Source organism: Mus musculus, chromosome 4 (assembly GCF_000001635.26).
Source record: "Mus musculus strain C57BL/6J chromosome 4, GRCm38.p6 C57BL/6J".
Lineage (NCBI taxonomy): Eukaryota > Metazoa > Chordata > Mammalia > Rodentia > Muridae > Mus > Mus musculus.
Window position 1 is genome coordinate 3,897,180 of NC_000070.6, and position 144,179 is coordinate 4,041,358.

Below are 144,179 nucleotides of genomic sequence, written 5' to 3' on the forward strand. Positions count from 1 at the left end.
TACCTTTGTATGATTAGAAGAGAACCACCAAAATCATAAGGAGTAGCTAACTCTATAAAATATATGGTCAATGTGACATCTAGATTGGTTGACCAGAGACTACTAAGCCTTGTCAAATAGACTGGTGAGTGACCATGTGATTTCTCTGTGGAAGAGAAAATAGTTGTAATGAAGGTATTTTGATGTTTTTGTTTTAGGCCGAAATTAAAAATACTTAATCACTTTGGCTCTAGGAAAAGACAGTTGAGAATGGCTCAAGTCAACATTTGGATTTTGATTCCAAGACACTACGACCTGCCTTGGACACTTCACCCAGGAATACATTTCTCCTTTTAAAAGAAACTGATTTCTTTGAAGTTCTAGGATTTAGCTAAGCAGTGAGTGCCTTGTCCTTAGAGCACAGTTAGGACAATGCTAATAAGAAAACCTGGCAGTTCAGTTGTACAGGTAGACTGGACTTTTCACTCTTCTTAGTGATGAGCTATGGTTCTTAGTTTTTCATGAAGCTCAAAAAACTTGGCACCACTGGGTCTAAGATGCAATAAAAAACTACGCATCTAATGAAGTTTTCATAGCAGAGATCATGCCCTAAACAAATTAATCTTAGGTGTCTTTTTTCAGAGTATTCTGCTCTTGGGTATTTAAAAAATGCCACATTTCCCCCCTCTACACCACCCTTGAAGTACTTCACGTGATCAGATTTACATAGGAATATATTGTGTTAATTCTAAGGATTAATGTGGGATACTTTCATACTTGCTGAGATTAAATGAAAGGCAGAATTACAAATACCAGAACCCCTATTTTCTTTACCCGATCAAAGTACACAGAAAAGTGGCTATGTATGTCTGGTGCCTGTGGGAGTCCAAAGAGGGCACTGGATCCTCTGAAACTTGAGTTACGAACAGTTGTGAGCCATCATGTATGCTGGGAATGGAGCTTGGTCTTCTGCAAGAATCTTTGCTGCTGAATAATCTCTTCATCACCTCCCAAAGCTCCAAAGTATTAAATGCCCTGCAGTTGTCAAATTCATATAAAATGAGTAACTTTCTAGAGTCTACAGTTCCAGCCTTAAACTGGTGAGTGAAAAAAAGATAGTGCTGTAGGTGGATGATGCTCCATCCATGAGCTTTATGGACTGCACAAAGTAGACTCTGTGGGTTATTAAGTAAACAAAAGGACATGTATTTGGGAGAGAGTAAGGATTGGTTCTGAGAGAAGTAAAGGGTAAATATGATCTATTTGTCTGTTTGTCTCTATGTATGTGTGTGTAAATTCTCAAAATATTAATACTGTTTAAAAATACTGAAGAAAAATGTTACAGTAAAGGATCATCTATGAAGATTTGGGGTGGATTTCTAGTATCTAAAGTTCTTCTGTATTCAACTCAAGTATTCTGCAGAATTCATCCATCTTTTTCCTTACAACAAATCCCACTGCAGGTCATAAGCAGCTGTGGTGGTAAGCGGCAGCAGCAAGTGACTGTGTGCAGCTTGGTGTGTGGACAATAAGCATCCTCCTTGTTTGGTTGTATGTTTCTCAGCTATGGGATTATTGACGTTTCATGGCGTGAAGCAACTGTACAGAGGTTACACACACAGATAATCTTTGTCTATATTTTATACAAATACAACAGTAGTTTGTGAATACATTTTAAGTACATGATATACATGATAAGCCACTTGCTTTCCCAATATCACAGAGTAGCAATTTAAAATGCAATAAAAATATACAAAATTCAGTCTGGAATGCAGATTTTTTCATTTCTATTTGACTCAAAAACTTTACCATTAGAACATTTTTAGAGTACTAGTCCAAACACTTTTTCATTAGCTAAAAAAAAAAAAAAAAAAAAAAAAAAAAAAAAACCAACAACAACAAAAAAAACAGCAGTCAGCTTATGTTCAGGCATGATGCAATCCATTTCTCTAATGGATTCCCAGTTTTTGTTAAATTCAAAGGGCTGTTAGTAACTCACAGCATGTTCTTCACTCCACACCCTATGTCAAGCCCACTTTCCATTCTGAGTTACAGTCACTTTGTGGACAAAAGCTGGGTTTGTTCTGGTAACATTTGCACATCCAAGATCTCCTTTTGCAAGCGCACATGAATACACTGTGGTGGTGTAAAAGTTTGCTAATGACAATTTAAAGTCACAGTATAAAAATATATTGTACACCTTTACACCTATATATAGTCCTTTTCCTATGAATAAAAAATACAACTGAATGAGACAGAAGTTTGTAGCACCATGAAGAGTTGTATCCCAAGTGACAGTAGCAGCATGATCCCATATAATGTTGAAGGAGGATTTCTGAGAAGACAGACATTCATTCTGGTTCATCTGTACCACTGAAGCTTATGTAATGAAATGTCTTATACATCAGTAACAATTCCTCGCCATCTTTAGAGATCGATAACTCATCAAAAGACACTGCCTTCCATCCCCAGGGGCTGCTAACATTGTAGAAAGGCTTATTGGTGATCTGTGTCTGCTACGAAGACATTATCTTGCATAATCTCAAAGGAGTGCTCTGTGAGTACAACACAATTTAGGTATTTATGTAGGTCTACAAAAATCGAGCTACATTGTATTGTAGACCTGGCTGCTGACAGCATGAATAAAATGAGACAAACTCACCAAGAAACTCATTTGTCAGAAAAAAACAGTCTGCCTTCATTAAGGGTGAATACTCAACATTGAAAAGATCTCCTTCAATGTCACAAGGATCTCAGTAGGCTAGAAGCAACTTGGGTGAACTGGTATTTTTAAACTTACTTATGGACTGGGAAGACAGTGTGCTTTGAGATACGTAAACCTTGTAAAAAAATAACCCATTGTAAAACCTTATGAAAAGACACACACTGATTCTGTGCAATATAGCAAATCGGTAAGAAAACACTGTAAAAATGTACCTGTTTAAAATATCATCTACCATTTTTTTGTACACAAAGTATTATATATCAAAGGCCTACATATATATCATCTAATGGCACTTGAAATGAATATAATAAGTCTTAAAAATAAAAGGCGTAACATAGAGGAAAGTTTCTGTAGAAATTTAGGTTCATTTTGAAAGTGCTATATCTTGTAGTATGTGAAGTATAGAGGTTGACCAAGCTCTATTTTTTAATTGGCCTATATGTGTACTGCTCACTAGATGAATGATCCTGAAATATGTACTCTATAACATTCATTATTAGCTTAATAAAGCAATCAGCTCTGGCTCATGGTTCAGTCAGTATATGGTTTTAAAAAACCGCCACTGTCCAAATTAACACACTATATCACTATATTCCACAAATGACTAGAAAAATAAAGCACAAGCAACAAATAGGCAAAAAACCACACAGCTTTAAAGAAATGCTGATTGAAATTAAAAAAAGCTGCACACAGACGGGTGCAAGACCCACCAAGGCAACTTAAATTATAGAAAACTGAACAAGTAATAGGGTTTTAAATGAAAGCTTATGAGACAATAACTACAAAGGTGATATTGGTAAATATCAATGGATTATATTGCTTAGAGTGCCAGGCCTTTCCGCACTCACGCTCCCGCAGATGCATGCCGTTTGCATGCACATGTGGAAGTCAAACTGAATGGGGCTCAGCATCTCGCCTGAGGTCCAAATGCCACAATAAACTGTATCAGTTAATGTTAATCCCTTTTCTTTCAGCCATGCTAAGGCACTATCAGAAATTCCAAGGACCATGGAGAATGAAAAGGGTATTGGCAAGGCCTATCGCTAAGCAGTCCTACTTCAAATAAAACAAGTGACAGAATTTTCTACGGGAGGAGTGGAGCCAATTCTGTGTTACGTCCTTGTTAAAATATTGTGCAATTAAAAAAGCTGCCTGATTTTTAATAGAAAATCTATCAAAAAAGGGTTTAGTGACCACTGTAGTCAATAAAACAAAAACAAAAAACAAATTTGCTTCTTTCCCTCTTACTTTGAAGTGTTATTCAAGTCTGCGGGGGCAGCAACAGGCAAAGAGGTGTACATACAAGAAAATTAAGACTCTACATTTTAACACTGGTTCCCTGGAAGATGTGTACTAGAGTTCCGTGCAGGGTAAGAGTTAGGATAAAAATATATTTGTTATATATATATATATACACACACACATATACACACATATATATACATATACATACACATATATATGTGTATATATATATATATATATATATACACACACACATATATGGCGCCATTCCCATTTCAAAATGCTTTATTTCATATATCCTGGTACTCCCTTTTTTCAATTAGCAGTGAAATACATACAGCCTATGAAGGCCAACGTCTCAGGTCATTAATGTGACTTCTTAAGCAAATTTTAGATAGAATAAACTAGTGCTTTCATATGTGGTGCTTGTGAACTCTACATAAAAATAGGTTTTTTTATTTACTTGTGCTCTGTCACCAAATGTCCCCTCCTTTTTAAGTGGTGATTAAAGCAATATTGAACACTAACCATCCAACTAGAACATTAGGTAAGTGATCTGTTTCATAGAAACTAAGGAAGCGGTCATGAAGCAGAGCTAAGAGCCCACTTTCAGAGTGAGTGCACTCCCACTCATAGCTTAGGAGCAGCTTGAAGAGTTAAACATGTATTTCCTTATTAACATATATAATTTTAATGCCTTTGGAAAACTTTTTAATAAAATGTATTTTTCACAATAAAATTTAAATACATAAGTATAAAAACTACTGCTCTAGGGTTAGAACCAGGAGCTTGAACCCTCTAGAGAGCAACTCTGATTCTACGAAGTGCACTAGGTGTGTGTATGACATAGAGTGAAAGCCCCATTCAAATGACAGTTTACACTTCTCCTCAATTTAGACTATTCCCAGGCATTGTAAATAATGCATTATCGTCAGTAATCTGTAATTACATTTAGGATGATGGGTAAACAATGCAATATGCAGTGATAACTGGCCCTTACAGAAGGGAAAGAGTTTCCCCATACAGGGCTAATGAGTGCTCAGAAATTAAAATATAGTTTCTTCTTCTTCTTTCTTTTAAAAAAGAGATACATAGCCTTCTATAAACCTCCCTTCACCCCTGCCCCAACAGAAGGGGTCCCAAAATAAGGTGTTAACAAGTGCTTAATAGATACATTTCATAAGTTGATGCCACAAATAACCCTTAGGAAGATATACATGGAACCATCGATCGCATTCCTGGTGGCTGTCTGACAAGAGGAAGTCCATCGCTACCTCACTCAGTGCATTCCACATCCTAGGTGCACTCATATGCGTTTGGTGTTTGCTTTATTTTCCTCTGTTTCCACTATAGATTCAACTTGTTTCTAACATTCCTCCTGATTCCCAGAGTAAAAGTAGGGTCTTACAACTTCTGGTTGTGTAAAACTGTAGAACTCCTCAAGTTGCTTTCTGATGGGTCTAATTGTTAAGTTCTCCATCCAAAAACAGCAGGGCAAGATGGATACGCACTGAGCAAGAGCTCACCGGGCAAGACTGCTTTAGAAGTGATGTGATAGGCTTTTACTCTGCACCCAAGGAGTTCAGTTTTCAGCTCTGGCAACAGTGGAATTCTCTGGACAAGTTCTGGGGTTTGGCTGTTTTACATCCATCTTCCTGTTGAGGAGTCTATCACCCCGACGATTGAGGCAGCCCAGCCATTGTAGGTTTCACATATTTACTGTCTATTGTCCCACAATGGCTCTAAGACTCTGGAATAACTGTGGTCCACCATGCAAAATGAGAACGCTGGTATACTGAAGCCATCCTGGGGTATGAAAGGTGACAGGCATATAACAAAACCTTTCTACACTGATCCTGATGACTTCGATGCCACACACTGTTTATGGAAAGATGATTGAAATGCGGCAAACCAGCCTGAGGGCTAGTACTAACACACAACACCCTGCTACCTCTCTAGGTTTCTTTTAGATAGATACTGAAACTTAAAATATTTTAGCCAGACAATAGCAGTCCTCAAAATATATTGATCTGAAATGATGGTATATTTAAGAAACCACTATACTCTCCCCAAACTGGATTCTTAACTCATTTAAAACACACTTAATTATGAATCCATTTAGTGGCTAGTAAAAAAATGTGAAACACTTCAGTTATTCACACAACACACTTCATAAGATTTACACTGTACTGAATATTTGCAAAAAAAAAAAAAGTCCAATGCCCATTGCTATTAGACAAAAATGAAAAATTTAAGATCTAACAGTAATTTGAACATAGGACTTGTAAAATTTAGTGATAATAATGGCGCTCCTATATGAAATTAAACTCTGAGACTATGACAACTGGCAGGAAATCAGGAGAAATAGCAAACGTAGTTAAACACGAACGATTTCAAAGCTTATCGAAGAGGCTAGTTCCTATTATTTACTGGCTTCATAAAACCTGATATTATACAAAAGCAGAAGTTTTTGTATTATGTTAAAAGTAGGCACTAGAATATAAATGGTCATTGCAGGCAGGGCTACACAAGCACCTCGGGTGAGTCCCTCGGCCCAGACTCTACTGAAACGCCTGGTGGAAACGGGGCAAGGTAGTGCTTGAGCTCAGGCTGCTGGTGAACGCTGCCGACAGTGAGTGCAGAGAACTTAGACCCACAGTGTTTGCAGGGTCCTGAAGATCCTGTGTTTGTGTGGGCAGCTGAGAGACAGAAGAGTGTGCTTCCTCCTGGGAATAGCTCATCCCAAGGCTTCCCACTGAAAGTGGGTTATAAGGGGGACCATTCAATGGTATGAAATTGAACAACTGAGAGAAATCCAATGCTGGTGTGCTGAGGGGGTCACTGATAGAGATAGAGCTCTTTGACAGGGAGAGGTCCCCAGCACCATCATCTGGCGACCCACTCTGAGGCTCTAACCCTAGCTTAGATGACGATGCTGGAGAATCCTGGGATGAAGATGGTGCACCACCTTGTAGCTCCATCAGGTAACTCTCAATTTCCCCCTTTAATGGCTGTTCTTTTTCAGGAATAGAGATTGCGTATGAGGTAGAACTGAATGGGCATTTGAAAGCAAGATGATGAGAGGGGTGAACAGCATCCATATCTATGGGGCATGTCATTCCCAAAGGTAAAGTTGTTATCATTTGGTGAGCAGACCCAGAGCTCTGCATGGACTGAAATGGAGTGTTATAGAGGTTTAACTGCAAAGTGTTTGTGAATGGCTTTGACAAGAGTTCACTGGAAGGTAAGGACATGACCGGCAGGAGTTCATCTTTTATAGGCACAGACATGTTGCAGGTAAATGGGTCCAGGAAATCTACTGGTTCCGTTTTGACCTTCAGAAGCTCCTGATTGTGACTCTTCTTCATGTGTCGAGTGAGGTGATCCTTTCGTCCAAATCTCTGTGCGCAGTACTGACAGAGGAAGTCCTTTCTTCCTGTGTGTACCACCATGTGTCTCCGGACATCCTTCCGGGTGTAGAACCTGCGTTCGCAGTGCTCACATTGGTGCTTTTTCTCCTTCACACCCCCAGATGACTTGCCCGCGTGAGATTTCAGGTGCTCTAGGAGCACACCTGTGCTCTCAAAATTCTGCAAACACACCTTGCAGGTGAGGTCACCACTGGTGGCAGCATGCAAGGCCAAGTGTCGCTTAAAACCAAGCTTGGTATTGTAGCTCTTGCCACACTCTTCGCATTTAAAGGTCTCTTTGTTGGGGTCATGTGTATGGAGGTGATTCTTCAGATGGTCTTTCCGGTGAAACATTTTCTCACAGTAATTACACTTGTGGGTTTTCTCAGGAGAGTGAGTAGCCATGTGCCTTTAAACATAGATATATTCTGTGAGTGAGTGATTATCTTAGCACAAAGGTATGTATTCACTTTTAAAATGGGCAGATAATCTATTAATGCTAAGACACAGCTCTCTCTATTAATAAAGGATCTACCTAACTAACACACACCACAGGATAGTTAACACACTGCAAAACTTGAGCCATCTAATTGCCACTTCAGTGTTGACAAAAGTAAGCAAGCAAGACTGAACATACTCATGTACTGTCCACATCCTTCTCATGTAGAAACTTCTCTCTATAAATGAAAATTCTACTCATTAAGCATTTTACTTAAAAAAATTCAAAGACACTAATACAAATGTATGTGATTTAAAATACTGCAAGCTAGCCAATATCTAATCTACTTAACATTTCCTCTCTGCAAATCAGCTGAGAAATGTGTATTCAGATATACACACACTTACAATGGCTTCAGAGGGCCAACACAAGAGAAAGTATAATCTGAAAGACAAATAGAGTGTAGTACCTTTGTAATTTGTACTTAGAAACAAAGGCCTTGGTGCAGTCTTGGTGTGTGCACTTGTAGGGCCTCTCTCCCGTGTGAGAGAAGGAGTGAACCTTTAATTTCTCAACACTGTTAAAGGCCTTGTCACACAGTTGGCAAGGAAAGTTTTTTCTTGGTTTGCTTTCACCACGCTTACGTTTCCCTGAAGGGGCTTTCTGGGTATCTCTTACTTCTGACAAATCACCAGGAATGACAGTGGCCATCGCAGCCTAAACCAGGCCTTCTTGTTGGACACCTGGGAACTGCCCAACTCCACTAAGTGATATAGCTTTAGGTGGCTTCTCAAGTTTCATGTGGTCGTAAAAGAAAGCAAAAAGGGACTGGAAAAAAAAATAAGAAACAACTAGTTTGTAACTAAACTCAATTTTTCAAAAAAATTACTTGCTTTGTGATGCTTTTGAATTAAAAAAAGGAAACCATAAAATGGATTCAGCTGGTCCAATGTAATATCTGTTGGTTTCTTGGTATTTTCCAAAACAGATATAAATGCATTGCTCAGAATGAACAGTTCATACATACCCTGAAATTCCACCTGACAAACGCTGTACTTAGGCATAACTACTGAATTTAGGAACTCCCAAAGCATTGTTCTAAAGGTAGCACCAGAAACTTCAGTTTTCAGCAGGGATTAGAAAACACATCTTACAGCTGAACACCCACTTCAATCTGTGCACATCACTCTGTGCACACGGATCATATGAACTAGAGGCACTTTGAGCACTTAGAATTTTGCAAGCACTGAGTCCATGGAAGAAGCTGAAGCCCAGACACTATAGGGTAGAGAGGGTGCACTGCCCTAAGTGAGACCTGACTCTGTAAATCAGCATTATGACACTCCAAGGATCTCTGATCAGGAGCAGAATGACATATCTTCATAACAGATATTCTTGAAATGGTAAAACCTTTGTACAGCACGAGGTGAAAGATGAGGATCCTTGTCATTTGTGAAGGTTTGCTCAGTTTTCCCCAGCTGCCTTTACATCAGAGAGAAGGCTATTCTTACTAGGTGCTCTAAGGTTAATTAACCAGAGCCATTAGGCCTTCCCAAGAGAAGGGATGGGCCTCTGACATACCTGAACCTGAGTGTGGCACAGCTGTGGAGATTTCTTTCTCTTAGTGCACAGCACCTGTTCTTGAATGTAACCTCACAGAGATGTTTCAGGTTAGTAAAAGATGTGTTAGAGCTTTAATTTATGATCAATTCTGTGAGAAAGAATGAAATGTGCATTTGTGTAACGAAGGGTATTTCATTTGTTAAAATGAAATAAAACTAAACAGAAACCTCCATAGATAAGAAATAGTAAATATAACTCTATTTCCCAGAGTAGGAAAATCAGCTTGAAGATTCTACTGGTGTATAAATGAAATCAGTGATCCTCAACCTTCCTAACGCTGTGACCCTTTAATACAGTTCCTTATATTGTGGTGAGCCCCCCAACCACAATATTATTTTCCTTGCTACTTAATAACTGTACTTTTGCTACTCTTATGAATCATGGTGTAAATATCTGACATGTGACTCTGGTGGAGGTCTTGACCCACAGGTTGAGAACCACTAAGTTATATGTTTCTTAAGGTAATTTAAAGGGGTTCTTCCAATAAATCACAGAAATGATAGCACCCATAACCTCTTTTTAAAAGGATCTGAATATTAGAGTTAAATGACTTATCAATTAATGAGTCCAAGGAAGTAGCTGAAGCCCAAAGAGGAAAAAAATCTGCCATCCTATAAAGAATAGAACCAACTTCTTTATCTTGCCTGTGTTCTAGTATTAGACTGACACACGTCTTTATACAATTAGGTCTGTTACACTTACTTGCCCAATTTTAAGGAAAAGTTTTCAGGAATTCTAAATACCTACATTTTGGTAACACTTTATTGTACGTTACATCTCTCTGTACTTTAGCACAGCAGCTGTTCCTAAGCAAACAAAACAACAGAAAGGCACTATTTTGATTAAAGCAGTACAGCATTCAGGTAAGGTGAAGACATACAGTTTCTTTTCTGTAAGACAGATGCAGGCCTTTGCTCTGTTCTAAATATCAGGATGTTCCTCTTGCAGTTTACAAATAAAATTAATATGATGCAACCAGTATCACAGCACCGATTTGGGTGTTAGCTCTGATGTCAAAGCACTTATGCAGCTGTTAGCCCTGATATAGAACTGGTGCAGCTGCTAGCTCTGATGTCACAGCACAGACGACAATTGTTAGCTATGATGTCACAGCACTGAAGCAGTTATTAGCTATGGTGTCACAGCACTGATGCAGTTATTAGCTATGATGCCACAGCACTGATGTAGTTGTTAGCTATGATGTCATAGCACAGATGCAGTTGTTAGCTATGATGTCATAGCATAGATGCAGTTGTTAGCTATGTCACAGAAGAGATAAAGTTGTTAGCTATGATGTCACAGCACTGGTGCAGTTGTTAGCTATGATGTCACAGCACTGATGTAGTTGTTAGCTATGATTTCATAGCACAGATGCAGTTGTTAGCTATGATGCCACAGCATTGATGCAGTTGTTAGCTATGATATCACAGCACTAATGCAGTTTTTATCTATGATGTCACAGCACTGATGCAGTTGCTAGCTATGATGTCGCAGCATTGATGCAGCTTTTAGCTATGATGCCACAGCACTGATGCAGTTGTTAAGTATGATGTCACAGTACTGACGCAGTTGTTAAGTATGATGTCACAGCACTGATGCTACTGTTAGCTCTGGCTGTAGGCTTTCTGAAGCTCATCTTTTCCTGTTATGAGCTTATTCAAGAGACAGATGCTTTGTCTCCCTCCTATTTAGGGATAAAATAGTCGCTCTTCAGGCAAGTAATGACAGTAAATTAGTAGAGCTTTAATTTTCATTGTGACTTGTTCACTTGATGCTTTCATAGACTTATTTAGACTATGCAGAAATCAATCATTTTCCAATTGCCAAATCAAAGGGAATGCAAGGTGCCTAATAACTAGGTCTGAAAATTGGTCATAATCACCACTGTAACAACACAGTTGTGATGTTGAGAATTCCAGAAGACAAAAGCAACTTTAATGTGATTACTCCCCTCCAAAATATTAAAAGGGCACCATGAAACAACACACAAGCTTTTGATTATATTAACTTGGTGATATTCAATATGATGTAAGAAATGAATTGTATCTGGATGTACATACTGAGCAATGAGGAATTGCACTGATACCAAATATTACACTTTTCTAAGACCAGCTGAAAATTTTCATGGCTGATATTTTAATCCATTACAAAATTCAAATTACATATCATAGGTACATTTACAATTTTAGGATCAGTATAATGTTGCAAACTTAATGTCTAATAAAAATTATATTCATAATATGTCTATCAATCAAATACTTGAAAGGCACATGCATAGAATTAGTGATTTTCATTCAATACCTACCTGATTGGTGATGGAGAAGCCTCAGACTTTGATCTTAGCCAGTCCACTAACTCTTCGTGGGAGAGAGCAGAATCCAGTCCTTCCCATTTTGGCCAATCTATGAAGAAGTTAAAAAAAAAAAAAGAAAGAAAGAAAGAAAGAATGGACTATAATATAAATGAAACTAGAGTGCATATGACAGGAAAAAAAGCATGAGCAAACTGCATTTCATAGCACATGCTCACATTCTACTTTGCTGATAGTCGTGCATTAATTCCCACCAGTTGCTTGTTTTGATTAGTTGAAAGCACACTTTACATGACCAAATAAATGCACAAATTAAAAAAAAATAGTATTATCTAGAAAAAAATGTCAATTTGTGATGCTGAATGACTTCCCAGTTGATAATAAAAAAGAAATCTAAACAAGAGTTACTGACGGTAAGGGAAACTGATAAAAATTCATTGAGCTTAATATAATGGAACTCGGTTTCCTCCTGACCACAGCACTGCCACCCACACTGCCACACTTGTGACTGGGGCTTCTTAGAGCCACCCTTCTGCTACTTGCAGACTGCCAATTTAGACCAAGGAATGCCGTAAGGATGGCTGGAATGTAGCAGCAACCACTCTGCCGCTCAGATTCGACATCCATGTGAGGGAAGTTAAGTATAGGTTTGCTACAGGAGGCAGGTATCATGAAAAAAGCAATATTTGTTGCATGAGACCATTGTTGAGAAATCTTAAAGATAGCTTAAAGATGCCTGTTAGTAGCAAGGTTTTTAGCAGATTGATAACACACATATAAACTGTGTTAATATTTACAAAGGAAAGAAAAGACAAGAATGAGAATGGTATAAAGTAAAAAATACCTACACTTATTACAAAGAATACAAGGCAAACACTGGTTAGCATTCTGTGATTAATCTTAAGTATTCACAAGTATTAATTAGAAGAACTTGAGAGAGAGAGAATACAAATCAAATACTTAAAAATCAGTAATAAAAGGATATGTCAATGACATATTAGGTTAAAAAGCTTCTAATGTTGTATAACAATCTAACAGTATCTCTTTAAATAAAATCTTTACACACTTTCAGAATTCAATGATATGTAAAGATGATATGCAACAAAAATATTTAATAGAGGACATTCAAGCATCATTACAAAATTACTGAGTATATATAAGAAACCAGTATTACTCTTATTGTTTAAAAGAAAAATAAAATTTTAGATAAAAAGATATCTTTAAAAGTTCAAGCAAAAGCCCCATTTTTATACAGCACAGGACATGCATAAGTAGAAGAACAACAAAATTGCAAAATAGCAAAATTACTTTGTAAATACTTACTTGCCCAGGACATACACTGAATATTTGGTATGGTAATTATGAATATGAAAGATCATTTTATACACCACTATCTGAATAATGTAAATACTTCACAAATAGAATACTTCCCTATTTATCTCCTCCCTGCAGTCAATGACCTAAGATTCTGGGCTATGTGATGGCACATGTGTGGTCACGATGAGATTTCTGTCTTAGATTCCCACTACACTTAGACTGTATTGTGATCTATGACAAGGGCAGATTAATACATCAACCTGTGTGTGGATGCATGTTGGCACTACACTTAAAGAACAGAAGAATGTTCTGGGTTAGTTTTCTATGAGAACTTCCAAATAAAACTTCCAAAAAGAAAGAATTTTAAAAAAGTTTAAAAACAATTTGCAAGGTAAATTTTAAATATTTTAACTAAGCATTAAAATAATTAGTAACTCTGAGTAGATGATTTAAGCAGAATTAAATCTAAAACTAAAGCTGACAAGCAAATAATAGATTTGTGTATTCATAAAATTCTATGCTTATTTGTACAGTGGCATTTTATAACAGAAATGCTTTAGAAACTAAGTATTTCATCATTCTTTTTTTGTTTGTTTGTTTTTTCGAGACAGGGTTTCTCTGTATAGTCTTGGCTGTCCTGGAACTCACTTTGTAGACCAGGCTGGCCTCGAACTCAGAAATCCGCCTGTCTCTGCCTCCCAAGTGCTGGGATTAAAGGCGTGCGCCACCACGCCCGGCTGTAAGTATTTCAAACAATGCATAAATATCGCTGTCTACAAATTACCTCCACTGTATATCTTATAGTCACATATAAAATATAAATAATATAAATATAAAATATAAATAAAGCCATCACATTTGGTTTATCTTAAAACAGAACTCCCAAGTTACAGTTAATTTCTCTAAATTTTTACCTTACTTTGAATTTTTTATTAGTTGCCAATTAATTTCAAAGAACTGCTCATTTTTCCCAAGACATAAGATGTCAAGAGTTGATTTGAATTGTTTGACAGAATAAACATAAAAATTAAATAGTTTATATTCATATAATCCTAGCTAACATGTTAACTAAAGTTATCTGAGTATCCTCTTTCATGCACCCAAAGGGGCAATGGAGGAAGTCTCTTTACTGCTCTAAAAAGTCTATAACCAAAGAGGAAAAAACCTTAATTCATGTTTTTCGTTTCTAGTTAAAATAATTTATCAAAGACTGGTTACATCAGTGATGGAAATTCCACCTTGCCTTTGTCTGAAGAATTGTAACAGAAGGCAGAGACTACACATACCCACTCTACACTGCTCTGCAGTGAAATGTTTCAGAATACTATACCCCAGCTTCTGATGATACCCAAGCAGACACACCGCCTCTACCCTCTACTCCAAAGGTGACTCTGCATCCAATAGAAGCTAGAGAAGAGGGAAGGTTATATGCTTGAGCACAAAAGTTCATCTTCTTATGCTTTAATTTATTCTTGGCAAATAGTGGCTCATGAAGAAAAATAATAAGCAAATACATTGCACCTCAGGGGGTCTACTGAAACCAACCTCTATGAGATGTCAGCCAAAGGATGAGTACATACTAAAACAGGGTTTGTTTGTGTTGTTTTCATTGGATGTCCCACAGTTTTGAGAGTTGTACTGCTAACAGTTGTAAATTTTGAGCAATACTTACCAGCATTAATTTTTTTTTCACTTTTAAAAGTCAGATTTTGCTAAGAGCAAATGCTATCACTCACCAAGGCTTTGCTCTTCCTTATACTAATCATAACATACCATTAGTTCCCAATTCAGAAAAATATCAACGTATGCTTACAACATTTTCCAACAGGGTGGCTCACAGAAGGAAAAGTAGCAGTGATAATGCTTTTTATGTAAGAAGCACTAATAGAATCTTGAATAATATGAAGGAGATGAATTAGATTACATAACTAAATATAACTTTGAAGGAGACATACTACCATATTAGGAACATTGCTTTAAAATGTCATTGATCCTAACTTGGACATTGTTATCAGTTAGCTCTCATTCTATAGAGTTCATTGCTAATGAAGAAAAAAATTAACTATCTTGTATTTATAAAAACTTAAGAAAGGGTAATGGGGTATGTTCAAAATGCATTCAGTACACATATTAGACTGTCAAAAAATTAAAAACAAATGCAAAAATCAAGCAAACAAAAAACAAAAAAGACCTTCAGAGAATAAGCAGTCAACTGTAGGCAGCTCAGGGCAGGCTCAGGCCAGTTTTATTCACTGCTGTTTCCCATAAATGACAGTAAAGTAACTGTTGAATGAACGAGAAAGATTAAAACAGAGTAAGTGCTTACTGCTAACATAATGACCTATAAGTTTACTCATCATCATAGCAGACAGAAGACAATACATTTCCAAGATAAATACTAGCACTTATAATAACTTAAAAGTTATGCAAAATATCCATTTTGCTAGCATGCCCTGACTGATGGTATTCTTACAAAATTAACTGGCATGAGTACACAGCATCAATTCATCCCCACTCTTAATAAAAATTCTTAGAGTGAAAACATGCCTGCTACCTGGGCTACCTGGGCTGAAGCGGGGGAAAAAGATGGTGAGACTCTTGGGTAGAGCTAGTGATATCTACAGAGAACTGAGGAGCAGAAAGCTCACTGAGAAGAAGCAGGAGGCACAGCCAAGATGTACACTTAACTCACCTGAATTATGGGTCCTCAAGAACTCAGTCCTGAGACTGGAGCAAGACCACAATACTTATTTTCCTACATTAGATGTAGTTAAATTAACCAGGAAAATTGGGGATGCCTTTAAAAATTTTTCCACATTTGCCTTTTTTTGTATTTGTTTTTGAATAATTGGTTAAAATATAGTTCTAGGATAATCTTTTTCAACTTTACCACAAAATTAGCTCTAATTATGTTTAGAAGCATCTTATATTTAATGTAGATAAAAACCTAAAGAAAAGTGAAGGAAATAGCTCATCTTTCTTGTTTCTTAAGGACAGTAGGGAAATGTCAACAGATTTCAAAGTTGGCACTGCAAAGTTCCCAGAAATTCTCTTACTAGTCTTCAATGGTCACATTCTGGTCATGCATGCTCTGGAGGGCCCGCATAGAATACCAACCACCCAAGAACACGGACAAAGCAAACAAGTGGGATTTTCCAATTCAAATGCTTCCCTTGGTTAGTTCTATTATGGAGTGAGAAGGCCAGTGAGGTAAAGAGGATTAATGAGGACTCAGGAGTCAGCATTTATGTCTTATGTGTAGGAGAGACACTCTATGATTGTATGTTGTTAGGAAAATGAAAACCAAGGCACACCAAGTATACTAGGCAGCTTTCTCTTCATGCAGGGAAATCAGTCCTTGAAAACAGAAAGCAAAAGAGGAATTGTGAAAGCGGAAGTAATAATGGCAGGCAGAACGAGTGGATAACTGCAACCTTAACGGTGAGAGAGCACCTCATCTCTACAGAAGTTTCTGGGCTTCTAAAAATGCACAAACCATTTCCACATTTGCCATGAAGCTACATTAGAAAGGAGGAAGCCCACAGGTCACATTCTCAACTTGTAATGAGGTCAATGTTACTGCCATTGAGTGAGTTGATAGGGGTACCATAAGGGCTTCTGACATCACCTACTGTAACACACTGAAGTCCTTAAACAGGTAGGGTATGCCTTCTAGAAGGAGTAATCATTACACAATTCAGATCACAGAAACACAATCCAAGTTTCATATCTCAACACTCAGGCCCTCACACCAAATCCCTGGATAAATTTGGGAAAAGGTAGAAAGCATATGAAATGTGAGAAAAGGAGTAAGTATCAGCTCACTTAGTTAAAAATGTTCATGTGGAAATCAGTGTTAAGCTACCTTAGAGTAGTGTGTACCCATAAGTGCAACCTGTAGGGTATGAAGAGCTATAAATACTGCCCAGGCTGCATGCTGATGCTCGAGGAACAGGACATGCAGGGACACAGGGTCCAGTCCGCAGGGAAGGCTCTGCACCTGCCACCAGCCTGTCCGCCCTGTGCCACACTGTGTGGCTGGCAAGGATAAAGTCACATCAAGAAACAAGACTTCTTTTTATTACCACATCTCGGACATAAACAGAATTCGTTTTGGGCAACATCATTAAGAGACATGACAGTTGTACTCCTTGACCAATTTGAAAACCATCTCTCAGTGACTGCATCTTTTACCCCGAAAGCTAACAGTTATCTTTGTTGTCCTGCCATGTTGCAGTAATATGATAAATTCTGTCCGTCTGTCTGCCTATCTATCTATCGATCGATCGAGACAGGGTTTCTCTATGTATCATCCCTGGCTTTCCTGAAACTCAATTTGTAGGCCAGGCTGGCCTGGAACTCACAGAGATCTATCTGTCTGCTTCTGCCTTCTGAGTGCTTGGATTAAAGATGTGTGCCACTACACCTGGCTTTAGCTGATAAATACTTGTTGGGATCAACTGTAGTAGGGTTTCAGGAATCAAAGCAACCAGGGGAAACATGTTGTGAGCTCTGGAAATCCCAATGGGCTATAAAGCAAGATCAGAGAAAGCCCAGAACAGGTAAATGGTTTGGTAAATGTGCTTTGGCAGAGGGGTAGGAACTGTCATGCCCAGTATAGCCATTTGACAGCAATGCTGCTTCCACATCCTTTTAAGCAGCTCTGACTAGGCATGGTGAAAGCAGGGGACTCAGGCACATGCTACTCAGACGAGACAGGCTTGAAAACTAACTTGTGAGCGCTTCAGATGTTCTGTCCTAGTAACCCCATAAGCACAGGAATTCAGTTTGTGGGGAAAAATATCATACAAAGCAAAATTCCAAATCCTTTACAGAGAATATGCTTCATATAAGATTAAGATATGAGGATGACACTGAAAATATCACTATACCTTGATTCTGTGCCACTGAGTTATAACTACGTTGGAAATCTAGATACTTTTGTGTGTCCTCTTCCCAGAAATGATAGGAAGTTGCTCTGGTCACACTGGGTTCTGTACTCTGGGAGCAGACCTAATCTGCTTCCATACCTGCCCACAGTTAAGATCATCTCAACACATGAACACAGTGGTTCCATAGGGTAGTTTTCCCTTCTGGGATATTCAGAAGATCAAGAGTTTGTGAGCTCATCTGTGGTCTCAGAGAGGAGGAAAAAAAACCAACAAGCTTTACAATAGCTTTATTTTCTGAAGCAAGACCGCTCTTGGCCATTTACAGAGCACAGATTTTACTGAAGTCCCATGGACCAGTGCATAAGCCCTAAGATCCTAAGTGGCATGCTTATTATGTGGCATGCTTTTCAAAGCTTTCACTATCACAGCATACATAATTAAGGATCTGGAGTAACTGATCACTTTGAAAATCATGCCATATAATGATAAAAACCACCTACCTGAAGCCCTGTTCCAAACTCTAGTAAGGCCACCTTATTAATAGATCATCACAGACTGAAGCATTCTGGGTGCCCAATACCACCCAGGCAGCACTGACAGGCAACCTAGGAAGAAAAGAAGAATTAGTTTGAAATTCCAAAAGTTCAGGGTCAATCTGGTTAATGATTATTACTATATCAATCATATTATTTTTCATTCATTATCACTTATTGTTTTTACTTTATTGGGGAGTGGATTAATCTTAAATCCTGTTAAAAGCAAATGTAAAACAAAATATTTATAATCTATTAGAAAGTGAAAAGCAAACACATGAATATTTACAACTTCTATATTTTCTCTCTGAACTCTAATTTAATTCAGCTATTCTTATGTTTTCTGGTATTTTTAAAATTGATCATTTACTTCCGTTTTATATTTTCTAAGCACATCCGGTCTTCTCCAGAACATTTTCAAAAAGGTCTTCTGTCATATCTTTCTTGGTCTAAGCGAAGACTAAGGAAAAAGTGTGCCCTGTGCGTGATCTCAGAAAGTGCAAACTGTAGATGGCCAAAGGTGGAGGTGGAGCAAGGACAGGAACTCTTTCCTCAGCTCATCCCAGGACTATTGTGTGCCTTATGTGAGTTTCTTGGGCCAGATCCACCATCAACAATATAGGAAGAAAAACAAAATGCGTCCTGAAGTGCACCATATATGCAGTCAGCCTTTGGTATCCCATGACTGCAAATTATGAAGATAGACCTCTAGGAGCATAATCAAGACAGAAAAGAGAGGCCCCAAGTTCTATATAGAAAAATCTTCTGCTTTATGTGGAAATGAGAACCAATGTGCAGTTCTATACCAGTATATTCTTATGTACTCTTATGTCAGTATCTGACAGTGATGTAATAAATATTAGCAGCATCTATTATATACAGTGCTGATCTGAATTGCCACAGCTACTGACAGATATGGTCTCTGCTCTGTAGGAGTGTGCAAACTAGTGCCTGTCGTTGATCCAGTTGGTAAACACTGCCACGAGGTGGTGCTGGTGAGATCAGTGGGACACAATACTAGACAGTACAAGTGCCACAGTACATCCCAGGAGGAAAGTACTATTCATTTCTCACGACTTGCCTTGAAGAATGTTACCTTAAGAAACCCCCTAACCCCCCAAAAGTGTGTGCACGCAGAGACCGACAGGTTAGAACCACCAGCACTGGAGTCTAAGATGCCTGCTGATTTTGTGTAATGTTGGTCACACATTTTCCAAGGGCCAAGACAAGGACAGTGCAGCTCCAATGCTGTGGACAGATCCACATATATACTAACAAAAGGAGCAGGGGCTTTGAAAAATATATACCCAATGAAAGTGCTGAGAACACAACAACTTGGGGAGGCAGGAGAGGACAGCATGTTCTCTTGAGTGAAAGATGTGACTAGAGTCTGAAGACAAAGTGACAACCAGCAAAAGGAACATTTCCCAAAAGAAAGACTGCCTTGTATCAGTATTCTCAAAGCAGTAAGAGGAGGGGAGCCAAGGGTAGTGCAGCTTATTCTTAGACACAACAAAGCCACTGGACACCAAAAGCTACCACTAAGAGATAAGACAAGAGATAAGACAACAGAATTTCTCAAGGAAGGAAGGAAAAGGTGGCAAAGTTAAAAAAAAAGTTACTAAGTCACGGAACCACCCACAAACACTGCTGAGCAGTAGCTATTTGGGCAGAAATACATTAAATTTAGTGATAAAAACTATGGGTGTGTGTGTCGGGGGGGCTTATAATGACAGGGGAGGCAGCAAGGAAGTACAAAAGAGGCCTGGAAGAACAGAAGGGAGAGGAAGAGGGGAGGAGAGAGGAAAGGAGGGGAAGGAAGAAGAGGAGAGAAAATCAGGACTAGAAAGAAAAGGAAGGGAGAGAAGGGCAAGATGGGAGGGGCAAGAGGAAGGGAGAGGAAACAGAAGGGAGGAAAAAGGAAGATTTTTAGTTACTTTTCCATTGCTGTGATAAAATACCTGGGCAGTACAACTTAAGGGTGGTTTATTTTGGGTCAGAGTTTGATGGTACAGTCCATCACACAGGGAAATCATGGCAGCAGGACCTGGAAGCAGTTGGTCCATTGCATCCAGGCAGGAGGGAGATAGCTGTGGATGTCTGTAGTCAGCAGTTCTCCTTTTTATAGATTCTAGGACCCAAGCCCGAGAATGGTGTGCTATCCAGTTTGAGGATGTTAACCTAAGCAATGTGATGCCTCACAGGCATGCCAAGAGAGTAAGTAACCCCTCACAGGTGCGCCCAGAAGCTTGTGTGCCAGGTTTTTAGGTCTTCTTAACTAGCACTAACCATCCCAGAAGGATGGAGGAGAGGAGGAAGACAGAGTCTGCAAGATCAGGAGGCTGGGTGTGTGTCTTGAGTGGGACCAGATGTAGGGAAGGTGTTGTGGAAAGCAGTGAGACCTTCTAAAGTCACGAATCAGAATGGCACCCAGAGATACCAGTCAGCTGTCAGTCTGAAGTATGAAAACCCGCTTCTCTAGCTAACATGGCGGTATGTGTGTTCACCCACTGATCTTTTCTTGTTCCAGAATGAGGAAATTCAGTTTCCTCACATTGGCCAGGGCAGAACAGAGGGTTTTGTTTGTAGCTTAAGAATAAAGAACAAGCCGGGCGGTGGTGGCACACGCCTTTAATCCCAGCACTTGGGAGGCAGAGGCAAGCGGATTTCTGAGTTCGAGGCCAGCCTGATCTACAAAGTGAGTTCCAGGACAGCCGGGACTATACAGAGAAACCCTGTCTTGAAAAAAACCAAAGGGGGGAAAAAAAAAAAAAAAGAAAAAAGAATAAAGAGCAAGATAGCAGACCAAGAAAGACCAGGGGAACCAAGACAGCCTCCAGTTTTATAAAACAACAATTTGCTACAAAGAACTTAATCTCAGTTATTGCCTATGGAAAACTAAAGTGTTGAATCTTTACGTTCTTTAAAATCCAAATACATGGACTTATAATTTACTTTTGAAAGTTAAAGAGAAAGAGAGAGTGAGGGGAGAGGGGAGGAGAGAAAGAGAGAACTTAAGCATAAATTCAAAATTTCACATTTTAAGAATAAAGTTGATGTTTCATAAAACGGATGGAAGTCAGTGTGCATGCGACAGAGTATTATACAGCTATTAAAACCTACCAAGGTTTGCTTGGCGTTGGTAGCACATGCCTTTAATCCCCAGAACTCACGAGGCATTTTCTATTTCTAGCAGATCTTTATGAGTTTGAGGCTAGCCTGGCCTACAGAGTGGGTTCCAAGGGAGCCAGAGATACACAGAGAAACGCTGTCTCAAAAAGACAAAACCAATCAACCAATCAAAAAATTTACAAAGTTTAAAATCATGAAATTACACAGAAAAGAGCAATTAAAGAATTGAATATATTAGGCCACCTGGGAAAATATACAATGCTAATTTTAATACTTATATTATTTTTAATTGTGTGTGTGCATATGTGCAGGTATCCTCAGAGGCCAGACTCAGGGGCTACCTCACCTCTGCGCTAAGTCAGTGTTACTCCTGGTAGTTGTCAGCTGCCGAATGTGGGTGCTGGGGATTCAATTCAGGTCCTCTGTAAGAGCAACGCCAGCAAGGCATCTCTCCAGCCACAATGTGAAAAAATTTAACCACTGGTACATGGAATCAGTATATAAGCTTCAACTCTAACTTTGTAAACTATGTATTTAAATTCACTCTCATCACAACATATAAATAAATGATTGGTAACATAAAAACTGAACACTCATTCATACTATATGTCTTATTTATATAATTAGAAAATTTTATTTTTATCAAAAAGAATGTTTTTACAAATGCCCTGGAAATTTTGATGTTCAAATACCAAAAAAGGAACCTTGAGTCATACCTTAAAGCACATATAGGCCTTTACTCTGGGATGGGTCAGAGACTAGTCTGTGTAAAACCCAAGTTCTCAAACTTTTAGAAGAAAATATTGGAAAGAAAAGTATCTGTGAACAGGAAAAAATGTGTTTACAGCAAACCAAGTCATAGCCCTTACAAGAGCAAATTCATAAACTGGGTTTCAGCAAACTTGCAAATAATGTTCAAAAGACATCCCCGAGGAAAGCAAAAGCCGGGGGGCTAGAGGACGGACAGAGCCCTCACAGGGGCTCGGCATGATCAAGAGCTGACCTGGAGAGGAGGCTAGAGCACGGACAGAGCCCTCACAGGGGCTCGGCATGATCAAGAGCTGACCTGGAGAGGAGGCTAGAGGACGGACAGAGCCCTCACAGGGGCTCGGCACGATCAAGAGCTGACCTGGAGAGGATGGACAGAACCCTTATAGGGCATTGGTATGATCAAGAGCTTACCTAGAAAGAGAACTTCCAAAATCCAATGAGATCATAATAGTTCAATTCAAAATTAATTAAAAAAAGAGAGACAAGAGCAGGTATTTCATCATGAAAATATATAAATAGGGGCTAGGGAGATTTCTCAGCCATTAGAGTTCTTGCTGCTTTTGCAGAGAATCCAAGTCTGGTTCCTAGTACCCCTATCGGGTGGCTCAAAACTGTCTATAACTTCTGGGGATCTGGTGGCCTCTTCTGACCTCTGTGGGCACTCACATGCCCATACTACATAGAGATAAACACATATACATATAAAATAGTATTTTTTAAAAAAAATATACAAATGGCAAAACCCAACTCTACATGAATAGATGTTTGGCATCACTAGGTATTAGGGAAATGCAAATTAATAGCAGTGAGATCATTCCACCGGTCATAAGAGGCTGACTGGATTTGGCAGCTATTGTGCAATAGACCTCTCTGAAACTGTATTATACAGTGGGCACACCCATGAATGAGAAGAAGGTAACAATGACGCAATTCACTTTGAGAACATTTGTAGCTTCTTAAAAAGTCAAACATGAGCTGGCCATGTGACAGTCATTTATTTCATTTCTATCTACTTATGGAAGAGATGAAAACATGCATCTTTACAAAGATTTGTGCATGAGTACCCAGAACAGCTTTGTTTTAATAGTCAAAATAAGATATAACCCAAATGCCTATCAATGTGAACACAATTCACTAGTGAGTAGCAATAAGGACTGAATGATGGCTATTTGCAGAAACATAAATAAACCCCAAATTAGTTAATTATGCTTGTTGAAACTAGCCAGGCCAAAAAAAGATACATATTGCATGGTTCCATTCACATTAACAGATGTCTAGGGACAGGAGGTAGATAGGGAGGAGTTCATAAGCCAGCAGAAACGGTAGATAAGCTTAGTATCTGATGGCATGATGGCCTCACAGTGCTCCAAATGGCACATTGTATGCTTCACATCTGTCTACCTTATAAACACCAGCCACACCTCAACAAAGCAATGAGAAAACAAATGGCAGTTTTTGTATTGAAAATATCAGTGAACAGAACAAATAAACAAACAAGCAAATCTCCAGATGAATTTACTGAACTCTCAAGAGAAAATACTCTAACAATGGACATTATAGGGACAATTATAACCATAATAATAATGATTATATATATATACATATATAAAAATATAATGATTATAATGCTGTGGTCGTTATAAGGACAAAGTCTCAAAATGACTAAAATCTGTCCTTCCCATTCAGAGGGGGAGACAATGTAAGAAAATTCAGTGTAGCTTGAGGCCTTTATCCCTGAGAAGGAAGGACACACATCTAAGAGGCTTTGGAGCTACATTCTCAGCTGTTCTACTTGGAGGAGCCAGTGTGGCTCACCTGTTGCTTAGGAACTGGCATATCATACCACATGATTTAAAGACTCCAGGAATATACCCTAACGGAATTGAGACCTGTGGATAATAAATAGTTCTAGGATACATTCCACTTATTAAATACCAAGGAAGTATCTGTTGCAGTGTCTGGGTGTAGCTTCTACACTGCTGTTTTAAATACTGATGCTCTTGGACTTCCAACGACCATTTAATTTGATTTCTGTTTTAACGTCACACTTCTACAAAGATCTATGCACCCAGACAATCCTTTTGACTTTACTTTCAGTATTTGGCCAATGACATGAGATGTTCAATATTTCATTATAAAACTGGCTTTGTGTTTGGCGATTTCATTCAATATAGGCTAATGTGATGCTTACTAGACAAGGCATAATAAATATACTTTCTGCCACAATAAAGCACATTACTTTGTATGCTAATTTAGAAAACAAATTTGAAAATGAAATGTTTAAGCCGCAGCACTGATGAACTTTATCTTACAGTAAAGACTGTGGTCCATTTACGGCAGGACCTAAAGCACTTGTGTGCTCATCAGCAACAACCTTCTAAGCAAAGACATCCATGGCAACTGGTAGACATGTTCCACCAGAAACATCTTCATCTAGTTTTAGAACAAGCAATATGTGACATTTAATGTTTATGAATTATACTTCTGTTTTTATTTTAAACACCAGAGCCAAGACAAGTGTGACCCAGAGAACTAGTATGAGCCATACATGGGCAGGTATCCCAGGTAGAAGGGACTAGCAACAGGGCTAGGTAACTAGGGGATACATTATATTTCAAACAAAATGCTGGAGACTGGAGCTATGTGTTTAGATGAATGAAGGGGTCTTGTTACCAGACAATGAAAAACTGAAAATTATCCTGATCAATTACAAAGTATCCCAAACGTAGGTGCCTGCCCTGCTTCCTCCTGAAATTTGCATACTGGCCCCATTCTCAAGACTGTTGGGAATGAATCAATCTTTGTGTGCCTCTGCTGCTTTCTAAAACAGAATGAGTGGTCATTACCTTCTGGTTTATAGCTAGCTTAGCATTTAAACAAACAAAGAACTTCTTCAATTATAAAACTGTAAACTTACTCTGTTGTGCTTGCTAACAGGTGATAACCAAGAGGGATAACAAAAACTCCCCAGGAAGTAGCTTAGGGCACAGCAGCTATGCAAGCCCCTTCCCACCACCCCAACTCTTCTGTTTGCTCCACACCTCTGGGTCCTTTTCCTACTGTGATATGCTTTAGAGAGTCACTTCATACTTCTAGACAGTATGATTATAGGGCAGCGATCTTCTGGCATTTACCCTTTGCACACTGCTCCTTTAAAAGTTTATTTGGAAAACAAAACTTCTCAATCTGACTCAGGCTAAAGCAGTGCAGGAGACAACCACAAAGATGAACTACTTCTGAGAACAAGGGCTGGTCCAAATCCTGCCTAACCAGCGTAATTTTGTACAGTTGATTCTCTCTTAAAGATTGTATGTATGTATATATGTATGTATGCACTATGGATGTATGCATGCATGCATGTACATGGCACTTATGGAAGTCAGGGGACAGCTTGTGGGAGTCGGTTCCCCTTTTACCATGTGGGTCCTGGGGATTGAACTCAGGCCATCAGGACTGGTGCTAGCCATGGGAACCTTATTTATCTTCAACATTTTCCTTAGAAGGATAGAAGTGAATACTTAATCTACAATGTCGTGTTAGCTAAACAGAGTAACACGCATAGTCTTTAGTATAGTCCTGAGGGCTTAATATACATATCTCTTGCATTTAGTGGGCTACTCAGCAAAGAGTGCTGCTTTACAATGTCCTGATATGTATAGGACTAGGGCTGGTGAGATGGCTCAGTGGGAAAAGATATTTGCTGAGCAAGCCCAGAAACCTGTGCTCAGTCCCTGAAACCTAAGTAAAAGGTAGAAGCAGAGAATCAACTCCACAAAATTGTCCTCTGACCTCCAATGCTATGTGGACTTCAATGTGTACACTTATATATATTTTTATCTGTGCAATGCTGAATGTAACTTTGCATGTTGTGTGTCATGATACAAGTATGTCTCTCCCATATAATACACACATTCATACCATAATGATAAATTATAAAAATAAGGACTGACCACTCCTCCTGTTATAGATACCAGTCAACAGAGAAAGAAAAAGAACATTTCATATAAAAGGCTTATGCACTCAAGCAGTAAAGTGACATTTGGTGAAGTACTTATGATTCTATGTATATAGAGGGACAGAGTATATCTTACAGTCACAGTTAAACCCAAATCACAACTAAAAGAAACTATTTTTGAGTGAAATAGAATGGCAATTTGGGCAATAGTTTCTAAACAATACTTTTACATTCTTGTTTACTCCTTGCAAAAGACATTTCTAAACTAGATGTAATTTTAACTAAATAAATTTACAGTAGGTTCACTTGGTTAAAAAGTTAATACCAACCCAGTATATTTCAAATCTGTAATAACTCCATGTATTGGCTGCATTATTGGCCTTCTTTATCTTTTGAAACCGTTTTACTGGCATTGATCATAAAGAAATGCTATGTGGACTTCAATGTATACATTTATTTGTATTTATATCCGTCTAACGCTGAATGTAATTTTGCATTTATAAGGAACACACTGCCAATTCTTGACTAACTGGGTAAATGGGAAGTAGAAAAGCCACAGATAATCATGAATAAACCAAAATTAATCACTGATAGATGCTGATTAGTACTTCTTTTGCATGCTGAACAAAAACTGACGTAGATGATATAAACCCATGGTTGGATTCAGCTTGAGGAAGACAGATAACGATGGCTTCAGAAGTAACAAGGACAGCAGAGAAGCTCTCAGGCACAGGATTCAGACTGCAAGAGCCAGGGTCTTGCTTCTACTGCCCATGTCTTCATCTCAGCATTTAGAATCCGGAACACATAGGAGGAATGTGATCGAGTGTTTGCTGAGTGAATAGAAAAGAGGGAGAGGAAGGAAGGGCAAGAGGGCCCTTTCTACTCTGTTGGCCCAACGGATAAGGAAGACAGTTGTCTCTACAAACGACTGAGGATGGACAGATTGGAAAATTCTCTGCATGTTCCATGCATATTTAACATTTAAGGAGATAAGACCTTTTTCTTGAGTTGGCCAATTCTCAATGGATACCAGAAAGCTGTAGTCATTGTGCCACCTTGTGGTCATGACTAGAAAGTTCCTCTTCCTTAATGGAATAGATATTCTCCTCCCCCTCACCTGCACAAAGGTATTAGTAGAAGCTTAGAGACAAACAAATGTCAATCATCCCATGTAAAGTCAAACTTTTAGAGTCTGTACTTTTAGGAAAGACCTAAAACAATATACAAATGACATGAAACAATTTTATATCAAACGATCTCCATGAGGCGGCTGTATTTGGGTGGGGGAGTGGTTGAAGCAAGCCTAACTGCTCTGGAGTTGTCAGAACTGGTTATGATACAAGAATTAATTCTACTCATCTGTCAACTTTTTTCTATCTTGTATTGGCCCACAATAAAGAGTTCAAACGATCTGTAAAGGCAGCATTACCTTAGTGTTGTACAGTGAACCTGTTGTCCATATGCTAAAAACACGGTGGTTCTGTCATGAAAGATAGTGGATCATGTCAAAGACAAACAATTTATGTACAATGTACAATGGTCACAGGCTCCAGGAACTAAGAAATGCACACAACTGGTTTGAGACTTTGAACTGTTATTCTAGTATGATATTCATATTACTGAGGCTAAATACTTATTTTCTTAGCATGAGATGGATATACAAGTAACACTGTACAAGTAACACTGTAATACACAATTTCAGTAGTCACAGCTTCCTCCAAATGTAGGGGTTCAAGGTCAAGGTGGTGAAATATTTATTCTTCAGGATGCTTTTCAGGCAGATGACTTTTTATCACATAGCTCCTAACTGCTGTACAATGTTTGTTCAGACACTTCACCACAATTGGTCCTGTAGGCTGTACCAGACATTTACTATATGCCTAATTCTCAAACAGAGTAAAGAGAAAGCTGGTTGTCTATGGCCTTTGCCCTCCAATGTCAGTTCAGTAGGAAGACCAGATACACACAGGATAGGACTGAGCTCTTAGCCGGTTAACACGGGGGCTGTAGATGAGGCAGTTCCACCACATCTCAAAGAGCAGGTAGGGGACACAGAAGAGAGGGCTCTCTTGTCTCAAGGAGTTGTGCTTTTCAGGGTGTTATGCCTACCAGATGCCCCTGACCTCTAGCCACAGAGCACAAGATGATAAGACAAGCAAGAGGATGGTTGTCACAGTCACCTTGCCAAGGGCAACCTCCACATGGTTCAGGAGTACCACTCACTTTTGGGCTAGTAGTCCCCAAAGACATTTAGGACAGTCCCCAAGGCATTTGTGTCTCAGGCTGATCTTCAACTTGTTCCCTTTGTGTCTAGTTAGCTCCCCTAACTAGAACAGGACTTCTGCCTAGTTATCTGACCAGGATTTTTCCAGACTGTTCCTCATTGTTACAGCTCCTATACAAATGCTCGTTTGTCTTTGCTGTTGTCTCCAATGGTCCTTGTTCATTGAGCCCCTCAGAACTATTCATCCTTGGATTCCTTCTTACTGCTTTCCTACCACCTGCCAGCCTGAGGAAGCCTTGTTTATAATCTGATAGGATATAGCTTAGAACCTAACTCAAAGCAGGTACTACACAGTCTGGTATGCATAAGACACAGGAGGAAAACTGAGGGATGTAGGGAGCTGGCTTATATAGAAAGAAGTATGGAGGCCCACAAAGGAAGGAGAGGTAGCGGCTTCGTTAGTGTGAAGCATCATATAAAGGGTACCATGGGAGGGAGCTGGTGCTCAGGGAGAGCATGCACAGAGAATCAGCTGGTCAAGGAGCTTGGCAAGTTCCAGGAAATGCCAACATGCTAGTGAGCTAGGACAGGTGGAAGAATGTGCACCAAAGGAAAGTACAAAGGAGGTGGCAGAAGAGGATAGGAAAGAAAGAGGCTCGAATGTGGAGAGTGATGGCACTACAGAACAGACCCCTAGGGATAATAAAGATGTCCCTGGATTTGACTCCTGGGGGGCGTTTACTGTTTTCTTTCATGGTAGGCTGGATGGCAAGAATGGAGAGATAAAGAAAAGGGACCATACACAAAACACAAACTTTTCTCATGAGATTGGCTTTGTTGAGGAAAAAAGATACTGGGGACAGGATGTAGGGAGAGAGGAAGAGTGGGAAATTCCAGCCCAGGGAGGGCAGCCTAAATTGGGCTGGCATAACAGGTTGTTTGCCACAGCCCCCGACATGCCATGCATAGCATATGGTATAGCCACCTCAGCTAGGTAGCTAGACAGCTAGATATATTCTCCCTGGGGCTCTGAAGAAGTGTTAGGCAACACTACAGAAATCCAGAAGCAAGGAAATGCCAAGTAGAGACTATGCAGAAGGCAGTCTGCTTTGGAGTGGAGGCAGGACACCTGGTGAAGGGCTCAGTAGAAATTAAGGGTGGAGACTGCAGGGCGAGGACTGAGCATAGTACTGAGTACCACTGCATTACCAGAGGCTCAGTAGAAATTAAGGGTGGAGACTGCAGGGCGAGGACTGAGCATAGTACTGAGTACCACTGCATTACCAGAGGCTCAGTAGAAATGAAGGGTGGAGCCTGCAGGGAGAGGACTGAGCATAGTACTGAGTACCACTGCATTACCAGAGGCCCAGCTTCTCTCCCAATCAGGATAATCACCACAAGGTGCTGCGGAAGACCTGTTAGAGCACAGTCCTTGTCTCATCGGCTAGCCTCCCTTGCTAAGTGTCTGCTCACTGGCATCCTGATACTTAGCCAAGGGACAGAGTTCCATGGAGCGGTGTACCTTTGTTCCCAGGCTGCTCCTCTGTGAGCCTGGCTCTCTTGGTCTTCCTCCACCTGCCCACTGTGATTACGCCCCTACAACAGAAGTGCAACTCCAGTTCCAAGTGAGTGATCATGAGTAGTTTTATGATTAGAAGCACGAGTCCTGGGGTCATTACTGACGTCTAAGCTGCAAGCTGTAGGTGTGTTGAGAGCCAGGCATTATTGAAAATAAATAAATAAATAAATAAATAAATAAATAAATAAATGTTCAGATCGTTCTGGTGAGCATGGACCTAATGGGGAATACCAGAGCAGAGGAGGCTCCTACGTCAAAGTAGGAGTATATCTCATTTCTTCCTGCTTAAGTTATTCTGGATTAAGAGGCACCTTAAGTTTCCTAACCCAAAATCCTCTGCTTGCATAGCTAAAAACTTTCTACCACACATGGAGCAAATTCTGTGGCTGGTTATGAGGTCTTGCTCTGGTCAGACCTCAGCACACCCATCTCCTCAGAAACACCCTCTTCAGTACTACTACCTCAGCGTACCAGACAAGCAGCACATTTCTGCCTCCTGTAGAAACCATTTCTTTGACCTAGATGTTGTGTTCTCATTCTCTCTCTCTCTCTCTCTCTCTCTCTCTCTCTCTCTCTCTCTCTCCTTGTCTATTTTTAACTTGTGCCTTTCCCAAGGTCCATCTCAAGTTTCCCTTCTCCCTTCCAAGAATACTATAGTGTTTGATATCTATATTATTCACTGGGCATTTAAACATGCACTGCCTTTGTGTTCTTTTGGTATGTCTACCCACCATCTAAACAGCAATTTTAAAAGCAAGCAGAAAAAAAAAATAGTGTGCAGTAAATATAGGTACCCCAACAGAGTGGCCTAAGGTACCCTTCCTATTTTGTCTCCCACTTAGCACAAGAATAAATTATAGAGTGGCACGATGCTCTGTAGCTGAGTGAAGACAAGAAAGTTATACTCGTATTTAAAACACTATAAAAGCTTGTGATTTTAGATAAATCTGTACAACTGTTTATACTGCTTTGTTAAAATAAGGTCAGCGGATCCAGTCTTATCTGAGCTTACTATGAAGAGGAACAAGATGAAGCAAATAGTCTTTCTTAAAGTTTCTTTTAAAGTGGTAACTCTTTAGTACTGATTCAAAATTTAATCACATTTTCACGGCAATAATTTTTAAAAAATATAAAATGGTATTTACAGAGATGAAAGAAATTCCCAACCCTCAAATATGAGGAACAGTACAAACTGGAGCACTTGAACTTGGTCTTTTAATAGGGGACAGCACATATACTACAGTGATCCCTTTTACACCCATCCACACATTTTGGTCTTAGAAGCTCAGTATCTAAAACTAACCAACCTAAGCAATACTTTCTACAGCTACCATATACAATTACATTGTTTCCTAGAGCAAACCATTCAAAACTTTTGAAAGAAACAGTAACCAGTCAGAAGTCTGGTGGCTTGGCCATAAATCCGTCTAAAAGAAACTGTGTCTGAGATTCATACTGTAAAGCAAAGCTTAGATTTAGAATATTTTAAAATCGCCTTTAACTTACAGAGCAGATACATTTTCCATCAATGCCTTATTTCTTAATAAGAATTCTTACAACACTTTCTAACTTGAGCTACTCTGCAAACTTTAAGAAAAAATTTAAATTTTTGGAACAAATTTGTAACTATAAATATGCTAATCTTTGTACTGACACAACTTAGGTTTACACTAAGAAATTAATTTATAATTAGCTTTTATAGTCTGTCTATAATGAGGCTTACTTAGTGCTTGTTGTGCACACCCTGCCTTACTCACAGACTGCTTTGAAAATGAAATGAGATAAGGCAGGGAAAAGCAAGGGACTAATCCTGTGATCCAGCCCAAGCGCTTTATGGCCGAGGCGCAGCATCACTCCTTAAATATGATGCTGATACAATGCAAGTCGTGTTGGTCAGTGATTCAGAGAAGAATGTAACCAATCAAGTTAGGTTTCCTTTCCTTTTAAGCAGAAACAGTCCCTGACTCCCCCACCCATGTGTGTGTGTGTGTGTGTGTGTGTGTGTGTGAGAGAGAGAGAGAGAGAGAGAGAGAGTGTTAGTTTTTTGGTTTTGCTTTTACTAAGGAAGAACTTGCAATTATAACTTGGCTAACATTAAAAATCTCATGACGTTTCTCATCTTTACACACTCTGAACCTCTGTGTTCTTACTTGGCTACTTGTAAGCCACATTTGAAGCACTAGTCTAACTCTGCTTTATTTTAGTGAAACGGCAGATTAGACAAACAACAGCATTTACCTTTAAAGTTTTTCCAAATTTTCATGTTTTTGGCAGCTGAGTACCGTCCTTCTGCGCTGCATAACTTTTACAAACCTAACTGGAGTACAGCAGCACACACAGCGGCAAAGCAACACAACAGGCTCTGCGCTCAGCTCAGCTTCTTTCCACCAGTGCTCCAGAACGGTACCACTTGATAACACAGCAAATGTGTGCCTGCCGCAGCGGCACTGCCATCCACAGGGTGGCAGCACTGAGAAGAGAGCAGAGCCAAGCAGCAAGCACACTTGGATGCCAATGGAAGGAAGCACACCAGTGTGTCTGAATCCTGATTAGGAAAAGAGTTCGTAGACACACGGGCATTTTGGTTCTAATTAACAAGCTCCTTTTAATTCTGGCAAAGAAATCATAGTCTGCAGAAAGGCTATCATGAGTCAGCCTCGGAACGGGATCCTTTCTCCTCTTCTCAGCTGTTTTCTTCTCCTATTCATGCAGTGACCAATAATGGGTGAATTGAGTATAATTTCATTCAAGTATGACGCAGGGCCAATGTCGAACAGAATGGCTATACCTGCAGTGCCTATGTTGAGCTAATCTGAGCTATGGTTTAAAGTGCTTCAGGACAGCACTTTCTTTCAAGAACAGCATGCTGTGAGAACAGGGCATGCTTAAAAAATAAAAGTAGTACGAAAAGCTTCAGGAAAACGGAATTAAGTTTTAATATCCACAAAGAGGGCTTCTGAAGAAAACACTGATAACAGTACTTTTAAAAAACACTGAAGTAGCACTGTCCTAGTAAACACGTAATAATTAAAGCTCCCAAACACAACAGATGTGCAGTTCGGTACTAGGCTGTTACTACTTTTCTTACAAAAATAACCAAAATGATTGAAGATATTAAGTTCTTTGATGTCATTTTGATCATTTAAAATATGTTTACTAACCATCAAAGACAAATGCTTAAGACCTTTTGCAGAGCTCCACACTTTTTGATTTTATATCATTACTATTATTTTTAACATTATTTTACTTACAAACTTCTGGGGCTGAAAAACAGATTCTGAAAGAAAAACCAATTCTTTTGATTAAAATTCTGTCATTTCACCAGTAAATCAATTTATTCAGATAAATATTTAAATCTCATTTTTGCCCAGTTAAGTTTATTATTTGATGGTTTGTTTTAATCCCAATTTGGGTAAACAACTACGGTAACACATCTTCACACACAGTGCTGTGATGCATGACAAAGTATTTTCAAGGAATGCCTTAATACTATTTTTTTTTTTTTTTTAGAACTGAGAAAGAAATCCCTGGGAAGGCTGACCATGCACTCTCCATAGAGCAAAATGAAGTCAGCTCTGCACAGCATCAGCTCTGAGGATGCACAGGAGACAGAGCACACACTGTACTCACCAGGACGTCCAAGCAAGAACCAGCAGCGTTGTTTTCACCACTCTTGGGATAACCTATTTTATTGTATGTCCGATTCTATCTTAATGCTGAAATCACATGCATTTACCAACAATTTTCAAGTAAAAGACTAATATTTGAAGAGAAAGAAAACCAAGATAGAAATTTACTCAATTAAATTATCCCAGACAATAACAAATTACCGAAACACGGGAAGAACATTTTCTAACATTTACCTAAGCAAATTTAAAGGCGCTAGGAGAGCAAATTTGTATTTGAGGCTGAGCATGCAATTGGGCACACTGGACACACAAGTGCTGATTTAAAGAATATGATATGTTTTACTCAAATATGCAAAGTAACATTTTTTCAATGAACTTAAAAAATTATGACAAATTTCATGTCAACGTAATAGAGCTAATTTCTCTTCTTCAGAGTGGTACACTCTCAGAAATTATACCTAGAGAATGCGAAAGACAACCTAAGAAAGGGAATGCACTCTTCTACAAATACTGTTCTACCTCACTGCCTGAAGACAAGACACTAGAACATTTTTATTATAACTTCTTTGGGCATGATGAGAATTAACTTGGGCTCTGAAATTATAGCATTAAAACAATACAAGAAAATAAAATTGATTTACTGAGAAAACGTAGCAGAGTAAAATCAATTGGTGATGTTTTGAACCTGCAAAGTTAAACAACCTTAAGCTTCCAGCTTTGGTTTCTTAAAATTCTCTTTCTCAAGAACAATCGACTGCCGTGTCTTCAGAGAAACAGAGCTGACTGGAACACTTTCTGATTCTGCCTTTTACACAAAAGATTTATAGTCCTCATTTAAAAACTGATTTTAGTTTCCCAAAAATGTATATTAAAGATTCTAATGCCCACTGATCAGACATTAGATATTTTTTAAAAGTCATATGTCAGCTTTTTAATTGTGGTATTTACTCTGAGAATTAGTATTTTCATCTTCAGAAACTATAACATAGGAGACTGTAAACAGCTTACATGCAATACACCAACACTAATATGAGACAATAATTTAAGTACTAACAACTAAAAAGCGTAAAATGAGAGTCTCCTGCTCAAAGATAGATTTCAAGACTCTGCAATGCTCTCTCTCCCACCACTGCAAAGAGCCCCATGCATTCTCTGAGCAGTTTCCAGAGCTCGAGGTAAATTCTACTTCAGATATCACAAAAGGTTTCAATTCTCCTTTAGAAAACCAACTAACTAATGAATGAGAAAGAGACATACCTTTAATCAGCAGCTTACACCTTAAAACACTCTAGAAATTAACAATCTTATTGGTGAAATACTCTTATCTTTGTCTTGTCAAAGTTTTTAAAGGGCTATTAAGACTGTAAGAAATTATTCAAATTGCCCTTAAAAAATCCACAGAGCAAAATTATTCTTAGACTGAAGCTTTAAAATTTATTTTATTAACCTAAACAAGTTTTAAGCTTTCTGATAATTAACAAGGGAAGTATTATTCGATGATTTCTAAGGCTCTCAGACCATTTCACATTGCTACACATTTGATACCTCTTTAAAATCTCTTTTAAAAACAGCAGAAAATGACTTTCTCTTTTTCCTTTTGTTAAAAATGAATTTCAAAGAAATCATCACTAGAAATCATAATTAGGATTTAGTTTAATCCACATCTACAGAAGAAGGAGCAAAGGCTTGGGAACTCTTGTTTCAAAGGTGATTACAAATCCTGCAATTTGCACTAAAAATATTCTCTGATAAAATTCCCCAAAGTACCACTCTGATTCTTTTCTTTCCGTTTCTTTCTTTCTTTCTTTTGTAAACTTATGGGTTTGCTTTGTAGTTGGTTATTCTTTATTCACATAAGCTGAATTTTAAATTTACCATAATTCCAATTTTATTCTGAAATTCTTAGTTTTTCAGTTTCTCATTATTATTTTTGAATATTTTAGTTTACACTGATGTTGTACAATATTCTCATTGTTCAAAAGTATTAATATTTAAAAGGCATCAAAACCATATTTTTGTTCTCTGGTATCTTCACATTTCTAGGTTTTCTATAATTTTAAATTAGGAAAAGGTTCCACGTTATTTTTAGCTGCCTGCTTTCCCTATGAACCTAGGATATAAGTGCAGAAGTTCACTCACATGCACCCTTCATAAGGAGTCACTCCAAGCTCCCAGCACAAACTGTGGTTAGTTTTAATACCAAGATCCTGTAGTAACTCTATTTACAAGACGTTCAGGGACTTTTAAATACTAACAATTTTAGTGTAATATCATACTACTTCACTTTTTAAAAATGAGATATTATTTGTTTTGTAACATTTTTTGTACTTGATATGCATTTTAGAAAAGCAAAATCCTTAAGAATGGCAAACACCAATATAAATACAAAATCAGAATACAAAAACATTCCAATGTCTTTGATATGTGAACATCATGATATCCTGGTCAACTCTCCCCTGTAAGGAGTAGACAGAGACAGGAGGGCACACTAGGTAGAATGCAAACCTTAGGGAGATAGGCCAATGAATTTAAAAGTAAAAATCAAGCTATGCCTCTGTAATAATTTCTATTAAGCTTTTATACAGATATATTTCTTATAATGTCAAATTTTAATAATTTCACACCAATTTTTCATAAAAATTTATAACCTAGAAATATTCATTTACTTTCTCAAATTAAACCTGAAATTAAATTTACACATGAGATAAAAAAGTTGCCTTGATATGAAGGAAAGCAGTAACCGGTGGATTTCAGATTTGAGAGTTTCTAAGAAGGTTAGCAGTGAGATGATTACAAAAAGCAACCACACATCACTTCTACTGTGTCCTTGTGTTAGAATGGAAAAGAGTTCTTCTTCATGAGCTCTGAAACCACAGTGAACCTTACAGTTCATCAATCCGATGTAGCCTGCCCTCGAACTGAACTTATTTGTAAATACTGTTCTAAGGGTACCTAAACACTTACTAATTGGTTAAATATGCTGCCTACATTAATTCCTGTTAAAACTAAAGAAATAAAAATCCATCTTTGTTTTCAAGCAATGACTGACATGCTTTCAACATAGTCTGTGTTTCAGAAAAAAATATTTACCAGGTTCTTAAAACCCTTTAAACGATGGCTTAAGGGACAGTTTCCCTTCCACCCTGAACAGATCTACTTGCTTAGCTTTTACTTGACAAGACACTCTTCTTCTGAAACTCTCATCTCATGAGTTAACAGGTTAATTTTTTACACGTTAAATTGTCAAAGAACAAAATTACAAAGAAATAATATTAAAGCATTCCTAGAAGGATGGCTAGTTTGATTATACAGCTTGAGTAAAATGATTACTGAAGTAACCTTCAAAGGCAGGCATGGCATAGGTTTCAGTTGTACGTCTTTTAAAATCCCAGTTGTGATAGGAACATGACATTTAATTTAAAAAACAATAGTTTAACCCTTAGGTAAATTTCTAGAATATCATATGAAAATGTACATAATAGCAACCAGGATTATTATAATAATGAAGGAAAAATTCTCATTTTTGAATTGATACTAAAGCAAAAAAAATTCTTAAAATTTCAAATTATAGTGATAAAGGAAAATTCAACTACTTTAACTAGAAAATGTCTGCTTATTGAACTATTTTGATTATCATAAATAAATACACAGATAAGGGGTTTTATCAGTATTATCCCACACTCACTATATCATCCACCACTGCAGGAAATAATCATTTCAGAATTTTCAGTAGTGCCACTGGGCATCTAAGTCTCAGAGAAGAATTCTCCTCTGTGGGGTTTCTCTAACTGTAAGTGAGGTCGTATGGAGCATGGGCTGCTGTCCTTAGACTATCTCTCTGTATTGGTATAATTTAATAGGACTTCCAGCAAAGGAAGTTCAACAGGCAGGGTTTCTAAGCATCAAAAAGCCTTAGTACAATCAACTCAACTCAGCTCTTGTGCTACTCCCTATCTAAGCAAGACTCTAAGAGTTACAGGTTTTCATCTGGACATTATGAGTGTATTTTTTTTAACTTCAAAAAGAGCTGGTTTTACTAAACCCCAACAAAGTGTATATTACTCTATATGAGAAAGAATAACCTCTATTTTAATAGGTGAACTTGTGTTGAGGTTGACAACAAAGAATGAGATCCTATTTTTAAGTGCCCAAACACCTTCAGTAGCTCAATGAGCTAACAGAACCAAAAGCAAAACTTGCCTTGACTTTTACTGACACTGAATTTATTGGTAATTGTATTTGGTTTGTCAAAGTGGCAACCGCTCAGTATCCGAAAGTCTCATGCATTTTAAGCACAAAGTATAATCCTGACTACTTATAGTCAGAGTAACTATCTTGAGCCAGCAACATAATGAACATGCAAAATAAACTTCAGAGGGTTTTTTTTTTTTTTTTTTGTAAGTAGTGATGGAATTCTGAAATCTTTGGACACAAGATTATGGTGGGGAGGGGTCATCTTCTTCATTGAGACTTTAATCTCTTTCCAAGCATCAGGATTTCACAGGGATTTGTGCCCCTGTGCTTTCCTTAGTGACTTCTTAGAAAGCTGTAGTTGTTCCCAAAGTGGGAAACCACAAGATGATGTGCTCACAGGTCACTGATACTGTTTTCATGTAGGTATGGACAGAAAGTGCTGAGAAAAGTCAGTTAGAAACAGGAACTAACACACAATGGATTGTCACAAAATAATTTTTATGCAGTATGGCAAAAGAGAACACTACCTAAGAAGTCTAAAAACTCAGTTCTTACTTTGGTCCATTTCTATAAATTGTAAAAACAAAGCAAAATAGAGATTTATTTCCCAAACTCTATATGGCTGTGGAAACTGAATATAAGTAGTTTCCATCCCAGATTAGTTGTAATCTTAAATACTGTACAGTTAACAATGTACACATTTTACCTTTTGAAAATACTGCGGACATCTAAGACACAAGAGCAGACACAAGAGCAGATAGGAGCTAACGATTAGCAAACATTTCCTGGTAAACACAAATCATTTCAGCGGAAAAGATACAAATCCATAGGTTTCAGGATATCCAAGCATTTTCATTTTCAAAGTGCAAAGTTATAACATATGCATAGGATGGACTATATATAATTTTGAAATATATATATAAACTTTTCCATGGTCTTCATGAGAGCCACTCCCGCCTCCCCAGAAATGTCTACTGTTTACAATGTTAAGGAGTCTCCACCACTTTGCCTGTAAGTTTCAACCAGAAGTCCTCAGTGTACCTGAAGCCAAACTGAGCATTAGGTATTTTACAAAATGGCTGTAAACCCCCATTATGGGCATACATGGCTCTTTGATCTCACTGCACAGAATTCATAAGTGTTCAATAATGCTATACCATTACACCACACACCTTCAACTTTTTCCATTTTTCCACAATTCTTTCCAAAATCAGCTTCCAGAGCAAAGCAATGTAACATGAAAAGTTTCTGGGAGGGCTTGTTACATAAAAGAACAGCGTGGATGAAAACTAAGCCACACACACATCCATCTTCTGCTGGGCTTGTTTATCCCTCCTCTCCCTCCATCACTCCTAAACGGGGGGTGCACTTGAGTAATGGAAAGAGAAGGCTCTTCCATCACCACACACTTCCAGCACCTCTGACTTTGGTCCTCTGTAAGTCTGCATAGGTGATGAAAACCCTAAGAAAAGAGAAGCTGTCCCTTTAAAATGCCCTGCTCTGTCCCAGATCCCACGTGGAACCAACATCAGCAGCACTTTCCCACTAACATCAATGTGATGCAAGAGGCACCATCCTTTTATATACATAAAACCAGAAAACTTCAGTCCAACATTCCTTAGTGAGGGCGAACAGGTGAAGCAAACGAGCCAGGAAGGGAGAAACCAAACAACTCCCCACCCCTCCCCAGAAGGTTCGCCAGTCTTGCCCTCCAGTCTCTCTGGGCAACAGCACCTTTCCACCCCTCCTCTGGAGAGCCCAGCTTAAAGAAAGGAGGGAGCCACTAACAAAACCCGAGGCATAAATGCGACGAAAATGCAATCTAAAGCCGGAAAGGTTTATTCTTCCAATCACACATATTAACTCTATTAAGAAAATGGCATCACTTTTTTTCCTACCCCAAAAAGCAACCTCCTCACAGATCATTAAAAGGGAGTTATAAAATAGCAAATATAGTGTTTATCTTATCTCAGATCAGTCCACATTACCAATAAGTTTAGTAGTTTCTGCACTACCACCTCCCCCTCCCTCCCCCTGCTTCTCTTGCATTGGATTTTCACGTTTTCTCATTGTCGGTGGAGTTATAAAAGGCTTTTGCCCTTCGAAAGTTTTAAAAAATAAATAAATATTAACTCCTTGGTCCCTGCAAAGTCCAAATGGACTTCAGGGGAAAGGCGGTTCACACTTTTACCTTTGGCGAGAAAGGGGGGCGCATCCCGGATTTTTAGGGATTTTTTGCGATTTTTTAACAATTTTTATTTGGTTATATGCCTGAGTTCTCCCTCCATTTTGGTTGTTTATGATACTGACAACAAGCTGTCCCTGCTCCGTCCCGATCTCCTGCTTTCATTTAGCACCCCCTCCCCCTACGCCCCCGTCGCCACCCGGCTGGGTCCGGCGCCCCGCGGACCCCGCACCCCGACTCGGCTCTCCCACCTGGGCAGGAGGGCAAAAACAAATGCATTTCTCCAGAAAAGAAAAACCTCTTCGGAAAAGGGGGCAAAGTTACCCCAAGTCACTCCCAGTACCCCCCAAATATTGCCGACCGCGGGTCTCCGCCAGGCCCTCTGGGAAGCGACCTTCCCCCGGGATGTTTTGGTGGAAAACGCGGAGAGTTTCCTCTCAAAACCGAATTTATATTAATTTTTCCCTTATTTTTCGGGTCTCTAATGTCTTCCGCTCTCTCTGCTGCCGCTGCCGCTGTCACAATATTCACAGCACCAGAGAGGAGGAGGAGGAGGAGGAGGAAAACTTTTCAAACTTTCCAGACCCTGAATAAAAGGGTTTTTTTTTTCCCACCGACCTCACCTTCGGGTCCCCAGTCGCGTCGCCCCCTGCCCTGTCAGCAGCGACCTCGGGAGTCCTTGCAGCCCCGCCGCACGATTTTATTTGATTTTTTATTATTATTTTTCTCTCTGGGGTCCTGAGCAGGGGCTGGGAGTAGCACAAACTTTTCCTCCTCCTGCCGCCGCCGCGGCTCCTCTGCCCCCTCGGCTAGTCCCATAATTTAAATAACCCTGATATTCCTCCCGCTAAACGCCTCCCCGCCGCCCCGGACCCCCGGAGAACTCACCGCGGAGCTTTAACATCCTCCCTCCGGCCCGTCCGCCGCCTTTACACCGCCCGCGGAATTTCTAATAATTTTTTTCTCATATTTCGGGCTGGACGCGGCGGGCCTGGAAATTGTTTCCTTACGCCTCTTTCCAGCAGCCATTGTAGTGTATGCGCTGCCCCTGCAGCTCAACTTGCAGCTGCCGCCGCCGCCGCCGCCGCCGCCGCAGCCGCCGACGTCGCGCCCACCGCCGCCTCCTACCCCCCCCCACCCCCCCCCCCGCCCGCTCGGCCGCCGCCCCCGCCCCCGCCCCGCGCCCGCCCGCCGGCCCGCCCTGGCCCCCGCCCGCCGAGGTGCCCGCCCTCCTCACGCTCCGCCCAGGGCCTGGCCAGTCCGAGCGGCCGCCGCCGGGTCCAGATGAGCTCATTGGTTGACGTGGCTGCCCATCAGGCCGAAGTGGTAAGAGCGATGCTGAAGGGCGGGGGGCGCGGTGGGGCGGGGAGAAGGCGGGGTCTCACGCCGTCCCACCCGCTCCTCCTGCTTGAGCCCTCCTCCCGCTGCCCGGGGGCGGAGCGAACTGAGCCCGCCCCAACCTCACAGAGTTCCGCGCGCCTGTCAATCTGGCAGCGGCGTGCGTGGATTGGACAAGCTGGAACGGGGGGCGCGGGGGCAGCACGTTGGGGTGCGCGCTACTTAAGGTCCTGCTGCGTGAGCCACTGACGTGTTTGGAACTGCAGCCGGCCCGGGTGCTGGCTGAGTGGTGGCCTGTGGTGAGTGGTCTCCGGCCCCTCCCTCCCTGGACAGCAGGCCCGGGACAGCACTGCGCCGAGGGCAGACCCTAGTTCGTGGCGCCAAACCCTCCGCGGCGCGGCATGCTCCTGCCGCTACTCACGCCACGCGATTCGTCCGGCCGGGGCAGCGGAAGGTGACCCCATGCAGGTCTGGGCACCCCGGATTGTGTCACTCCCCTCCTTGCCCTCCCCAGGTCCCCGCTCTACGCCGCCCCCTTCCTTCCCAGCCCCTTTTGTGGTGTTTACCTGTGCCCGCCCTCCACCGTCCGATTCTGCGGCGCGGCACCTCGGAAGGCGGTGCGGTCCGGGAGTTACATTCTTGGAGATTCGTCTCCGACCTCTCAGATCCCTGTGATGTGTACTTTGACATTTTGTCCCTGGTACTCTGTACCCAGGTTTATGGTGTGCTGTATTTCTGTTTCCGGATTTAACACTCACAGACCAGACTCTGAGAAGCCTGGGGGGCCTGGACTTGTTCAGTAACGTGCCCTTCCCCCACTGCGGATCAAAGCTGCGAAGAGTGGGAAATCAGGAACTTTTTTGGTAAGCAGTTTGCCCTTTAGAGTAGATTTTAGCACTATTTCTCAGATGTGCTGTAGGTTTGCAGTCTTCCCTCAGGCTGGTTTTCTTTCTGAATGTCATCTTGGAAGTAGTACAGTGTTGTAACAGTTGTTCACTCCTGCACCTTCAAAAAGTAAACAGATAAGGCCTCTTTAGCAGGGCACTCCATCTTGTCCTTCAGCCACACTCCTCCATGTAAATTGACATTTCCTCTTCCTTTTCTGTTAACACAGGAATTCATACGAAGGAGGTGACATTAGGAAAACCATGTTTATAGTGCATTTAGTATCCAGAATAAAAAGCAGTAAAACGGGAATAGCCTGAAGCAGCAAATTTGATGCCTGTTTTGTGTGGATACTTTTTAAAAGAATTTCTGGCTGATGATAATGAAACAACAGAATCTCATGATCAGGACGCAGTGTGAATTGTGTTCGTATCAGATTGTCGAGATTATTATATGCATGAACGATCAAGCGGAGCTCTGTGGGAGACATGAAGAGAAGACTGTAGATTTTCTTAGTTCTGGTATTCTCTCAGGAAGAGGCAGTCTTGTAAACTATCTTCCGAAGAGGAAAGGCTTCTAGAGATAGTTGGACTTTGTACTGAGTGCCCTTCCTGTCAAGACGCTTCTACTGGCTGGGTATTTTCAATGAAGTTCATGGCATAAATGATTATTTGGTGATTACTGAAAGTTAAAGGACTCAGAGTAATCAGATTCTATCTCCGGGAAAAGTTGGGCTCCTTTAGCTTAGACATCCCGATCTTTACCAGAATGGAAGAAGTTGGACTGGATGGCCATTGATTCAGAATATGTTCACTTCTTAAGAGTTTATGGGCTTGAATTACTTTTCTGGAATATACATTATTTTGTTTAACATTGTTTTTGGTGACATTTCATACAAAACGTTGGACTTCTCTGAAAAGGCCCATGCATGTTTGTTTTGTTCTGTTTTTTAATTCAGTAGAGTTGTGTACTTCATACTGCCTTATTTCTCTGGCATCTGCTTTGATTTTTCGGTAGAAAAGTGATTAAACTAGAGTAGCATTTGGGTGTGTAAGCCAGATCAGCCCCTTAAGCTAAGTAGAGGACGTTTTTTCAAAGATGGTGGGTGGCTCATCAATACCTTATCGATATATTGAGATAAATGAAGCCCTTTCTCAAATAATTGTGACTTGTGTTTTTTTTTTTTTTTTTTTTTTTTTTAACCTCTTCCCCTGCAAGAGAATTGTACAGTTTCATTTGAACTGGGATTTGAAGAGCAGTTGTACTTGACCATGACTGATTGGCTGACTTCATAAAGTGTATGACTTGACTTCCAATAGCTAATTGGCTCTTAGGGTAATGTGATGTCTTTAATGGATAAAACCTTTGCAAAGCTGTATTTTTAAGACTCAAATTGGAAAATTACTGAGCCACAGTAGCATTCTCTGACCTCCTTCAACCCATGGAAAGTATTAATCTACATAGAAGGTAGAAAGGGAATTGAAAAATTCATTCATTGTTTTTTTAACTATGGCTTTTTAGAATGTTAAGTAAGCAGTAACTTGACTTTTGTTTGTGTGTGTTTCATTGTTTCCTATAGAGTACCTTCTACTTTGAAAATTAAATTTTGTGGGTAAATTAAATTAAAAGTACTTGTGGGGCTGATGACATTTTCTGGTCATTTCCTTCTGACCTGTTTTTCTGTCGCCTGCCTTCAGTAAGAAGACAAGATGCCCATGGTCACTCGGCGGCTGAGAGATCCTGACATAAACCCTTGCTTGTCGGTAGGGTGCTTTGCTTTTCATTGTCATGAGGGTTAACTTGGAAAAACCAATATTAATTTTGTGGGTATCTGTCCTAAGCAGTTATTGAATAAAATATTTTTCTGTGAAAAAGATATTCCTGGCCAGTGTATTTTATTTCACTATAACACTTAAAAATGACCAAAATGTGCCTAACAAAGACTCTGTTCTTCAATTCTGCTTAACTGTGGAATAAACAGGGTTTGGTTGTCACTGTAAAACTTGTATATGTAGCACTAAGGAAAGTCCTTAGTCTACACATGGGACAGTACAGCAAATTTACAACCAATGGTTTTCATCACAGCAATTATTTAATCTGCCTTTGAGACAGCCTGGCTTGAGTCATGGGTTCACAGTAGGATTAGCTTATGTTAAGCTCAATGGTTTTCACAAAGGTATCTTATAGACAGCATTGTGTTGCAAAAATAAGTTTTTGTTGACATTAATTGGATATAGCTTGCAACACTTTGTTGTGGCTTTGCCATTCCTGAGAAATACAATGTAAATACTATATTGTTGCTATGAGGAATATTAATCCACCATCCTTTATGGGGTTTTCAAAAATACACATTACACAGTATACATCCATTGGTTTATATCATCTGTTTCCAGCATTAAGTATTGTTTAGGCAAGATAGTTTTTTTAGGCCTGTGAAGCAGATTCCCTGCGTATTTGAAACTTTATTTTAGATAACTTCTCATAGTCCTACCTTTCACTTTGAAGCTTGTTGTACAATCTGCTTCTAGTTCAGGCAGCTTAAGTTTAATTACCAGTAGTACCTACTTCATTTTAAACTCATGGCCTTGTGCTGCTTTCTTTTTGAAGTCACATTAATGATAACTATTAAAGCTGCCTGTGTAATAGTATGCTTGCATAACGGAGTGAATGAATGATAGCCAAAAGTGCACCAAGATGGGTGCTGTTAATTTAGGTTGCCTTGATGTAGATCATTTACTTGTGTAATTTACTTGGAACCTCAAACCAAGCGTTAAGATCAAAACATCTAGTCAAACTGAGATCTAGGGAAAGCCAGGAGAGCTGCACTGAGCTGTGGGAGGCTGGTTTCTGCTGCTTGCAGTGTAGCCATGCTCAGAGCTCCTGATACCTTACTTCAGCTCCTGGAACAAATGACCATGATCAGGGCTTTGACTCAAACTCATGTGATCAGATGCTTAGAAAACTGGCCCAGACTGGGCAAAAAAGATGTCTTTTTTAAGTTGAGTGATTTCTGGAGTAGTTGGCTATTATTTTTATAAGTCTTCCCACCACCATGCACAAAAATAAGCCATTTGATATCTTTTCAGGGGAAAACAGCTTCAGAAGTCTTTGTGTTTGGGTCTTTAATAGATCACATTCTACATTTTAAATGATGATCTCTTACATATTTAAGGAATCTGATGCTTCTACCAGATGCATGGATGAAAATAACTATGACAGGGAAAGGTGTTCCAGTTACTTCTTGAAGTACAAAAACTGCCGGCGATTCTGGGTAAGCCCAACTTCTCAAGCTTCTTAGGCTTGTGGCCGTAGCTGAGAATAACCAGTAATCCACAGTTTCCCAGTGATGGCTGTAGGTACACTTACTCTTTGACCTTATCTTCTGAGTGGGATTTTAGTTCTGTGGCATCCTTGAGCGCTTGTTTCATTCTTTTCCAAGGTTTAAGACTCAACCTTTAATATCAATAAGTCTTCCTAGGTGAGTATCTTTAGTCATAAAATAGCCCTGAGCACTGGATCCAGGTCCTTCCTTTTCTGATAGACTCAGTTTCACTTCATAATTATGCACAGCTTTTGTAAGTGGACTGTATATACTCCTGTATATATACTAAATGTCATATCCCTAACCCAACTCCTGCTAACAATGCTTTCTGGGTGCATAATCTCTTCAGTGTAAATGTTAATAGATTGAAACATCTGGAGTTTTAGAAGTAGGTTTTGGAGTTTTAAAACTTAGATTTTAGTATTTTCTTTTTGAAGAAACAACTGAAAATTACTGTCAGATTATTACCATTTAATATGTAACTGATTTTGGTGTTTTCTTTCATGCCTATGTATAGAATTCTGTCATGATCCAAAGAAGACAAAATGGAGTTCAGCCATCTATGCCTACAGCAGCAGAAAGAGACGAAATTTTGGGAGCAATGCAAAAGATGCCCTACTGAGTATTTGCATTAAAATTGTTTCTATAACTTGAAACATGTTTTGGGGTTTTTTTTTGTTTTTGTTTTTTTTTTTAATCAATGATTGCTGAAATCTTAAGTCTTTATTGGTTCCATCCCAGGCAACTTTGAGTTGTACGTGGTGAGACAATTCAGCTAGCCTTAAGGCTTTGGTGTTTGCTTTCAGTGCTGTGACAAAAATGTTATTGCCACACTGTCACTCATAGAAGGACAGGACTATTAGGAAGGTCTGTTGTAGAATTTGGGCTCTTTTAGGCCTGGAAAGAGATTTAGCATGAGAACAGGCTCCTGTGGCTGTTAGAAAAGTGGTCGTCCTCAGGAAAGGAAATGATTGCAAGCAACACAGTGATGGAGGAAATAGTGCTGTGTTTAAACTGAGTAATGAGGTGGAGAGGTGATTGGCAGGTAGGTAGATTCATGGTGGGCCATAGGCCTGGGGATCATTCTGGAAGTCCTTGCCCTGCTACATCCACCATCTTTAAGGTTAGTCCATTGACTAGGAGGTAAATGGGCACAGGAAGACTACCGAGTGAATAGAGTACACAAGAGCCTTACTTCTTTAGGGACAGGCTTGATTCCAGGATTCTGGCTAAAACTCCATGAATTTTTGGATCACCTAAGGCCATAGCAGCAGTTCATGGACCACAGTAATAGGCAGAAATAAATAATGAAAAAGAAAGAAACGATTCCTAGAAGTAGGATTTCTAGTTTCAGAACGAGAGCACAGGAGGCATGGAGTTTATTGGATGAATCAGTGTGGGTGAGATTAGAGTTTACCTTTCCCTAATGATAACACAGGAACTCTCCTTATTCCCACTGCTTTTTCATAGATTCTTGTGTACTTAATAACATTCTATTCTAGGAAGTCAGCAAATTATTGTGTCCCTTTGCATCATTTGGGCTTGAATCAGGACATCTTTTTAATGGGTGTTAACAATCAACTGTCTAGTCTGAAACCTAGCCTCAGAGGTTTTAAAACCAGATGAATCTTTATATTATTTTATTTTTCATGGCCTGGAACTTAGTGGTCCTCACAACTCAGCCTCCTGAACAATGGGATATCATGTGGCTTGACCTTGATTGTTGGATATGGTCCTGAGTAAAAAATGGATTGAGAATATTTTTTTTTGTTCAGAACTTGTGGGAGTGGCCAAGTTTTGTTTAATTGAGGCCCACGCCCGGAAAGGAAGCCCATACCCTACAATGCCTGGATGACCAAGAACCAGAGACTGGATAGCTCAGAGACCTAGAATTGGTGCCTTGTCCAGTTGCCATCAGAGAGGCTTCCTGGGATGAAAGCAGATGGGAGCAGGTGCAGAGACCCACAGCCCCACGTGTGGAGAGAGTCTAAATTGACTTCTTCATTGGGTTCCTTCCGTTGGAGATGGGGGATATGGGAAACCAGACTTTACATGTTTATTAGGTCTCAAAACACGGGTGCCTACTTAACATATCAAAGCAGACCTGGCTGCCAGTTTCTCCCAGCATCCCTCAGTCCTTACCCTGCCCACTACCTCAAATTTCTCCAGCCTTGATCTGGGCTTTCTTTACCCCAGCACCCTAACCTACATAATGCAACCATTTTGGTTGCCCTACCCCCTTGGTCTGGCTCCTCCCCCACCCCCACTCTTCTCACACGGCCTGGCTCAGTCTAGTCATGCTCACTCTGTACTCTCCCAGATGCCTTTGCTATGGCTATTTGGTTATGCTCTCCCTTTTACCTACAATGAACTTTTTCCTGCGCTGTACCTACAAGCCCTCTTGTCTTTCCTTTTTCTTTCTTTCTTTTTTTTAATTTAATACTAGTGTAATCATTTTGTAGCTATTTGTTGATATAACCCTTTAAAGTTTTTCATTTATTTATGTTTATAATTTCTGCCTTATAAGTACTTTTATTACCTCTTAACCACCAGTGCTCTCATCTGAGTATTTCTCCTTGGTACCAAGCTGAGTTATACTGTAGCTGTTAACTTTTAAGTCGCTGATGGGCTTTTCAGTCTGAGCACCAGTCAGAATGCCAGTTTCCACATCTTTAGCACCTTTGACCTTGATGGTAGCCATCCTAATGGCTGTGAGTGGTTTGCATTTCTCTGGTGGTAAACATTTCTTACATGCCTTCTCATACAGAAACTGACTTTGGAGGAGCTCCGGTACGACCACGAGACTGTCTGGGGCCTGATGCGAGTCTCGGTGGAGGGTCCTGATGCAGACAAACTGCAAGGCTCTGGGGCCTTTAGTTGTGCTTGAGGATGATGAGCTCTGGCTGGAAGAGATACGTGCCCCATGTAGTCCAGGAGTTCACCAGCCTGTGAGGTCAAGTGATGACAGACACATCTTGATGAGCTTCACCTCATCTGGAAAGGAGTTCTTTAGGCCTGCACAGAGATGGAAGGCTGCAAGCAGAACCAACACAAGATCAGAAAGGATCTGGTCCAGCTGTTCAGTTTTCCAGATCCTCGATGGTTCTTATGGCCTCCACGGTTTTATCTTATTTTGACTTGGGAGAGGGAGTCACTCGCTCTCTCTCTCTTTCTCTCTCTCTCTCTCTCTCTCTCTCTCTCTCATCTCATGAAGCTAGGTTGGCCTTGAACTGATGATCTTGAGCTTCTCATTCTCTTGCCTCTACTTCCCAATGGTATTACAGCCCTGAGCCATGACCATGACAGCTGCGATTGCAGCTTCCTGAGCATGCCCCTCTGGCATCACCACTCAATCAACTCATAGATGTTGTCCACACTTTATTGATCCACATTGTCCAGGGAAAAGTGGTAGGAGGCTTTTAGGTACAAATTGACCAGAGAGCTCTACGTTGGTGATATAATTTTGACAAATTATGGCTGATTAGTCATATGGACCTAACTGCCAAACAAAATGGCAAAAAACCAAAACGCAACCCAACCCAGCAACAACAAACCTGGAAATCAAAGCTACTAAGAAAAGGTCCCAGACATTATTGCTGGAAGGGAGATTAGAAGTCAGAATAAGGAGTCAAAGTTTGTCTCAGAGAAGCTGGGTGTAGTGGCGCACGCCTTTGATTCCAGCACTCCAGGAGGCAGAGGCAGGCGGATTTCTGAGTTCAAGGCCAGCCTGGTCTACAAAGTGAGTTCCAGGACAGCCAGGGCTACACAGAGAAACCCTGTCTCGAAAAACCAAAAAAAAAAAAGTTTGTCTCAGAGAAATGTTATCAAGGCAAGATACAGTTCCATGAGACCCCAGGACACTCTTGTCTGAGTGCTTTACATACGTTAGATGTAAGATACTAGATAAAAGGGTTTGAATAGTTTCCTCATCTGTGGATTGATTTCCACTTAAGGTATCTTTATGAATCATATTTTTTTCAGTTTTATTTTTTGTGACTGTAAGTTAAGCAACATTATGTTAGAATATTAATCTATGCAGTGCCTTTCCCCCTCTTTTGGTACCTAATCTAAGAGAGCATTGCCAAATGTAAGGTCATGAAGGCTTACATGTAATATACACCTATTTTCTTCTGAGAGGTCTATGGTCATAGCATTAAAGCATCTTTCTGCTTTGAGTTACTTTTGATGTAAAGTCTCAGGTGAATGTCTACTTTCATCTTTTACCCGTGGCTATCTGGTTTTCTCAACAGGTATTAAAAAAGACTATTCTTTGTCTCATTGAATTAGCATCTTAGTTGCAAATCATTGATTATACATGGTAAGTAGTTATAGTCTGCAATCTATTCTGGGGAAACCGTATACATCTATCCTTGGGCTAACACATTTATCTTGATTATTTTAGTTTTGTATCAGTGTCACTATTCTGTGATGACCTATGTCTGTTAAGTGTATTTTCTATGAAGCACTCTGATGACAAACTTACATGGGAGTTGTGAATATGTGTGTACACTTGTGTCTGTATGTGGAGGCCAGAGGTCTATGATGGTATCTCATTTAGGCTAAGCTGGCTGCACAGTGGGCTCTAGGAATCGCAGTCTCTGTCTGTAGTGCTGGTGTTATAAGTATGTGCCGCCGCAGCCTGCTGTGGTGGTTAGAGGGAGAAATGTACCACGAAAGGCTCATGTATATGCACCCTTGGTCCCTGAGTGAGGGGACTGTCTGGGAGGTTATGGAACCTTTAAGTGGCGGAGGCTTGATGAGGAAGTACATCATTGGGGAAGGGCTTTGAGGATATATAACTTCACCCCACTTCCAGTTTGTTTGCTTGTTTGTTTGTTTGTTTCATTTTGAATAAGTGATCTCTCAGTTTCTTGTTCCAACTGCCTGCAGCCATGTCTTCCCTCATCATTGTGCACTCTCCTGGAACCATAAGCTCAAATCAACTTTTCCATACATCACTTAAGGTCATGGTATTTCATGACAGCAACAGCAAAGCAAGAGATACACCTGATTTTCTTAAACAGGGGTACTGGATGCCTGAGCTTGCATAAGAAGTATTTTACCAATTCAAACATCTCCTTAGACCCCTTACTTGTATGTTTGGAGCACCAAACCCTGAAATTGTGTGTTTGTGTGTGTGTGTGTGTGTGTGTGTGTGTGTGTGTGTGTGTGTGTGTGTGTATTTGAACCTAGTGGTTACACCCAGACAAAACAGTTCAATTCAACATTTGTTTTCAGTAATTCCCTACTTCTTTGCTGTTTTATAAATAAACTGACAATTTCAGTAGAGTTGTTCAAGTTCATATTGCACTGCTTATTTATTAATCTTCCTCTGAGACAGGTTGTGATAGTTCCAGCTGGCTTTGAACTATTCTCCTACCTCAGCATCTTCAGTGCTGGGATTACAGACATGTTCCACCATATCAAGCTTCCCAGAACCAACTGAGTATCGTAGACTTTCTAAGATATTTTGTCACCACTGTTTGTAATAGTTTTATTTTATTTTAACTGGGAAATATTTTTTGGAAGTTAATTTTGTAATTGTATATATGTATAAAACACTTAGTGTACATTCAACCCAGTTTAGTGGTGAGTTCTTTAGCCTTTGCTTTTTTAACTGGGAAATATTTTATGTATTTATTATATTATTGCTCCCCCCACCTCTTTCCTATTTGCCCTTCTTTTCTCTATTTTTGGTAGTATGCTAACTTTGTATTATTTTCTTTTAAATCTCATGTTTCCATTCTTAAAATACTTTGTCTTAATCCTTTGAGGATTCCATACCCTGTATTTTGAACACATTCTCTCTGCCCTTAACTGCTTCTCTTACCACCCTTTCAGCCCTCCCATCTCTTCTTACGCAACTCTGAGATCTATTGAACTCTTTCCCAGTAGTCTAGTTTTTGTTGCAGTCTTGGCCTGTTCTGGAAGGTGATCAGTCCTCTAGGTAACATTTAAAGAAGTGAGCCATCATTGCCAATCTGCTTCTCAGTTAGTGATGGGATTATATACCCACCTTTCCCTTTAATACTGGGTCTTTATCTGGCTGAGCTTTTGCAGGCCTTGTGCATGTGGTCCCAATTGCTGTGAGTTCATACCTGTGTCTGCCATTTGTGTCTGGAAGACATGTTTCCTTGTCACTATCTATTATCTCTAATTCTTAGTCTTTTTGTCTTCTCTTCTAGAAAGATCCCTGAACCTAGGGATGAGGTATTCATGTCTACTTGGGGGCTGACCACTCAACTATTATTGACCAGGTTAGGGATTCTGTGTTAATTGACATCTATTGCAAAGGAAGCTGTGCTCGATAATGGTTAAGAGATGATCTGACTGTGGGGGATAGCAATAGGGAGACATTAGGAGTTGTTTTAGTATGTCCATTTTCATTCCCCCTTTATTTAACTCTGCATTTTAAGCTTTCTTGTTACTAGGGATTTTCACCATTGCTTTTCTTTTTTCTTTTCTAATTTCTTAGTCTTTTCTGTTCTCCTATCCTTTTATTTTTCCTTTCTCTTACTCAGCCTTACTTCCTCTGATTTATTCCCTTCTTTTTACTTCATTTTATTAATTTATTAGTTCTACATTAATTCTATATAACTTTAAAATTATTTTGCATTAGTTTTACCATTTCTAGTTTCATGATCATTGTTTATATATTGGAGGGTTTTAATTGATTAAGTGTTTCTATATCTTGCAAAATTTCATCTTGCAGCTATTACAGCTTTTTTTCTTCTTTGTAAGTGGGACTAAGAACTAACCTCTCAGGAGATTGACCTGCTCAATTAGAAGATCCATATCAAAGCCAACAGACCAGTGAATCGTCGAACAAATCAGGAAGGAAAATGTAAAATTTCTAGACAAATGATGATCAAAACAAAACGTACCAGAAACTTTGTGCCACACCTAAACTAGTTAGGAGAGGAAAGTTCACAACTCTGAGTCTTACATTAAAAAAAAATAATAAAGTCATCTCATGAAAGTCTTAGAAAAACACGAATGATCCAAACCAAAAGCATTTGGCAAAAAGAAACAACAAAGGTCAGGGCAGAGATTAATGACAGACTGAAAGAACAATATATAAACTCAAACAGTTGGTTTTTTGGAAAGACAACCAAGATTGACAAGCCTCTACTAAATTTGAGAGAAGACCTCAGTTAGTAAAACAAGAGATGATATATATCAGAGTCCAATAGATTCTGGAGAACTACTAGGAATCCTTTGACAACTTTTTTTAATTAGCTGAAAAGTCTAGAAGAAATGAATATATTCATAAACACATATGAACTATCAAACTTAGAAAGATATAAACAGTTTAAATAGACCCATAGCAAGCACTTAGGGTAAAGCAGTGTTTTAAAAAGCATCACAAAAAGTCCCAGGACTGACAAATGTATCAAGTTGTACCAAACTTCTCAGGAAGAAGCTGATGCCATCACCCCTCATGCTGTTTCACAAACATGGGGAAGGAGTTGTCACCACTGCTGAACTTGCCACTGTTACATTTCTCCAAGATCCTGCTTTGTGAGGAATGGGGCTGGTTCAGTTGATAATTTAAATGTCATAATGTTAGACTTCAGGAAATTTTTATATGTTATCAACTATTCAAAAGCAATATGTATGCATATGTATGTGTAAGCGTGTGTGTGCGTGTGTGATTTTATCACATCCCTATTCATTTGCTATAGCAGCAGCATATTACAGGTTCTCAGTGGAGCAGGAAGGATGATGTTCTATGTCTGTCTTATATAAGAATTCTTTTGAGAAACTACCATGTTTGCAAAATCCTGGAAGCCATAAATGTTTAATATTTTTCTAGTATATGACAAATGACCAAATGTTTGTGTTTGGGGTTGGCTATAGTTTTTAGAATTGAGAAATGTACATATTCAAACAATGTCAAAGGACTGACAACTCAATGCAATAGATCTTTCTAGAAATAGCTAATGTCAAGATTTTTCAAGATTTCTTATTCGCAATCAGCATTATCAGTATATTTTCTTTGCACTAAAGGAACATCATAGTATATATGCTCCATTGTAGTTTGCTTTTTGCTTTTAACAGGCATAGTTTGGAATAATTTGAAACAGGTGGTAGCAATCATTTTGGGGCTTGTTATATTTTACTTGTAAGATAATTTCTAAGATTTGAATTTTTACATTAAAGATTTCTGTATTCCAAATTTTGTAGATACTGATAACTCAATTACCTTCTGAAAAGAAGCACAACAATTTAATTTTAACAATAAAGACTGTGTCTTTTCCTGGCATCTTCAGTCCCAACTTTAAAACTCTTTCATCTTTACCAATCATGTGAGTGAAACCAGAACAAATAAATACATTTCTTTTGTCCCTTTCTTTTAAGATCCTAGCTGAAAATTCATTAGAAGTCGCTGGCTGTCTTTAGGAAATTATCTCGTCATAATTCTTTTGTATACCCTTTTGCTTTTTGAATGTTAAATAATTTTCTGTACAGTGTTTTATGTTGCTATGTAATTAAATAGATTATTTTACTTATGGTGTTTGAAGTTTGAAAATACTGCCGGGTAGTGGTTGTGCATGCCTTTAATCCTCACATTCAGAAGGCAAAGGTAGGGAGATGTCTGTGAGTTCCATGCCATTCTGGTCTACAGAGCAAGTTCCGGGACAGTCAAAACTTCACAGAGAAACCCTGTCTCAGGGGGAAAAATACTAAATGACAAATACAAATACTGCTATCAGTCCAGTTTCCTCTACAACATCTGCCAAGTGCTTATGGTGTGCAGCATGCATATGGATGAACAACTTCTTGAGGTAGTTCACTGCGTGGCTGGAGGGTAAAAATAGCACTGTGGTAGGAATAACAAAAAACCAAGAGGGAAGCAGTCTACATAAGCACAGAGGGGCACACATCTATGTCATTTCGGGGGAATTCCTTACTAATGGAAGACACAGCATATGAAGGGAATTAGCACAAGAGGAAGAATGCTAGAATGTGTTCAGACTAACAAGAGCCTTGAGCATTGTGCTTGGTGCTCTATAGCTTGCTTTATATGTAAGAGAAAGCTAGATAGCGTTTTGAGACAAAAATTCAAATACAATTTGCATATAAAACATAATTCTGGAGGCAGACATATTATTATAGTGGCCCCAGATTCCCACAATGGATTTACCTGTTCTATAACACTGTTCCTGCTCTCTCTCTCTCTCTCTCTCTCTCTCTCTCTCTCTCTCTCTCTCTCTCTCTCTCTCTCCCCCCTCTCTCAAATGCAGCAGGTGAATCTTTCCAAAATGCAGAAATTGTTTCACTTAAAATCCCAAAGACCTACCTACCCTCTCAGGCTGATGCACTTCCCATGGTTTGCAATACTCTTGTGATCTGGAACATCAAGGGAGTGAATTGGAGGAAGTTACCCAGAACTCATGCCCACTGACCTTAGATTTTAGGCATGAGGCATGAGATTATTGACATCCCTTCCATACAGTGACATCTTGCTATTTTCATTCACCAGCACCAAGCATACCCTGTTTTCTGATCTTGAATGTCTACTCCGCTGCTCTCAGCTCTGCTATCTTCTCAGGCTCAGCTCTCAGATATGTGCTGAGCCTTTATGACAACCCTGGTCAGATTCACTGTGCTTTCTCATCATTTGTATACAGGCACTGTGGCATTTCCACTACTCTGCATAGCTGGGGGACACAACTATTCACTAAAATCAGGCAGTGGAGGACTCTAAATGTGATCTTTCACATTCTGCCTTCTGTTTTTTAAAGGAAGGACGAGGAATGGTATGCCTCACTTCAAACAGGAGAGGGGTGTGGTGATTTGATTTTTGTTCATAAAGACAACAGTTGCCAGTGATAGTTTTCAGTTTCAGGAGCCATTTCTGCTGTTGTCAGTGTTTCAGATGAACATCCTGCAACTGCATAGAGTTCTGTTTGTGAGTCATAGGCTGTGCTCAGATTGAGAAATTTGTAGGAGTTCTCAACAAATGGCTAGTTTTCCTTGTAAGAGCTGGATGGTGCTATCACACAGTGAGATGGTAGGTATGCACTGGATATGCACCTTCCTTTAGAAAAAACTGTGAAATCACATTTTAAAAAAGACTATTTTGGGGACTGAACTACTTGGGGCTTCAGTGGTGGAGTGCTTGTTTAGCACACACTGGACTGTAAAATGATCAGTCTACAAAGATCACCTAAGTCTACCCACTCAGCATCTCCTGTTTGAGACCACTTGGATTTCTCATTCAAGTCCTGAGAGTTTTCTTAAAGAAATAAAGAAAGTAAGGGTCATTTCAAAGCACATACCTGGGTACTGGTAGGAAAGAGGGCAAGCTACAAGCAAATTCAAACAAAGGGAAGAACAGAAAATGACAGAATGAGAGGGTAATTCAACCAGGTGCAGGGTAACTGGGCAAAGATGGCTATGCTGGCTTCTGAAACAGCCACAATGAAAGTAAAAAGCCAAATGTCCTGATTAATAACATAAGTATTACATGGCAAAGTGTGAAAAGAGCATTGTGTTTATGTGAGTTTTGGCTCTGCGCCCTATTATCTGGATCATCTGAATGAATTGTTTCACCCTTAAGCATCTTCTGTGTTTTGAAATTATAATTTAAAAAATTGGTTATAGTGACCATAAAGAAACCCATGAGTTGGGTGGGTAGATACTGATATTTGAGAGGCGTGTATTGAGACTGGATTATTCATCACTAAAAGCCACAGTGAACTTTAGGCCAGCCACCTAGTCCTTTCAAAAACCCCAACTATAAAAGATAACACTCTCTTGCATCTGCAGGAAAAGGCTGTCTGAAACCAAACAAAGTGCCCCTTTCCACACCTTCCCTCTTATTGTTCTACCATTTGGTCCATATTGCTGTCTCCTGAGAGTTTTTACTCCTGGACTACCACTGTCCTAGTTTCTTCATCCCCATCTGAAATCATCAGTAAGCAAGAGAAGCATACAAGAGTCCACTGGGCAGCAACTGAAGATTTCAAAAGGAGCTAGATGGAAGTGAGAATAAACAGTACTCCCCCCTCCCCACCAATGCTTAGGGCACAATTTACATAAAGAAGCTGACTGTTGCTTAGACTGTTCTGCTACCAACTAGAATTCTCCCTACTCTCTCCTCCCTTCCCTCCACTCCACTTTTCAATCAGTCCTTCATTCCCTTCAGAGAACCTCCTCTCACTTCCTCTGACTCTGCCTAGTCTAGCCTCATCTACTCTTCCTGAAACTTGAACTTTCTACACAAGGTTCACATTTCCATAATGCAGCATGGAGTACAGGTCTCCTTGACTCTGGGATTATGTGATGGTATAGCTCATTGTATCCTTGCAGTGCTCTGTACTTCTGGAAAGTGCAAAGGCAGAGACGACTGTGATACTTCATACTTTCATTTTCACTTCGTAAAACACTCTCAGAAACATAATTAATTACACTGAAAGTTGCATGTGCTCTGAGAAGTCAGCCTTCCTGGTTTGCAGATGTAAGACTGAGCCTTAGTGCATTCAAGTGACCTGCTCAGTAGACAAAGTTGCCAGTTTTCTTCCTCTGTGCTCCAGGCTGACCCTATTTCTTAGTGTCTATTCTGTTTTCCAAACCTCATAATTGCAGCTATTATCCAAATTCTCATTTATTTCACCAATTCGTACTTACCAAGTTTGTAAATCAGAGATTGTTAAAGTGAATGAGAGCTGCATACTCTGGGAGAAAGTTACACATTAAGAATATTCTAAATATTGTAGTGGGTTCACCCTTTTCATCCACTCTAGAAAATCTTTCAAAAAATGTATAGTACTTTGCACCCATCATTCTTGCCTTACCCTCTACTACTGCAAAAGCTATGAGAGGTGACTTTAGTGAGAGATGACAAAGTACTCTATGCCACAAAATAGCAAGAAAGAATAAGGCAAGAAGCCTGGATCACAGCCAAGTAGAAGATGTATTTTTCCTCCTGGATAAACGTGTTGGTTTGCCCTTTTCTTGTAGTAACGACTTCTGAAGAGGAAGTTCCTTGGGACGCTGCAGATCCTGGAGGGTGTTTTCAGTTTATAGGCTACACTTGGCAACCAGTGTCATCCCTGTCTGTTTCATTCACTTCAATATACATGTCCTTGTGGAACAGCATTCCAATCCCATGATGACTTCAGCAGAGGATTCTCACTGTGAAGAGTGTCTTTCACAACCCAAATAGACCACAGTTCTCCACCTCCTGGGAAAAACAAACTATATTATTATCATCACCACCAAAAACTCACACCAGCTTTCTTCTGCCACAGCGCAGTCATGGGTCTGTTCGCCTCCAATCTTGTGTAGCCTCCTGGCATTCCCTAAGATGAGTGTGTGGGTGACTGCCTCATTCAGTTACCTCTTCTGTCTCCAATTTTATTTCCTGCTCATTTAAAACTTTGCACTGGGGGGATGCATGAGAAGGTGTGGAAAGCTGAGAGGGGAAGGAATGTTCGTGAGGGAATTACACCTTCAGTGGTTGGAGGTGTGGCTAAGTTTATAATCCTGTTTTACTTCTAGCTCTGTGTGTGTGTGTGTGTGTGTGTGTGTGTGTGTGTGTGTGTGTGTGCGTGTGTGTGTGTAGGCTAGGTCAGCCTCAGGAACACTACCTTCTGTGAGACAGAGTCTCTCATAGTCCTGAAGCTTATCTGTTAGCTAAATTGGCTGTCTAGTGACCTTCAGAAATTCTCTTGTTGCTGCCTTTCTAGTGTGTTACTGCATTTGGCATCTTATTTGAGTTCTTGGGATCAAACTTAAGTCCTTACACTTTTGAGGCAAGATCTAGTTTGACTACATTATATCTCCTCAGCCTTGGATAATTTTCTGAAGCTTAGAAGTCTTGTGTGTTCTGCATCTATAAAATGCCAGCACTAGAGAGTGCATTTTTATAGGAGTAAGATAAGGTGTATGAAAGATCAGCATGATGACTGGGATGTACAAGGCACCAATAACAGTTTACTATTGTTCTCTAGTCCTCTCTTTTGAGTAGAGGTAGAGTGAAGAAAGGCTCTTGGAATCCCCTTTAAGTAATGTGGTTTAAGTCTGGAAAAGAGGAGGCTTATATTTGGATACTTACTGGAATAACAGGTCAATTATAACTCATCCATGTTGTTGACCTTCAAGCATCCTTGTCTGAAGTAAGAATTCTTTGGTACTATGTGATTAAATGACTATTATTCTTACTGTAGGGTCTGGTTCTGTCTAAGGACAGGGCTGGCTGAGTGTGTATGGCTTTGCAACTCAGCAGTCTTCAAGAGGGCATAGAAGCATATTTATAAAGATAATCAGAACAGTATGGCAGTATGTTTGGATAGTAACTTTGCTCTAGAAACATTTACAACATTAAGATTCTTAGCACATCTGTACCAACTAAAATTATGAATGAAATGGGTTTGCTTAGAACCCCCCAGCCCCCAAAAAAGAGAAGTGAATAGTAAAACTGGGAGATATGGAGCACTGGGAAGAGCATCATTACAATGGGCCAGGAAATAAGCTTGTTTAAATGAAAAGGCCCAAATAATGGGGAAGGTGACATGGAAATCAGGAGGCAAACAAAGAGAGAAGAGACGACAATGTTTAACTTAAAACCCAGCAACGATTTGACCTTACAGATAGAGAAAACACCAAGAAAAAACATTCAAGATGTGCCTTATGTGAATACTAAAACATCCATTGATGTAATTAATCAATTTTGATTCCTTATCTGCTATCTGCTATATGGTCTGTTGAAATATAGATTCATTTCTAAACAAAACAAACAAAATCTCTGCACACATAAACTTATATGATGGCGGAGAGAGACACAATTCACAACAAACCCAAGAAATAAGCTAGGCAGCATAGCAGAGCTTCATAAGCTTTATGGATAAAAGCATCCACAAGGTGTGGTAATAGGGATGGCTGTGGTGCCTGGAGGGTTAGAAGCAAGTGGTAAAGAGGGATTGGGGGTGGGGGTTAAAGAAGGTATTGAACACAGTAAGGGTTGGGGAAGGAGACTTCTTTCTTCTTTGAAAGTATTACTTGGGGCTACAGCCCAACGAGGGAACATTTGCTTCTAGTTACTGTCTGACTTCGCTTTTATTTATTTCTTTTATTTATTTATTATTTTATTTTATTAGATATTTTCTTTATTTACATTTCAAATGCTATCCCAAAAGTCCCTGATGCCCTCCCCCCCCCCACTCCCCTACCCACCCACTCCCACTTCTTGGCCCTGGTGTTCCCCTGTACTGGGGCATATAAAGTTTGCAATACCAAGGGGCCTCTCTTCCCAGTGATGGACGACTAGGCCATCTTCTGTTACATATGCAGCTAGAGACATGAGCTCTGGGGGTACTGGTTAGTTCATATTGATGTTCCACCTATAGGGTTGCAGACCCCTTCAGCTCCTTGGGTGACTTTGCTTTTCTAATGAGTGTGTGCTGGGTTTCAGAATGTAGAAGTAAAAGAGGTGATACGTGTGTCCCTGTGAGAGCAGAAAGTAGGCCCTCATTGAACCTAGAGATCATATTTACTGAAGTAATGAAAAGCAAATCTTTCCCTGGTCCAGGCAGCAAGGGTCATCAGGATGCAGGGCAGCAAGTGAGCAATCAAGTTTGAATTCATACAGAAAAGGTACATTGACATGTATAGATAAACCATGAATGGAGATATTTCCATGTACAGATAAACCACACATGGAGTTGGAAAACATTTTTAATATTTGAATCTGTAGAATGCTAATCATCTTTGAAGAAAAGTTCCTACTGAGGAGTATAATATCCCAACTGATCTGCTGATATGATGTAGTTTCTTCCATGATTGCCTCAGGTTGACTCTCTACCTTTAGGTTGAGTGCTCATGGTCCAGCTTGGAACTGGAATTGTGTATACACTATCTAGGTGCTATTTGAGTTTGGAGTAATAAAATTTCATGTAGAAAAGAAGAACATTTCTCCCATTCTAGGAAACATACCATCCATTGTCCTACCTGATGGAGGCCATGCTGTTGTAACCAAATTGATCAGGGACTTTTATCGATGCCAGAGGCAGCCACACTAAACAAGCCCTTGTCTCAAGATATGGAGGACCCATCTAAACCACAGGTAGAATTTGCCAACCTCTGGTCTTCTATTGGTTTAACACATGGAAGAAAACTGTTATCTATGTCTGACCTATTGTCTTGAGAACCAATCTAGGGGAAGGGGAGGAGTCCTTGTGCCAAAGTTCGGAACTATTCCCAGAATCATCTGACTTTCACTAACTCTTCAGGTTGAAGTCATGGGGTGGAAAAGGAGATCTAGCTAATCAGGTTTTTTAATGCTCCAAGATAGGGATTGAAAGCATAAAACATAAAAGTATTGTCTCTCAGCATCCACAAATAGGGATTCATTGCAGAAACTCTTGCAACTCCTTAGGTGCATAAGTCCCATATCTGTACTTTATAGGCTTAGTGAATACCATGCAGTGCATTGTAAACCTCTGTTAGACTAGTGATTAGGGAATTGTATATTACTTCTCAGGACATGTTGGAGGCTGATCACATCCCCTCAGGGATCAGGACAGCAGAGTTCACGTAAATAGCTCACACAGAAGATGCTTGTATCACAATGTGCTACACCAATTCAAGCGATGCTGACAACTGGAGGGCGTAAATGGAATTGTGTATAAATAAAGAGGGAGAGTCTGTATTTAAATACAGACAGGCAAATACAGAAGAAGTCAATGGCAAACAGACAGTCTGGTGCTGGGGACTGGACCACACTAGATAGTGCTCCGTCACAGGGCCACATTCCCAACCCTTGACATCTTGCTACAAGATCCATTCTGCTTCTATTCTGAGTGATGGGACTAAACATAGTGCTACCATATCCAATTTGCAGGTGACTTTTTCTTTTGCCATTTGTTTTCAGTTTGGTGAATTTTTTTGCAGGAAATTTTCTGGGCACCAGACATGGTATTGCAGGATACCGTTGCAAAACAAAACAGCACAAGAACAAGTGTAAACAGATAGAGTGGGACAAGGCCGGGGATGTCGGGGATGTAGGAAGCCACACTTACCTTTTATTTGAGTCTAAACGTTTTTACAGACTCTATCAGAGTTTGTTGGCTTGGCTCTATGACTCTGTTACTGATAGCAATTGTTCCATGGTGCAGAAATAAGGAAATGTCTCACAGAATTGTCTTCCCTTCTTTGGCTTTCCATGCATCAGTGCTAAATGTTAAAATAAAAAGGTTTGCCCTGCAGGTCAGGCTAAATAAGCCCAAGTCAGCATCCAGGTAGGACTGCTCAATTAGCCAGTGTAAGTCCTTATTTTTGAAAGTATATTTTTTACTTTAAACACTTAGATCCATTGTGGTTTATCACATCCATATGTGTTTTGGCGGCTGTACAGCTCTAAGAAAGCCTGTTAAAATTCCTTTGGGTGGTCTGTGGAAAGTCCCAGTTTATGTATCCCAGGAACCCCTGTGCACAGAGGACTCTGAGGGACGTCTCGACCATGTACTGTCTATCCTATGGAGCAGCTAATACCAAATCTAAGCAGCAAATAGATTCCCAGCCAAATCAGTTGTGTTTCACTGAGGGCAAACATGATCCAAGAGCTGCAGTTTGTGTAAGTGACTCATGTTGTGAAATAAGAATAAATTAAATTCCTACAACTTCAATTAAATGTCAGCCTAGGATATTCTCACCTAAACTTCAACAACTTTGAGTTATATCCTTACTGAGATGGGGGTAATGTCCATACTTTCATAGAGGAGGGAAACTGAATGTAAAGTGTACTTAGTGATGACCAGGACCCAAGATGGTAGATGGAGAAGTGTGTAACATATAATTTGTTTTAATTTTCAGTCCTGTGCACATCTGTTATATCACAATGCCTCTTGAGAATAAATTAACTTTACACAACTACTTTAAAGCCTATATTTTCTAATGAAAATTTTTATGTTTGAAACATGGATAGGAATTTTTGTTTTAATTATCCCAATTATTAAAATAGCACCAGAAAGTCTTTTAAAAATTGACTGGAACAGCTTCCTAAGGGAAAACATTGCACCATCCTTGTTTATCCACTACTTTCTTTCAAAGTTTCCTGTACTGTTCAGAAAAGATGCGTATTTGTGATGTGCTCCAGTCAGGAATGGGAACATTATTTCTGCCAAAAACATTTTTCGGGAGTAGTCTACAAATGCTAATTACAAGTTCTTTCCCAAATAGAGCAATATTATAACCACCACTGCTGCTGCAAATATGACATGACTGTTAAAAACAATAACTACTGTTTTTAAAAGTTTCCTGTGCACCATGAGCAGGGTCGCACACTTGATGGTTGCACTGTTTGAAAGTTCACTCTCAAATCACCAAAGAAGACAATTGGAGCTTAAATAATCATGCTACTTATTTAAGTTTTACACATTTATTTTGCATGTGGTGTATATGTGTGTGTGTGAGAGAGAGAGAGAGAGAGAGAGAGGAGAGAGAGAGAGAGGGGAGAGAAAGAGAGAGAGAGAGAGAGAGAGAGAGAGAGAGAGAGAGAGAGAGAGAGAGAGGATGTGTACACATGGAGGCCAGAATCAGATGTCTTCTTTAATGATCTTCCATATTTTGAGACAGGGTCTCTCCTTAAACCTAGAGCTCACTGTTTTGACTATACTGTCTGGCTATCAATATTTGGGGATCCTCTTGTCTCTTCTTGACCCCTGTGCTAGGGTTACAAGTACATGACACCACACCTGGCTTTTTCTATGTGTGTTAGGGATTTGAACTCAGCCTCTGAGGCTTGCACAACAAGCACTGAGCCACACTCACAGGCGTCGTCATGGAATGTGTGTGGAATGGAGCCAGGAGTTTAACTCAGAAACGAGATCCCACAACTCACAAACCTAAATGTCACGTAGTACTGCTGAGCACCATAATTCTGTTGCTGCTGCTGCTACAAACTGGGACATATAGGTGTAGCTTATGGTTCTAAAGGCTGGGACTTCCAGTACTGAGGAGCTCGACCTGCTGCTTATCATCTTGTGGTAGAAGTCATCATATGAGCCAGGGGAGATGAGGAAGAAAGGGAAATAGAAAAACCCATCCTATTAGCTAATCCGCTCTTTTGGTAAGGTAAGCCTATTCACAGCACCCACTCATAAGAACAGAGCCATTATGATGTCATCATTTGTAAATTCTCCCTCTTCTTAATATTGTTGCAGTAGGGATTATGACTCAAACTCACTACCTATAGCAACACAGACACTGAGAAGGGTGATCCAGAGCCGCCATTTTGTTTGACTTACTTCTTTGAACTCACTGAGATCAAAAGGCCGTCACTTCTGCATTTAGCTAAGAAAACAATGTTTCACCATTTCTTCTAGGTTTAATACAGTCATTAAGGACAGAGGCATAGAAAGAAAAGGGCAGGGGCAAGAGGGAAAGGGAAATGAGAAGGGGAGTGGCTTGCAAGAAGGTTCTTAAGAGATTTGGATAGAGAATTTAGAAGACAGGTTTGTTTTCTTTAGAGTGGCCTCCAAGGAGAAGCCCAGTGATGACCCCAATCCCTTGCCAGGACGACAGAGGCTTCATAACCATGAGCAAACAATGCAACCACAATTTTCAAGTTAAATCACTGGCTTGCTTAGGGAACTCTCTGTGGCCCTATAGCTTCTCTTTCTAGCCAGCAAAGATTCTCCAAGAACAGGGGAGACAAAGCCATGAGACTCACAACAACTGCCTGTGAATGGGAAAATGGAGATGATGAAACAAATCTTGGATTATTATACTCCTCAGAGGAGTTGCTGGGAAAGCCCGGACACGACTCCCGGAAGTGTAGTAGATAGGACTGATGGAGCTACTGACAGCGTCCTTTGGCTTTATGAACTCAGAAAATGGATCCTGTACATCAAGGCCTGGCCACAATATAGAAGTAAAGGTTGAATTGCTTGAGAAGCTTTGGCAGGATTCTTAAACTACATCTGTTGCAGAGAACCATGTCCTATCACATTTCATAGAAATGGAATTAGAGTATTGCTTATAGAGATGTCAACTGGCATAGTTTTGCTTGTTCTGAGAGCTCACAGCCATTCGGCCTTGCTTCTCGGTTCAGATGCTCACACTGTTTTCCCAGCAATGTATTTGGTATTTGTGATTGATGTTTGTAATGAAAAGGGTGGGGACAGGTTGAAATCATTTCCAGTGGCCCAAATATGCGGAGCACTCCCCAGAAAGTATATGGATAGGTGAGCAAATCCAGGAAGCGACGAATGCTGGCAGTCCCAGTGTCAGAACAGCCATTATCTGAGATTCGGGAAAGCTCTGTTTGATGTGTTTTTACAAAAACAAAACAAACAAAAACACCCCCCCCTTCCAAACCCTCAAAAACTTCAATAGAGGATGCTGCAGATCTTAGGCTTTGGGAGTACGGCTGTGGTGAAGTCAACCTGCAAATCCTGGTAAGTTCCACATCTCCCAGTGATGTCAGGACAAAATGCAGAGAGGATTCTGCAGTTCAAGTGTAGGATCTGCTCAGGATTGGAGAAAAGGAAGTATAATTTCAGTTTTTTCAACACCTACTTTTAATGGTGGTTCTTAAACACTGTAACCTTCCTTCTAGCCCAACACCCACCAGAGGTAGTAGAAAAGAAAAGATATGGGGGAAGTGGACCTGTTTAGAAATGGCTCTTTGGAACAGATCCCATCTGTGTTGTCAGGAAATCAGCAGCTCAGTTTACAGGTTAGCAGTGGCAGCTCAATCCACTTATAAACACTTCATGGATATACCAGCAGTTCACTTTGGTAGTGTTGGGATAGCAAACATGTATTGGTAGCAGTGGCACTACTTAGCAGAGACAGCCAGGCTTCAGCCAAATTGGCACGAATCAGCAGGAGGGATCAGGAGGGACCAGGAGGAATAACAGGAAAAGTTCTCGGCTGTGCCTCTCTCAGCGAAGTGAAGATCAGGGAGACCACAAATGGTGCACAGCTAGCTCTATAAGCAGGACAAGCTCAGCCTCTGTCACTGTCCATCGAGTCCTATTTATCCCCTCCAAACATCACGTGTCCTCCATAGATCTTGCTTCAGCGTGGTCTTGCCTCAGCCTGTGCATCTGTCTCAGCTGACATCTCTCTGCCAATCTGCTGAGTCCATGAAAACGGCAAGAAGTTGTGGCACATCACCAGAAGTTTTTTTGGTAAGTTTTTCTCTATGGTGTCCCAACAAAATGAGCTCAACTATGCAATGTAAGAGAGACTGATACAGGCATATAGTTAGTGAAGAATCCTTTAGCACACGTCCTTTAATATGCTTCCTTTAGCAGAACATCCTTTCACCCGAGTCTGCTACAGAGAAACCTTCCTTTACGTGTTTGCCCCAGCAAAACACCATCCAACACAACTGACTTTCCAGAAAGCCCCTACATTTCCACTTAAAGGAGGAATAAGAGGAGGAGGAGGAGGTGGAGGAGAAGGAGGAAGAGGAAGAGAAGGATTGACTAAGCCCACATAACTAGTAAGTTAATGATGATGGATTCAGGTTCAGCCTGATGCCTGAAGAACAATTCTACTTCTCCTTCCAGTGAATGAACTTAGAAATGCAATTATAGGTCTTCATTCATAAGGGCCTCAGACTCTTTTAAATTCAAATCTCTAGTTCAGAAATGAAATCTTTGAATTGATAAGGAAACATTTTCATTAGAAACCCTCAGAAGAACAAGAGCTGGAAAGACTTGCCTGAGCCTTGATCCTGAGTGATTGTGATGGTGCAGCAAGGGTCTGCTTGTCCCGGAGGTGCTTGATACATGATCTCAGGAAGCTCGTGTTGTTTTGATAAATGCTCAGTAGGCATCTATGGCATCAAGGTCTGTTGCTGTCTCTCAGTGCAGAGGCTTTGGGGAGAGTGGTCTCCACATAGAGCAGGCAGACTTCAAAAGCTTAGATCTCATCTAGCTTTGGCAGGAGCTTAGTAGTTAGTTACCTGCAGGTTCTGAGGATAGCTCGCTGTTATTCTAAAATGGAAACCACCACCATCATTCCAAGGAGCCGAGGAAGACTTTATTATTGTCAGTAAATAAAACGCTAAGTGTTACATTGGACCATGTCTTCTTTATTTGGAAAAATTCAGAAAGGGAAATGCTGTGGGATGCTCCTGTGGGGACTGCCCCTTTTCTTGGGCATGTCGTTTGAATTCAAAGATGCAAAGGCATATTTCTAGCCTTCTAAATTTGGTTTTGATGGAGGTATAAGCCCTCAGAGGACTATGCAGCTCTGACCTGCTTACACTGCCAGGTAACAAACACTTGCAGTAGACTTATGGTTTTGTCTAAAGAGTTTCCTGGAAAGTTTCTATTTTAGAGAGGTACTTTACTTTAGTCAGGGAGGTAGGTGTCCATTCTGAGCTTCTCCTGAAGGAAAGAAAGGACTCCAGTTCTGTCTTCAGCTGACCGGCAATTCCAGCTCTTAAAGAGGGATGAAACACATGACTCAATGTCAGGAGTGAAATATGACCATTCTTCCTGGAGAGCACCAGGAACCAGCCCACTAACATCTAGTTTAGAAGTGTCTTATGAGTAAGCTCCATGGTGCTGAGATACCGGACTACATGTCCTGCTAAGGAGTCAACCTTGTATTTTGTGACCTTTGACAAGTCATTCAACTAGCCTGGTCCTCACTGTCTTTAGACTCCACATGTTTCATCAACTTGCCCCTACCCACCATAAGCTGCTTTGATCTCTGGTCTAGACTTACAGACTATGCTTTTTAGAATCATTGATCTAGTAACCTAAAAACCTGACTGTACTTTAATTCCCAAGCTACTGAAAGTATAAAGGAAGAACAGCTTACTCACTGTGAGGAATGTTCCAGAGACATTTAATTACAGCATCTAGAGATGTGTCACTCAGCCATAGCTGGTTCAAGTTGTGATCAGCTGTTTTATTAAGTCATTTGTCATCTTCCTAACTTTCCAGTCTGTAATTATCTCAGTCCACACCACCAGTTGTGTGAGGGAAGTCTTCTTCTGCCTCTGAATGTAAACCCTAAGATAAACCTGTGCTTTCCTAAGCTTTATACTTGAATTTTCTTTCACTTAAAAATGTTTCTGCTTATGGTATCCTGTTGTCTGATTATTTCCGTTAATTTAAGAATCACAGAATTTTGGAGCTGAGGATAAATTTAGAGATTACCTAGTAACATCTCCATTTTGACTTAAAATTGAAAACAGGGAACCCAGGCATTTTGCAAAGTCTACTACAGCAGCTTGGTAACATTGCCAAGTTCTTATATGAAAGTGTGGAATCCTTGACTTAAATATGTCTATGACCTCCAACCACACTGAGGTCAGAAGGCTCAGGGTTAATCAGAAGGCAGATCTCACTAGAGATTTGGGCACAGTCACCTGGATTCAGAAACGCCCTACCTGGGCATTTCTGTAAGATGGGCAGCTAACTAAAACAACCACCAGGAAGGGAAAACAGTGGCAGAGCAGGGGCACCAAGTCTCTTTTACAGTTTGATAGAAGATAGATTCTACATCTGAGCTAAAGTAGCCGAGTTTTATCTGAGTTAAGCAATGTCTGAATGTCTTCAAATGCTAACATCCTAGATTCTACATCACATATTTTGCCCATATCACTACCTTGATGCTTTTTCTTAAGAAGATGTGGACAGCATTATTAAAGTTTGCTTCACTGAAAAAGGCAATGGCAGAATGTCATTCTTACTGTTATGCATTCTCCTATCGCTCCACCGCCCAGCTCAAGTTTGTTGAGTACCAGGCACAAAGATCAGCTGTTCTGGGGAGACTGGATGAAGAGGGAACTGGGACGAACGTGAGCCTAGTTCTCATCCCATTGCTGACATGATGGAGGCTTAGAGCAGAGGTCAGCAAGATGTGGAGACTATGAAAGCCACACAGTGCCAAGGCAGGGGGATACCTGCAGACATGTGGCCCTGCACAAGAGGTGCATTATGGTGATTTTTATTTTCTTTGAAAACAAAATAAAACAGATACTCTTTGTCCCCCCTTTCCTCCTCAGAATAGCGTTTTATTAAGAAAATAATAAAGTGGAGATTTCTTTACTGGATCTTAGTCTGGAAGTGCTCTTGGTTTTTAATGAATTGCTTTTCATTTTGACCTAATATTAAGTGTACAGAGGACACACAGCACAGAGGGTTTTCATATGCTAGTCACCCTGACAGCTGTTAACAGTTTGTATCAGCCTCCTGTCCTCTTCTTTCTCCTAAACATATATTTATGTATTTTTTTTAGACTGACTTGGAAGTGCATCATTCTTTTTACTCCTAAATGTTTTAAGTTATGTATGGTTCCTATGAACAAAAACACTCACTTAGGAAAATATGTACAGTGACCCAAATCAAGAATTCTACATTGATAAATAGTTATTATCCAATCTATATCACATTGGAGCTTGGCATCTGACCCAGTAACATCTTATACAGGATTTTTTTTTTTTATGGTAAAAATCCAGTCCTGAGTCTGGGTTCTATGAGTCTTCAGTTTTGTCTCATCTAGGTGAGTCTCGAGTTTTTCGCCTTTCATGCCTGATGATTTTAAGAGTATAGACTACTTATTTGTAGAAGTTCTCCCTAATTTGGCCATCCCATTACTGCCTCATTACTGTAAGGCTTATGTTGTGTTGAGAGGAGCGCTGATAAGGCTGCCATGTCCTCTGAATGTTGTATCTGGAGATGTGTGATGTTGCAGATAAATGTACTTGTCAGTGCTATTCACCTAAGTAAGACTATGCATCTTAGATGATGGGGACTTTGGTTTCCTTCTGCTCAAAGTTGAATCACCTTTTAAAAATTCCATAGGATCATGTTCAGTCCACATTAAAATCTAGGGTAACTCTAGAGGAGAGGGTTGTGTGCAAAAAGGCTTAGAAGGCTGGGTTATATCACAATAAACGCAGACCGTGGAAATTAAACTACAAGTCAATGCTGACAAAAACAGGAATATCTTGCTTCAGCTGCAGCACGGGCATGTTTTCTAGGACGGTATCTGAATGCAAGTGTCTTCCCCACCAGGTAAAATCTTAGTCAAATGTAAGTCATAGCATTTGAAGATATCATATGCTTCTGCCCTCCTTGCAGGAACTCACTTTGTCGCCAACTAAAAATGAAAAGACTCAGAATGATCCGAAACGGTCTTAGTCTGTGATGGCTCACTGCTGTGCCCTCCTGTTTATAGCGGTCTTAGTCTGTGATGGCTCACTGCTGTACCCGCCTGTTTATAGCTGGGAAGGGAGTGGATCCTTCCTTCGTATCCGTGTTGAGGTTTCCTAAAGACTTTGACAGGCTACTAAGCATCTGAAACAGTCTCGACGGACTGATGAGCTGACCAATGGTGACCTCTCTGATAGGCTACTAAGCATCTGAAACAGTCTCGATGGACTGATGAGCTGACCAACGGTGGGTGACCTTTCTGCAAAGGTCACTGGATTTCCAGGGCACCTTTGCTTGTGAAACGATTCTGTTAACATGTGGTTTGTCTAGAAGCCTGCGAGGGTATCTTGTTTCAATAACATTTTTAGCTGTAGCCAAGTTTCTGTGGTTTACAAAGGATAACCAAATGCTGGCAGCTGAGTAGCTCTTTCCTATATGTGCAATATACTTTGTTGTTGTTGTTGTTGTTGTTATTTGTTTGTTTAAAAAGAGTCAGATTTACTGTCATCCTACCATCTCAAGAACAGCAAGGAGGAACGAGGGGAAGAAATAGCTTCAACATAAGCAACTTGTGGGGCCGGGATGTGCAATAGAGAGAGCGTGGTGCCAGTGATTACTGTTTTCTCAGCTGCGAACCAAGATGCCTTAGGAAGCTATTTCAACCTGATAAAGCTGCATCACAGCCCAAGGGTGAAAACGTGGTAGCTCTATGCTGCCATCTGGTGGTGTACTGCCACACTGCCACTTCGAGTGAGTCCCAAATTTCTGCGGAGCAGCCCCCAGTGGGCCTAGGAGGGACAACAACACCATGGAGCTTGATGAATAAATAGGCAGCTCATCCGTGAAAATATATACATACAAGCAACGCTAAATGGGCTCAGCAGGCTGCATCTATGTATGTCCCTCTCTCTCTATATGTAACAATAATAACTAAGAAGAGGCCATGAATTTTAGAGGTGTGGGCAGGGAGAAACAAGACATGAGGGGTTGAATGGAGGAATTAGGGATGATGTAAACATAGTATACATATATGAAATTAGGAAAATAAAACAATATGAAGGTTAGGACCTGAGAGATGGCTCAGTGGGTAAAGTTGCCTGTTTTACGTGTAAGAGCCTGAGTTCCAAACCCGGGAGGCACATGGCCGAAGGAAAGTTGATTAAGCATCACTTAGGCTTAAGTAGTCTCCAGCCTCGGAGTGTGCACTGTGCTGTATGCACACTCACAAAAGCATCTTGAAAATGATCTAGGCTGTTTGGCCAATGCATGCCATAGGACCTTTCCTCTTTCTTTTGGTATTCTTTTGTCTTCTGTGAAGCATTGGCTTCTGCCCTTTTCGGATGGTTCTTTGTGTCTAGTCCAACAACAAAATTCTGACCAAGAACAACTCTATTTGAGGCCTTACAAGCAGCCAGGATATTAAGCATGAGAAAAACAACAGGTGAAAAGCTAAAGGTGGCTCCATTGTATTGACTAGGAAAGCCTGTGATGGCTTAGCCTATGTTGGATCCTGAGCCCATCTGGCTGGAGCTCTAAATCACCAACTTGCCTTCACACCTGGGTGTGATTAGTGTGGATTTTTTTTTTTTTTTTGCTTTACTTGTAATTGCAGAATAGACTTTTTACTATGAAAATATGGCACATATTAGTAAAGAGTTTATAAAAATGTTTTGTGGATACAGGAAGGCCTTAGCCAGTGCCTCTTAAAAATCTGCCTATATTGTGCTGGAGAGATGATACAGTGTTAGATAAAGAGCATTTGTTGCTCTTGCAGAGGACTTAAGTTTGTTTCTAGCACCAACATGGTGGCTTACAGTGGTCTGTAACTCTAGTTCTAGGGGATCTGATATTCCTTTTTGGCCTCCACACGCACACACGTGGTGTACATACATACATATACATACATACATACATACATACATACATTCAGAGATACTTACACACATGCAGATAAAAGCATGCATACACATAAAATTTAAAAATCTACCTACAACTAAAGGAATCATGTTTCTCAAATTTTTTATTTGACTCTGTGTGTGTGTGTGTGTGTGTGTGTGGTGTGTGAGACAAGTGCCACACACTCTGACTGTCACACACAAGTGTCTCTCACTGGAACCTGGAGCTTTCTCATAGGTTAGTTTAGCTCACCACAAGCCCAGGGGTCCTGTGCATCTCCCCAGTGGTGAGACTGAAACATTTGTTACTGTATCTGAATTTAGGTTCTCATGCTTGCATGGCACACACCTTACAGATGGAGCCACATCCTTAGGCTGGAAACTATCCGTATAAGGTTGTTGATGAATCTAGAGCAAAATGGAGTGAATTAAAGGCTTTTACAGTCACAGGAGATAATGCTTTTGAATTGGATATTCTACCCTAATACTAATTATTATTATGCTGTAATGTGTGACAGATTCTGAATTGAGACTCACATATGACCAATTCAACGTATTCAGTAATGGGGTAATAATCAATCCATTATTGATTGGTGAGCTGAATATTTTCTGCTTAATTTGGAGAATTTAGATGTTTGTCTTAATTTTTTTGACTTAAGTTTTTAAAAGATTAGTCAATAACCACTATTTTTATTGCTCCTGAGTGTGCACTTTTTTCTTTTTGGAGAAAGTTATCTTAAAAAGAGTTATTTATTTTATGTTTATGAGTGTTTTGCCTGCAAGTATGTCTGTGTACCATCTGAATGCCTGGTGTCCACAGAAGTCAGAAGAGGGTGTCAGATCCACTGGAACTGGATTTACGGGTGGTTGTGAGCTGCTGTGTGACTTCCAGAAACTTAACCAGGGTCCTCTGCAAGAAAAACAACCCTCCCTGTTCTCTCTCTCTCTCTCCCTCCTCTCCTAACTTCCTTCTTTTCTTTTCCTTCCTTCCTTCCTTCCTTCCTTCCTTCCTTCCTTCCTTCCTTCCTTCCTTCCTTCCTTCCTTCCTTTCTTTCTTTCTTTCTTTCTTTTTTTTTTTTTTTTGAGACATGGACTTTCTATGTTTCTCTGGTTGGTCTGGAACTTGCTATGTAGACCGGGCTGTCCTCAAACTCACAAACAACTGCCTGACTCTGCCTCCTGAGTGCTGGGATTAAAGTCATTTGCCACCACACCCAGTAGTGCATAACGGTCAGTCATCCATCCATATTACCTTCCATGTACAGATCCTCTGATTCTTGCTTCCCTTATTTAATTTCTTTTGATGGTGTGGGATGAAGCCAGTACATTAGGAATGCCAAGCACATGTTCTGCCACTAAGCTACATGTCCAGCCATACAAGCTCTTCTTTTGTGAAGCCCTGGCTGTGAGGTCATGGGCATTGTGCTTCCCAGGATTCCTCCACGGGCTGCTTTATAAAAATTATTTAAAATTAAAAGTGAATTTCATAGTACATATAATGTATCTTGATCCTATCTTTCCACAGCTCCTCCTATACCCACCTCATCCATTCCCACTTGAAATACTTTAAACACTGAGTCCAATATGTGCTGCTTATAGATGCTCATGTATAGGACCACCTACTGCAGCATGATTAACCTATATGGTTTGTGTCATAAATAGACAAAATATTTGTACCTAAAATCTAGTTGTTAAACTTGTGGAAAGTGATAGGCATTCCTAAGTACTTCCCTGTGCAGCCCTACCTGTAAGCCCAGGACTGGTGTTGTGGGAACCTTGCTTTTTCCCCATTACCTTTCTGATTGGTGAGGATCCCAGAATAATTCCAAACTGTTTATAATCTATAGGTCAATAGGTTTAGCTTTGTCTGGAGGTGCATGGGACCCAGACCCCCAAGCCCAAGTGTTAACTACCCCGAGATGCTGTTGACACTGTGAGAAGCAATTTCCTTTAAAAGGCCTGGTGCACCACAAACTCCCTTCAGGTAATTGTGTTAGAGTTAGGAGGTGAGCCACCAGGGGAAATGAATATAGTAAAGGCGCTAATGTGTGGATTGTTCCTGCAGACAATCTCCACATCCAGCTCACAAAGACAGGAGGTTGTCACGGATGCTCCAGCCTACAGACTCCACATCTTTGTGACGGGCTGGTTATAATCTACGAGCCCGCGTGTGGGTGGGACCAAGTCTAAAGGCACAGGGGAGGAGCAATTGCTTGGCCACTCCCAGAGCTGTTCTCTGCTGAGAGCTGAGCTGGTTTCCTGCACCACAAGCTTACACTGACATACAAGGTCTTGCCGCAGGTCCAAAGCTCTGTGGCCAGCTGACCACGTACTGATACCTCAAAGCGAGCCAACATGGCGCCTCTCACTGCAAGTTGACTCATCTCAGGTATTCAATACAGTAACAGAAGTTTAACACACCTTTCAGTTCCCTAAAAAGGAGAACTAGTTTGAGTGACTAGCAACAATTCACAGGACGCTGTTGGTGAAGTACTCCCTCCAAGGTTTGTCTCTGTCTTTCTTGCTTAGACAACTCCTGGGAACCTATGGCTACGGTTCCTGTGGGAGTGAATAAAGAAACACCTGTTTTATCTAAGACTACAAAAATAAGAATTTCTTCTAGGAGCTGGAGAGATGGCTCTGCAGGCGACAGTATTTCTCTCGCTCAGGCCCCAAATTCAGTTCCCAGTACCTACGTGGTAACTTACGACCTTCTGGCCTCCTCAGGCCGTGCACCCATGTGGAGTACACACTTAAATGCAGCCACAGCACTGATCCACATAAAAATTATAGAGACCAATTGAAACATAATTCTTTCTATTTGCTACTGAATGCATTCTTAACCGATAAAGGGTCCATGAAATGTAATCGTAGATGCTATCCACAGCAGCTCACTTTAGGGAGTGGGATGCAGAAGTGCAGATGGTGATGTAATAATGATCAGAGGGGATTGAAGGGTATCATTCCAGCAAGGAGTTCTGTGCCCAGATAGGAGTCTTGTGTTCCAAGTCAAATATTTGTACATGAGATGTTGAAGCAGATTTACCCTTGGGGGTTATTTGCTATGATTCCTTTACAGTCATCAATGGGTATAGCCTGAGGAATGGCTACAAACTCCCTCCCTCCCTCCCTCCCTCCCTCCCTCCCTCCCTCCCTCCCTCCCTCCCTCCCTCTCTCCCTCCCTCCCTCCCCCTCTTTCTCTGCCTCCCTCCCTTCTCCCATCCATCTCTAAGTGTTAAGTATGGGTTTGACAAAGTTTTTCTATAAAAGGTCAGGTAGTAAGCATGTACGTCTGGCAGGCTATCTGGTCTCTGTCCCAATGAGTATGAACCACTACTGCTGCCTGAAAGTAGCAAGCAAGCAGGGATGTGAGCCAGCCACACTGTATTTATGGAAGCAGGGAAGTGGGCTAGATTTGGCCTGAGATCTATAGTTAGCCAGTACTTTGCTCTAAATTGTGAAATGGAAAAATTTCAGATTTTCTTTTAAGTTAGGTATCTCTGTCCCCCAAATCATGTAGACACTGTTGATCTGTTTAGAAAAACTCATTGCACTCTGTAGACTTTTTTCTTAGGATTTTCCCCATAGATGTTAGATGATATCATGTGGATTCTGGGCCAGTTGCCTTTCTGGTGCATGATACCCTCATAGCAGGATCTCTGATTGTGTGCTCTGCCAAACTCTAGGTCCATAAGATATCTCCTCTGGGGCGAGTGTGTGTGTGTGTGTGTGTGTGTGTGTGTGTGTGTGTGTGTGTGTGCTGTGTAAGTGAATTTCGAAAGCTCTGGATTTTAAAAGCTAACCTAACATTTCTTCATGTAGCATGTAGTAGAATATTTATCCAGAAGCCATTCAAACTAGAATTTTGTGGGTCAACATTTATTTCCTTCCCAGATCTCATCCCTTACCACATCTTAGTTGGTTTACTTCCTAACTTTTTTTTTAAATTGTTCCCACTTCTTTGTTTCTATCCTCCCAAATAGCCCTGTGGTAGGTTTTGGCTTTCCCCCAAATTCTCTCACTCTTATCCCCAAATGTCACATACAAGAATCCAGTGTGAATGATGCAGGTTGAACCACAACTCCCTCCTCACAGTCTTCCAGTGAGTCTTCCCAGCCAGCGTTTCTAACTGCCATTCACCAGGCTATTAAATATATCATAAGAAAATCCAAGATGTAGCCTTGGATAAAGCAATTTTTTTTTTTTTTTTTTTTTTTTGGATGGAAGGGGACTTTATTTGGTCCCGGGGTCACATGCCAGGTATGACCACAGCTTTATTTGACCTTCTTCTTGGGGCGCAGGTTGTTGGTATGGCCGCACTTCTTCTTGCGGCAGTTGACTGCACGAGGGTGCAGGCGTGCGTAGCACTTGCGGCAGATCATCTTGTCACAGTTGTACTTCTGGGCAAGCTGACGAAGGGATGGCTCAATGATGCCACCGCGCAGACGCAGCACCAGGTGCAAGGTGGACTCTTTCTGGATGTTGTAGTCGGACAGGGTGCGGCCATCCTCCAGCTGTTTGCCCGCGAATATCAGCCTCTGCTGGTCAGGTGGGATGCCTTCCTTGTCTTGGATCTTGGCCTTGACATTCTCGATGGTGTCACTGGGCTCGACCTCAAGAGTGATGGTCTTGCCCGTCAGGGTCTTCACGAAGATCTGCATGTTGGCGTCTGCCGCTCGGCCGCCTCGTTGAAGAGTGGATAAAGCAATTTAAAGAGAATTTTCTTGGCTCTGGGCTTTTCACATACAAAAGCAGAGTGGTGCCTAAGAGAAGATGAGAGGTAGCGTCTCGCAAAGCCACCTGAACCAGCAGCATTCTTTTCCATGGACACTGTGATGAATTAGCATTGCTGTGCACACTCCTCGAAAATCTGCCTTAGGGAGGCTGCAGTGCCCATTTGGTGAGGACTCCTTCAACTCCACGTGCTCACCCTGACACGGGCTCTTCCCTTGGGGCTGGTTACCCAAGGGTATTTTTCCTTGTCTAGATTTTCTGCTTTCTTCCCTTTACAAGTCAGCCTGTGCACGTGGAGATAAAGGGGAGTTTAAGATGAAAGAGACCAGCCTTGGAATTTCAAGAATTTATTAGATGTATGAGTTTGGGTGAGCTTGAGTTGCTTTGAGTCTTCTTATCATTAAAGCAGATTCACAACATGATCTCATTGCATACAGAATCTATACAAACAAAAGAAAAGCAAAACAAGAATTGGCTGAAAGCATGACTTGAGTCTGGGAAAACAAAAGATTTCACAAAGTATCAGCTAGAAGAAATACATTTGAGTATTTATTGTATGGCACTATGCTGAATAATAATGTACATTTCAAAACAACTAAGAGTAAATTCCAAAATAATACAAAATGCTAAGTGAGATGAACTTAATCATTCTATACTATATACCTGTACCAGGACATCACACTGTACTTCATTAATACAATATGATTATGATATTTCAATTTAAAGCATAACAATAATGGGTCAGGCATAGTGGCATGCACCTTTAATCAGCAATTGAGAGGCAAAGGCAGCCTGGTCTATGTGATGGGTTCTAGGCAAGCCACAAGTTTGCAGTGAGATGCTGTCTCAAAACAAAATTATGATAGTTAAAAAAGAAAAGTCCCCCAACAAATCAACTTCAAACGATCATTTGATTGATGATACACCATGTCAATGTCATCTTGACAAGGATTTCAGAAAGCCAGTTCTCTGAATACATTCTTCTTAGTACAGTGGAGGGATCTTGAGAAAGTATCTCCTCTAACTCTCAGGGCACTGGTCTTGCTGTGCCCATAGGATGTGATGGCATCTTCTTTCTTGCTAGACTCATGAACCCACCAGGTAGATTGGTGATTCTCTATGCTTTTCTAGCTTGCATTGTGCTTCTGTGAACATCCTCTTTTGAGAGGCACCAGCCTTGCACTAGACCACCAGTGGTGGTAGCCATGTTCCCTCAATAAAGTGAACACTCTGGACTTTGCCTTGTGTCCTTCCTTTTACCCAAAATTATACCCAAACTAAGTAAATGTTTGTTTTTAATGAATAGCAGTCTAATCTTAGAAGTTGTGTTATCTATGGAGTTTTATTTAAATCAATTTAAAGATATTTACAAAAAATGCTTCAAAATTTAAAGGCAATATGAATAAAACGTTCTGTATTTTCTAGTATATTGAATTTTCATACATATTTTTTAAAAGTAGGACAATGCATAATAAAACATACTGTGGACATCTCAGGATCTGCAGTCATTTTACTCAGGACCATTTTTAAATGCTCTATTTGTTCAGCAGATGGCGCTCTTCTCCCACCTCTGAAGACTATTCACACTAAGGTGTAAAGAGTTGATTATTCATTGTGACTAAATCCTCTTTGGTTCTTAGTTACTTTATAGAACCACCATACGTGGCATGTAGAATATATTGTATGATTATATGATTAAACCTACATTTTCACCACAGGAAAGTTTAGTTTATTCCTGTGTTTGTAGAATTAATTCTTTCATTCACACCTTGCCAATTGCTCCATCTGCTAAGCCACTCTTCCGGCTAGTCAGTAATCACTCATTCAGCATCTAGAATATAATTGGGCTTTGATAAACTCAAAGAATGCAAAGATATGTCAGTTGTAGTCTTTGGCATAGTTTTTTAAAGTGAAAGACAGAATCCATGTAGAAATCAATATAATTGTATTGGGACAACTGTGCTTATTATATCACTAGAACACACATTGGGTGTGTGGGGAGACCCAAGAAAGTGGACAAACTATCTTGCAGGAGTATGGGAATTCCTTGGCATTAATTCTATTCAGGGTAAGTCTTGAGAGATAAAGGGAGTCCAGTAACCGTCAGGCTGGAGGTACATTCCAAGGATCCTAGGAAATGCATGGAGAGCTGAGGGAGGCACCTACGCCTGCCTCTCAGAGCAGCTGGACCAAAAACACTGCCTGTGGTCCTCCAACCTGCCTGACAGTAAATTCACCTCAGGACAATGGGAAAATGCCATCCCTGGATGTAATGGACAGCTTTTAAAATTTAATTAGATAGGAGATATTCAGAGTTATTTCTCTTCCTCCTGCTCCTCCTCCTCTCCCTCCTCCTTTTCAGGATTTAAAGAAGCATTCAAGTTAGGCTACATAGTTGCTGTTGTTGAGTTATGGCAAATGAGGCCTCAAATGTCCTCAGGGAGCCTCGGATGCTTTGGGAATCTTGTCCAGTCGGTGTGCTCTGAGACCCTTTCACAGTTGATTCTGATATCAACAATTGAGGTCTATTTTAATTTTCACACCTTCCAGGTGAGTGGGCAGTGATAAGAAAATAGACGCTTAGAAGCTCCAGACAGCAGCTGGATCAGCCTTACGGACCACGGTAATGGATGGGGCTTTGTCAGTCATAGTAAAGATCGTTTTCATGTTTGTTTTTTGTCTTTCTAGGATAAGCTGATACGTAGATTCGAGTTTAGCGGAGATGTAAACTAGGCCTGTGGCCGGTATCATAGAGGAGACAGGGAGTCAGGTTACAAGGTGAGGACCTGTAACTTTGTGGGTAAGATCCTGGGAACCTGAGCTACAGGGACGGCAGTGAAGACTCCAATGGGGTGCAAGACCTTGAAAATTTCAGAGGCATCTAGAATGCCAACGTGAAGGGGCTGGACATGTTGATAAGTGGTTAAAAGCATTTGTTCTTGCAAAGGTTCCGTTCCTATCATGGAATGGTGGCTTACAACGGGATGCACTTCCATACACACAGGCAGACACTCACATAAAATAAAAATAAGTAAAACAACATAGAATGAAAACATGTCAAACTCTGATGAAGGAGAACTCTGTGGACCCAACAATTAGAAAGAAATAAGCTGCCCCGTGATATATTAAGAGCTGGAAGAGGCTGAAGCCTGAAGTCTTTTCCTGTGGAAATTCTTCAGTTTCAACTAGTAAATCTCTCCCAAATATGACTGCTATCCCACTCTTCATTTTCTGGTATTCAAAACACATTTCCACCCCACAGGGAATAAATAAAGTACAACCAATAGTTCTCCACTCACTTGGTTTGAACAATTTTCCTGCTGTAGTGCAAAAGCCATATATGGTCAGTAGAAGGCATACTTTGAATTTGGTTTTCTTCTGGGGCAGTGCTATGCAGTATAATCCTTTCTAGGCAGTAGACACCACCACATGCAGCTCCTGGCCTTCCATGTGGCCACTAGGAGTCATGACAGTCATGGGGACTGTGCAGCTGAGCTGTGGTGTTTGCTAAGTGAGGCACAGTCAATGCATTTCTCATCACAACATTTTCAACTGATCCTGTGTCCTGTTTATGTTGACAAAAGTCCATTATAAGCTGAGGAGGATATGTCCTTCAGAAGTTTCTAGGTGAACATTCACACACATTCACACTCAAACAGACATGTACAGAGACATAGACATGCACGCACACACACACACACACACACACACACACACAGACAGACACACACACAGAGACAGAGAGACTGAGATAGACACACAGACACACGCATGCAAGAGAAGGGCCTCAGCAATGATAAGAGGGAAGAATCCTCAGTTTACACTGTGGTCTAACTAGATCTTGTCTCCTCCTAAACTCATGTTAAAATTTAATCTCCATTATGAGATATTAAGAAATGAAACTAGGTGAGAGAGACATCACAGTGGTGATTAGAACCCTGCTCTTGAGGAGAGATTAACCCATTAATACAATCAATGGATTAATCAGTCACTGGGTTATATAAAGAATGAGTCTGCTATAGCAACAAAACAAAGCAGTAACAATTGATAGAAAGTGTGTCTGCTCTGAGGCTAGCTGGTTCAGTCTCTCATGCTCAGATTCCTCCACAGTCAGTCTTATTGCCTTTCCCATCTTTTCTGCTCTTTGGGACATTCTACTATCTTTATTTTACTAGATAGCAACATCTCAGTAACATCACTTTTTCCTTCACCTTGAGCCTATAGAAGATACTACTGAAACGTTTGTTGATGCTTCTTGCAAGGACATCTGTTACTGCCTTATTACACTAAATTTCCATTGGACTTTCCCAAGAGGAATGGTCAGCCAAGGACTCTTAACCATTCTATTGAGCTCTTTTATTTGGTCTCATGAAAAATTTTAGCATTTCTTTTTTTTTTTTTTTTTTTTTTGGTTACTGTGGCCAGCTTAACTCTATGTTGAACTTAGAACTACCTTTTTGGGCCCTTGAATGGGGGCCAAACATTGAGTGTACTATAGGGGAAATTTCTATAAGTTTCTGATGTCTCCACTCTCAACCCCTTATTCTTTTTTTTTTTTTTTTTTTTTTTGGTTTTGATTTTCTTTAAAGTTTATTCAATGCAACATAATCTCCAACTTCACTGAGGTGTCTGACCATGTCCACGACCAAAGCCGCCTCTAAACTGGAATTCAGTTGCTGTGCCAGCCCCAACCTCAGCGTTCTTGTCAGCTCCAGGGGCAAATCACTCTTTCTGTAGGTGTCTCTCTTTGCCTGCCCTCTTGTGAATGAATCTTGCAGGCTGCTCACCCTCTGGACCTTTGGGCCAAGGCCTGCCAGTCTCAGGATGGCTGCAGTGCAGGGTGGCGGGCATGATCTCCGGAGGGTGGTGCAGGTAAGCTCGGAGATAGTGGATACCCTCACTGGTAAGGTACCAGTAGAAATGACTCCAAGCAAACGGCTCCTTCACGTAGCCTCAAGACTTGAGAGACTGGATGGCTTTCATTACATGAAGCTTGGGCACATTCTTGTCTGCCAGCTTGGGTGTTTGGGCATGTGGACATCTTTTCTGGTCACCATCACACTTTTCTTAAAAAGGAGTTCATAGATGGCAATCCGATTCTTCTTAGGCATCAACATCATGGCAGCTGCAGGGTCCGAGGTGGGGGCTGTAAAGGAAGGGGGATGCGTGCTCTTACAGGCTGCATGGCCTTGCCTCCCTACAGCACCAGCGCTTGCTGCCTGGGCAGGCTTTGGCATTCAACCCCTTATTCTTGTGTCTTCATCCAGCATCTTCAGAATTTGCTTCTAGAGACCCTTTCCTGGTTCTGGCCATGTGTTAGACTTGATTTTATGGTCATTTTGCTGTATAACATGTGTGTTCCTTTGTAGACTGATAAACTCCCTCCCAGGGCTGTGCTGAGAGGTTTGACCTTACTTTTTGGCTTGGAGAGGAAGTAATATTAAAATATATCACATATACTCATAACAGTCCTAAAATTTTGAGATTTTTGTCTAGTCTAGTATCAGGAGAAGCCACTTATCCAACACAAGTGATCTTTTTCTCTCCTCAAAGGGGAATGTGCCAGGAGAATCTGGGGATTCAAGTTTCTCAACTGTTATCTACTTCAGTATTTCAGGCCAAATTTCAAAAGTCCATTGCTTCCATAGCAAGGGTCAAGACTTCGTTGTAAGATACTTTCCTCTCTGAAGTTTTGAGACCGTTTCAGATAAGTTCTGTGCCATACCAAGCTGTGCTCACCCCATACCCACAGATGACAAGAGGTTTTTAAAACACTGTCTTTCATGGTTTCTCTCACACAAAGATGAGTGAAATAAAGTTAGTTGTTCTCTCCCTATAATTCCACTGAGCTATACAGCCCTTGTAATTACTGCTTTTCTCCTATGTGTCATAAGTGCCCATCACTTCCTACCTTACCTTGGCACACCAAGCAATTGCATTGATACAGCACATCAGGGTATTTACTCGTGGATTCTTCTTTGCTAACAGGTGGTCCAGCTTCAGACTTCCTTCTCCAGTGCCTGCTTATTGGACCTAATCTTGATATCAGCTTCCTTAGATCAGAATCCATAGCAGCAGAGCCTCAGATGAGATATGGGTACATGAGATCTACTGACACTAGATTTGCCTGATTTTATGAGTTTTACTTGGCGAATTTGAAAGTCATCAGCATGAGAAGTTTTGGCCATACATTTGACACATCATAGTTAGGAGCTTCACCAACATACAACTGAGCACTGAAAGCTGATTTGAAACTACAGACAGAAAGCCATGAATTAGAGCCCAAGGATTTAGGATTCTCTTTTTGATCAATCTCTAGTTTCATAGTAGCATGAGATCTCCATAGTCATACAAGACAGCAGCAGTGCCATGTGGACACTAGCTTGACTGTGCCGTATAGTCCTTTCTGATAGTGAATCACTTAATTTGGTAGCCATAATCCTATTAGTGATGATGCCATCAGCCAGTGTACGTGTTGGTTGCTCCTCAGACCAATGAGTAAAGGCCTTCTCTTTAGGGAAAGAGAAGAACAAAGTAAGAATGTAAGCAAGTGAATTGACCTGCAGGGATTTTCCCTTTCCATTCCGATCAGACACTAGTCACCGTGGCAGGTTTGGTTAGCTTTAGTTAGGCAAGGCTGTATCTTTGGAGAAAGTCTCAGGAGTGAGAAATTACCAATGAATGACTTGCAGCAGCTGCCAGTGGCATCATTGGAGGAGATTTGAGTAGGGCAGCAATAGAACTTATGGCACCCTCATTACAATTATATATATATATATATATATATATATATATATATATATACACACACACACAATTATACACACACACACACACATATATATAACATCATCCAAGGTCATATTACTCATGGAGACAAAATTCAACATTCTATTTTTGGTTTAGGTTCATAAGAGTTTTTGCAAGTGTTTTCTAAAACGTTACATTTATTCTATTTGTGCACACATGTGTGCGGGCATATGCATCAGACATAGATGTAATTGATTGAAGGTCAGAGGACAACTTTCAGAGTAGGTTCTCTCCTTCCACCACGAGGATCCAGGTGACTGAGCCAAGTCATTTGGTTTGTTTACAAGAGCCTTTACCAACTGAGTTGTTTAATGGCCCCTGAATGATTTTTCTAAACCTTTATTTATACAGTTATGAGCATACACAGTTTGTTATTCTACTTCTTAGGTTTTTATATTGTCACAGTACTTTATTTTCACTAAAATACTTTTAGAAATGTGATTTTCTAATGACAACACAAACATTCACTCATTTTCAAATTTCTGGTTCTAACACATTGTTGTTGGCACTCGCCAGGCTTGAACAGAAAGCATGTGGACTGTTGCTCACACACTAGAGGGAGTGGAGGATGGGTGTTCTGAAGACCTTCCATTCTTGGGTAATGGATTACTAATGGTTTTACAGGGACAGTTATACTAGTGCCTCCAAGTTCAAATATTAACACACAATATGAAAATTACACTGAAGGAACACACAAAAGAGATTGCTGTCAGGACCAAGGTGCTTTGTGGTAATTTGAGAGAAGCCAGGATGAAAAGGGAGAGAAAGAGTGTGAAGAAGAAAGATGAACCCATTTTCTTTTCTTTTTAAAAAAGATTTATTTAATTATATATATGAGTGTCCTGTCTTCCTGTACATCTGCATGACAGAAAAGGGCATCAGATCCTATCATAGATGGTTATAAACCATCATGTGGGTGTTGGGATTTGAACTCAGGACCTCTGGAAGAACAACCAGACCAGTGCTCAACTGCTGAGCCATTTCTTCAGCAGCAACCGCCCCCCCCCGCCCCATTTTATTTTTTTACAGACAGAGTGTAGGTCAAGTTCAGCACTGAGGGGTGACATTCACACTAAACTTTGCACTGCTTGGCTGCCACCACCAGAATGGTCCGAATCTATGCTGACTGTGGTTATCCGTTTAAGAAATAGGATTATGTAATGCCAAACTGTAGCTTCCCAATCTTTCCACTTCCCTCTTTCTTTCAGACTGTGACACTCTCAGAGCTCTCCTGCCAGCAGGCTCTGTCTTTATTTCAGCGTTCACCAAGCTATGTTACATCTGTCCAAACCACACAGCTTGCTGTAGAGGCACAATGTTGAATATCTCTATTCAAAAGGCAACTTCTTAAGTAAAGACCAAGTTCAATTTATTTTTTCTAGAAAAGTCTTGTAGATTAAAAAATAAATACAAAAGCCTCAACTTCTAATACAGATAATAATGTGGTTTAGGAAAGCAGCTTCCAGACAGAAAGGGGAATTTAAAATTGATGAATGAATTAATACATGTGATGTATCACAACAAAACCTTAAACAAAACAACTTTTGTCCCTAGAAAAAATGTACAACTTTAAAATTAATGCAAAAGGAAGTAGAGACTGTGAACCAAGCAGTGCCAGTTAGCTATATGAAAGCAATGGTCGGCAACCCTGAGCTTGAAGCTCACACTTTCATTAACTCAACCAGCAGTTTACAATTGATTTTTATTCTGGGAGTTCTGAATTACTCAAAACACTGAAAAATCATACATCTGATATTAATAATTCTTGCCAGGTTAAGGCAAACACCCTTTCTTTGGTCCATAAAGACATATAAAAGCTTATCCTCAGTGAAGACACTGTCTAGTTGTTCCTCTTCTAATAAAAGACAAGCCTGGAATGCTCTTGAGTGCCACTACTGAAGGATGAATCCAATGGAGAGGAAAGAGAAGTGCATTTGGGAAGATGGGTCACTGTGGATGGAGCATTACCTGGGAAAGCTGCACACCCACCAGGCAAACTAGGAGAGCCAGTGAGATACCAAGCCAGGTTCCCAGGTGTGAAAATCAGCCCTAAAAACTCAGAAGTATTTCTCTTAACAATTACAGAAACAAACAAACAAACCAATAAACAAACAACAAAAACCCAACAAAAAACCCCAACTCATTCCAAGTATGTTTATAATCAACAACAAATGTTATCTATCATGTTACCTAAGAACCAAAATATACAAGACTTCTAAAGGGAACAAAACAAAGCCATTAAAATATATTTAAAAGTATGAGCCTCTCTCTCTCTCTCTCTCTCTCTCTCTCTCTCTCTCTCTCTCTCTGTCTGTCTGTCTCTGTCTCTGTCTGTCTGTCTGTCTGTCTGTCTCTGTCTTTCTCTGTTTGCGGGGGTAGGTTAGATATGACTCAAAGATTAAAAGTACCTGCTGTTCTTCCACAGAACCAGAATGCAGTTCCCAGCACCCATACTGGATGGCTCACAAGCCTGGGTAACTCCAGCTTCATGGGATCTTTTGACCCTTTGTGAACTCCACAGGCACCTGTGTACTTGTGGCATATACTCACATACAGACACTCACTTATACATAAATAGAAACTACACAAACACACACACACACACACACACACACACACACACACACACAAATAAAATCCAAATCTCAAAACATATTAAAAGGTCAGGCATAGTAGTGAATATCTGTAATTCCAGCCCTGAGATGATGGATACAGTATTAGGAGGTCAAAGACAGGTTGGGTTGTATTGCAAGATCTGTCTTGGAAAACCACAAGCTGGAGATGTAGCTTGGTGGTGGGACAAGTACTTTCCTGACAAGCACAAGTCCTGATTTGTTTCCTCAAACTGTGGGGAAAGTCTGTGTTTGGGAAGAAGAGATGGAGAGGTCTTTCTTCTGAAGCTTCTGCACTCAATCTGGTGCTCTCTTCCAGGACTGAGGGGAGCCGGGGCAGGAGGCAGAGAAAGGCCACATGTGGTATGTAATGGTAGAGGGATTGTGCGTTGAGGCTAACCTGAAATTTAGAATGAAAACTTAAAGAGACATTTAAGATTATTCAAGCGAAAGGAGTCATTTTGTACAGAAGAGTTAAAAGCTTCAGAGGTACAAAAATCTTGAAAAATGTATAAATTCATTAAATTAAAAAAAACGCAGCTAGATTGCAAAGCAAACATATCTAAAATTTTATGGACACCTTAGAAAGAACATTCAATCCTTTTCTACCAACCATGAGGAAAAATCACAAAATCCCTGACAAGAAAAAACAGTTAGCATTGGTGTGGGCTGATGAGAACAATGGAGCAAAGCAGGAGCTCAGAGACAACCCCCATCCCCCTGACACTGAGACATGAAGGAGAAATGTGGGGAGCAACGATGAAGGCTTACCATATGGAGAGCAGAAGTGCCAGGCTACACTGAATACCACCTGTCAAGGGGCTGCATGTTGACGTTAAAGTCCAAGGGAAATACAAGAGAGTCCTCAAGTAAAAAACCTAGCTTGCTCTGTCAGTCATGCAGGAGGAGCGTCCTATTCAAAGATGCGAAAAGCTGGCAGCTGGATTCCATAGAAATGGCAGTAAGTGTGATGACAGGATGGGATTAGCTGTTTGCTGTGTCTAGTATGAACAAGCCATTAGTGTTATGATCTCACAGCTTCAGAAGGACTACACCAGGCCAAACAGTTCCACGTGAGGTTTATTGAGAGAGAGAAGGGCAAGGGGGTGGTGGAAAGAGAAAAGAGAAGAGAAAGGGAGGGGAGGGGAGGGAAGGGGAGGGAAGGGAAGGGAAGAGAGAGATAGATTAGGGGGGTGTCTTTTTTTATATATGTATGGTGACCTGGTCACAGGTAAAGGTGGGAGGTGAGCCAAGTGGATTCTGGGAATATGGTGGCTGTTGCCTTGGCAGCAGGTATGCGGGTTGCACCTATGTGTTGCCACAGTTTTCGAAAGTCCTGATATCAACAATTAGTATCTCCTATTTACAGGTGCTGGAAGACACTCCCTGCAGATTGCAGTACAGTGTAGATACTGGTAATTCACAGGAGAGATCTTGCAGAAGCTTGTATGCATCCTGGATAGGCTAAAGCACCAGGGACACACTCATCTTTTGAACAGTGGTTTGACCTGACCAGTGTGGGGCCATGGGTGTAGGGGAAGAGGGGAGTAGGAGAGAGTGCCCGAGTCCCACAGAGTTCCAGTGCTCTGGGTGGGCAGATGCGGGAGGACTACGAGACAGCTCCTGGCTGTGTGAAGCCACCGACCCCACAGGCAGGGGGTGGGGTGGACAAGGGGCAGCCCCCTGTACCAGGTTCTTAGTCTCTGGCATCCCACACTGGATAAGGCAGAGGAGTTGAGAACAGAATGGGGGCCCCAGGGTGGCACTCTACCCCAGAGATGTGGAAAGAGAGGACAAAGGGAAAGAGGGGACACTGGGTAGTTCCCATGCAGGTGAGAATCCTTAGTCCTGGCCTTTATGATCAGAGACAGTCTATGGTTTTAGAGCTTTATTGTCAAAAGGCAAGGGGAAAGAGAGAAAGTAGAAAGAGAAAGAGACAGGCCATGGCCACATAGAAAGAGGGGGGAAGGGAAAGAGAGAAAGAGAGCTAGAGAGGAAGAAAAGTGAAGGCTTAGGAGAGAAAGGTAGAAGCTTAGAGAGTAAGAGAGTAAGAGCAAGGAGGGGCCAAACATCCCCTGTTATAGTGAACTTGTTATCTTGCTGTTGCTAGTTAACTGTGGGGAGGAGTCTAGCCAGAAGGCCAGAAGCTTGAGACATTGTCTATGTGGCTGAAAGCCTGGAACCTCTCTTGTGGGGACTATGGGGGCAGTAACTGTTCCAGGAGACGTGGTGGAACACATACCGTCCCATGTAGGGTTCAAGACCTAGCTCGACTGGAGACCAGGCTGTCTGTGCACAGCCCATTGCCCCACAGACCGGTTGAACTAGTCAATGTTTAGAGGGGCTTCCATCCCCAACCACAGCCCAGGCCCAACCTCAGAGAGGCCCAGGACCCAGCATAGTTGACCTGTATTTATTATGGATTCTTTATTTATGAATTCATCTACTTGCTAAAATTGACTTGCAACCCCCAAATCTTGTGGCACATTTGTGGTTATCTGTGGACATCTAAAGGAAAAATAAAATATTTGAGTCACCCAGTAACTACACTGCCTGCTGAGGTTTATCACTGGGACATTTTGCTGTCTCACTTGAGCCTTCTTGCTGGGAACAAGTATCTTTTCTCTTGGTTTGCTTAATTCCACATTTCTTGCATGTTTGTGCAATTTTTTGTTTACTTTTGGTGATTTTGAGGTTTAAACTTGCCTCTAAGTATAGTACTGAAGTGTTGTATCATGCTGCCCAGAGCAGGGAGGCTGTGCTATGCCTTGATTTTGTAGCCCTGAGCTGCACAGCCTTTAGCTGAAGCTCTTAAAAGAAAAACACACATAAAGCACACCTGTGTACTAATAGGTTGACAGAGCCATGAGCAGAGGCTGCTGGAACTGTATTTTGTACTTTCTCTAGAAGCAATGCTTAGTTCTCACTAATTCAGTGTTCAAAGAGCTTTATAGCCTGAGAATTGGGCACAAGTGGTGTGTGAATTACTCTTCCAGGCAGTGAAAGACAATCTGTATGCTCAATGGTCTTGCTTAGTGGGCCACACTGTAAGCATTCTGTGGATGTCCCTTCTCTGAGTTCCAGGCCATCACAGTAATGCAAATTGAAACTACTGTGATATTTGTCTTATCAGAATGGCTACAATTAAGAAAACTAATAAAAATAAACTTTGCAGTTTGCAGGAAAAAAAAAACAATGACAATAAATGCTATTGAGGATGTGGAAAAGGGGAAGCCCATGCACTGTTCATAGGAATGTAAACTGTTGCAGTCACTATGGAAACTGATATGGTGGTTCTGCAAAAACTAGAAATAGATCTAACATATGACCCAGCTATTCCATCTCTGGCATATGCTTCTATATTTTTCTGCAGAGATACATGGTCATCCATGTTCATGCTTTTTCACACTAGCCAGGGCATGCAAGCAGTCTAGCTATCTATCAACTGATGAATGGATAATGAAAATGTGGTGTCTATATACAACAAAATTATGAAACTTGATTGGAGCTGGCAATTGGATGGAATTGGAAGATATACTAGGTAAGGTAGCCCAGATCCTAAAGGGAGATGTGGCACGTTCTCACTCATGAGTGAATCCTAGCATCATATCTTTAGGAATGTGTGCTTAACGTGGAGTACCTGTAGAAACCAGTGAACTAGGAATGGACCATTGGTAATGAGGGAAGAAAGATATTAAGGAGGGAGACAGTAGAACATAGGTAATATGAAGGGAAAAAAGAATGTTGGAGAAGCTTTAAATAAGGAGAGGGATGGGAAGGTACAGCAGAAGGAAATGGGGGAGGGGCAACTAACACTAAGGCTATTGAAAGGACCATGCAGAAACACGCTATTTTATAAGCGTCATTATATCTATACACACATTGATATATCTCTCCATATATCTAAATATCAATATCTATACATCTAAATATATATACATATATGTTTATGTGTGTGTATTATATATTTATGTATATCCCAGAACAGAAGTCATAAGCTACCAAATAAATATCCCAGTGAATGTGTGGGATATCTCAGCTTGATTTGTTGGTTAGAGCTATTCAAAATGTCTTTCTGAACAACAGAAGCTATTGGAATTGCTTTTGGGTACCCACTAGACCTTGATGGCAAGACTGTCATTGAAGACATCACAAACTTTGGTCATAAGTCATGGAAACCTGCTACTGGGCTTTTGGATACTTTATGGGTTCCTATTTCTGCCACCTTCCTCTAGCCTTATCTCTTTCAAGACCCAAAACTCGGTAGGTGAGAAAGGATAGAGAGGAAATGGGGCATTGCTACAGTTAGGCTGCTTCCTGATGATTGGAGTGTAAAGTTACTTGGGGCAGTTTAGATCTTCATCATCAGGATCTTCAAGCAGAAACTAGTAACAGCAAACAGCAGAAGCATCATCACCACCACCACCATCATCATCACCACCACCATCACCACCATCATCATCATCAGGAACAGGAGCAGCATCAGCATCAGCAGCTACACCCCTCTTAGGGCTCTTGCATTTATATGCCCTCTCAAGAGTCTCCAGAATGTCAAACATCATACACTTGCAGAAACTATCCGAAGCTGGCAAAACCATGCCCCTACCAGAGCATGAGGCAAATTGTAGTCTGCTGCTGTGGAAAATCTGAAGTAGGCTCATATCCCACACTAGAATTAAGACAAAAACATATTCCATAACATTTCTATGTTTTAAAAGAAACCAAAGTTCTCACTACAGAAACCAAATTGATACAAAGCTTCCTGCCTGCGACCAATTTTCAGAGGCCCAGAAGACCTTCTCTTGTTTAAATTGTGCATTTTTCTTGTGATTCTATTTTACCTTCCTTCTAAGCATCTCACTGATTTTCTTTATTAATAGTTTTTCTGTTTTTAGATATACTTATTTCTGCTCTAATAAGTCTTATCTTTCTTCTGTTTGGCTTGTATTTTCATTGTTTGCACACACACAAACTATTGTTTTAGATAGCTTATAAGGTAGTAGATTTCCACATGGCTTGCCCGTACATCTTACTTTAGGTTGATACTTGCTCCCATCTCTGTTTTTACCCCTTTCCTCTGCTACAGTCCTGGTTAAACCTTTCCATACTTGGAATCCCTTCCTCTACTTTTGTACACTGATGTCATTTGCTTTTTTTTTTTTTTTTTTTTTTTTTTTTTTTTTTTTTAGCATGCTCCTTAAGATCCCACCCCTCCAAACCCACATAGGTCCCTTCTTGCTTCTTGGCCTGTACACTTACTTCAAATTAAATATAGAAATTTAAAAATTTAAATTAGGTTCTACAGATTAGAGAGAACTTGTGGTGCCTGTCATCCTGGGCTTGCATTGTTAGGTATATATTATATATAATATACATGTATACATAATATGATATACACATATATTATCTAGTGCTGAATAGAATTCCATTGTGTACATATTTCACATTTTTGTTATCCTCTATTGGTTGATGGACAGCTAGGCTTATCATATCATAGATATCAACACAAACAACGTATATAGGAAACACTGAATAGAAACATATCTCCAACCTGGGACTGCATTTCTTTCCAATTTTTTATTAGGTATTTTCTTCATTGGGACTGCATTTATCTTTAAAATTTATGCATACTATTATAGACACGTATTTGGTAAGTATTATGTAAATATTCTTTTTAAAATGTATTTTATGTGTATGAAGCTTTTATCTACATGTATATCTGCATGCTGCATGTGGGCTGAATGACCACAGAGCCAGAAGAAGCTGTCAAGTCCCCTAGAACTGGAGTAATGGATAGTTGTGTGCTACTATGTGGTTGCTGGGTACTAAACTGGGTTACTCTGCAAAAGCACCAAGTGCTCCTAAACACTGCCCCATTGCTCCAGCTCCGGTATTCTTAATAATGAATTAAAAGAATATCTATAAAATAGCTGTAAATAATTCTAATCCCCACAGTAAGGCCACATAAGAAAGTGAATATTAGAGATTTCAAGTGATAGTAAAAACTTGAAATTTAAAGCCAGAACTTAGATAAGGAACATAAGGAGATGCTGTCTCCCCTGAACACTAGTATGTTCTAAGCATTGCTTGGGGCATTTTGTGATTGACAACTTATTAACATTAACAGTGGCTGTATGAGAAACTATAGCCATCATTGAGAAAAGGGTTTGATAATATTCCAGCCACTTAAGTACTCGGATTCACTTTTAAAAATTTTATTTATTTATTTATTTATTTATTTATTTATTTATTTATTTATTTAATGTATATGAGCACACTGTCACTGTCTTCAGACACTCCAGAAAAGGGCATTGGAACCCATTACAGATGGTTGTAAATCACCATGTGGTTGCTGGGAATTGAACTCAGGACCTCTGGAAGAGCAGTCAGTGCTCTTAACTACTGAGCCATCTCTCCAGCCCTCAGATTCACTTTAAAAAATATATATCCTTGTAAAGATTATTAATGACTATTTTATTTTTCAGTTGTAGGAATCTCCTACAATTATTAGGGAGGGTCCTGCTACTAGAGAAGAACTTACCATTCCTAGTTTCTGTTTCATCTCATTTATAGTATTTGGAGGGAAGAATGTGTGGATATTTGTAGACATTTTTTAAAAAGGTAAATTGATTTCTTAGTCTTTTCCATTTTCCTTTTCTGTGTCTGCTGTCCAGAAGTGGCCACCCTCACAATGGTAGGATGGCTGTACAAGGCAATATTAGTAGCCACAGTCCCTGGAGCTCTGTAACTCAGCCAAGACAGAAGACATGGCTTTTCTACCTCTAGACTTACATTTTTATGGCTTGTAAATCACTGCTCTTTAAGGTTCCTGTACAGCTAAACCTAGCCTTTAAGCTAACAGAGAATGTAGCGTTTTGTAGGGTATAGTTCTGGGAACAGAGATGGAAATTTGTGGGATATTGTGGGCAAGTTCATAGGTGAGAGGTGGCAAATTCCGATTCTTATGGACTAGAAATCTGAGAACATCTGTTTACAAAGTAAACATTTGTTACATATTGATACTCCTCACACCATGGTGATCACGTGGCCATTTGGAGACTCGGGGAATAGAAATAGCCAATGCTCTCTATAATTTGGAGACCTCAGAATGCCAGACAGAGGGCTTAGCAGAGTTAGCCATTTCCCAGCCCTCTCTCTTAAGGCTTGTTTACCAGCCATGACGTTCAGCACAAGTTAGTTAGGTAGCAAATGATGGGCAGAGTTTCCCCCCACACTTCAAACTGAGGGGTCTCATGGCAGTTTTGCCTAAACTAAGACAGATATCTCGAATGGATAGAAAAACAGGATGCAGCCACAGAGCACAGGTTTTATGTTCAGCACTTTAGGTGAGACCTCTACTGGTGGGTAAATAATGTTAGTGGAAGTGAATGAGTACATAGAATCTGAGCAGATGTTAGGCAGGCAATATTTTTAAATCAAGGACACTAGGCTTGAGACAGCCTGCATTGCCACCACTCACTTGAGACAATACAACCAGACAGTGCTGGGAAGAATATTCCAGAGCACCCACTTCAGTCTTCAATCGTGGCTTTGGGAAACATTAAACAACAAAGAGCTCCCCAGCTTTGTTCTCTGCTTCCTGACTGGGTGCGGGCAACTTCATCCTGCATCACACCCTCGCCCACACGATGAACTAAATCATCAGGTGAGATAAATCCTTTCCCTGTTAAATGGTTTCTGTCAGATATTTTATCACAATGACTACTATCTCCCCTTCACCTTTCAAACCTCATTTTTTCCTTTCTGTCTGTCTCTCTTCTTTTTCTTTCTTTCCCTCCATCTCCTCCCCCCACAGTAGCATTATATTCTGCTTTTTGAGCACCTGAAATATTGAATACAATGGGGGAAAAGCCTCTTACTTTCACCCTCTTGATTCATAAAGTGTCTGGCACCACAGTTTCTGGACTTCTTTCAGTGTGCAGTGACTGCTGTAAATGATAGAGTAGAGAAACCAGTTGATTCCACTTAATAATAAGACATCCAATATAAAGGGAAGAATGTGCTGCCTTTAATAGCTGCTTTCTCTGCTTCTTACCTGTTCAGCAATCATAGATGCCCTAATCTTTAGTTGAATCATGTCAGAGCAGGGTGAAGACCAAATTTCTCAACCACCAGTTTTGAATCAGCTCAGTAATGTATCTCTGGCTAAGAGATACAGCGACTATGGAATGTCCAATGTTCATGGATTGTCCGGAAGGATAGAATGATGGAATGAGCAGTGCCCATGGCTTACTCCGAAGAGAATGGAGTGAATTCTTTCAGGCTGGAATGCGAACATGATGGCTGAATTTCAGTGGTCTGTATAGATGGCTTGGATCTTTATATTTATTAGTTTTCTAGTACTGTGACACTTGCGATAATCAATTCATAAACAAGCATACTTGGGTGAAGAGGTGAGCCATAACCCAATTCCAGAGACAGCTTTTTAATAAAGTAGAACAGCATAAAACAATACTTCAATATTATCCATACCCAAAAGACACCTGAATCCCTGTCAAACTGAAATCAGTGATCAAAGGGAGAGATCAGAGCAAGTAGAGAACAAAGAAAAGCTAGAGATAAGAAATTCTGGGTACGGGCCAGCTGCAGCAGTGCAGCAAGCAGCAGGCAATGGAACATGATGGCTTATGATGCCCAAGGGTTGTATGCCAGGGGTACCTGTATTGCCCCAGTCTGGTGGCAAGGGGTGTGTGGGGTGGCAGCAACCAGAGCTGGTCAGAGACTCATGGTCAGAGACTGGAGCCAGCTGGGAGATAGAGAAGTAGAGTGAGGGAAAAGGAGTAAACACAGGATGGTGTAGAGATGTGCCAGGCTTCAGTAAGCCAATGAGATCGAGGGAGATGGAGCAAGCTCCAGGCAGAGTTCAGACTTTTTAGGATCAATTTTCTTGATGATGTAGGAAACACAAAGGAAGGGCCATGGTACTCTTTTGGTTTTAAGGGGAAAAAAAAAGATCTGAAAGAGCACATTGGTGTTGATGGTAGGGAAACCACCCAATTAGAATCACCTAGACATGGGCAGCTGGCCTATGGTTTCTGTAGTGTCAGTGTGACTTTAATATTCACTAATGGCCAAGAAAAATCCTGAGCATAGTAATCTGGTTTTAGGAGATGATACTATAATGAATGATACTGGAATGAGCTGCCTCATACTTCTGTTGTCAAGGATTCAGTTTGTATGGATGCATGGCAAGGATGTTCAGGATCACAGATATGTGGACAGGACCTTCACCATGCGCAACCTCACAAGCAACTAGACCTCAAGGAGTGAGCAACAATGGCTGGTGCACTTATTGGCATGTTTTCTATCATAGTAGAAAGGTTACAAGAAAAATAAGGAATGCATATTGGAAGCCTTCCTCAATAGCCCAGGGGGGCATTTACAGCAATAGTGGAAGGAAAACATCCAGTATCCAGGTAGGGATGCTTAAACAAGCCTGACATGTCCCTAGTCTGGAAGTGTGGACATCACACTTCAATCATCACGTCCTGCCCCATGTCAAGTTTTGTTTAGAGCCTAAATATCATGTCATGTTTCTCTCAAGTTCTGACTTTCAGAAGCTGAAATTAGGCATTAAAAAGGACCTCTGATTCTTTATACTTCCTAGATTTCCCTTGTGTGGCTTCACTGGCTGTGGTGCGGCAGTTTTAGCATCAGGCCTTTCAAGTCAGGCATGACCTTTTCTATCTTGGCATCTATAGTCTGAATGTTTGTCTCCAAGGATTCATATGTTGAAGCTCTACCCTCCAGTGTGATGGCACAGGAGGCGGTTGTGAGATGATCACGATTATAGGAGGACATGAGAGGATGGGCTCTCAGGATAGAGAAAAATCCCCTCATTCTGTGCACCTGAAGGAAACACCATGTTAAGATATAGTGAGACGCTGACTGTGGGAATGTGAAGAAGACAATCCAAACTGAGGAATGGATTTCTGCTGTATAAGCTACCCAGTTTTTTTTTTCATATTTTTTAATGACAACTTAAACCAGCTAAAGATAGCATCACAACATAAAACCACCTTTACATTAAAAGGCCACATATATGTTGCAGTCAAATTACTCCTTATTAGAGAATTCTTCTTGTTTTTGAGCAGCAAGTATCCCAAGTTCCTTCAAGCTTTTTTAGGTGCTTGGCTTTTGATCATGGCTTTATTGGGACTAAATTTCAGCTAAAAGCCAGTATGAACTGCAGCAGGAACACTTGCTCTTTAGGGCTGTTAAATCACCTTGTTATTTATTGCCCTCTAGAATCCTCTAATTTACATGTGGTCTCTTCTCATAGAAGTGCCCAAAGTTAATCTGAATTTGTTTAGACAATTTTATGGATATTATAAAACCACAATTGAATTTCAGAACTTTGTAGCAGCCTAGCTGAGATGTGCTCCAATTAGAAGTAATTGCCGTTAATGCTGTTATGGTGTGGTGGATGCCCACTCAGTTTTGGACCTTTGTTCTGCTAAATTCCCTAGGAGTCTCTTCTTTATTCTTCAACTAAATAGACAGGCCCCAGAATACATGCTCTTAGAATTTCAGCATAGGAGCAATATTGTGCCTCTCTACTAATTAACCTTGTTAGCCAAGGATTTACAACATCAGTTGGTTGGCCTGAGGGGTCTTTGATCGTCTTACTACACATCCACAGTGCTAGAGGATGCCTGTGTGAAATGAAGCGCTTTGTCTTTATTGGCATACACTAAATCTCCATCCCCCCTTTTACAATCCTTTGGGGGCATGATGGAGCAATCTTGTTTAATGAAATGCTGTGTGGGAAGCATTTATCTTAGTGATGGACAAAATACATGTTAGCTATCATTGCTCTCATGATGATATTTGAGGTTGAATGGAAAGGAACAGACCCTGAAGAACTCAAGGACAACCAGGTTTCAGTATACCTGGAACCACACTTCACAACTGACCCTTTGAAGAGCACCCCCAGAAGATACTTAAATTCTAGATTCTTTTGACTTTTACTGAGTCTGCCAATTTAACTGACTCTCCCAGCCCCAACAGAGGGCAAAATACAAAAAGGAACTTGTTTCTCCCACAGGGTGGATGCTCCAGTAGCTTGGGAATGAGCTGCTGGGATATGGTAATTAACATATGTTTCTTAATCTTGCTTTTATAGTTAATTTATGAAGCATGAAAGCAGTTTGCTAGGGGAGTAGACTTCAAGAACACAATAACTCTGAGGTGAGGGTGCCTCTAATGAATACAGATGAATGAAATTGTTCATTCTGTGAAAAATACCTAACTGTGAATCCCAGCTTGAATCACTAAGTTAAACACTGAAATTATCTCTGGGTGTGACTTTTGGATCAGTCAGTAACAACAAATCTCAGTTGACCTTCATTTTCATGGAAAGAAACAATCAGTTTTTTTTTTTATAGCTCCTTGGCTAAAAATATGATTCCATCTGAAAGTCTGGACTAATGTCACTGTCAGGAAAGCCCTGGCAAGGCTCTCTGGTGCCATGTGTCTGAGACCTTTAGCTAATGGTTTGCATTGTTAGTCAACTATGACACACTACCTATGGAGAGAGTTAACCTAGGGTAGGTTGACTGAAATATAAGACCCATTTTTATTGTAGGTGGCACCACATCATGGGCTGAGGTCCTGGACCACTGTGAAAAGCCAACAGGTAAAAGAACAGCAGCATTCATCCCTGCCTTGGATTGTTCTGGATGTGATATCTTCTGCACAACATGGACTTGTTCTTTAAAACTGTGAATCAAAATAAGCACTTTCTTCCAGAAGGGGCCTTTGTCAGTTATTTTGTCATAGCAACTGCAGCAACTCAAGAAACTAAAGCAGTAAGTTACTTGACTTTCATACTAGTGGCCCAGGTTCAAAAGAACCAAAACTAAGAATAAAAGAAAGAAAATCTGCATTTTTGTGTCCTCTTGAGAGAGGTCTTGCAGCCTAGACATGCACTGCACCTTCAGTGCCCCACAAAAGCTCAGCCAGAGCCACCTAGTTGATAGGAACCTCCATACTTAGAGGAGTTCCTGTGAACCCACCTCTATTTCTCCTAATTAATTTTTTATCTTAAAAATGTTCTTAATTGAAATAGAAACATACCACTTATAGGGTTGCAGATCTCTTTAGCTCCTTGGGTACTTTCTCTAGCTCCTCCATTGGGGGCCCTGTGATCCATGCAATAGCTGACTGTGAGCATCCACTTCTGTGTTTGCTAGGCCCCGGCATAGTCTCACAAGAGACAGCTATATCTGGGTCCTTTCAGCAAAATCTTGTTAGTGTACGCAATGGTGTCAGCGTTTGGAAGCTGATTATGGGATGGATCCCCGAATATGGCAGTCTCTAGATGGTCCATCCTTTCGTCACAGCTCCAAACTGAACTAACCAGTACCCCAGAGCTCTTGACTCTAGCTGCATATGTATCAAAAGATGGCCTAGTCGACCATCAACGGAAACAGAGGCCCATTGGACATGCAAACTTTATATGCCCCAGTATAGGGGAACGCCAGGGCCAAAAAGTGGGAGTGGGTGGGTAGGGGAGTGGGGGGAGGGTATGGGGGACTTTTGGGATAGCATTGGAAATGTAAATGAGGAAAATACCTAATAAAAAATTAAAAAAAAATAGGAACATACCATTCTTCCACCTTTCATCCTTCCAGCCCATTCTAGTTACCTTCCCTCCAATTGTTCCCATATCACCCCTCTGATAGATAGCATCTTTTTCTTTGATTATATTTGTCACACACACATATGTGCATGTCTATACACACACACACACACACACACACACACACACACACACACACACACACATATATAAAGCTTGCTGAGTCTGTTTCTGTTGTTTGTGTGTATATGGTTACACTGCTATAGTTGTTGAAATGGGAGTGACAAAGAGCTATTTTTATTTTTCAAACAACAAACAAACAAAAATACACTCAACAACAACAAAAGAAAACAGTAACGTTGCATTTAAATGACACTGGAAGGACATTCTGATCCACAGCAGAACATACTTGTCTTTGGGTTCTGTCAGAAATACCTTTCTTCTTTGAAGTAAGCCTGATGTAGCAATGGGTCTCAGACGACACAGGGCATGGAACTTATTGTTAAGTTTTCTTCTTTTGGCCAGTGAAGCCCTCTGTCATATGAAAGACTCCCAGGTAGTCAGCTATAAGTATTCCTGTCTTGATTGGCAAGATGCTAAAAAGAACACAAGTGTAAACATCTTTGTTATCATCTGTGAAAACACCTTTGCTAGGTAGCTGAAGATTGTCACTTTTGTAGAGGAGTTGCATGTTCAAACACTCATCATGGAGGCTTGGGCCGAGAGGTTTCCTCCTTTGTTTATGACATTGGGTTCACTTGTTTTGGTCTCCAAAACATCACCAGTTTAGAGTACTGTGTGTACTCTAAAGCATCTATTTTAGGGTACTATGATTGTCAGCACATGTTTGGAATAGATGGATCTGGCTGGAAACTTGATTCCAGCACTTTCAATGACAGCTTAGGCAACATACCAGGTTATAGGCCTTCATGTCCTCAGGTAACAGCTGAGGGCATACCTCTTCCTAAGATCACTGTGATGACGAGATGCAATAGGTCTTCCTGCTGTTGGCCACCTGACCTAAGATGTTTATCTCTTCCATACCATCTGTGCCTGGGAAGACTCATAGACACCCCTAACCACTAGCCCACACTCTGCCCCTGTTGACCTTGAGACTCATGTTGCAGACTGCGTAAAGTGACAAGCAGATACAGAAAACCTAAGAATTTTTTCTAGGTGTGGGGTAAGGCCTCCAGGTGCTGTGTGTCCTCCCCAGCTTCAGCACTGGTTAATTGCTAACATATTGGAGAGTTTTCCATCAGTGTTATAAACCTCCATTTGTTCCCCAGTGTCCAGGCTGATCTGAGACTCCCCCTTCTGGCTTAATTTTTATGTACAATATGCAGGACACTCAGGATAGGAGCCCAGTTATGAGGCACCCTGATCCCCTCACCTACTTTTCCATTTCCTTTTGTTCTCTCACCTTACATTTACTCCTGAGAAGACAATTCCTATCATGATAGGGGTTTCTTTGTCTTGTTCTTTTGTGTAATCCTGATCCTTGAATGGGAATGCTGAATTACTCAGACACTGCTTTCTACACGTTGTTTGCAGGACTCTTTGATAATTTTTTTCATTGAGCCTGTTTACCTTTCCTCTGCTTCTCCAGAATGATCTAGCACTTTCCCAAAACATGGCCCAGAATGGGTATGCCATTAAAGAAATATGATTTCCACAATTATTCAGAGCAAAAAAGGAGAAGCTTCATATTCTTAAAGTTGGCTTTGTCATAGCACAATCTGATATTATGCAAGAAATAACCCATTCTGCTGTGGAAATGCATACTGTCCAATAACCAGATATTATGATAATCTCTATGCACTGCAAAACATGGTCAGTAATTTGCGGACAAGAAAACTGAGGCCAGGAGAACACGGGACATGTAAAAATTACAGGCTTGATAAAGAGCAGGGTCATAACCCTGGGTTTCAAATTGCCACTTAAAGATTCCTTGTGCTACCTTCCACAGCCTCTTTCAGCCACAGAGGTCCCTCCCATGGTAGAGAAAGTATGGGAAAGAGAAATGATTGAAAAATGAGTCATGTTTCATTGCATAAAATAGATAAAATTAACTAATGGTAAAGGTACATCTATGGCTGTCAGCCATATGAGAACTCAAAGAATAATGCCTATACTGAAACAGCTGAAGAACCATCAATGTCATAAGATGTAGAGCTGGGTACAGAGCAGGTGGACTAAGATAGAAGATGGCTTAGTTGGCCATCATTGGAAAGAGAGGCTCATTGGTCTTGCAAACTTTATATGCCTCAGTACAGGGGAACGCCAGGGCCAAGAAGTGGGGGTTGGTGGGTAGGGGAGTGTGGGGGAGGGCAAGAGGGGACTTTTGGGATAGCATTGGAAATGTAAATGAAGAAAATACATAATTTAAAAAATGGCTCAAAAAAAAAAAAAAAAAAAAAGAAGTAACAAGATCTTGGGTCCCAGGTCCCTCAGAGACCAGTCTGCATAGGTCAGCTCACAGACTGCGAAGGGTGAGTAAGCGGACTGCAGAGGCGACACAGCTTCTGGGACTGGCAGAAGCAACACAGCTACTGAGAGAGACCCTGTTTTAGGCTCCAGACATCTGGGCACTTTCCCAGCCAGAGGAAAGGTGTCTGCCCGGGAGGGCTCTTTCAGAGAGGTGAGGGAGGTATCTTGGGTCCCAGGTCCCTCAGAGTCTAGTATGCACAGGTGAGAGTGCAGACTGCAGAGGCAACAAATCCTCTGGGACAGGCCCTGTTTTGGGCCTTCATCTTCAGCCAGGAGGCAGGTCCAAATGCCAGATATCTGTGCACCTTCCCTGCAAGAGGAGAGCTTGCCTGCAGAGAGTACTCTGAACCCTGTGACGCAGGAGAGACTCCCAGGTCTGCTGACAGAGGCTAACAGAATTACAGGAGGAACAAGCTCCAACCAGAGACAACTATAACAACTAACTCCAGAGAATATCAGATGGCAAAAGGCAAACATAAGAATCTTACTAACAGAAACCAAGACCACTCACCACCATCAGAACCCAGCACTCCCACCTTAGCCAGTCCTGGATACCCCAACACACCTGAAAAGCAAGACTTGGATTTAAAATCATATCCCATGATGCTGGTAGTGGACATCAAGAAGGGCTTTAATAAAGAAATACAGGAGAACACTGCTAAACAGGTAAAAGTCCTTAAAGAAATACAGGAAAACACAACCAAACAGGTGATGGAATTGAACAAAACCATCCAAGACCTGAAAAGGGAAGGAGAAACAATAAAGAAAACCCAAAGTGAAACAACGCTGGTGATAGAAACCCTAGGAAAGAAACCTGGAACCATAGATGCGAACATCAGCAACAGAATATAAGAGATGGAAGAGAGAATCTGAGGTGCAGAAGATTCCATAGAGAACATGGATACAACAATCAAAGAAAATGCAAAGTGCAAAAAGATCCTAGCACAAAACATCCAGAAATCCAGGACACAATGAGAAGACCAAACCTATCGATAACAGGAGTAAATGAGAATGAAGATTTTAAACTGAATGGGCCAGCAAATATCTTCAACAAAATTATAGAAGAAAACTTCCCAAACCTAAAGAAAGAGATGCCCATGAACATATAAGAGGCCTACAGAACTCCAAATAGACTGGACCAGAAAAAAATTCCTCCCGACACATAATAATCTGAACAACAAATGCACTAAATAAAGATAGAATATTAAAAGCAGTAAGGGAAAAAGGTCAAGTAACATATAAAGGCAGGCCTATTAGAATTACACCAATTATTCTCAACCAGGGACTATGAAAGCCAGAAGATCCTGGAAAGATCTTATGCAGACCCTAAGAGAACACAAATGCCAGCCCAGGCAACTATACCCAGCAAAATTTTCAATTACCATAGACTGAGAAACCAAAGTTTTCCATGACAAAACCAAATTCACACACTATCTTTCCACGAATCCAGCCCTTCAAATGATAATAAAGGGAAAACACCAACACAAGGAGGGAAACTACACCCTAGAAAAAGCAAGAAAGTAATTCTTCAACAAACCTAAACGAAGACAGGCACAAGAACAGAATCCCAACTCTAGCAACAAAAATAACAGGAAGCAACAATTGCTTTTCTTTAATTTCTCTTAACATCAATGGACTCAATTCCCCAATAAAAAGACATAGACTAATAGACTGGCTACACAAACAGGACCCAACATTTTGTTGCTTACAGGAAACCCACCTCAGGGAAAAGGACAGACACTACTTCAGAGTGAAAGGCTGGAAAACAATTTTCCAAGCAAATGGTCCAAAGAAACAAGCTGGAGGAGCCTTCTAATATTGAGTAAAATTGACTTCCAACCCAAAGTTATCAAAAAAGACAAGGAGGGGCACTTCATACTCATCACATGTAAAATCTACCAACATGATCTCTCAATTCTTAATATCTATGCTGCAAATGCAAGGGCAGCCACATTAATTAAAGACATTTTAGTAAAGCTCAAAGCACACATTGCACCTCACACAAAAATAGTGGGAGACTTCAACACCCCACTCTCACCTATGGACAGATCCTGGAAACAGAAAATAAACAGAGACACATGGACACTAACAGAAGTTATGAAACAAATGGTTTTAATAGGTATCTACAGAACATTTTATCCTAAAAGAAAAGGATATACCTTCTTCTCAGGGCCACATGGTACCTCCTCCAAAACTGACCATATAATTGGTCACAAAACAGGCCTCCACAGATACAAAAATATTGAAATTATCCCATGTATCCTATCTGATCACCACAGACTAAGGCTGATCTTCAATGACAACATAAATAATAGAAAGCCAATATTCACGTGGAAACTGATTAACACTTAATGATTCCTTGATCAAGGATGATATAAAGAAAGAAATTAAAGACTTTTTAGAGTTTAATGAAAATGAAGCCACAACATACTCAAACTTATGGGACACAATGAAGGCAGTCCTAAGAGGAAAACTTATAGCCCTGAGTGCCTCCAAAAATAAATTAGAGAGAGTGTACACTAGCAGCCTGACAGCACACCTAGAAGCTCTAGAACTAAAGGAAACAAATTCTCCCAAGAGGAGTAGATGGCAGGAAATAATCAAACTCAGGGCTGAAATCAACCACGTGGAAACAAAAAGAACAATTCAAAGAATCAACTAAACCAGGAGCTGGTTATTTGAGAAAAATCAACAAGTTATATACACCCTTAGCCAGACTCACTAGAGGGCATGGGGACAGTATCCTAATTAACAAAATCAGAAATGAAAAGGAGACATAACAACAGAACCTAAGGAAATCCAAAACATCATCAGATCCTACTACAAGAGGCTATACTCAACAAAACTGGAAAACCTTGATGAAATGGACAACTTCCTAGACAGATACCAGGTACCAAGGTTAAATCAGGATCAGATTAATTATCTAAACAGTCCCATTTCCCCTAAAGAAATAGAAGCAGTCATCAATAATCTCATAACCAAAAAATGCCCAGGACTAGATGGGTTTAGTGCAGAGTTCTATCAGACCTTCAAAGAAGACCTAATTCCAACTCTTCCCAAACTATTCCACTAAATAGAAATAAAAGGTACAAAATAAAAAGAAATAAAAGGTACTCTACCCAGTTCATTCTATGAAGCCACAATTACTCTGATACCTAAACCACACAAACATCCACCAAGAAAGAGAACTTCAGACCAATTTCCCTTATGAATATCAATGGAAAAATACTCAATAAAATCCTTGCAAACTGAATCCAAGAACATATCAAAACGATCATCCATCCTGACCAAGTAGGCTTCATCCCAGGGATGCAGGGATGGTTTAATATACGGAAATCCATCAACGTAATCCACTATATAAACAAACTCAAAGACAAAAAACACATGATCATCTCGTTAGATGCTGTGAAAGCATTTGACAAACTCCAACACCCATTCATGATAAAATCTTGGAAAGATCAGGAAATCAAAGCCCATATCTAAACATAATAAAAGCAATATACAGCAAACCAGTAGCCAACATCAAACTAAATGGAGAGAAGCTGGAAGCAATCCCATTAAAATTAGCGACTAGACAAGGATACCCACTCTCTCGCTACCTATTCAATATAGTACTTGAATTTCTAGCCGCAGCAATTTGACAACAAAAGGACATCAAGGGGATACAAATTGGAAAGGAAGAAGTCAAAATGTCACTATTTGCAGATGATATGATAGTATATATGTGACCACCAAAATTCCACCAGAGAACTCCTAAACCTGATAAACAGCTTCAGCACAGTAGCTGGATATAAAATTAACTCAAACAAATCAATGGCCTTTCTCTACACAAAGGATAAATGGACCAAGAAAGAAATTAGGGAAACAATACCCTTCACAATAGTCACAAATAATATAAAGTACCTTGGTGTGACTCTAACTAAGGAAGTGAAAGATCTGTCTGATAAGAACTTCAAGTCTCTGAAGAAAGAAATCAAAGAAGATCTCAGAAGATGGAAAGATCTCCCATGCTCATGGATTGGCAGGACTAATGTAGCAAAAATTGCTATACTGCCGAAAGGAATCTACAGGTTCAATGCAATCCCCATCAGAATTCCAACTCAAATCTTCACTGATAGAGAAAGGGCAATTTGCAAATTCATCTGGAATAATAAAAAACCCTAGGATAGCCAAAGCTATTCTCAACAATAAAAGAACCTCTGGTGGAATCACCATCCCTGACATTAAGTTGTACTACAGAGCAATTGTTATAAAAACTGCATGGTGCTGGTACAGTGACAGACAGGTAGATCAATGGAATAGAATTCAAGACCCAGATATGAATCTACACATCTATGGTCACTTGATGTTTGTCAAGGGAGCTAAAACCATCCAGTGGAAAAAAGACAGCATTTTCAATAAATGGTGCTGGCACAAGTAGCGGTTATCATGAAGAAGAATGCAAATTGACACATTCTTATCTCCTTGTACAAAGCTCAAGTCTAAGTGGATCAAAGACCTCCACATTAGACCAGAGACACTGAAATTAACAGAGGAGAAAGTGGCAAAAAGTGGGCACAGGGGAAAAATTCCTAAACAGAACAGCAATGGCTTGTGCTGTAAGATCAAGAATTAACAAATGGGACCTCATAAAATTGCAAAGCTTCTGTAAGGCAAAAGACACTGTCAATAAGACAAAAAGGCCACCAACAGATTGGGAAAGGATTTTTACCAATCCTAAATCTGATAGGGGACTGATATCCCATATACACAAAGAGCTCAAGAAGCTGGACTCCAGAAATTCTAATTACCCCATTATAAATGGGGTACAGAGCTAAACAAAGAATTCTCAACTGAGGAATATTGAATGGCTGAGAAGCACCTGAAAAAATGTTCAACATCCTTAATCATCACGGAAATGCAAATCAAAACAATCCTGAGATCCCACCTCACAGCAGTCAGAATGGCTAAGATAAAAAATTCAGGTGACAGCAGATGCTGGTGAGGATGTGCAGAAAGAGGAACATTCCTCCATTGCTGGTGGGATTGCAAGCTTGTACAACCACTCTGGAAGTCAGTCTGGAAGTTCCTCAGAAAATTGGACACAATACTACTGGAAGATCCAGCAATACCTCTCCTGGGCATTTACCCAGAAGAAGTTCCAACTGGTAATAAGAACACATACTCCACTACGTTTATAGCAGCCTTATTTATAATAGTCAGAAGCTGGAAAGAACCCAGATGTCCCTTAACAGAAGAATGGATACAGAAAATGTGGTACATTTACCCAATGGAGTACTACTCAGCTAATAAAAACAATGAATTTATGAATTTCTTGGACAAATGGATGTATCTGGAGGATATCATCCTGAGTGAGCTAACCCAATCACAAAAGAAATCATTAGATATGCACTCCCTGCTAAGTGGATATTAGTCCAGAAACATAGAACACCCAAGATACAATTTGCAAAACACAAGAAAATCAAGAAGAGGGTAGACCAATGGGTGAATACTTTATTCCTCCTTAGAATAGGGAACAAAATACCCATGAAAGGATTACAGAGACAAAGTTTGGAGTTAACACGAAAGGATGGACTACCCAGAGACTACCCTACCCAGGGGTCCATCCCATAATTAGCCACCAAACCCAGACACTATAGCATATGCTAGCAAGATTTTGCTGAAGAGACCCTGGTATAGTTGTCTCTTATGAGGCTATGCCAGTGCCTGGCAAATACAGAAGTGGATGCTCACAGTCATCTATAGGATGGCACATAGGGGCCTCAGTGGAGAAGCTAGAAAAAGCACCCAAGGACCCGAAGGCATCTGCAACCCTATAGGTGGAACAACAATTTGAACTAACCAGTACCCCTGGAGCTCGTGTCTCTAGCTGCATATGTGTCAGAAGATGGCCTAATCGGCCATCAATGGGAAGAGAGGCCCCTTGGTCTTGCAAACTTTATATGCCCCAGTACAGGGGAATGCCAAGACCAATAAGTGGGAGTGGGTAGGTAGGGGAGCAGGGTGGGGGGAGGGTATAGAGAACTTTTGGGATAGCCTTTGAAATGTATATAAAGAAAATATCTAATAAAGAATAATAAACTAAAAAAGTACATAAAAAAGAAAATAAAAAATAAAAACTATAAATAACATTAGGAATTAAAATACTAATAAGACTTAAATATAGAAAATATAACATCTAAAATACAGAAATTTTATTCTTTTGGGTTCTTTAATATGCTGAAACCAATTTTTATACACCACAAACATTCTTCTCCAAAATTGTTACTTATTGCTTCAAATAAATGTGCACTATATTACAGAAAAAAAAAGAAGTAACAAGACAGAGGAAAGACTCATTTATCTCTACAGAAAATCGTGGCTGGTCATAGAGTGTGCTCCTTGTAAAGGTACAGACCCTGTGAGGGGAGGCACAGACATATGGAGCAACACTGAGAGACTGGGATGAGCAGTGGACCTGGCCAGTCAACAGTAGCCTGCTCCCAGGCCAGTGTGCTCAAGCTGCTACTCCTGAATTTCAGAAATGAAGTTCAGTTTGGACATAGGGGTGGGGTTGAGAATGATTCTCCCTTTTCCTTCCTTCCTTCCTTCCTTCCTTCCTTCCTTCCTTCCTTCCTTCCTTCCTTCCTTCCTTCCTTCCTTCCTTCCTTTTTCTTCTTCCCTCCACTCCCACCCCTCCCTTCCTCCTTTTCCTTCCTTCAATTCTTGTGTGTGTGTGTGTGTGTGTGTGTGCAGGAGAACTGAGAACCTTGTGCATGCCAGGCAAGCAGAGTGCTACCCACCCATACTCAGTCTCCCCCCCCCTTTTTTTTTTTTGCAGGATTTTAAGATGTTTTGCTCTGGAATTCTTAAACTATTTATTGGTAAAAATTATTAGCAATTGCCAGTTTAACCAACACTTCAGATTTTTAAGGTGTGTAGCTGACTCTCTGGTATTGTACCTGTCATACAATCATCTCCAAATGTGTGTAAGAACATCTTTACTAAAGCAACCAAACAACTTTTAAATCTGTCCAGATTCCATTTTGTAAACCCATTCATTTTTGACAATTATCAAATGTTAAGATGCCAGAGAGGGATAGCATTGGGAATGTAATTGAGGAAAATAAGTAATAAAAATATTAAAAATTTAAAAAAAGATGCCAAAGAGGGTCTCTGACCTTGTAGTGGTGGTGGTGGGCACAGAAAGTGAATAAATTTGAAACTGTGCAATAAAGGGTCATGGGGATGAAAAAGAGTATGGAGAAGATCTTCCTTAAACAAAAAGTCCATTAATTTAACTAGTATTTGCTGACTGGCTCTTCCAGGGCCTGGCACATGGGGAGACATGGAAACTGGTGCTGTTACCTTTTTAGAAACACTATGAAGTATAAAAACTTGGGCATATACAAGTAGAGCTGCTCCTGGAGAATGGCATCTATGATTTTCCTAACTGCATATTCTGGATCCAGAATTGGTAACAGAGTAGGACACCTAAGGAAGAAAAAAACCCTCAAGTTAAAAGAAATCATTCCCTAAGATTAAGGGTGAAATTTACAAGACATTGTTGTTAGACCCTCATCCCTCTCAATTTCTAAATTTCTATATTTACTCATTTATTGTCAAAGTAGTACTAGCATGTCTGGAGTGTGAACTGGAAACGCATTGTAAATCAGGATGTTCATGTTAAAGATGATCATCCATGTAACACTTTATTGAGTGGTCTAAGTGAGAAGTGAGCCATTGGGAACAAACTGGGTATCTGTGTCTGCTAGGGCCTGAACGTGTTCCCCAATTTTACATTTAAGGCTAATCTCCACATGATGGGTCTGGATCATGACTTGGGTTTTGGAAAGTAATTTAGGTCATGAGCATGGCACCTTTGAGAATGGGATTGGTGCCTTTATGAGACGAGACACACATAGGTGGACTTTCTCTCTGTCCTTTCCTTGGCAAGGAAAAGGAGAGATCCATTTTCTTTGGCAAGCAAGATCTAACTAAAAAGAGCTATGAGCCTCTTTTCACCCTGGCTCTTGGATGTACAGCCTGTAGTGGGTAAGACCTTTCTATGTTTAATCCAGACGTGGTATTTAAGGAATGTGGTGGTTAATCAAGATATGTGGTATTCTTTTAAGGAATCTGAGAGCTGTTTTCCGTCAATGACTTCTAGTTTTCCTGGAGTCAGGGAATGGGTCTGAATGGCATTACGTGGCAGAAAGGGACGATGGCCAAGACAGGAAACAGAGAAGCAGATCTGCGGCCACAGGATGGGTACTAATTGGGCCTTGTAATCATTATCAATCAGGTCCTTAAACACACATGTGTCAGGGACAGTTCTGAAACCACTTCTGTATCAGAAAATATTTAGAAAAAGATCCAAGCAATTCAAAGAAAAGAATTGAATGGGCAGAGAGTAAATTTGAATGCCTTTAAAATCAAAAGGTATACTTACTTAGTAGTGCAACCTTCAAACATTCCAGTTTTTATAAAGAATGGGCACACAATTGTCGTTTTGATCCCCCATTGTTTCTTGGCAAGTGTTTCGATAAACATAGATTCTGCAAATCCAAGGGCTGCGAATTTACTTGCACAATAGTCTGGAAGAGAGAGAGAGAGAGAGAGAGAGAGAGAGAGAGAGAGAGAGAGAGAGAGAGAGAGAGAAAGAGAGAGAGAGAGAGAGAGAGAGAGAGAGAGAGAGAGAGAGAGAGAGAAGAGAGCTAAAGTGTTCAGGTCTGACTGGTCTCCTTGCTTTCTATATCATTGTGCAGTTCAGAGATCGCATTCTTTATGACTTGAAGTTTAATGACAACCTTGCACTGAGCAAATGTCCTGGCTCCAGATCTTTCTAACAGCTCAGGTAATCATTAGTATCAGTTTTTAGCAGTTACATTGTGCTGGCTAGTTTTAAGTCAATTTGACACAGCTAGAATTATTGAAATAATGCCTCTACAAGATGTGGCTGTAGGTTTGTCTGTAGAGTGTTTTCTTAATTAGTGATTGATGTGGGAGGACCCAGCTCATGGGTGGTGCCATTCCTGGGCTGGTGCTCCTGGGTTTTATAAGAAAGCAGGATGAGCAATCCATTAAGCACTACCCCTCTATGTCTTCTGCATCAGCTCTTGCCTCCAGATTCCTTCCCTGTTTGAGCACTTACCTTGACTTCCTTCCATGATAAAAGCTGATGAGGCTTCATAAGACAAACAAACTCCTCCCAAGTTGCTTTGGTCATGGTGTTTTTTCACAGCAATAGTAATCTTAACCAAGTCAACTGTATTTTAAAATGTGGAATGTACATTGTTTTTTATGCTATAATGAGAAGGCATCTTTAACAGATTATAGAATGATATATAATATAACCTATATGCTCGGAGAAACAAAAATGTTATGTGACTTGTTTTATTGTGATCTAGTATGCATATATTTCTGAGGTCTGTTTGTGTTGTAAAGCTTTTAAATGGCATTATATTAAGGTCACTTGTAATACTAATAGCAACAGAGGATGTGGCAATCATTTCAAATGTTCTTTGTATGGGGAGGAATATGTAGCGAGTAGCGTGGAACATGGGCCAATGAAATAATACACTAATGAACAAGTGGGCTATGAATGAGAAAGGCTGCTATGTACTCCACTAGACCATAATTTTACTTCTAAGTCAATGCTTTGCTGAACCTGTGTCAACTGCTTTACAGGACAGAGGGTGGTCAGTCCTTATTTCAAATAAATTAACCTCATGTAGTATAAATGCCTACAATAATACATAAAATAGCAAGTTACTTAAGGATTTAAGCAAGAAAGATCAGGGTGGTTAGTGGTACTTACAAGTAAATGTTCTTCCAATCATAAATCTCAGATTGTCAGTATAATGAAAAATAAATAATTCAATGGTTTAAAATGGTTTTAAATCATCACACTGACATTACCTGTACTTATGTGCAAAATTACTAGGAATTTTTAAAAAGCTTTGGCATTTGTCTTAGTTAAGGTTTTACTGCTATCAAAAGACACCATGACCAAGGCAACTCTTAGAAGGACAACATTTAATTGGGAATGGCTTACGGGTTCAGAGGTTCAGTCCATTATCATCAAGGTGGGAGCATAGCACTTTCCAGGCAGTCACGGTACAGGAAGAGCTGAGAGTTCTACATCTTCATCTGTAGGCTGCTAGGAGAAGACTGACTTCAAGGTAGCTAGGGTGAGGGTATAAAGCCCATGCTTAAAGTGACACACCTACTCTAACATGGCCATACCTACTCCAATAAAGCCACACTTCCTAATAGTGCCACTCTTTGGACCAAGCTTATACAATCCATTACAGTATTACTGGGAGGTGGTAGAGCTGTTAGGAGGAGAGGCCTAATAGAAGGAAGTTAGGAGGCAACTGAGAGTATGCCATGGAGGAGAGACAGACTGGATCCTTCCATTGCCATCTTTTTTTTTTTTCTCAACTGCCTCTGTCACATGGTCCTGCATGCTTTACTTTGGCCCAAAGCAACGAGGCCACCAAACCATGAAGAAAACCCTTAAAATTGTTAGCTAAAATAAACTCATCCTCCTTTCAAGTTGATTATCTCAAGTATTTTGTCTCAGTAGTGGTGGGGAGCGAGAATACTGGTCCCAGGAAGTGGGGCTCACTGTGGAAACTTCATGGTTTGGTTCAGAAGCTATTAGAAAGATTTTTGTCAAACTCCAAAGCAGCAGAGTCACAGACTGAAACCTCTTCAACTGTGAGCCAAATAAGTCCTTACTTATTTTGCCACAGTGGTGGGATCTGATATACACAGTCATGTTAGCCAGATGCTGCAGGTGGCAGGAAGCAATTGATGCTGTCTTCATGAAGTATAGACTACAGTGAATGATTTCAACTCTGTCTTCTACTTTGAGAGAAGGACAAAGGACTTCTTACACCTTACTTCACTTGAAAATGTAGGGGGAAAGTGGCATTTTTGTCTATGCTGTGCATTGTTTTAAGTCACATTTGCTTTAAGAGAATGCCTGGGGGTAGCGGGGGGGGGGGTGAGGAGCTGGAGAGATGGCTCAGAGGTTAAGAGCACTGACTGCTTTTCCAGAGGTCCTGAGTTCAATTCCCAGCAACAACATGGTGGCTCACGATCATCTGTAATGGGATCCAATGACCTCTTCTAGTGTGTCTTCAGAGAGTAACAGTGTATTCACATACATAAAACAAATAAATGAGGAGAGAGAGAGAGAGGGAGAGAGAAGAGAGAGAAATAGAATACCTGAATTCTGTGAATGAAAATGACTTGAGAAGGAACAGAGCTAGGTATTTTGCAGTGTTTTCCTTTACATCCCTTTCCAAAGGGGCATTCGTACCCATTCTGTTGTGAAGCAGCCACAATGAGTGACAAAAGCCGGGTTGCAAGTGTCAGGTTTGTCACTGTCAGGTCTCAGGGATGCTACACCAGGCAAGAGGGTAGAGGGAGAGGAGGGAAGAGCAGGGTCTAGAGATGCTTCTAGGCTCATCTGAGTTGTGTGATAAAGAACTTTATTTGGAGCCATTGATCCTGAGAAGCAGACAGAACTGAGGACGTGCACAATCTGCATTCTCAACAGAGTCTTAGTAAGTGGCTATGTTACAGAATACAAGACCACACTATGGGAAATACTGAGGGCTTTGACTTGTTTCTCAGATATTGGTGTGAGATTCTTACATCTAAAGATGGAGATATTATGTGAGAAGGCGAGAAGGAGGATGAACAATAGCTATGAATAACCATGCATGCTTTTCACACCCATGAGAAAGGGAACAGTGTGAGTCTCGGACTGTATGAAATAGTGCCATTTGGGTAATGGGTAGTTCTGAGAAACAGGAATCTAAGACATTTTTATTATTTACTCAAAATCTGTAGAAGTGCATGATCAACAATCTTTTTGGGCACAGAGATACATGCTTACAATGCCAGCACTTAGGAAACCAAGACAGGAAGACTGAGTTTCAGACCACCTTTGTCTTAAAAATCTAACCCTGACTCACCAAACCAAACCAAACCAAACCAAACCAAACCAAACCAAACCAAACCAAACCACCAGAACACTAAAAACTGCAAATTACTCTTTCCTGTCCATTTGTTGGGTGAGTGTCGTGACCTGCACACACTGTGGGAGGCAGACCCTGGGAGTGCCATTATTATGCAAGTCAAAGTTGTGAGAATTTGCTTACCTGACAGCCCATTTACTCCAATTAATCCAGCTGAACTTGAAATGCAAACCAAATGGCCGTGGTTGTTAGCAATCATGGCAGGCAGGAAGGCTTTATACATCTAAGAAGACCAAAATTAAAGAAAAAGAAGCTTTTAATACCCAATTACACATTATGTGCTTTCCTCCGATGTGTAAATGGCTACTGTTTTTGAAACCATTTTAAACTAATAAAATTATCTAAAATTATTTAAAGAATATTTTATGTTGTTAAGCCATTATATCCTCATGAAATATCAATAATATTAAAAACAATTTATCCAGATTAATGCTATATATAGCATATACATGCATACATACATACATGCATTGGTAAGATCATAATGTGGTACAGGAAAATCTTAGTTGCAACACTCACAATCCAAAAACCCATAAGGACTTATGGACACCATTGTTTAGATGCATATTGTGTTTCCTTCCTTGGCTTAATACAGATTTTCAAAGTTTTCCTGAACATAGTTCACAAGACACCCTGCTTCCATTAAGAAAGAACTATGTTTTAAAGCAAACTCTGCTTCTTTGAATGATGGCCTTTTAACGCCAGTTCATAAAGTAAAGTATGTTTTTGAGGTAGTAGGTGCTTAGGCTGTGTCTCAGTTATGCAGAACATCTTAATTTTTTTAAAATTGGGAACCTGGAGAAGATGATATAGGAAGAACAATGAACTTCTAAGGAGGATGTCTCGGGCGACAGGCAGAAATTTATCACAGATTCAGAGAGATTAAGAAAATGGGTTCTAGGCTGGAGAAACAGCTCAGTGGATAAGCTCAGTTTGCTTACACACATACACACACGCGCGCGCGCACACACACACACACACTCGCGCGCGCGCACACACACACACACACACACACACCCACCACCACCACCACCAAAAACTAACAGATATAATAAAAGAAATAATAAAAAAGAAGCCTCTTACAAAGGCCCCACCTCTTCACTCAACTGCTTTGTGTTGTTTCATAGAGAGAGCTAGAAAATCAAAATGAAGAAGACAGAGAGCATCCTAAGAAGGATCCTGTGTCCAGGGTCCAGTGACCCTGTTGTGACTCTGCTGTGAAAGCTGGAGCCCAGGGATCAGGCAGTTTTTTGAGCCTTTGGCAATTAAGTCACATGCCCATCTTTGGGTTAAATACAGTAAAAAGTGAATAGACAATACAGGAGGGGAATGCCAGGGGCCAGGGAAATAATAATGTTGAAGGAATAACTAACAGAGGAAGAGAAGGGAGACTAGGGCAAAATAGAGGTAGCATAGACATGAGAACCACAGAAGGAGACACCGAAGAGGACTAACTAATTACATATAATGGTAAAAGTAAACTCATGAAACACACACACACACACACACACACACACACACACACACACACACAGATGTACATATGCACAGATATATATGCACACACACACATATATTTGCACATTTGGGACAAGAGTAGTAATTCCAGTAGAGACACAGTAGTTACTAACTTCTGGATCTTTCCATTTTTCTCCTAAAGATCATGCAGGACACCAAGAACACCAGCGGGACCACTATACCCTAGCAAAAGTGGAGATAACTCCAAATGTGTTCTAAAGCTTCTGACAGCGAGCTGGAAAAGGTGGGAGAAGTATGGAGGGGGACCTGAAATCTTCTGCAAGTCCTCTCAAGAGAGAGAGCCTTGTTTAGGGAGGCCGAGCTGTGCACAGCACTGAAAACAACTGGACAGCAAACAGAGGCAGGAAGGGATAAGTTAATGGGGAAAAGAGAGAACAACTGAGTGGACAAACCCAAAATTAAGATATTAAACTGGGATATAGCTTAGTGGTTCAACACTCATATAGACTGTGTAATGACTGTGTTGATTCCTAATCTTCCCCCCATGATTAAGATGTGTGTATTTTATTTATAGATTGATAATATTGCTAAAGAGTGAGAGAAAAATACTTTAGAATGCCAGAGTAAGTTTGCATTTAGTATGAGAATAAAAAAAAATCACCCATAAATGTGCTTTGAAATTGACATCAAATGACTTTTCCATGAGGTCATCTGGGCAGTCAAGGAAATTTCTGCCTGTTACAATGCCGGCATTGTTGATGAGGATAGAGACATCACCAACTTCTTTCTTAACCTGGATTGAATAAAAAGAGTACCATCATCAAACTAGTAATTCTGTATAAGATCTCTTTCCCAACAGTTAAATAGTCTTGCTCCTTACCTCAGGCTGGCTTTGTATGCTCTTTGCAGAGTTCTCACTGCACTAGATTGCTAAGCGCAATGCTCTACACTTCACTCTCCTCTCTCTCCAGTACAGAGGTTAATGTTGGAAGGCCACTTTCCTTCTCTACTCCAACCCATCTTGCTGCTTATGCTTCATAATCATGTTTTAGGTTTTACATTGGTAACATCTCATTTCAGTCAAGTGACAGATATAAGAACAACTTTATTATAACCAAACAGCATACAGACCCCATCCTGGCATATACAGAAATAAGGAGAATGCAGGAGCGAATGGGGAAAATGATAATCTATACTTCAAACACAAGGCAGATTCGAATCTGCCTGCCTTATTTTCCTCAACAGATCGGTTTTCTTCTCTCCACCTCAAAAATTTAGGAACAAGATCCATGAGTCATGGTTGTTGTTGAGATGCCAGCTTGAAAAGGCATGTGATCACTGTTACTTTAGAACAAAGGGCTGCAGGTGACACAGTGGTCCCTTTGCCTCTAACAAGCCTTCAGTTAGTCATCTTGGCTCCTTGTGGGCACAAGCCTTTCCAGGACGATGACAAGGCTGGTACTGTTCCTATGTTTTCCTTTGTGTTCTGAATTCCAACAGTGCAATTTAGATCATACAGTATCAGTAACATACACCATTTAGAAAGGACCACCCATAGTAGTTATCAAGTGTTCATAAATAAGGTTCACAACAGTTCCTCTTGTATCTTTAGCTGTTAGTGTGTGTGCCTGCGTGTGCATGCCTGTGTATATGTGTGTGTGTACTCATGTATGTTTGTATATGTGTGTATGAGTATGTGAGTGTATGTGGATGTATGTTCATGTGGGTGTGGATGTATGTGTGTACACATGTGTGTGCATGCATGTGTGTGTTTGTGTGTATGTGTTGGTGCACTTGAAAGAATGGATAATGTAAAGTTCATCATAGTATCACAGAATGGTATTGGTGAGGTATTCTATATCACTATTGAAGGTGGAAGCTGCTGTTGTAGAGGGCCTGGGTTCAGATTAGGTGACATAGCTGTGCCAGTTTTCACATGAAACACTGAAAAAAAATCTAAATACATGTCTGCTTTGGAAAGAGGCTAGTAGTTCATCAAATTCAACTTGATTAGCAAGGGGAGTAGCAGTAAGAATAGAAATCAGATTGCCCAATAAAGGGGTATATGTCAATGACTTCAGAAAGAGATTTGGTATAGAAACAAGAACCTGCTGTAAGGCTCTGGCCTGTTAAGCATGCTAGTATCTTATTGTAAAACTCTAGGATGGCCAATGTGAATTTCCTAACAGTTCAGGTTTCCCATTCCCGACCTATTAGAGGTAGCAGGCAGCAAGGAAGATTTGTTTCTGCCAGTTACTAGGTAGTCCATGATTTTGGAAATCATCAGGAATTAGTAACCAGTTTTAGGAAAATTGTAAATGTTACAAATTAAATTCAAGAGAATAGCCTTACTTCCTTCAATTTCAGAAGATGTTATTCAGTCATAGATATGAAAATACAAACTGATTGTCATTAAATACATAACTAGGATTCTTAAATGTTACATCAGGATAAAGGAAAACTCCATAGTCCCAGTTTGTTCATATCCTACTGTTCAAAATAACTTGTCACCTAGATGAACCACAAAGCAGCACTGGACTTCCTAAACTCATGGCTAAGCTGTCACGCTGGGATACAAGCCCTCAAAGCCACTCAAGACTAGATGAGAGAAGACTCTAAGTATCATTTCAAAAATTTTCTCCATGGTCAATCTCCTGGGGGACATGCCTTACCAATTCTTATAGTTTCACTCTATCTAAAATAAGAAGTGGAATGGCAAATTTATAAGTAAAGTTGTTTCACCTAAATGCAGAAGAACACACTGCCAATACTCTTCAAGACCATAAAGTGATAAAAAATGAACAAGTTTGGAATATGACATAGCAGACCATGTCAGAAGTCAACCATATGGGACAGGCATGGGTCCTAATTCAAGAGATGTGGAAGTAATTATTGATAGAACACTTTTAGTTTGCCATTATGATCGAGGCCTTCAGTGTCTGAGTATCGACTCATGATTGCTGAAACCTGGCTAGAGAAGTTGTCTGTAGTTAGTCAAAGTCAATATGTTAATCAGCATGCTTCATAGGTAAACAGAAGCAGCTGGTCAGTTGCCTGTGCTTGGGTTGTGATCCTAGAGTAAGCCTGGGTGCGTTTATCAGCTTTGGATCTTCACACTGTATCAGGCAGAATAAATGGTTAAAAAAAAAAAGAACAAAACGATGGGAAGTAGAAAGGCTGTTGGAGCAAGCAGTCTTGCTTCTTCCCTTTTCACTAAATTCAGCAATACTCCATCCTCTAGTCAGCCGGGGAGAGTAGTGTGTGGGGTATGCATCCCAGTATGGGGATATTAGGAAACAGAAGTTCTAACGAGGGGCAAGACTTGATGAGTTAATATGTAGCAGAGGATGGCCTTGCCTGACAGCAATGTGAGGGGAGGCCCTTGGTCCCAGGGAGGTTTGATGCTCCAGAGTAGGGGAATGCTGGATCGGTTGGATGGGAAGAAGGTGGGTGGGTAGTGGATCACCCTCATACAGGCAAAATGGAGTGGGGAGGGCAGATGTGGGATGGGGCCTTGGTGGAGGGAGTAACCAGAAAGTGGGATATCATTTGATGTGAATGAATGGAATGATAAATTTAAAAAGAAAGAAAGAAAGAAAGAAAGAAAGAAAGGAAGGAAGGCAGGCAGGCAGGCAAGCAGGAAGGAAGGAAGGAAGGAAGGAAGGAAGGAAGGAAGAAATGGTTGTTTAACTTCAAAGGGGTCATGACCCAAAAGTTGAGAACTACTGATTTAGAAGGTTTGGGTGTGATTTAATTCAGTTATAGAGCAAGTGTTTAGGAAGCACCAAGGCAGTAGGTTCGAGACCTACTATCACCAAAACCAAATAAATGATCTCAGGATGAGTATTATTCTCATGATTACCTGTGAAAAACACATATTCAAATGGGAGACGTGGTAGGGTAGATATAGCCTATGATCTAACTCCAAATAAACAAGTGCACATATATTGTTTAATCTTGGACAAAGTATTTGACATCTGTTTCTCACCCCTCAAAGAAGGAAGCTTCAACCTCTTGTTCCTTTTTCCTCTGTACTGGTACAGTTAGCATAGGGTGGCGGCGGGATCCAGAGCATAGGGTACCACACAAGAATCCAGAAACTCAAGACCTGGCCATTCCTTTGTTAACTGTCAGCTCTATTGCTAAAGAAAACTATAGGCCCACACAGATTCACTGGTGGTAATAATAATTTACCTTATGGTGTTATGATATGCTATATACAGGGTATTTTGCAAAACATTTTGCATACAATAAGAATGAAAAATTCCAAATTCCCATTCCTCCCAGATTATTTGTAAAGTAGAAGGATATTGAAGACAAGTGGAAGACACTGAGACAGACAGGTCAATGAATAAAACGGGTGCATGCCAAAGTAATTGCATAGGATTCTCACAACCCACAAAACCCAATGAGACTCCCTCGATGTACCTGGTCAGCCACTCTGTACACTTCTTCCCTCCGGCTGCAGTCACAGGTGTAGGCATGTACTCTGGCAGCTCCTGCTTCCCGAGCTAACTGATGAGTCTCATCATTTGCCTCCTTGTTCACATCCCAGAGAACAAGCACTGCTCCCAGGCGGGCAAACTGCAATGCTAAGAGCCTTCCTAGTCCACTCCCAGCACCTGTTATGAGCACTATCTCACCGGCAACGTTCTTCCGTGGTTTTGAGATGACATGAAAAAGTAGGGCCTCCAAAACACTCAACAGTGATTTTCCCAAGAAAACAAGCAAGTTCTTCACTGATTCCAGGTTTTGAGACATGTTCTGGCAAACACCTTTAAAGCAAGAGAGAGTTTGGTCAGTTCCCCTTCTCTGAAGGAAAATACTGGATGCTGATACTGAATTCAGGAGTAGGCAGGAACCACAGTGACGTATGATATCTGGTACAATGTCTACACATGGGCCCCAAGTTCCATCAAGATCTGCATGCCAGCTATGTGTCACACATAACAACGTTTGTTAATTGGCAGCTGGAACCACTTCACCCAAGTGTATGCCAAGGGGTGTGCCTGTATTTCTCTCTAGTTAACTTTTGCCTTACTATGTGAAGCTCAGCCATGCTGTCACATCATGGTGTTTATGACATAGCTCTTATGGTGTTATGCTTTTGTCTCCTTTTAGGTTTCTTTTTTTTCTCATTTTTACTACAATTCTTTCATTTAGTGATGCTATTTAAGATTTGAAGGCTAGGGATTTAGCTCTGTGTAAGACTACTCATCTAGCATGTGTGAAGCCCTGGTTTCTTACTGATCCCCAATATTATGGCAAATTTGAGATCTGAGACAAAAGGGGAAATTGTAAAATCCTATCTGCATAAAGTATTAGGAGAGAACTAACTGGTTTTCCATCAACACCCTACTTCCCCTTCAACAGTTGATTGATTCTACATCAGCACCCTAACTCCTTTCCCTAAGCTGAGGGCCCCATTCAGTTAGCTCCCCTTCACTTAGGAGATTTGGTGAGACAGTCTTGGTTTCCTTCTCTGTGAAACGTGGCACAGTCTCCAATGTCCTTCTGGATCTTGGTCTCCTCTTTACCAGGTTTGGGTCTTAGGGCAGTTCTGAACCTAGGATGAGAATGCTCTATGATTTATCATAGCTCTGGCTCACAGAAAGTGTCTCAGTTGTTACCAGTTTTGGTTTGGATTCATAGTGAAGATCACCAAAAAGGCACTGATGGGTTTTTGTGAAGGGGTAAAGGGCTTTCCTGAGCTGGCTGTTCCACTGAGAGGCTCAGGTGCAGGTATAGGTTTTCAGAGTTAAAAGGACAGATGGTAGCAGCTCTTTAGTTTGCTGGATGGCTGAGGACCAACTAAATGCTTTTAATGATAATGGGTGGTTCAGTCCATCTTTAGAAGAGTTTAGCACATGAAAGTTGCTAGGGCCTAAACTAGTTTCTGGCTTATTCACACATAAGATTGACAGACAGAGAGAATGTATATGTGACCTGCTTGCTTAAGCAAGCATAAGGCTAGGTTGGTTGCATGTTATACTTATCAAGTATTAGCTTCAGTTCGTTCTCTGTGTTCTGGGCCTGGGGCTTGGATCTCATAACCTAAACTGTTCTAGATGAAGAAACAGATCTTTAGCAGATAGTTGAATTATCACAAGCAATAGTGTCATAACAGTGCCATGGGTGATGGGAGACTTGATTCAGATTAGGTCCTGCAAAGAAGAATACTGGGGCACCACCTTGCCAGTAATGAGCAGCAGGGGCTTTATGGTTTCAAGGCAGCTCCTTCTGCTCATCTGGGGCTTTCAGACTCAGATCTGTGGTTGAACTTTGGGCTTTACTATACTTTGGATGCAACAACTTAAATCCTTTGTTAACTTTGCTCTGATTTATTTCTAGAGCAACTTTTGGATGATCAGGTCTTTGAGGCACTCTGTAATGATGCCTTGGAGGAAGACACTATTCAATATGCATTTATGGGGTACATACCTGTAGCCTTCTCAGGGTTTGCTGTATGCTGGACTATGCACACAGCAAAGGGACACTATGGCCACTTCCTACACAGCAGCATCTCACTTCCATTAGCTTCTTTTTAGAAAACACACAGTGGGAGACCCAGCCAGGCCATGCTGTCCCCTTTCTGGCACAACATTATATGACATCCTACCAGAAGACAGAGCTCTCTGCTCAATAGTATCCAGCTCTGTGGAGAAATGTCAGCATGATGTAAACTCTAGAACAAGTCCCAGCTTTTTCCTCTCTTGGCAGATGTGTCCTATTTAGGAGCATGGCAGCATGTAGTAGCTTCCATGCCAAGTTTTGGGTTTCTTCTGTGTAATCATACAAGCAGTGAGGAGAGACTGTAGAGATGGGCTAAGGATGCTGCATCTGTCAGTGTCATACTTGGCAACTTTGATCAAAGTTATTTCATTGCTAGTGCCTCAGTATTCTCTAAGAAGCTAATGCTCGTGCAAATGCTACTACACTGGGGGCTGCAGGAGTGAGTAGGAGCAGCACATAGCCACTCCCAGTCTTAAAATTAAGAAACAAAGCTAGGCATCAGCCTGCATGCAGCCATTCTTAGGAACACAGTGTTGAGGAGAAATGCAGAAGAACTTGCTGGATTTTAGTCACAATAGTATCTCTCCATCTCCTCCCCAGTCTCCAGAAAGTGACATATCAGAACATGAATTCATTGTTAGGTCTGTGGTCTGTAGACAGCAGAATAACTCTCTAATGATGCCATAGGCATTCGTGGAAACAAATGGATCAATATTCTCTGGTTATATCCTCGGAAGGTGATTTAATAATCACAGCGGCAAACAGAAAGTAAATCTATGACTTCATTTTATCTTATGGATTCTTTGTTTCAGAAGATACAAGTATATTCCATTTCATAAGGCTGAAAACTCGATATCATCCCCAGTTCAAAAGCAGAGTTAACTGGGCACATAGTAAGCCCATGACACTTGCAAAGAGAAGATGGTGGTGGCAGATACACTGACAACCACAGTTTCTGCTGAAAGGAGTGGGTTAGAGGTTGCAGGGAGGTGGTTGTGAATGTATGGGCTTGGGCAGAGTACAGGAACCAGGGCCATCCGGTAGGAATCCTGTTTGCTCTCAAGGGGCCAGCATCTCACCCTTGGAGGCATAGACATCTGGATTTGCCCAGAACACCGCTCCCCTGCAGTGCTGACTTCCCTGCTGGCTGCTTGGTGCTGATCCCCAACTGCTGCCGAGGTTCCCCTGGGTTAAACTCTTCTGACTGGGTCTGGGTACCGTGGTGCCACCACTCTAGGAGCAGCCCTAGAATGTGGGATCTCCGCAACTCACCTCGCAAACAGTCCCCTCTCTGTCCCCGGTGGAGAAGCAGGCGTCTTAGGCCTCAGGCACCCAAGTCCCTGGTTAAGCAGCAAGGTTCAGATGTTTATCCCTGAGTAGGCTGGGCCCCAAGCGAAAGACTGGACTGTGATCCCTCCGGGGAGGGGCCTCGTGCAGGCGCCCTTTCCTGCAGAAGATGGTAAGGATAGTGGAGACCTGACTTGTGCCCCAGAACTGCCCATCCCTTTAAAATTTTCTCATGCCCAGGCTGGATGTAGGATTGTTAGAAGAGAATTTCCAGTTTGAAAAGGGCAGAGTCAGCGGCAGGAGATTACATAAGACCAGGTGTGCTTGCAAGCCCAATCAAAGTTTCATAGGGTTTAGGGGCCAGGTTTCCCCCCAGATATCAGCAGCTCATGGCACAGATAAGAAATTCTACAACACTGATTCTTTCACATGGAATCCGAAGTCTCAAGTGTCTGAAAGGGACGTGGGTGTGATCTTGGGATCTGTCAGGAGGTGGGTGGCTGGTGGCTGGGGTGCTTGTGGCTCAGGCAGGTAGCCAAGGGAGAGAGTTTGTTTTAACAAAATGAAATTGAGAAATCAAAATAGAGTAAGTGTCAATGATGCACTATAACCTGTTTCTTCAACATTGCTTGTGTACAACCCCCACCCCAACAAAACACTGCTATAATAAAACAGCCAAGAAAACAAGCTAAGTTTGTAAAACTAGTGAGTGATCTCATGTGTCTTGCCACCAAAATGCTTATGATGGGTAGGGTTTCATGGGTGGCACCACACCAAACAGGAAATACCAGGAGCAATAACCAGCTCAGGTCTGGATATACAGTGGGAAGGAACAGAGCAGGGCTGTAAGGCCCAGAGGAGTGGAACCTTAGCCAAGTTTTATATGGGACAGGCTTGGGCAAGAAGAAAAAAGCTTGGAAAAGTAGGGGCGGGAAAGGCTTGAATATGTTTTCAGTGTTTAGAGGCTTTCCTGGCAAGGCTTGGAAAGGTTTGGGTAGCTGTACTGTGGGACAAATGTATGAGCATTGCTAGGTTAGTCATCCTCACCGGACAGCACATGGAAAAGAAGATCATTAATGATTGTATAGTGAGAAGTCATCTCAGATGCCCTCAGCATCCATGAAAGAGAGCAGCCAGGCAGCCTGGAAGGAAGAAGAGACTAGACTGTGGGGGCTTGAGGTGCTGCAAAGGGGAGAACAGACAAGGGTGTACAGGTGAGCAGCACCTAGGGGTTCAGATGGGTGGACACTGGAAAACTCAAAGGCTAGCCACCCATCACTTCCGTGGCTTCTCTGAGCAGAACCCTGGTATATCATTCTGGCCAGACATTGGAGATAGACCTCATGGAAGAAATGGAGCATTATTAGAAATTTCAGCACTACAAAATAGGGATGTGGGCAATGTGGTGCATTGCATGTGTAGCTGAAGCAGCTGGAGGCTTGGGATGTGAAGGCTGTGCTTCAGGCTCAGAGGCTCAGCTGCTACTCTGAGAGTTAAGGGAGGGCTCCTAAATAGAGTTCCACTGTAAGGGGAAAGAAATGGCAGTTTACAATGGAAAACATTTCACGGACAATTGACATATGACAGCATGGTTCAGCACAGTCTGAGTGTCTTGGATTGTATGGATACACACTCAGAGGATCGTTTCCTGTCATACTGACAACTGTTTTGAGAAAGAAGAGTGTTCATATTGCAATATAGGGTGTCAGTTATGTAATTCTCAAGCAGATACATATAGATAACATGAACACATACAGACACACACAGATGCACACACACAGAGATGCACACAGACACACACACACACAGACACACACACACACACACACACACACACACACATATGACCCCCCCCCAAACTTAAGACCTGAAAGTTGTATGCCCTCTGACCCAATTCTCTCCAAAGAATCAGGTATTATTTGTTGGTTTCCAGAAGAGAAAGTGGGTGACAGGGAGTCAGAGATGGAAAAAAAGCCCTTTTCATTAAATCCTTGCATCTATTAACCTTGTCAGGAAATAAACATATTAAGAAAAATCTTTGATTATTCATTTCTAAGAATTATGTGCAAAATTATGTGTTTCATTGAGATGAAACAAAACCCCTAACAGGTGGTTAAATACATAGAAATGCTCGGGGGGAAAAAAGGGCTTTCAGAAAGAGCTGCCTGGAGACTAGAAACTAATCGATCCCATTTCCAGGAACCGGGGTAAAAGAGACCAAAGCCGAAACTCACCCGGGAAGGCGTGGTAGAGATGACACATCCTTCCTCACAGAAACTCAAAGAACCAGATTCAGTAAGGAGTACAAAAAGGATGGAAGTTGGACATGGGGCACAGAGATGAAGTAAAGAGTGTCAGGAAGACGAACAGCGAATGGATTACTACAGTGAAATGTAGGAGACTATTTTATAAATTGGGTTAGGCAGGGCAGAAACCACATGTAAATACCGAAACCACACAAACTTCTCCACAGCAAGAAAATAAGAAAAGCAAAATGTGAGCAGACTAGTAGAAGATGATCACAATAGTACGGCTTAGGAAAAATGGGTAGAGAAATTACAGGCAATTCAGACAAACAGAAAGAACAGAAAGCGTCCCCAAGCCGCTAAATGTCACTGGAACTCAGAACGAGTCAGTTGAAAGGATTCACTCCTTTCTGCCCCCAGCTACCAATATGCGCATATCAAAATATTAGATGAGAAAACAATCCTGGTGTGTGATCTGGTGTCCTGTGTGAATGACAGTCAACAATACTTATGCCTGTTGTCTGTTATTTTGTATCTTGAAATCAACTGCTGAGCATAAAAGAATTTCCAAGGAGGCTTGTATGGGAAAGAGGCTTGTATGGGAAAGCTAACAAGCTAGAACCCATGTAGATACCTCTGCTTCACTAACCGTGGTACAATCAGGTAATAGAGCTCTGTGGCTGACACTACACTTCTTGGAAGGGGAATCTCTAAAATGTTGTTAAGAACAAAGGCATAGAATAATGCCATCAAGTCAGTTCCATGATCACATTACTTGTGCTGGTGAACACTTGCTTTTATGTTTAATATGCATGGAGAGGCACAGAGCATTGCATCCTGAAGGAGTCTTTACTTTCCTCATGGTTATTCCCCAAAGGGGAATAGATTGAGTGTGGGGAGTGGATGGTTGCTTCCTATGTTTTAATATTTGCTTCTTTGATATTTGGTATTTTTAAAAAAGTCACTGGTTAGTTTGTGGTACTAAAAACAATAGTACATTAAACACATAAACCTTATATTTAAAAAGACTCATCTTAAAAAATATATCCACGAGGAAATACTTTATAAAATACTGGAAGAAATACAGCCACCAGCTGATATATTGTATTGAAATTCATTGTAGTGGATGCAGGCGATAATAAAAAAAAACTTTCTGAGAACTGATTAGAAAAAACATCCATTTTGCTTGAGGTAGGACAAGAGGAGAGCTCTGCTGGCTGGATCCAGAGTGAATCACAGGTACATCTGACCTGTGCAAGTCGGACAAACAGTGTGTGTGAGTCATCAGGGGCTGAGTGGGTCTGGGAGAGTCAGTGCATCGCAAAGAGATGCAGACATTTCAGAAAACTGAGACCAGAGGAAGGCAGTGATAGGGACAGGCACATGACTGGGCTTCACTACGAATACATTTCTCAGGATGTCTGGGCAGGAAGCCAGGCATTCATTCCACCTGACTCCAACACAAAAGGACGGATTGTTGTGTGGTGGTTCTCACTCCTCTATTTATTTCAAGATCATTATCACTGCTAACAATTTCCCTCCTGAGCAATTGCAGTATGAATGGCATCGAAATGAATTTATGCGGATTTGACCTAGATTGCTGTATTTGAAGCATGTTGGATGATAATTCAGACAGAGCCAGTGTCCCATGGCCCAGTTTCTCCCCTCTTCATTTTTCTTTTTCTTTCTTTTTTTTTTCTGTAATTTCTTTTCTGTTCCCTTTGGATTCTTTGACCAGTGGAAATGCTACTAACAAAGGGCATTGGCTGTTGGTATTGGTTATGAAAAGACTTGTCAGAGAATAGGTGATCAGGGAGAGGAGCAGGACGGTCTCTTCCCTGTGTCTGCCTTCCTTAGTTTTATTGTGCTGTAACTAAAAAGCTTGTGCATTTTAGGCACCTAGCCTGAGGATTAGTATGTTGTGCAGCTCAAGTTAAGCCCTTGATTTAAGTTAATTCAAGTTAATACCTTGACCAAGAAGTTCTGACACAGTCTTTTTAAATCACAGTTTGGATTAAAATGTATTGGGTACTAGAAATTAATATATAAAGATTCGGACCATTAATGCATGTGATGACTCCAAGGATAGCTTTTACCATTTTACTTTTTCACTTATATCTGAGATGAGAAGCTTTTTCAACGCGTCTCTCCGTGGCTGTCCCTCAGCACCCCCACTTGATGTGTCTTTCTGTGGCTCTTCCTCAGTATCCCCATTTGATGTGTCTCTCTGTGGCTGTCCCTAGGCTTCCCCATATGATGCATCTCTCCCTCAGCACCCCCATTTGATGTGTCTCTCTATGACTGTCCCTCATCACCCCCATTTGGTGTGTCTCTCCATGACTGTCCCTCAGCATCCCCATCTGATGTGTCTTTCCCTCAGCATCCCTATTTGATGTGTCTCTCCATGGCTTTCCCTCAGCATCCCCCATTTGATGTGTCTCTCAATGGTTATGCCCCAGCATCCTCATGGCTGACGTTCAACCCTCTGACAGTCTGAACTTCTCAGGCTTCTCATTTCCTATGGATACACTTGAGTCTATCCTCTTTAATTTTACAGGCTGCTAGGATTGAACCTGTCTTTAGAAGGAAAAGTAATTCCTAGATTCAGGTTTTAGAGATATGTGGAGGAGGCACTTTGAACTTTTATGAAAGGGCAGGAATAATGGCTCAATTAGAAGATAAGACTTGAACACACAGTCCCCCAGCTTCTCTCATCCAGTGACCATCATCCTGTGAGAATATGATGAAATCACATCACCAGATTCTAGTGATTTCCCAGTCACCAGACCTGAAAGAAAGACATTTATTTTCTCTTCATTTTACCAGGTATGTGGTATTCTGCAACAGTGGCAGAAGACGTGTAGAGACACACCTGGGATAGCTGTATGCCTTCCCCATCACCTCCTAACAAACACCACTTTTTTAAAAATATTTTTTATTAGGTATTTTCCTCATTTACATTTCCAATGCTATCCCAAAAGTCCCCCATACCCTCCCCCCCACTCCCCTACCCACCCACTCCCAGTTTTTGGCCCTGGCGTTCCCCTGTACTGGGGCATATACAGTTTGCAAGTCCAATGGGCCTCTCTTTCCAGTGATGGCTAACTAGGTCATCTTTTGATACATATGCAGCTAGAGTCAAGAGCTCCGGGGTACTGGTTAGTTCATAATGTTGTTCCACCTATAGGGTTGCAGATCCTTTTAGCTCCTTGGGTACTTTCTCTAGCTCCTCCATTGGGGGCCCTGTGATCCATCCAATAGCTGACTGTGAGCATCCACTTCTGTGTTTGCTAGGCCCCGGCATAGTCTCACAAGAGACAGCTATATCTGGGTCCTTTCAGCACAATCTTGCTAGTGTATGCAATGGTGTCAGCGTTTGGAAGCTGATTATGTGATGGATCCCCGGATATGGCAGTCTCTAGATGGTCCATCCTTTCATCACAGCTCCAAACTTTGTCTCTGTTCCATGGGTGTTTTGTTCCCAATTCTAAGAAGGGGCAAAGTGTCCATACTTCGGTCTTCGTTATTCTTGAGTTTCATGCGTTTAGCAAATTGTATCTTATATCTTTGGTATCCTAAGTTTCTGGGCTAATATCCACTTATCAGTGAGTACATATTGTATGAGTTCCTTTGTGATTGGAAAACACCACTTTTAACTGGGCTTAATTTCCTGGGTGTTTTCATTTGTTGATTTATTTATAAGCCCATTATATTTAAGGCTTAAGATAAACATAATTTTCAGATCTAATACCAGAAGACTTTCTCCAAACATATAGCCATCCCTATAGTTAAATTAGAAGTCAGTTTTCAAACACATTTGATGATTTTCAGTAGCACACAGGTTATTCTGGGAGTCTCCAAGTAGGGTACACTGGGATGATAGTTGACTTCTCCATCGAACAATTTGGGACACAAATGGAGATGGTTAAGGACTACAGGGTGGGGTAATGTTAAAAGAGTTAAAGGACTTTAAGAAAAATAGTTCCCTGGTCTTTAGCTGTGTCCTCCTCCTCCAACAGGTCTGCTTGAGAAAGGCCTGAGGTCTCCTGCCTTCCATGCAGCTCTGCATCTATACCTCTTTTCAGACTCAGCCTCATTCTCCCTTACAAAATGTGAAGGACATTGGTGGGTAATCCACCCATCCAAGAAGTCAGTAAAAGCCAAACCAAAGTTAGCTGTGGTACAAAGGGCTAACATGAGCCTGCATTTCCTCTTCAGAGTGAGACCGGGGAGGGAGGAACTGATGCCCATCACTGCAGTGGAGTACAGCAAGATGGTTGTCGCCTGGACTTCCCAGCCTCAGTTACAGTTAGAAATAGATGTCTTCTCTTTGTGCTGTTCCAGTCTAAGTCTGTTAAAGCAGTAGAAAAATACATGAAGACCCCATTTTTCAGCTTTTATCTATTCTCTTCAGTATCTGAGTACTTCAAACACCAATACACCACTGCTCTGCCATGCTCCCAACTCCTCAGTCTTTGTAACTGCCAGACATGAACACCCTTCCCCCTCTTTTTCACTATAATCCATTTATTTATTTACTCATTCACTCATTCACTTTATACCCTAATCACAGGCCCCCTTCCACTTCTCTTTCCAATCCCACTTTCACAAACCCCTGCCTCCCATTATTCTCTCCCCTTCTCCTCAGAGAAGGGCAAATCCCCCCCATAGGTACCAACCTGCCTTGGACGTCCAGTTTTCGTAAAACTAAGTGTGTCTTCTCCCACCAAGGCCTGATAAGGCAGTTCAGCTAGGGAAAAGGGTTCCAAAGGCAGGCAACAGAGTCAGTGATGGCCTCCTCCAATTGTTAGAGGACCCACATGAAGACCAAGCTGCATATCTTCTACAAATGTGTAGGGGGCCTAGGTCCAGTCCCTATGTACTCTTTGGTTGGTGGTTCAGTTTCTGTGAGTTCCCATGGTCCCCAAGAAATACTCAAGAGAAGTAGAAGGCAGGAAACAATCAAACTCAGAGTTGAAATCAGTAAATTAGAAACAAAGAGAAGAAAATAAAGAATCAACAAAGCAGAGAGCTGGATCTTAGAAAAAAATCAACAAGAGAGACAAACCCTTATCCAAACTAACTAAAAGACAGAAAAATAGTATCCAGATCAATAAAATCAGAAATGAAAAGTGAGATATAACAACAGACACTGAGGAAATTCAACAACTCATTAGTTCTTACTTCAAAAGTCTATAGTCCACAAAATTGGAAAATCTAAATGAAATGCTCGAATTTCTGGATGGATACCACTTACAAAGTTAAATTATGATTAGGTAAGCAATTTACATAGACCTATAACCCCCAAGGAAATAGCAGCAGTCATTAAAAGTACCATTTCCTAAAAAAAGCCCAAGGCCAGATGGTTTTTGGTTTTAGTATAGAATTCTAACAGACTTTTAAAGAAGAGCTAATTCCCATCCTCTTCAAACTATTCCACATGTAAAATAGAAACAGAAGGAGCATGGCTAGCCTTATAGAATTAGGCTGGCAGTGTCCTTTAAGGCACACTTCAGACATCAATTGAGTGGATTAAATGCATAGCTTCAAAATTATAAGGGAAATTATTCTTTATATGCTACTTGGCCTTTATCCCTTGTGACTTTGAATGTTCCTTCTTTATGATATGGTGGGAAGAATTTCCTTTTTGGTCTACTTTATTTGGTGTTCTGTAAGCTTCTTGTTCATTTTATTTATAGGCATCTCTTTCTTTAGGTTAGGGAAAGTTTTTTCTATGATTTTTATTGAGGATATTTACTGGGCCTGAGTTGGGAATCTTTTTCTTCTTCTATTCCTATTATTCTTAGGTTTGGTCTTTTCATAGTATCCCAGATTCCCTGGATATTCTGTGTTAGAAACTTTTTGGTTTTAGTGTTTTTTGAGCCATGTATTAATTTCTTCTGTCATATTTTCCATACTTGAGATTCTCTCTTCCATCTCTGGTATTCTGTTGGTGATGCTTGTGTCTGTAGTCCCTGTTCTCTTCCCTAGGTTTTCCATCTTCAGGATTGCCTCAGGTAGTGTTTTCTTTATTGCCTTTATTTACATTTTCAGGTCTTGAACAGGTTTTTTCCTATTTCTTTCATTTGTTTGATTGTATTTTCTTGTATTTCATTATATTTAATTATCTCCTCTTTATGAACCTCTACCTGTTTGAGTATATTTTCCTGTATTTCTTTAAGAAATGTATTCATTTCCTCTTTAAAGGTCTCTATCATCTTCATAAGATTAGATTTAAGGTTATTTTCTTGTGATTCAGCTGTGTTAAGATATTCAGAGCTTGCTGTAGTAGGATACCTGGGTTCTGTTAGTACCATATTACCCTGGCTTTTGTTAATGGTGTTTCTACACTGGCCTTTACCCATCTGGTTGTCCCTAGTATTGCAAAGCCTGTTAGTCCCTGATGGGAGTAGGCCTCTAGGGCTGCAGGTAGAACTGGTTGTCCCTAGCAGCAGCAGGCTTCCAGGGATGCAAGCAGAGCTGGTAGACCCTGATGGCTTCAGGCTTCTGGACACTTTGCCCCTTCTTAGAATTGGGAACAGAACACCCATGGAAGGAGTTACAGAGACAAAGTTTGGAGCTGAGACAAAAGGATGGACCATCTAGAGACTGCCATACCTGGGGATCCATCCTATAATCAGCCTCCAAATGCTGACACCATTGCATACACTAGCAAGATTTTGCTGAAAGGACCCAGATATAGCTGTCTCTTGTGAGACTATGCCGGGGCCTAGCAAACACAGAAGTGGATGCTCACAGTCAGCTATTGGATGGATCACAGGGCCCCCAATGGAGGAGCTAGAGAAAATACCCAAGGAGCTAAAGGGATCTGCAACCCTATAGGTGGAACAACAATATGAACTAACCAGTACCCCCTAGAGCTCGTGTCTCTAGCTGCATATGTATCAGAAGATGGCCTAGTTAGCCATCAGTGAAAAGAGAGGCCCATTCTTCTTGCAAACTTTATTTGCCTCAGTACAGGGGAACATCAGGGCCAAGAACTGGGAGTGGGTGGGGAGGGGAGTGGGGGTGGGAGGGCATAGAGGACTTTTGGGGTAGAATTAGAAATGTAAATGGGCTTCTGAGGCGGCGCCATCTTCGGCTCCAGACAACTGGAACCTTCTTGGTGAGTGCACAGGGGTCCGCCAGCCCGAGAGGTTTGTGTCTCAGGCCCCAGCAGGAGCCTCCTTGGCTCCTGGACTCCACGGAGGGCAGGCTGCACGGGTGACGGTGTGGAATACAGAGGCCAGCCGTTTCTGGAACAGGCGAGAGCCACAGAGCTTCTGAGACGGCGCCATCTTCGGCTCCAGACAACCGGCCACCTTCCTGGCCAAAGCAACACAGCTTCTGGGAAAGATCCTGTTCTGGGCCTTCATCTTCAGCCAGGAGGAGGTCCAAACACCAGATAACTGTGCACCTTCCCTGAAAGAGGAGAGCTTGCCTGCAGAGACTGCTCTGACCACTGAAACTCAGAGGAGAGAGCTAGTCTCCCACGTCTACTGATAGAGGGTAACAAAATCAACAGAAAAACAATCTCTAAACAAAGACAACTATAACAACTAACTCCAGAGATTGCCAGATGGCGAAAGGTAAATGTAAGAATCCTACTAACAGGAACCAAGACCACTCACCATCATCAGAACCCAGCACTCCCACTTCACCCAGTCCAGGGCATCCTAACACACCTGAAAAGGTAGACCTGGATTTAAAAGCATTTCTCATGATGATGGTAGAGGACATAAAGAAGGAATTTAATAACTCACTTAAAGAAATACAGGAGAACACTGCTAAAGAGTTACAAGTCCTTAAAGAACAACAGGAAAACACAACCAAACAGGTAGAAGTCCTTATAGAAAAACAGGAAAACACATCCAAACAGGTGATAGAAATGAACAAAACCATACTAGACCTAAAAAGGGAAGTAGACACAATAAAGAAAACCCAAAGTGAGGCACCGCTGGAGATAGAAACCCTAGGAAAGAAATCTGGAACCATAGATGCCAGCATCAGCAACAGAATACAAGAGATGGAAGAGAGAATCTCAGGTGCAGAAGATTACATAGAGAACATTGGCACAACAATCAAAGAAAATGGAAAATGCAACAAGATCCTAACTCAAAACATCCAGGAAATCCAGGACACAATGAGAAGACCAAACCTACAGATAATAGGAGTGGATGAGAATGAAGATTTTCAACTCAAAGGACCAGCAAACATCTTCAACAAAATTATTGAAGAAAACTTCCCAAATCTAAAGAAAGAGATGCCCATGAACATACAAAAAGCCTACAGAACTCCAAATAGACTGGACCAGAAAAGAAATTCCTCCCAACACATAATAATCAGAACATCAAATGCACTAAATAAAGCTAGAATACTAAAAGCAGTAAGGGAAAAAGGGAAAGTAACATATAAAGGCAAGCCTATCAGAATTACACCAGATTTTTCACCAGAGACTATGAAAGCCAGAAGAGCCTGGACAGATGTTATACAGACACTAAGAGAACACAAATTCCAGCCCAGACTACTATACCCAGCCAAACTCTCAATTACCATAGATGGAGAAACCAAAGTATTCCACGACAAAACTAAATTCACCCATTATCTCTCCACGAAGGATAATAACAGAAAAAAACCAATACAAGGACGGGAAACACGCCCTAGAAAAAACAAGAAGGTAATCCCTCAACAAAACTAAAAGAAGACAGCCACAAGAACAGAATGCCAACTTTAACAACAAAAATAACAGGAAGCAACAATTACTTTTCCTTAATATCTCTTAATATCAATGGTCTCAACTCCCCAATAAAAAGACATAGACTAACAGACTGGCTGCACAAACAGGACCCAACATTCTGCTGCTTACAGGAAACCCATCTCAGGGAAAAAGACAGACACTACCTCAGAGTGAAAGGCTGGAAAACAATTTTCCAAGCAAATGGTCTGAGGAAACAAGCTGGAATAGCCATTCTAATATCGGATAAAATCGACTTCCAACCCAAAGTTATCAAAAAAGACAAGGAGGGACACTTCATACTCATCAAAGGTAAAATCCTCCAAGAGGAACTCCTAATTCTGAATATCTACGCTCCAAATGCAAGGGCAGCCACATTCATTAAAGACACTTTAGTAAAGCTCAAAGCACACGTTGCACCTCACACAATAATAGTGGGAGACTTCAACACACCACTTTCATCACTGGACAGATCGTGGAAACAGAAACTAAACAGGGACACAGTGAAACTAACAGAAGTTATGAAACAAATGGACCTGACAGATATCTACAGAACATTTTATCCTAAAACAAAAGGATATACCTTCTTCTCAGCACCTCACGGGAACTTCTCCAAAATTGACCATATAATTGGTACAAAACAGGCTTCAACAGATACAAAAATATTGAAATTGTCCCATGTATCCTATCAGACCACCATGGACTAAGGCTGATCTTCAATAACAACATAAATAATGGAGAGCCAACATTCACGTGGAAACTGAACAACACTCTTCTCAATGATAACTTGGTCAAGGAAGGAATAAAGAAAGAAATTAAAGACTTTTTAGAGTTTAATGAAAATGAAGCCACAACGTACCCAAACCTATGGGACACAATGAAAGCATTTCTAAGAGGGAAACTCATAGCTCTGAGTGCCTCCAAGAAGAAACGGGAGAGAGCACATACTAGCAGCTTGACCACACATCTAAAAGCTCTAGAAAAAAAGGAAGCAAATTCACCCAAGAGGAGTAGAAGGCAGGAAATAATCAAACTCAGGGGTGAAATCAACCAAGTGGAAACAAGAAGAACTATTCAAAGAATTAACCAAACGAGGAGTTGGTTCTTTGAGAAAATCAACAAGATAGATAAACTGTTAGCTGGACTCACTAAAGGGCACACGGACAAAATCCTAATTAACAAAATCAGAACTGAAAAGGGAGACATAACAACAGATCCTGAAGAAATCCAAAACACCATCAGATCCTTCTACAAAGGCTATACTCAACAAAACTGGAAAACCTGGATCAAATGGACAAATTTCTGGACAGATACCAGGTACCAAAGTTGAATCAGGATCAAGTTGACCATCTAAACAGCCCCATATCACCTAAAGAAATAGAAGCAGTTATTAATAGTCTCCCAGCCAAAAAAAGCTCAGGACCAGATGGGTTTAGTGCAGAGTTCTATCAGACTTTCAAAGAACATCTCATTCCAGTTCTGCACAAACTATTTCACAAAATAGAAGTAGAAGGTACTCTACCCAACTCATTTTATGAAGCCACTATTACTCTCATACCTAAACCACAGAAAGACCCAACAAACATAGAGAACTTCAGAACAATTTCTCTTATGAATATCGATGCAAAAATCCTCAATAAAATTCTCGCTAACCGAATCCAAGAACATATTAAACCAATCATCCATCCTGACCAAGTAGGTTCTATTCCAGGGATGCAGGGATGGTTTAATATATGAAAATCCATCAATGTAATCCATTATATAAACAAACTCAAAGACAAAAACCACATGATCATCTCATTAGATGCCGAAAAAGCATTTGACAAGATCCAACACCCATTCATGATAAAAGTTTTCGAAAGATCAGGAATTCAAGGTCCATACCTAAACATGATAAAAGCAATCTATAGCAAACCAGTAGCCAACATCAAAGTAAATGGAGAGAAGCTGGAAGCAATCCCACTAAAATCAGAGACTAGACAAGGCTGCCCACTTTCTCCCTACCTTTTCAACATAGTACTTGAAGTATTAGCCAGAGCAATTCGACAACAAAAGGAGATCAAAGGGATACAAATTGGAAAAGAGGAAGTCAAAATATCACTTTTTGCAGATGATATGATAGTATATATAAGTGACCCTAAAAATTCCACCAGAGAACTCCTAAACCTGATAAACAGCTTCAGTGAAGTAGCTGGATATAAAATAAACTCAAACAAGTCAATGGCCTTTCTCTATACAAAGAATAAACAGGCTGAGAAAGAAAGTAGGGAAACAACACCCTTCTCAATAGTCACAAATAATATAAAATATCTTGGCGTGACTCTAACTAAGGAAGTGAAAGATCTGTATGATAAAAACTTCAAGTTCCTGAAGAAAGAAATTAAAGATCTCAGAAGATGGAAAGATCTCCCATGCTCATGGATTGGCAGGATCAACATTGTAAAAATGGCTATCTTGCCAAAAGCAATCTACTGATTCAATGCAATCCCCATCAAAATTCCAACTCAATTCTTCAACGAATTAGAAGGAGCAATTTGCAAATTCATCTGGAATAACAAAAAACCTAGGATAGCAAAAACTCTTCTCAAGGATAAAAGAACCTCTGGTGGAATCACCATGCCTGACCTAAAGCTTTACTACAGAGCAATTGTGATAAAAACTGCATGGTACTGGTATAGAGACAGACAAGTAGACCAATGGAATAGAATTGAAGACCCAGAAATGAACCCACACACCTATGGTCACTTAATCTTCGACAAGGGAGCTAAAACCATCCAGTGGAAGAAAGACAGCATTTTCAACAATTGGTGCTGGCACAACTGGTTGTTATCGTGTAGAAGAATGCGAATCGATCCATACTTATCTCCTTGTACTAAGGTCAAATCTAAGTGGATCAAGGAACTTCACATAAAACCTGAGACACTGAAACTTATAGAGGAGAAAGTGGGGAAAAGCCTTGAAGATATGGGCACAGGGGAAAATTCCTGAACAGAACAGCAATGGCTTGAACTGTAAGATCGAGAATTGACAAATGGGACCTAATGAAACTCCAAAGTTTCTGCAAGGCAAAAGACACCGTCAATAAGACAAAAAGACCACCAACAGATTGGGAAAGGATCTTTACCTATCCTAAATCAGATAGGGGACTAATATCCAACATATATAAAGAACTCAAGAAGGTGGACTTCAGAAAATCAAATAACCCCATTAAAAAATGGGGCTCAGAACTGAACAAAGAATTCTCACCTGAGGAATACCGAATGGCAGAGAAGCACCTGAAAAAATGTTCAACATCCTTAATCATCAGGGAAATGCAAATCAAAACAACCCTGAGATTCCATCTCACACCAGTCAGAATGGCTAAGATAAAAAATTCAGGTGACAGCAGATGCTGGCGTGGATGTGGAGAAAGAGGAACACTCCTCCATTGTTGGTGGGATTGCAGGCTTGTACAACCACTCTGGAAATCAGCCTGGCCGTTCCTCAGAAAATTGAACATAGTACTACCGGAGGATCCAGCAATACCTCTCCTGGGCATATATCCAGAAGATGCCCCAACTGGTAAGAAGGACACATGCTCCACTATGTTCATAGCAGCCTTATTTATAATAGCCAGAAGCTGGAAAGAACCCAGATGCCCCTCAACAGAGAAATGGATACAGAAAATGTGGTACATCTACACAATGGAGTACTACTCAGCTATTAAAAGAATGAATTTATGAAATTCCTAGACAAATGGATGGACCTGGAGGGCATCATCCTGAGTGAGGTAACACATTCACAAAGGAACTCACACAATATGTACTCACTGATAAGTGGATATTAGCCCCAAACCTAGGATACCCAAGATATAAGATACAATTTGCCAAACACATGAAACTCAAGAAGAATGAAGACTGAAGTGTGGACATTATGCCCCTCCTTAGAATTGGGAACAAAACACCCATGGAAGGAGTTACAGAGACAAAGTTTGGAGCTGAGATGAAAGGATCGACCATCTAGAGACTGCCATATCCAGGGATCCACCCCATAATCAGCATCCAAACGCTGACACCATTGCATACACTAGCAAGATTTTGCTGAAAGGACCCAGATATAGCTGTCTCTTGTGAGACTATGCTGGGGCCTAGCAAACACAGAAGTGGATGCTCACAGTCAGCTAATGGATGGATCACAGGCTCCCAATGGAGGAGCTAGAGAAAGTAGCCAAGGAGCTAAAGGGATCTGCAACCCTATAGGTGGAACAACATTATGAACTAACCAGTACCCGGGAGCTCTTGACTCTAGCTGCATATGTATCAAAAGATGGCCTAGTCGGCCATCACTGGAAAGAGAGCCCCATTGGACACGCAAACTTTATATGCCCCAGTACAGGGGAACGCCAGGGCCAAAAAGGGGGAGTGGGTGGTTAGGGGAGTGGGGGTGGGTGGGCATGGGGGACTTTTGGTATAGCATTGGAAATATAAATGGCCTAAATACCTAATAAAAAATGGAAAAAAAAAGAAATGTAAATGAAGAAAATACCTAATTAAAAAAACACCCTTAAAAAAAGTTGTAGGAGTCAAATTAAAACATGAAAAGTGATGTTAATTTTAGTAATTGTCTTGGATCTCTAGTCATTTTTTCCCCATAGAATTTCTAGTTCTTAATTTGTGAAACTTACAGACTTTTTAATTTATGGTTGTGTGCATGTGAGCACTTATATACTGCAGTGCACACATGGAGGTCAGAGGGCAACTTCAGGTCTCAGTCCTTTCCTTTCACCATGGCCTTTGGGGACTGACCTCAGGTTGCCAAGCTTGTGTGGTAGGTGATTTTATCTGCTCATTCACCTCATTGGCCCAGCAAAAGTCTGAAATCTAATTTTCATTTAAAAGCTACGGGAAGAAGTAAGAAAGAAAATCTAGCTACCAAATAGAGGAGAAGTTTGATTGAAAATGCATTTTGCCTTATACCAGCCTCATTTAAATGACATGTGCCAAATATTCATTATTTGGTAATAACTCAAACCTAGAGCTAACATTCAGAGAGCATATGTGGTATTACTACAGTAGAATATCACATACATAGTAGCAATGAAAAGCAATGAAAAGGAATCCCACTGTACACAGTTTCTGGATGATTTTCTTACACACAATGTTGAATGGAGTAATACATTTAAATAAATACTGTGTAATGTCAAGTTCATGAAGTTCAAACCACTGAAAGTGAAGACAAGCATTACTTTGGAGGACTGTTGGATGAGAGATGATAAAGGAGATTTTTTTGGGGGGGAGTTATCTTGTGTTCCTCAGCTGGACATGGATGGGGGCTACACAGCTGTGTTTAGTATGTAAAGCCCACCTGATGTATACCCATGGCTTTTTCTAAAAGTTAGTTCTATTTCAATAAAAATATCACTTAAAAAGAAAAGACTATTCCCTGTGATAAAATAATTTTTAAAAAAGATTTATTTTTGTTTCTATGTATATGCATGTATCTTTGTGTGTGTGTGTATGTGTGTGTGTGTGTGTGTGTGTGTGTACAACATGTATGTACCAGACAAGTATATTGGAACTCCCAGAGTTGGGGGTTATAGGAGATTGTGGGGCATTCAATATGAAAGGAACAAAACTTGAACCCACTGGGGGAGCAATAAATGCTCTTAACCATCTAGACATTTCTTCAGAAATAAAAGCATTTATTTTAATTAATTAACTAGTTAATAAATTAGTTATATTGAGAACTGTGATGTGACTTTCTACATGTTTGGAGAGTGGTCTACCATAGCCTGTTTTATCTGTCATTTTTCTTGCTGGTGCAGGTGGTTGTTCTCAGGAAAAAGATAGTCAGAAATATAGCTTAATCCTACGAAGACAACATGGGTTCTTTGGGCTACTAAGCATACTCAAGTGAAACATCACTAGTTTGAATACATAGTCTAAGGTGCAGGGACTTGGCTGTTTCAGGCCAATTGGATTTTTTTCTTACTTTGGCAAAATTCTACCTGGTCAAGGATTGAAGCATATCTACAGTCCTTTTGGCTGATGCAATTTCTATTGTACATATGCAATTGTGTGTAGGGTTTTTATGTAACACCTCATCTGGGTTGCTTGCACCATCCTTCATTTCTGGTGGCATAGAACCTGGGCTTGAGATAATGCTAGCCCCATGAGAAGATTTCTTTGCTCACCTATGAGGCTGATATCTGATTGAGACTTTGCATATTCCCTATGGGCTTTTTGGAGCCCAGGTTCCCAGATTGCTGGGTTCCAGAGACAAACCCAAGCACAGTAGATACAACTTTAGGCAGAGGGACACAGGACCTCTGGATAATTTGAACCGTGATCTCCTCTCAACCCACTGGAGATTATACCTGTACTCTTGGCACTCCAGACCTTCAACCTTCTTCACTGGTTCTTGGAGTGATTGACAGCTCAAGCAACTTACAACACCAACATAGGCAATCTCTTGATTTTAGATCCAATTCCTTAAACACTTGACAGCATATTTATGTTCCCAAGATAGGTTCATTCAGGGAGCTTACAAATATTAAAATACATGGTTTTGACATAAAACATTTCTGTCACAACATGAAGATGGCAGTGGTAATAAACTTAAGTATGTGTTTTTCATATTTGTGATGTGAAGAGATTCATCATATCCAGTGTGATCAAGTGACTGCTTGGATCAGCAGTCAGTGGAGCTGACTTCTTTTCTGTGGTGTAAAATCTTCATATGCCTTTTCTGTCCTTACCCATGTGGCTAAGTAAGTCTGGAACCAAATTGGCCTTGAAAACATTTGTTCTCCTGAGCAGGGCAGTTCTAGTAATGGAAGATATCTCAGTCAGATACCTGCAACTGTGACAAAATATCAGAGGAATCATTCATTTTGACATACAGTTTCAGAGCTTGGAGCTGGTTAGTACTTGTAGTGGCTGGTTCTGTGTGTTAACATGACAAATCTAGACTCATCAGAGAGGAAGGAGCCTCAGTTGAGGAAATGCCTCCATGAGGTCCAGATTTAAGGCATTTTCTCAATTGGTGATCAATGTGGCCAGGCCTATCTCCTTGTGGGATGTGCTGTCCCTGGGCTGGTGGTCCTGCATTCTATAAGAATGAAGGCTGAGTAAGCAATAGGCAGAGTCCATGGCCTCTGCATCAACTCCTGCTCTGTTTGAGTTTCTGTCCTGAACTCCTTCAATGATGAAGAGTGTTGTGGAAGTGTAAGGTGAATAAACCCTTTCCTTCCCAAGTTGTTTTTGGGTTGTGGTGTTTGGTTGCAGGAATAAAAACCCTAAAACAGCCGGGTGTGGTGGTACACACCTTTAATCCCAGCACTTGGGAGGCAGAGGCAGGCGGATTTCTGAGTTCGAGGCCAGCCTAGTCTACAAAGTGAGTTCCAGGACAGCCAGAGCTACACAGAGAAACCCTGTCTCAAAAAACAAACAAACAAACAAACAAACAAACAAACAAACAAGCCGCCTAAGACAGTACTGTTTTTCTTGGGCCTGTAGTGAGGTAGTGTGCTATGATGGACAGGATGTAATGGAGACAATCACTTTACCCATGATGGCAAGGAAACAGAGAGGAGGGACTAGGGTCCAATTTCCCTTCAGGTGCATACTCCCAATTGCTTTACTTCCTACCATGAGACCTCACCTCCTAACAGCAATAAGCTGATGACCAAGTCTTTAACATTTTGGCCCTGGTGGAGACATTTAACATCTAAATTATAACAGATGAGGAAGAAAGTTGGAGAGAAAGACCTGATACAGCAGTTATGGAACTCTAATTCAGCAGCAGCCATGGAAGAAATGTAACCATAACCTGGGTGACATCATTAAGAACATCATCATTGTATGTTTGCTGGTATCCATTGAGTGTGGGTCAGCAGTGTGTCTTTGTATACAGTAGAACTGCAGGTGTTGAAAGTCATAAGCAGAGAGCCAAGGAAGTGACAGAGAAAAATTTTCTCATATTAGACCTGGAAAGGATTTTACAAATCTCTTAAGTCTGTAAGTTTTCTATTTGTGGTTTTTCAGACAACACTTGGGGGGCTACAGGACCCTCACCACCCATTGAACTAGGCTCAGTTCTACTTCAGAGAAAGATTAGCAAGAGTCATGAAGTTTGCCCCTGGAGCAACATGATCTGGGAGGAAATTGGGTTGTTTTGTAATTGATGTGTAGATCTACCCATTTCTATCAGTGTGATATTGAGTAAACTCTTGTTGGATCTCTGTGAGCTCAGTTTGCTCACCTGTGCAGTGGGTATAACACCACATGCCTACTACAGTTGTTTCTAGGAATAAAATATGATAATAAAAATGTACCCACATAACACTTACTATTTAACGTGTACCAGACACTTATGTGACTTTTTTGTATATATTAATTCACAAGATTCTTTACAGACAAGGATCCTGAAAGACTACAATTACTTACCCAAAGTTGTATTTAGAAATCACTGGTATTGATTATATTTCAAGGAGGGTTATGGTGCTCCAGCCTCTTCTAAGAACTAAGAGCTATAATTTATTTGGCATTTTAATATGTCAGATGCTTTTTTAAGTATAGATGTTTGTAAAGCCCTTTTCTTATAACAATTCAATTGTGGTATGTTTTAACTCCCCCATTGCAGGTAAGAGCTCTGAAGCGCAGTAGCTTTGATGAAGATCACCAAATTACTAACCTTGGAGTTCGACTTCAGCATTTAAATTTCTGTGAAGAAAATCTGGCCTTATATGTGACTTTGAAAGGCATGGCTGGGTTTGAGGCTACACAGGTTCCTGCACTCAGAAAAGCCCAGGTCAATGCTCTACTTTCCCTTTCTTTATGTTCTTCACAACTTGTCTTTGAACTTTTGCTTTTTAAGTGAAGTTAGTGGGGCAATGGAGCTGGCATAGGAGTGCAGATGTGTCCTAGGGGTTAGCATGCACATGAGTGGTGGTTCTTGTAAATTCTCAGAGGAGAGCTTAGTTTAGGGGCATAGCAGGCAATCACACACAGTAGTAAACTCTTGGGAAAGTTTGGAGTGCCACAGGGCTCCAAAGTCACTTCAGATCTCAATATTTCAGACTGGAGTGCTTACAGTGTCAACATTAGTGTAATTCATGCTGGCAGTGGTTCTTCCTATAGAGGAGAGAGTGGCTAAGCATTGGAGTGGCACCAAGACCTGTGTGGCAAGCTTGCTGGTTATATCTAGAGTCTGTCCCTGGAGCAACCACAGTAACATTAACTCTTTCATCTGAAGCAGAAAAGGAGCTGTCAGCTCTTAGGCAGTAAACCTTAGAAGTAAATTATTAAAAAGTAAAAATTTAAGTCTGAACCATTTAATCAGGTATGTTAAAATGTTATCAGAGCCGGGCGGTGATGGCGCACATCTTTAATCCCAACCCTTGGGAGGCAGAGGCATGCGGATTTCTGAGGCCAGCCTGGTCTACAGAGTGAGTTCCAGGACACCAGGACTACACAGAAAAACTCTGTCTTGAAAAACCAAAAAAAAAAATGTTATCAGAATCATTTGAAGACATAATTCCCAGTTCTGAAGCTCAGAACTTCATTGCAAAGCAAACAACCACAGGCTTAGAAATAGAAACTGAGTGTGAATATTTTTGCATTGGCCACAAAAACACTATTTTAAGTTGACACTTGATATGTACCAATATGAAGTGAGGAAGACAGTTTCTTAAACTTGTTTTTTTTAAATTAACTAACCAACTAGCTAACTAACTAAGTAACTAACTAACCAACTTTACATCCTGACTGCAGTTTCCTCTCCCTCTTCTACTCCCAGTCCCTTCCCTCTTTTCCCCATCCACTCCTCCATATCTCTTCAAAAAAGAGGAGGCCTCCAATGGATATCAACCAGTCTTGGCATATCAAATTTTCATAAGACTAGGTGGATCTTCTCCTATTGATGGTAGACAAGGCAGCCCAGTAGGGGAAAAGGGCAGGTAACAGTCAGAGACAGCTCTTGCCTCTGCTGTTAGGAGTCTCTTATGAAGAACAAGCTGCAGAACTGTTACATATATGCAGAGGGCCTAGGTCAGTTCCATGCAGGCTCTCTGGTTGGAGGTTCAGTCTCTGAGCCCCTTTGAGCCCAGATTAGTTAATTATGTGGGTTTTCTTGTGATGTCATTGACATCTCTAGCTTCTACAAGCTCCCATCTTCTGCAGGATTTCCTCAGCTCTGTCTAATACTTGGTTGTGGGTTTCTTCAACTGTTTTCTTTTCTTTTCTTTCTTTTTTTTTAAATTTTTTATTAGGTATTTAGCTCATTTACATTTCCAATGCTATACCAAAAGTCCCCCATACCCACCCACCCCCACTCCCCTACCCACCCACTCCCCCTTTTTGGCCCTGGCATTCCCCTGTACTGGGGCATATAAAGTTTGCATGTCCAATGGGCCTCTCTTTCCAGTGATGGCCGAATAGGCCATCTTTTGATACATATGCAGCTAGAGTCAAGAGCTCCAGGGTACTGGTTAGTTCATAATGTTGTTCCACCTATAGGTTGCAGATCCCTTTAGCTCCTTGGGTACTTTCTCTAGCTCCTCCATTGGGAGCCCTGTGATCCATCCATTAGCTGACTGTGAGCATTCACTTCTGTGTTTGCTAGGCCCCGGCATAGTCTCACAAGAGACAGCTGCATCTGGGTCCTTTCGATAAAATCTTGCTAGTGTATGCAATGGTGTCAGCGTTTGGATGCTGATTATGGGGTGGATCCCTGGATATGGAAGTCTCTACATGGTCCATCCTTTCATCTCAGCTCCAAACTTTGTCTCTGTAACTCCTTCCAAGGGTGTTTTGTTCCCACTTCTAAGGAGGGGCATAGTGTCCACACTTCAGTCTTCATTTTTCTTGATTTCATGTGTTTAGGAAATTGTATCTTATATCTTGGGTATCCTAGGTTTTGGGCTAATATCCACTTA

At 40.7% G+C, this 144,179-nt stretch overlaps 3 protein-coding genes and 3 pseudogenes across 20 annotated transcripts; 2 read left to right on the forward strand and 4 right to left on the reverse strand.

The window, feature by feature from the left end:
- Nucleotides 1–1,589: 1,589 nt before the first annotated feature.
- Nucleotides 1,590–41,251, reverse strand: Plag1 (pleiomorphic adenoma gene 1). Of its 8 annotated transcripts, none has more exons than XM_011250079.3 (6): nucleotides 41,035–41,251; nucleotides 18,442–18,546; nucleotides 11,727–11,823; nucleotides 10,169–10,227; nucleotides 8,268–8,626; nucleotides 1,590–7,768 (listed from the first exon to the last, which is right to left on the reverse strand). In XM_011250079.3, the coding sequence occupies exons 5-6, from the start codon at nucleotides 8,507–8,509 to the stop codon at nucleotides 6,511–6,513; spliced, it is 1,500 nt and encodes a 499-aa protein (XP_011248381.1). In that variant the 5' UTR covers nucleotides 8,510–8,626; nucleotides 10,169–10,227; nucleotides 11,727–11,823; nucleotides 18,442–18,546; nucleotides 41,035–41,251; the 3' UTR covers nucleotides 1,590–6,510. The 8 variants fall into 8 exon arrangements, with proteins under 8 accessions (XP_011248381.1, XP_006538179.1, XP_006538184.1 ...); NM_019969.3 differs by lacking the exon at nucleotides 10,169–10,227 and adding an exon at nucleotides 15,241–15,332 and having other exon boundaries at nucleotides 3,979–7,768; nucleotides 41,035–41,226; XM_006538116.4 differs by lacking the exon at nucleotides 10,169–10,227.
- Nucleotides 41,252–41,660: 409 nt separating this feature from the next.
- Nucleotides 41,661–54,204, forward strand: Chchd7 (coiled-coil-helix-coiled-coil-helix domain containing 7). Of its 11 annotated transcripts, NR_104355.1 has the most exons (9): nucleotides 41,709–41,952; nucleotides 42,200–42,347; nucleotides 44,067–44,132; nucleotides 45,542–45,640; nucleotides 46,209–46,313; nucleotides 48,459–48,793; nucleotides 49,942–50,009; nucleotides 51,877–51,948; nucleotides 52,433–54,203. NR_104355.1 is itself a non-coding variant. In XM_017320349.2 (6 exons), the coding sequence occupies exons 4-6, from the start codon at nucleotides 44,079–44,081 to the stop codon at nucleotides 46,311–46,313; spliced, it is 258 nt and encodes an 85-aa protein (XP_017175838.1). In that variant the 5' UTR covers nucleotides 41,661–41,952; nucleotides 42,200–42,347; nucleotides 42,599–43,704; nucleotides 44,067–44,078; the 3' UTR covers nucleotides 46,314–49,877. The 11 variants fall into 11 exon arrangements, 7 of the variants coding, with proteins under 7 accessions (XP_017175838.1, XP_017175837.1, NP_852056.1 ...); XM_017320349.2 differs by lacking the exons at nucleotides 49,942–50,009; nucleotides 51,877–51,948; nucleotides 52,433–54,203 and adding an exon at nucleotides 42,599–43,704 and having other exon boundaries at nucleotides 41,661–41,952; nucleotides 46,209–49,877; XM_017320348.2 differs by having other exon boundaries at nucleotides 41,687–41,952; nucleotides 48,459–54,204.
- On the forward strand, nucleotides 64,065–65,167 carry Gm19037 (predicted gene, 19037; annotated as a pseudogene).
- Gm11808 (predicted gene 11808) lies at nucleotides 75,938–76,416 on the reverse strand (annotated as a pseudogene).
- On the reverse strand, nucleotides 81,029–81,612 carry Rps10-ps3 (ribosomal protein S10, pseudogene 3; annotated as a pseudogene).
- Sdr16c5 (short chain dehydrogenase/reductase family 16C, member 5) lies at nucleotides 98,763–122,484 on the reverse strand. The gene is made up of 7 exons (NM_181989.1): nucleotides 122,270–122,484; nucleotides 118,913–119,259; nucleotides 115,146–115,277; nucleotides 113,129–113,228; nucleotides 109,402–109,546; nucleotides 108,318–108,443; nucleotides 98,763–99,076 (listed from the first exon to the last, which is right to left on the reverse strand). The coding sequence occupies exons 2-7, from the start codon at nucleotides 119,243–119,245 to the stop codon at nucleotides 98,983–98,985; spliced, it is 930 nt and encodes a 309-aa protein (NP_871789.1). The 5' UTR covers nucleotides 119,246–119,259; nucleotides 122,270–122,484; the 3' UTR covers nucleotides 98,763–98,982.
- Nucleotides 122,485–144,179: the final 21,695 nt, after the last annotated feature.

What these genes read in the sequence shown, in the direction of transcription:
- Plag1 (XM_006538116.4), bottom strand. Translation starts at nt 8,509, where the DNA reads ATGGCCACTGTCATTCCTGGTGATTTGTCAGAAGTAAGAGATACCCAG. An exon ending in TCTAAGTACAAATTACAAAG is followed by an intron (nt 7,769 to 8,267) that starts GTACTACACTCT and finishes CTATGTTTAAAG; the next exon opens with GCACATGGCTACTCACTCTC.
- Chchd7 (XM_017320349.2), top strand. Translation starts at nt 44,079, where the DNA reads ATGCCCATGGTCACTCGGCGGCTGAGAGATCCTGACATAAACCCTTGC. An exon ending in ACATAAACCCTTGCTTGTCG is followed by an intron (nt 44,133 to 45,541) that starts GTAGGGTGCTTT and finishes TACATATTTAAG; the next exon opens with GAATCTGATGCTTCTACCAG. An exon ending in AAAACTGCCGGCGATTCTGG is followed by an intron (nt 45,641 to 46,208) that starts GTAAGCCCAACT and finishes GCCTATGTATAG; the next exon opens with AATTCTGTCATGATCCAAAG.
- Sdr16c5 (NM_181989.1), bottom strand. Translation starts at nt 119,245, where the DNA reads ATGTCTCAAAACCTGGAATCAGTGAAGAACTTGCTTGTTTTCTTGGGA. An exon ending in ATTTCAAAGCACATTTATGG is followed by an intron (nt 113,229 to 115,145) that starts GTGATTTTTTTT and finishes TGGTCTTCTTAG; the next exon opens with ATGTATAAAGCCTTCCTGCC. An exon ending in TTTGAAGGTTGCACTACTAA is followed by an intron (nt 108,444 to 109,401) that starts GTAAGTATACCT and finishes TTTCTTCCTTAG; the next exon opens with GTGTCCTACTCTGTTACCAA.